The sequence below is a fragment of the Ochotona princeps genome, unplaced genomic scaffold (assembly GCF_030435755.1).
Source record: "Ochotona princeps isolate mOchPri1 unplaced genomic scaffold, mOchPri1.hap1 HAP1_SCAFFOLD_135, whole genome shotgun sequence".
Classification (NCBI taxonomy): Eukaryota; Metazoa; Chordata; class Mammalia; order Lagomorpha; family Ochotonidae; genus Ochotona; species Ochotona princeps.
The window spans coordinates 168,793-311,746 of NW_026696453.1; positions in this window are offsets into that span (position 1 = coordinate 168,793).

A 142,954-nucleotide genomic window follows, 5' to 3' on the forward strand; every position below is an offset into this window, starting at 1 on the left:
AAGGTAAAAAAAAATATGGTTACTGTGGTCTTAAAGGTTAGCCTGTCCTTGCAATTCTTTAGAATATAGAAAATGTAGTTGTTTTAGTTGTTTTCATAAATTTTTAGCTAGAGGAAATACAGGGTGATTTCACTAATATCATAAAGATATATTTTTGATTATTGTTTGATCACTTATGAAGTTGTAGAGCCTGCAGTTGTAGAGGAATGTAATGTTTATAACTTTTTGTCTTAGATCTTCATGTTTTTTCTCTCTTGATGTATTTCTCCCATTTAGTGATAGATAAGTTGAATAAGAATTGTATTAGGAGTGTATTACTGCATAAGATGTGTTGTCTACTAAGAAACTCTTGGTTGCAACGTTGGAATGGATAAGGCCTTGTCTAATACTGAAACAATTTGTAGAATTGTCTTTGGAAACACTCATCCATTGTAGAGTTGAAACTTAAATAGAGTAACTTAGCTCATTGCTAACTGCAATTCTTTCCGCCGTTTTTACCCTTGCTTTACTTGTTTGGTTAACAAACTGTGAGCTTACAGACCTATGGCCAACTAATGTCAATAATCCTGATCCCCATAGACCAAGGCCCCAGACCTTTTAACTCGTACGTAATTCAAGGTAGGGGTCTGGTTGACACAGATGGCGCCTAGGTTATAGCCCAGACCTGAGGAGAGCAGATGAAGACTGGCAAGCCAAGATAAGCAAGGAATGTGGAATCCTTCCTCAATCATTTCTCAAAAAGTTGTAAATTGTGTCCCCCTGAAGCTATGTCAATATGCCCCTAAGAAAAAACTTTGTACTGCTTCTGTATAAATAAAGCGGACAGCTTTCTCGCTGAGTCCACTACGATCAAGGAATCTGGTGGTCCGTCTCCTTTCTTTCTCTCTTTACGCCTCATCCACGCACCCTTCCCGAGTTCCGGACTCAGCTGGAGCTGGACTCCAGCAGTAAACATAGAGCTTTTGGCAGAAGTAGTGGAGGTAATGATGGGGATTAATGTTAGGTTGTGTTTTGAAAAATTTACTCATTTCCATTTTATTTGAGAGGTGTATGCACACACATACACACACACACACACACACACACACATGAGCCAGGGCTAGAACAAGTTGGAGCATCTAAGTGGGCTGTGTGGGTGACAAGGACTGAAGTGTCTGAGTTGTGATCCCCCCCACACACACACCAGCAGGAAGCTGGACTGCAAGAGTAGGGCTAGGCCCAAACTCCGCTCTGGGAAGACTTGAAGAACTGGGCCTCAGGTCTGCCCCTGGGGCTTATTCTGTGGCAATACCCTGGAGTGTAGAGTCTGAGTTGCAAAATAAGGGCGGTTCTGAATTCTTTGACATCTGAAAGTTCTGTAGTAGGTGTAGTAGTATGGAGATAACTTTTAAAGAAAAATTCCATGGATTGGCACAGTAATATTTTCTGCTACTTACTGTCAAGAATAATGTGTGACATACCTCATTCTCAGAGGAGTTTTTCTTAGGCCAGTTCATTCTTCAAGGCTCCATAGTTTCCTGATGTTCTGTTGCATGCCAAGCACTGTGGTGGACTTGACATTCTAACAGAAACCAATGCAAACCCCCATGCCTCTGAGGCATTCTGAGCTTACCAGTGCACTGCAGGTGGGCTGTAACTCCTCAGCGGTAGAAAGGAGGGCGTGGTCAACTTCACATCCTCTGGGTGTTTGCTGTTTGGTTATGTTCAGCATAGCCCCTGGGATCTACAGCAACACTTTTGTATGTCTGACTTTGAAAAAAAATTGGTGGAACTAATTTTTACTGTAGATGCTCTTTAACTTATATCTGAAACATTTTCATTTCATTATTTTTAGAGATTACTGTTTATCCTACTGAATCCTATGAAATTGGTATTTATTTGACCATCTCAGCATGTGTCAGTCCCCAGCTCCCGTGTCTAATGGCTGCCATCAGGGCAGTGTGGGTACAGGGCAGCAGCTGCACCCCGAGGGTTGCTCCTGTGTCCTGCCGCTTCCGCTCTAACACACCGGCTCTTCAGTATTCTCTTAGTGAATGAATGGTATTTTGGTATTTTTGGTTTTCTTTTGAGACTTATTTCTCTGAAACAGTGGCAGAGAAAGAAAGAGAGAAAATCTGTCTCCTGGGTCATTTCCCGAATGTCTCCACAGCCAAGGCTGAGCCCGATGTGGGCCGGACCTACGCCAGGAGCTCTCAGAACTCGGTCCCTGTCCCTGTGATGGGGGCAGGGGTCCAGGTGCTTCTCCAGGTACCATAGCAGGGAAGTGGATCAAAGGTAGGAGCAGAATTCCTGAAAGACTGACACTTCCCTTGATGAAGCCAGCCCTGCAAGACAGGAGGCAGCATCAAAGCATTGCCTTAACCTGCTGGCCTTCAAAAGTGCATGTAGTTTTACTTTTAACTTTTTTTGAAAAGGTTTGTTTTATTTGGTAAGCCAGAGTAAGAGAGAGGGAGAGACAGAGAGATCTTCCATCCGCTAGTTCACTCCCCAAGTGGCTGCAGTGGCCAGACCTGGGCAGCGCAGAGCTGGGTGCCGGAGCGCCTTCCATGCCACTGGCCTCGAGGGAGAGTAAGCCAGTCAGGGAGAGCTGTCTTTGTCTGCCTCTCTCCTCTCTGTTCTCAGAAAATAAATGGTTTTTTAAATTGTGAAGAAAGCTCTAATTATGATAGTTTTTTCACTATTCTGTGACTTTATTTTGGTCTGCCTCTTCAGGGACTCGCACTAATCATATGTTTGCAGTTTTCTTGGGTCTTGTTTTTTAAATTTCTTTCATTCTTTTTTACTTTAAAATGTTTTCTTCTTTACATTTATGTTTCCCATAAGGCAATTTTTACTTGGGCATGTATTTCTCCTGTCTAATGCCATTTTAAATTTTCTGATATTAATTTCATCAGCTCATTTTGAATTTTACTAATTCTTAGATTTTCCTGTGTCATATTTTTAATATCCTTTAGCTTATTGTGTATGTGTCATTTAGCCTATAATAACTGGTTTCTCTCTGCCCTCCTATTTTTTTTTTAAGATTTATTTATTTATTTATTTATTTATTTATATTGGAAAGTCAGAGAGAGAGAGACAGAGAGCAAGATCTGCTGTCCAATGATTCACTCCCCAAGTGGCCGCATCAGCTGGAGCTGAGTTGATCCAAAGCCAGGAGCTTCTTCTGGATCTCCCATGTGGGTGCAGGGTCCCAAGGCTTTGGGCCGTCCTCGGCTGCTTTCCCAGGCCGCAAGCAGGGAGCTGGATGGGAAGTGGAGCTGCCGGGATTAGAACTGGCTCCCATATGGGCTCCCGGGGTGTTCAAGGCGAGGACTTGAGCCGCTAGGCCACGCCGCCGGGCCTTCCCCTTCTATTTTGAAAGACTCATTTTATCTATTTGATCCTGATAATTTTCTCTTCCTTTTTTTTTCCCTTAAGTTTTATATTTTATTAAAAAGGCAGATTTACAGAGAGAAGGAGGGACAGAGCGAAAGGTCTTAGGACTGTTGGTTCATTTCCCAAATGGTCACAGTGGCTTGCAGCTGAGCCAGTCCAAAGCCAGGAGCCAGGAGCTTCTTTCTTTCAGCTGTTCTGTGTGGGTGCAGGGACCCAAGGCCTCAAGCTGTCCTCTGCTGCTTTCTCAGGCCGTAAGCAGAGAGCTGGATGGGAAATGGATCAGTGGACACACGAACTGGTGTCCCTATAAGATGCTGACACTTGCAGGTGAAGGATTAGTCTGTTGAATCACTGTCACACCCCCTGTTCTTCCTGTATATGTGATACTTGTTTTGGGTTTTTAGAAATTGGTTTTATTTGCTCAAATATGTTCATATGAGTGTCTGCAGGAAGCCTCCTAGCTTAGGGTTCATTCCCATATGCTTGCATTTTGCACTTGCCGGGGGCTGTTGGTCTGCTGGCTGTTGTAAATACTTTGCATGAATTTTCAGTTTTGTATATAGTTGCTCTTCCTGTTTTTATTTGGAAATTCAGGAAGATTCACTTGACCTGTGCCTGCTACAATTGCTGCTACTTTTTTTCAGAATTTTTATTTTTATCTCTTCTTGGCACTTAGTGCTAGTTAAAAATGAATTAATCTGTAAAGGAAAATAAAATTAAGTTGAATAATCAAAAACTGGTTTCAGTGATCAACCACTTCTGCTGGGTTGTGTTGAGCTGTAAGTTAATATGCGAATCTCTGCCAGACGGGGCCTCTTCTCTAGGCCGTGTAGCAGTTCTGTGGCTACAGAGCTGCACGTGGGGATATGGTGCAGGCCGCTGGGGTCTTGAGGGGTAGACAGAAGCTTGCAGGGTTGGTGAAGTGCTGAAGGAATCCTAGGCAAAGACAAGTGTGAAAGTATAGGTTGGACAATGCAAGACATGCCTAATCAGGAATCAGTAGTTAAATGGATTTAGAGCAAAGACCCCAGGATACTGGGAACAAAGATGGAGTTGTATTTAAGTGCATTGTATACCAAGGAATTTGGACCCATGGACATTGCGGTTGGATTAGGTTTTTGTTGTAGAGTAATAACTCTGGCAGCATAATGAAGGATAAATTGTAGATCAGTGGAATGGGATGGAGAGAGAGAGAGAGAGAGAGAGAGAGAGAGAGAGAGAGTAGCAGTGGCTAAAAAAGACAGTGGTGAATGAAGATAGAAAGCAATGGGTGGAATAGTGTTGAACCCTTGGAATTAATAGAGTGGTCCAGTGTTCCTGAAACATTAAGACTATCGTCTTTGTCTTTTTGCCCATACAAAACCAAGCTTACTAACTCCCTTCTCCATTTTCACTTGATTAGCAGGGATTGAGGGTTTGGGCATCAGCAAGCATTTAAAAACTGTCTCCTGTGGTTCCTGTCTGTCGTCAGGATAGAAGGTTGCAGACTTGGCTTGTCATTAAATGAACAGTAGCAAGGACTCATCTAGCAGGGTTACCCACCTTGCCAGTTTTGGTGCTGGTTAATCTGTGCCCAAACTATATTTGTTGGAGGTACTGGGGGTTGAACCTGGGGCTTCGTGCAATAAATCCTTCTTAATATCTCTCTGTTTCCTTGTCAAAAGTTCCGGTTGTTTTTGGCATTTGCCTCATCCCTTCATATTGCTTTTTCATTTCTAAGTAGCAGAATAAGTCAGAATGAAACATACTATGTAAAATACAGAGCAAAAGTTCACACCACTTCCAAAGGAAAAAAAAATGAGGGGAGGCAAGGTCCTCTATCCCTGAGGATTTAGATTTTCCTCATTTTGTAACTATAGATTTTACAGAGTACCTTTGCATGTGTTTTTCATATTCTTTTTTTTCTATTTTATTTTGAATTTTATGAAACAATTTCATTAGCTCAATTCTCTCCCCCAACTGATTTCCCCCATCATTACAATAGTATGGTCCTTCATAAGCAGTCATAAGTCTACCATTCTGCTAGTTAAGTGTGTCCCCTGACATTGCTGCCACAAACAATGGCAGAGAGTCCAGCATCCTATTGTCAAGATTTATTTAGCAATTTCATTGGGAGTCCATCTTTGATCTGGAAGTAGAAATGCATGCTATTGGGCCTGGTGAGGTGGCCTAGTTGCTAAAGTCCTTGCCTTGAACATGCTGGGATTCCCATATGGGCGCCGGTTCTAATCCCAGCAGCTCCACTTCCCATCCAGCTCCCTGCTTGTGGCCTGGGAAAGCAGTCAAGGACGGCGCAAAAGCCTTGGGACCCTGCACCCACATGGAAGACCTGGAGGAAGTTCCTGGCTTCCGGCTTTGGATCAGCTCAGCTCCAACTGATGCGGCCACTTGGGGAGTGAATCATTGGACGGAAGATCTTCCTCTCTGTGTCTCCTCCTCTCTGTATATCTGACTTTGCAATAAAAATAAATAAATCTTAAAAAAAAAGAAATGCATACTATTGCATTGTATCTTCACATCTGGATATGATAGCCCTATTACGCATTTAGACTATACATTCTCTTAAATGAGAAGTCAGAAAACAAATCAATAGGAGTAAAGCTAAAAAAAAATGTTGACAGTATAATAGAGTTAAGTAACATGCTACTGAATAGCCAATGTGTTGATGAATAAATGAAAGAGAAAACACAAAAGCTTCTTAGAGAAAATAATGCTACTCTGTGATCTGAGTCTGAATAATTTCATAAGAGAAAGTGTTTTCATATTGTTGATGTGTATATATCTTGGGGCTATGTCCAGAGGTGGTTCCTGCTTGGTTTCGTGAGGAGTTGCAAGCCCCTCTGCGGAAGAGTGGCAGCAGTTTGCATGTCCAGAGCAGTGTGTGGATGGTAGCACTGTAGAGACCTGATGTTGACTGCCTGGGTACAGACAGACCCTCCCCCTTATTCCAGCCCGGTACTGTCGATGTCTCTCCACGCACAGGTACAGAGTAAAAGCTGGCAATGGGACACACCACATAAACACCCCATGAGGAAGGGATTTAGCCCAGGACTACAATTTAGCATGCAAGAAATCCGTTAGTGTATACTTTATTAACAAATTTTAAATTATGTGATTGTCTTGTGAAAGCCTTAGACAAACCCAGCATTCACTGCTAATTTGTGTTTGATTTCACATGAAAAACTTGTTAAATATAGTTTTCTCAGTGTTGGTTGCAGTATGAAGTTTAGTTTTTGTGTTAGTGTATGGATGTTTATTGGCTTGTTTCGGGTTGGGTGTTTTGTTCATGCTTGTCATAACATCCCTTAGAGTTCAGGAAAACACCAAGTTCCCTTATAAATAAAACCTTGAGCTTGATGCCATGCTTCACGTACAGAAGTGTTTTTTAAAAATGATTTTGTATTTGAAAGTCAGTGTTACAGAGAAAGAGGAGAGACAGAATTTCTTACCTGATGATTCACTTCCCAAATGACCACCAAGACCAGAGCTGGGTGTGTGAAGCCAGGAGCCAGGAACTTCTGGATCTCATGTGGGTATCGAGGCCCATGCACTTGGCCGTCTTCTGTTGCTTTCCCAGGTGCATTACCAGGGAGCTTGATTGGTCATGCAGCCCCCAGGACTCAAACTGGTTCCCATAGGAATGCTGGTGCTGCATTCAGTGGGTTTAACCACTATGCTACAGCACCAGCTCCCTCCCCACATACAATGCATTTTTTTTATTTATTTTATTGTTTTGTCGTTGACAATCTCTACATAGTTAATTGCGGTTAAAAAAAGGTTCAGGGGGTATAGGGAAGTGGGTAATACTATTACGTACATACTGTTTCCATCATGTATCTGAGGTAAAGGGGGATATTGAGGGAGAAGCCCCACCTGGTTTCCCGCCCACCCCAAGTCCCGGATGTGGGGCATGCTCTGAGATATTTGCTCGAGTGGTTTTAATAGTTCTCCAGTTATGAATTGCTGCCAGTTTTGCTCGATGAGGTAGTCCACTGATTGATATGGTCCATCATAAAGTCTCCGTTTGGCTCATGTTTCGCTGCCAACATATAGCTGAGGTGAATGATTGACCTGTTCTGTCTTCTGTCTTTTCTTGGTTAGAGTTCTGAGTCCAGCAGTTCTATTGGGGAAATCTCCAAAGAAACTTTGAGGTTTCCCAGACCAGATTCTTGTATGTTCTAGCAAGCACAGGGCCTGGCACAGTCCATCACCCCGATCAGCTGGTGGTTTCAGTTGCTGGGTTGGTTCTGTTTTCAATCCCGAGTTGCACTGGAACCAATGGGTGTTGCAGTCCAGCACATACTCGGCCCTTACATCAACCAGTGGGAGCTACAGCCTAGTCGGGGCGACCCACAATAACCCCCACCAGGCCCGCCCCCTACCCTGGTTTGCCAGTATGTGTAGCAGTAGACCAGTCTGTCCCCCATCCCATTTGGCTCTTGTACTTGTCAATGGGTATTAAAGCTTAGTTCCATCTAACCAACTCAACCATCCAGCCCTCACGGATGTTGTTGAGTTCCTCTCTGTTTAGCCATCCCAGCCCCCATCCTAGTTTTCATGCACCACATACAATGTATTTTAAAAACAACATGTTAGGGCCCGGCGGCGTGGCCTAGCGGCTAAAGTCCTCGTCTTGAACGGCCCGGGATCCCATATGGGTGCCGGTTCTAATCCTGGCAGCTCCACTTCCCATCCAGCTCCCTGCTTGTGGCCTGGGAAAGCAGTTGAGGATGGCCCAAAGCATTGGGACCCTGCACCCGCGTGGGAGACCCGGAAGAGTTTCCAGGTTCCCGGCTTCGGATCGGCGCATACCGGCCTGTTGCGGCTCACTTGGGGAGTAAAAAAAAAAACATCGGATGGAAGATCTTCCTCTCTGTCTCTCTGTTTCTTGTTTTTTTAGACTTATTTATTTGAAGTGCAGAGTTAGTAGAGAGAGAGAGAGAGAGAGACCTTCCATCTGCTGGTTCACTCCCACATGGCTGCAGTGGCCAAGGCTGGGCCAGGCTGAAGCCAGAAGCCACAAGCTTCACCCAGATCTCCCACATGGAGAGAGTGCAGGCTTGGGCCATGTTTGCCTGCTTTCCCCGGTGCATTAGCAGGAAACTGGCACTGGACCAGGACCAGTACGAGATGCCAGTGCTGCAGGCAGTCTGTCACATCGTTCATCACAGCACTAGGCTTAAACGGTGACCTTTTTTAGGATTTGCTGTTGCCCTCCTTTTAAGTTAGGGAAGTTTGACTGGGTCTTAGAATGTATTCAGCTTGAAACATATGACCCCGTTTTCCAATTCACTTGCAGATTGGGAAAGTTTTTCCTTATCCTTTGAACACATCCAAGGTGGCTCCAAGGCTTTAGCTCAGGAGGAGTGAGGGGGAGGCTGGGAGGTATAGTTGTCTGGCTTGGCTTCCAGCAGGCACCCTGACCTACAGTGGTCCCAGAGGCTGGGGCTGGAGGAGGCCTGCCCGTGTGCCCATGCCTGGGGGCTGTCATGGGAGCTACCTGAGGTCTTGCACCTTGACTTGCTGGGCCCCTCCGGCACTATGTTATGGCTGGGTCTGTGGCTCGTCTCCACACTGCTGCTGTTAACCCTGAGAGATGTGAGTGTCATTTTGCTGTGGACTCAGTATTTGGTTGCTGCATTCTTCCAAATCACAGTGCCTTCTGTTTGCAGAATCTTGTTACAGAGGTACTTTTACAATTAGCATTGTTTTTGGTCTGCATGTAATACTCCGACTGCTTTGAGGGTGATAACTTTTTTTTTTCATTTCTGAAATGTCTTAGTTTTCATCTCCTACATTACATGGCTTTCATGAACTGTTGTTTTCCTCTGCATTCTCTTATTTATTTGTTTTGTTTTACTTTATTTTTTCTTTTTTATTGGTTACATTGCATTATGTGACACAGTTTCATAGGCAGTGGGATTCCCCACACCCCTCCCCAACCCTCCCACCCCACCCCATGGTGGATTCCTCCACCCTGTTGCGTTACCACAGTTCAAATTCAGCTGAGATTCTTTCATTGGAAGCATCTACCAGGCATAAAGTCCAGCATCTTATTGTCCAGATAAGTTTATCAGTTCCTTGGGGAAACCATCTCTGGTCTGAAGGTAGTATTTTATTTTATTTACTTGAAAGGCAGAGTTAGAGCCCTTTCATCCACTGGTTCACTCCCCCAGTGGCTGCACTGACTTGAACTGGGTGTTTCAAAACCAGGAACCAGAAAGAACAGTTGGGTTTCCCATTTCGGTGCAGGGCCCCAAAGATTTAGGCCTCTGTCCACTGCTTCGTGGCTGTGTTCGCAGGGAGCTAGCTCAGAAGCAGAGCAGCTGGGACTGGAACTGACACTTGTATGGGATGGCGGCAGGGGCACCATTCCCCACGTGCCACAGTGCCTGCCCTGTGTGAGAACTTTCTGAACACTTCCTGTAACATGAGATGGTAGTGTTTGTAGAAGCAAATCGCTGGTTTTTATAATGACCAATTTTGTTAGATTTTGTGAGAGGAGTAAACTTAACCTGCTTAATGTAGCTGTTGCTTTTAAACATTATCATTGTGGTAGTGCTTCTCATTTGCAGTTACACATTCCAGTTTGAGCAGCATAGATTTTACCCCTGGAGCTGAGATATTCGGCTTTACCCATGCATCTGTCTTAAGCTCTTTGTTCCTCTGTAATGTTGAGCTGTTTTGTTTCTAAAGATTTATTTATTTTACTTGAAAGTCAGAGTTACACACAGAGAGGGAAGGACAGAGAAAGGAATCTTCCATCTGCTGGTTCACTCCTCAAATGTCTCAGAGCGGGCTGACAGAAGGCAGGAGCAGGAGCTTCTTCTGGTCTTCTAGGCCATAAGCTTGCAGAGGAATTGGAGGCAGAGCAGCCATGATAGGAAGTGGTTCCCATGTGGGATGTCGGCACTGAGGTGGAGGAATAGCTAGATACACCACCATGCTGGCCCTGATGTGTTCTGTTTTTCTATGCAAAATGTTAGCACACATACCTGACATTGATAACACACCCAAGAATGTTACACTCTTACACTGCAGACTTTGCCCACTAAAATGGTTTTAGCACTAGGTTCAAAATCCCTGAGTATTGACATGACAAATGCTTGGCCCAGGATTTATAAAGGAAGTTTAGGGTAGCTCAAAGCTTTGTCATTTGAAAAGGAGGAACTTGAGACACTTGGATGAGGTTTTTGCTCTGTAGGTGGAGTTATGGGAGGTTGGGTAAGGCACATTAATTAGCATAGAAGGCTGTTCATTTCTGTAAATGAACAGTTGGGATCACATCATTAATTTACATTGTCTTTCATCGCCATAGACACCCTAGCTTCTTCGAGTGTGGCCTGTCCTTGTAAGGTGTGTTTTTAACCTCATTCCCAGGAATAACCAGATCTCTAGAACCCTCAAGTTTATGTTGTTTGATTTCTTTTCTTTTTTCTTTTTTTAAGATTTATTTATTGCAAAGTCAGATAAATAGAGAGAAGGAGAGACGTAGAGGAAGATCTGTCTGATCATTCACTCCCCAATCAGCTGCAATGGCCGGAGCTATACTGATCCAAAGCCAGGAGCCAAGAGCTTCTTCCAGGACTCCCACACGTGTGCAGGATCCCAAAGCTTTGGGCCGTCCTTGACTATCTTCCCAGGCCACAAGCAGGGAACTGGATGGGAAGCAGGACTGCAGGATTAGAACCGGCACCCATATGGGACCACAGTGCATGCAAGCTGAGCTATTGGGCCCTTCTTTTTCTTTTTTAAATAGATTTATTTTGTTTGTGATGATGTTAATGTAGTTAAGAAGGATGCATGCACAAGTGGACCACCAATTAGTGTGGGGAGGTTCAAGGAATGGGCCAAAGCAGTTGAGACAACTGTTTCCAATCTCCTTTTTTCTTCCTGTATCTGGGGAACGTGGGGAGGAAGATGGGGAGGGCCGTTGCCAGCAGCCCAGGCACATTAGTACCTGGGGATGGGGGATGGCCACCAATGTCATCCCAGCCGTCTGGAAGCAGAGCATTTTTGAGGGGTACTGCATAAGTGATTTGGATAGTTCTGAGATGCTGTTGATGTTGTTGCTACAAGGCTGAGAAAATCCTTCCAAGGTCCATTGGCTGATATTCCATCTTACAGCCCGTAAGTCCCCCGCAGAATTTGCTCCCAGATCCAGTTCTCTCACATGCTGGTTGGTGTCATGGCCCAGCCTGACGTGGTCCATCCCCTGCCCTGATACTCACTGGCTGTGTTTGAGCCCTGCTGGGCAAGCACCCCTGCCATGGCTTTCATGTGTGCCAGTAGGTGTTGGTTCATACCAACAAGCCCAGCTCTGGTCTCCCACGTTGATGGGTGTATTGGTTTGGCACTGAAAGCTCCTCTGGTTTCTCTCCTCTGAACCACCTGGTCTCAGCCCTCTTGTTTACCTGCAAGTGTAGTAGCCTGGTGGTTGGAAGTCCCCCGGAAGTCATGCCTCACCTGTCACATTTGCCCTCAGCAGTCCTCCTTCCCACACATGCCCAGACCCCCTGCTCTGAGCAGTTCGCAGCCCCCCATGCCCACAAGCATGCAGATCCCTGGGCCCAGTCCTCTGGCAGTATGTTGTGCTGTTCTACAGCCCTGCCCACCTGCTCAGGGCTCACACATTCAGGCATGGGTCCCCAAACACTATCTGCGGGTGTCTGCCCCACACTTATCTTAAAAAAAAATGACAAAACAAAACTGCAGCTGGAATAGTTAACACATATTTTGCGTTAACCAGGCCCCGGAGGCCCGGCAGCTGTTGGCTGCTCTCCTCACAGCAGTGGGACAGTTGCCTAGGTACAGTGCAGCCTAGGCAGTTGCCCACAGCTGAGGTGTTTTTCCAAATCTGAGAGCCATTCACTGGTGCACTGATGGCTCTTTTTTTCTCTGTGCTGTCACATTACGGTGCTGGTTTCTTTTCTTTTTTTTTTTTTAAAAGATTTATTTATTTTTATTATAAAGTCAGATATACAGAGAGGAGAGACAGAGAGGAAGATCTTCCTTCCGATGATTTATCCCCAAGTGAGCGCAACGGCCTGTGCTGCGCCATCAGAAGCCAGGAATCAGGAACCTCTTCCAGATCTCCCACATGGGTGCAGGGTCCCAAAGCTTTGGGCTGTTCTCGACTGCTTTCCCAGGCCACAAGCAGGGAGCTGGGAGAAGTGGAGCTGCTGGGATTAGAACCGGCACCCATATGGGATCCCGGGGCATGTTCAAGGCGAGGACTTTAGCCGCTAGGCCACGCCGCCGGGCCCAACGGTGCTGGTTTCTTGATGTGATTACATTTCCATAAATTAAGAGCCCTTCGCATATTAGGCTCATTGAATGATTTCATTTTCATCAAACTAATAAGAAATGTTAAATTCCTGATAATGCAGTGAACATAATAAGGAAGCTAGAAATAGACTTATTGGTTGTAACACAATGAAATTATGTAATTTTAACTAAGATTCTGAGTATACTAAACAAACCAAAGGCACATGAATGGCAAAAACACCTTCCTTGTTATAACCTCTAGTATGTCCATCACAGTGGCTGTCAGCATTTCACTCCCGTGTGCACAGCCCTTACCCACGCCATTCATTTAGCACTTTCATGTTCTGTTTCCAATTGTGTTAGACAAATGCTGTGGTGAGGTGTTGTATTCTGATTCACTTGTTCATTTGCTTTTGAGAAGCCTTTTCTAGGAGTGGCTTTTCAGAGTCAGAGGGCAGGAACAAATTGATATGTGTATTGTTAATGTGCCTTACAGAAAACTAGTGGGATATCAGGAGTTCATTGTTTACCAGCAGTTTTAAGTCTTTGCCAAAGTGCTAAATTAAATGTAACTTGAAGGACAGGTGTGTCTTTGAAAGTGTGAAGGCTCACGGTTGTGTCTGGGTGCACAGTGGCCTTGTTCTTCAGCTATGTGTTCAGGACTGCAACGATGGAGACGGATGTGTCTAGCTCCTGGGTGTCTGTTTCTCATCCCGGCCCTGCCGGGCTCAGGCTGGCAGAGTAGTGGAGCACTGGGTGGGGGCCCTGAGCTCCTTTTCTTTGTTTTTAGAGATTTATTTATTTACTTGTAAGGCAGATTTGGAAGGAGAGAGAGAGAGAGACAGAGAGACAGAGAGACAGAGAGACAGAGAGACACACAGAGAGAGAGATATCATTTATCTGCTGGCTCAAATGACCACAATGGCTAGAACTTGGCTGGTCCAAAGCTTGGAGTCAAGAGCTCCTTCCGGGCCTCTTGTGTGGGTGCAGGGACACCAGGACATGTGCCCTCCTCACTGCTTTCCCAGGCACATTAGCAGGGAGCTGCATTGGAAGTGGAGCAGCTGGAACTTGAACCAGTGCCTGTTGGCAGTGGCTTTACCTGATACAACACAGTGCTGGGGATGCACTCAGATCCCCCTTCCCTCAATCCCAAGGCCCGGGCGATTTTTGGATTGGAGAAGATGGGGTAAGAATAAGGCCTGGCTGCCCTGGGGGTCACAGCACAGAAAGCAACCTCCTCCTAACCTTGTGTGGCTCCTTGGGGGACTCCAGGGCACCCTATAGCACATGGCATAGAAATGAACTGCTTGGGCCTGGCGTGGTAGCCTAGTGGCTTGCTCCGGGATCCATTTGGGCGCCCATTATAATCCTGGTGGCCCTGCTTGCCATTCAGCCCCCCTCCCCCACCTGTGGCCTGGGAAAGCAGTCAAGGACAGTCCAAAGCCTTGGAACCCTGGACCCTTGTGGAGACCTGGAAGAGGTTCCTGGCTCCTGGCTTCATATCAGCTCAGCTCTGGCCACTGTGGCTCTTGGGGAGTGAATTAGAGGATGGAAGATCTTTCTCCTCCTGTCTGTATATCTGACTTTCCAATAAAAAAAAATAAATAAATCTTTAAACAAGCAAAAAGGAGCCCAACCTCCTCCTGCCCTCATGTGGTCCCTTGGAGGGGCTCCGGGGCACCCTGCAGCCCACCACCTAAGGTGCTGTTGGAGGTGGGATTCTGGCTTACTGCCCCTTCACTCTTGTCCCTGGGAGAAAAGCTCTTTGAAGTGAATGCAGCGCACTGTCCTTTCCATGCAAGCAGCCAGCCTCCCAGGCAAACTGGCCTGCTGGTTTCTGGCCAGCACCCCATCCCCATTGACCCTGGGAGTGGGTGAGGCTCAGAACCCCAGAACCGTCTGGAGCCATGGATGGGTGCTCGGGCCCTCGGGCCACTTGCTAAGGAGGCAGGTTCCTGGGACAACCTCCAGACTCCAGGGGCTGGGCAGGAGTGGAGAGTGGGGTGCTGAAGCCACTCCCTGGGATAGGAAAGGCCATCACAGGATGGCAACTGGCCCAGGGCCAGGAGGAGGGGTTGGTCTCCCCAGCAGGTAAACAGCAAGTCACAGGAATGGGCTGATGCCCTGCTGTGATTATGTCATTGCTACTGATCTATCAGGTAGCACCAAATGAACCCATGGGGAGAAGTGATTGGTGGAGAATGGTATAAAAATAGGTGGTAAAATCTAAGGAGGGGGACAACAAGGAGAAAGACAGGAGGAAGAACGATGGACAGAATGGGAAGAACGGGGCAGCAGAGAGAGGAAGAGGGGCTAAGATCTTCGGGTGGAAAAACTAAGGCGTATGGGGAGGAAAAGTGACAGAGAGGGGTACAAAAGCGGTACGGAAGCAATGCAGACCCACTGGAGAGGAGCGGGAGGAAGGGTGGCGGAGGGAGGGCTGGAGAAGCGGGGAGGAAAGCTAAGACCAGTGGGGAAAGGGGCAGCAGAGAGAAAGGAATAAACACAGCTGCTTTTGGCAATGAGGGGTCTGTTTGCGGCTCTGGCTTATCCCAGACCCTCAAGAGTGTGCTTTGTCATTAGTGTCGCTGCTGGTCAGCAACAGGCAGGCCTGGCATGAAGCCAGGTAACCTGCATCTTACCTGGCTTGGCAGGTGACACCAGGGTCAGCAGCCCTTGATGGTGTTTCGACTGTTGTGGGGAGGAAGAGGATAAAGAGGTGTGGGGATGGTGGGGTGGGGTGGAGTGGGGCGGTCACTCACCTCCCTGCAGGCTCCAGGCCTGGGCCTTCTCTGGCTCAGCCCGGCCGCCACTGCCGACACTCAGTTTGGCTGGGCTGTATGTCCTCACGGCCCGTTGGTCTGTTTAAATGCCCATAACACGCTGGCGTTATCTGGCGAGACAGGCACGCCGTCTTGACCAGGTTTTTGCGAAGCATTCTGCAAGGCCTGCTTCCTGCCAAAGGTCAGACTCTGGTGCAGAGGGATTGGAAGCTTCCGGAACTGAGGTCCTGAGGATGCTGTCCCCGGCTCCCCACACCCTGCACCATCCTGGGGCATCCTCTGGCTTCTCCCTCCTCACCTTCTGAAGCCCAGTGTGGACAGGGAAAGGGTTGAGAGGAAGCGTGAGTGCTTCAGCAGCCATTGAGAGATCCCGTTTGGCTTTGGAAGGCTGGTAAGTGAGGGTGCCAGGTGAGTGAGGGTGCCAGGTGAGCGAGGGTGCCAGGTGAGCGTCCTTGACTCCCTGGCACCCCTCCCACCTCCTCCCTAAGCCAGGGCCCCCAAAGGCTCTCACACCTCACTGTTGGCACTGCCTGGACCCTCCACAACTGGCACTTTCCCTCAAACACTGTAATAACTCACCACTCTGGGGACCTTCCATAGGCCCCGTCTATACAGCTTGATGAGAAATTTACCCCGTGCCCCTGCAGGCAGAAAGATTGGCAATAGCTGAAGGCTCAGGGGACAGCTCCAGGCAGGCCAGCCGCCCAGTCCAGCCTGCCCTGGGGGTGTCAGGTCAGGTCCAGTGCCACCAATGGAATAGGACCCAGCCTTCTAAAGGAAGGAGATTGTGACACCAGTAACAAGTCCCCAGGATCCTGACGACATCCCACAGGTGACAGGTGAAGCCAGCACAGTTTATTTAAAGTGAAGGACAGTGCACACTCAAGAGATAGGTGTCTGCAAGCTTGAGAGACAGAGCAAAAAGCGTCAAACACACAACACTGGGCTCATACTGTTAGGAAGCAGAGGGGGTGGAGTCTGACCGGGGCTTCCTCAACTATTCAAAGGGGCAGCGCTGGGGGATGGAGCTTGTGGGCAGAGATTAGGGCTGGCCAGTTTTGGGAGACATTGATAGTGTCCTGGCCTCAGGTGAATGGTGGGCGCGGGAGTGTGCTCTATACATCAGTGACATCAGAATGGCCTAAGGGTAATCACTGGGACGCAGCACCGTTGCATGTTTCTAGATTTGCTACAATCTGTGGCTTCTGCAACACAGAGTGGGGTTTGGCAGTGCCCAGAAGGGAGGGGTGTGGATGGTGCAGTCAGGCCTGCTGTGGTGTGGGGATGGCTGCGGGTGGGGTCTGTGCTGCCCACCCATCACTGGGACAGTTAATCTTGTGTCACAGTATTCCACACAATCCAACATGAAGAATAGGAACTTGGGGACTATCTACTTCTAGAAAGTTTCATATCTTAATTTCTGTCTTGGTTGCATTTTGAGTTAAGTTTTAGCTAACTTGGCTCTGTCACTTATTGAGAAGGTCATCTTTCCTCCAATATTGTTGTCACACCTGTCTCATACTTTGTCCAGACTATTTGTGCCCATGGTTATAAGGGGGATTGGCCTGTAATTTCCCCTTTTGGGGATGTGTCTGACTTTGGTGGCACACAAGTTTGCCCGTTCCAGTGGCTGGAAAGGAGACGTCTCTTTTCTGGGAGGTGTTGTGCAGCACTGCTGTAAACCACTCAGTAACGGTTTGGGGGAGGTCTCTAGTGAGTCTGCAAGCAGCCATCGGCAGACAAAGGCAAGTTCCTGCCTGATTACCGAATCACTCCATTCTACGTTGAGTGAGCTGTGGTGGCTTGTGTTCACCCTGGATGTGGAAAACTCTGTCCAGGTTGTCAAGTTCCCGTGCGGAGCTGTCAGTGGGAGTCCCGTTCACCGTTTCCAGGTCTGCGGTTCTGAGATGAGAACGCGGGCCGTTCTGCACATCACTAGTAACTTGTATCATCTTTATTTTTTGAATTCACCACTCTTGCTAGAGGTTTGTCAATTTTATTGATTTTTTTTCCCAAAGACTAGCTCTTAATTTCTTTGATATTCTTTACGGTGTATGCTGTTGATTTCATTGATTTCTGCTCTCATTTCTATATCGCCTTCTCTCTGCTTGCCTCCGGGTTTTTCTTCCTCCCAGATCCTGCGATCCTGCTTGGGGGGTTCAGATGTTAGCGTGAGGTGGCTCTGCTGGGTGTGTTGATCCCCACTCATGCAGCTGTCCACTTGGCTCGGCTCCAGGAGTGTGTGGGAGGGTGTTTTAGCTGTCAGCCTGTCTGGATTAAGGAGAATGAGGAACAAGGCACGTGCGGGTTTGGCTGTGTCCATAGGGGTGTTTCTGGATGAGACTGACAGTGAGTCAGGTGGAGGACCCGGCTCAGGTGCGTGCACTTGACTGGGGTCAGAAGAGAATGAGGCCAGAAGACCTGGGACTTGGGCAGCTGGTCCTGGACTCCAAGACTTTCATTAGTGATGCCCCTGCCTGTGCCGATGCCTGGCCTCGAATTGGGAGTTACATCCTGGGCCTTTGAATGTCCATCATCCCAGGAGGAGAGGGGTGAGGAGAGAGAGGGGCCTCTGTGGGACTACTTAGCTTCCAGAGTCACAGGAGTCAGCCCTCCCATGACCCTGGCTGAGTCTTTTCATGTCCCTGCTGAGTCCTCCCATGTCCCCGTTGAGTCCTACCGTGACCCTGGCTTAGTCCTCCCGTGACCCTTGCTTAGTCCTCCCATGTCCCTGCTGAGTCCTCCCATGTCCCTGCTGAGTCCTTCTCCCATGACCCTGCTTAGTCCTCCCATGTCCCTGCTGAGTCCTCCCATGTCCCTGCTAAGTCCTCCCATGACCATAGTGAGTCCTACCATGACCCTGGCTGAGTCCTCCCATGTCCCTGCTGAGTCCTCCCATGTCTCTGCTGAGTCCCCCTGTGTCCTGGTTGCTTACTCCCTCATTGACGCTGGAGTGCTGGAGTCAGCTGCCCCAGCAGCTCTGTCTGCTTTTCCGGAAGGGCTGTCAGCTCATCCTCCTGTTGCCTGCAGGCACATCCGGACCCCCCTGCCCTCCTGGGTTAGCAATTCCTGTAGATGTCTTTCTCTGACTGTGTTTTCTCTGATGCCCACTGTGTCTGTTGTTGTGTTTGATTAGTTTTGCATGGTATGTATCTTTCATCCTTTAAGCTTCTGCCAATATTGTCATGTTTACAGTGAATTTCTGATGGATGGCGTGTGGTTGAATCCTGTTTGGAAACCCACGCTGCCAGTCTTGTATCTCCCTTGGCCTGAAGTCCTGTTGACAGTGTCTTAAATGTCGGGGTTGATTTCGGCTTGCTCTCTTTTCTTGTTCCTAGTCACTTGGGTATCTTTCCCATCCCATTTTATTTTCTCATGGTATGTTGGAGCCTTTCCCTTTGTAAAGCTCTCCTAGTGGGAGCTGCAGGCACTAAGGCACACCTCGTCTCGCAGGCGTCTTCCTTGGCCATTTCCCCAGCTTAAGGCAAAAGTATGACCCTTGCTTGCCTCTACATCCCCGTCTACTCACCCCATTTATACTTCTATCATTTGAGACCCGTGTTGTGACACATCAGGGTAAGCTGCTGTCTGTGGTGCTAGCATCCCATATGAGCACCAGCTTTTGTCCCTCTTGGATCCAGCTCCTTGCTAATGGCCTGGGGAGGCAGCTGACCCCAGTCATGGGGGTTATCTGGGGACCCTGCTGCAGTCATTGGGTCATCTGGGGACCCGGCCCCGATCATGGGGGTCATCCGGGGACCCGGCCCCAGTCATGGGGGTCATCTGGGAAGTGAACCAGCAGATACAAATCTCTTTCTCCCTCACTCTGTGTGTCTTTGCCTTTCAAATATGTGAATGGTAAATCTTTAGAGAGACAGCTCGGTTGTTCCGCCCCCTTCCCCGACATGCACACACACCCTGGAGATAGAGCTGTGGGTTTTGCTTCAACTCCTGGACAGAGCCGGGCAGCTTGCTGAGTCCTGTCTCTACACATCACTCTTACTTTCTGTGTCTATTCCTCCAGATGCCCCAGGGTCCCCTTCTTTCCTTTCTGCCTCTAGAACGTTCTTTATGCATCCTTCAGGGTGGGTGTGCTGGCTTCCTCTGAGGTCTGAGCAACCTCTTGTTCCAACAGGATATTTTCATGGTTTGGGGATTCTGGGTTCATAGTCCCTTTTCTTTGCAGTCATTTGAAAATACTGTGCCACGTCCCTCCGGCTGCCGGGATTTCAAGTGAAAAATATCTCCTGCTTCTAATGGCTTTCCCTCCAACACATAACAGGCTATTTCTCCTCTGGCTGCTTTCAAGATCCTTCTTATTTTCCTTGCCTTTAATCTCATCATAAGTTCCAGTACAGTGAGTCCTGGCCTGGCTGTCTTCAGTTTTACTTTGTTGGGGATCTGTTTAATTCTGAGTCGGCGTGGTGGGGCTCCAGTGCCCAGCCGTGTTGTCACCCTGAATGTGGCCATAGGATATTTATATGAGGGACTGATGGTGAGATCAGATGGCTCCCCACGGCGGGGTGGGTCTCGCAGCTGGCATTTTCTGACACCACTCTGGTGGCGGAAGAGGGTGGGTGTCAGCTTATGACTGCAGAGTGGAGAGGCCATCTGGGTTCCCCACTCGTCCCTATGTGGGGGGGTGCCTCGCACCTCAGGTCTGGGTTCCCCACTCATCCCAGTGGGTGTGGGGGTGCCTTGTACTGAGGGCTGGGCTGTGACTTATGGTCTCCACGGACACTAATGGGCAGGTGCGACCTTACTCCTGGCTGGCAGAGACATCCCATCCTGGGTCTTTGAAGACCTCCTTGTGGATGGGTTTTGGGGTTTACTGTTCAAGCCTGATGTGGAAGGCGGAGCCTATTGTGCAGATCCCAGATTCCAGGCAGACACAAGGCAGGTGCACAGCTCAGCAGACTGGGAGGAGAGCGGCCTGTGTGGACAGAGCCAGGGAGGAGGGAGGGCTCAACATTCCAACCAACCAACCAACCAACCTCCCGCCTTCCCTCCCTTCCTCCCTTCCTCCCTTCCTTCCTCCTCTCCTCCCTCCCTCCCTCCCTCCTCTCTCTCTCTCTCCTTCTCTCTCTCTGGCCAGGAGTTCCTGTCTCCCACCAGGTAGGGCTGAGTCTCTCTTTTTGTTTCCTCCCATTTCTTTATGCAAGGAGGGCCCCCAATTTCCAGCAATTCTGGGGTGCCAGGCTGCCTGCCCTGTGCCAGCTGTGAGGCTGTAAGGATGACCCATGCAGGCCACACAGCAGGTCTCAGAAATGGCGACCATAGAGGCTGAGCTGGTGGCAAGCTATGGCTCTGAGCAAGACCCTGCAGAGCCAGGCTGACTCCCAGGTCTCACAGCCTCCCCCGAGGTAGCCTGGGTTCCCTGGAAGGGAGAAGGCCCCTCCAAGCCTGCTGGGTGCTCCCAGGTGGCTCCGGCCACAGTCACCAGCAAGGTGAAGGTGCTGAGGATGGATGTGGGCATATCTTCTGTTGCTTAGCTCATGATCTTGTGCCTAATCTGCCGGGCTCTCTGTGTCTGCTCATGCCTGGGATGGTGGGGGAGCAGCTCATTATGGGATAAACTCAAACAGCAGGTGCACAAAAGTACACCCTCCCCTTCATGGGGAGACCCTTTTGTTCTGACCTAAGTACAAAAATCTAGAAAATAAAGGCTTATCTTTTCAAGGGCAAATATGTTGAAAACAACAAAACAATTTCAATCACTGATGAAAACTATCTGAACTCCATCAGATGGCTCCAGGATAGCCGGTGGGGCCTGATGGACACCATGGCACCTGTCCAGGCCCGGAAACTATTGGGCTGTGGGTGGAGATGCTGGCGCTGGGCGCCGGGGTCAGGGCCAGGAGTGGGCACAGTCCTGACCTGGAGTCCCTCGGCTTTTCCCCTGCATGGTCCTTGCTCTCAATGTGTATCTTCCTGCTTGGAAGCAGCCAGAGCAACAAGGCGAGCCGGGCCCCGTGAGCACTGCTGCTCTGAGCAGTCTGGCCCACTCTGCGGTGTCCCTTGGGTCCGCCCTCAGGTCTGTCCCCGGGTCTGGATAAGGGACCTGTCCCAGGTTCTGCGTGTGGTTGCAGTAAGAGGTCTCAGACTGTGTGACTTACAAACCTCGGGTGTCTTTTTGTTGCAGCCCAGGAGGCTGAAGGCCCAGTATCCAGAAGCTGCTGGCCAGTCTGGTGTCTGTGGATGGTCCAGTCTCTGCTTCTCGGATGGTGCCCTCCGAAGCAGAGGACGAGGGTCACTGGGTCCTCCCAGGGGTGGCTAGAGGGACCAAGTGAGGTCCCTACTGCGTTTTAGGAACTGGTCATGGCTAATCTTGCCCCACAACATGTGGGCCTCAAAGCAGGCACGAACACGCTGTTGTCACAGGGCTGCAGGTGTTTTGGGGGTCAGAGAGCATTACTGAGGGTCTGGGGGTGCAGTGGGGGGATCCGGGGTGCAGCAGCCGTCCCATAGCATAGTAGCATTAGGGTGGTTGGTGAGAATTGGCTGAACACTCCAAAATAACTCACAGGATTTTGGTGTTGCCAACAGGAAGGAATGACTTAGGTCTGAGATAACTGCTAAGCCATTTAGCCCTCAATGAATCATGACATTGTACACACATATTGGAATGTCACTGCACCCTGTAACTAGCTCTAAATCACCATATGCCAATCAAGAAGAAATGCATTTATTCTGCTCCTGTGGTCCCCAATATCTTAGCTGGCTCCCACATCAACTTTAAAATCTAAACCTAAATCCTCAGCCAAATCAAATAGGACTGAGTCGTGGGCATGGTCCACTCAGAGGTCTCTTGCTCCCCGCTGGGAGCCTGGGAAATCAAGCATGTCGTGAGCTTTTGCAGCTGGAATGAGCACAGAACAGACACTCCTCCTGTACAGGAAGGGGGTGGCAAGAAGGCAAAGGGGCTGAGTCTTCGACACTGCCAGGACCGAACTGGGGAAGTGAGGATTCTGGCCAGTTCTCTTGGAATCTGTGTCTTGCTTCTTGATACACTGGGGCCTGGGACTGGGTCCCCAAGGCCGTAGGCAGTGTTGGAGGTGCTCCTGGCCTGGGTTCCCAGCTGCACGAGCTGCCAGGTCAGAGGGGACCCTCAGCAGTGCCTCCCACATTCCCAGGGCTCTGACCAGGGTCTCCCAGCTCTCAGCTAGGCCATGAAGCTCTCTGGGACATTCATTTTTTTTTTAAGCAAACATTTATTAAACTATAATAAAAACATTCGATCAAATTACAAAACCTGAGCAAGAAAAACAAACGGCACATGATTAACTGTAGTTGACATTCAAATAAAATTTGCATTCCCAAAATATTATACAGTAATTAGAAAATACCAGCCAAAGTAATATTAGGATACTTTTACGTGCGATCTCAACAAATTTGAATAGAAGCAAATTTTAACAAAGGTAAATTTTACAGTGAAACATAGCGGTAGATTAAGGATCTTAACATGTTTATTTTACTGCTATTTGACACTATGATACAACAATAAGAGGATTTACTTGACATTTTTAATAAATATCTCATGGGCTGTTGAGTGCCTTACTGGTGAAAAGATTTAACTGGCTAATCTCATCAATCCATTTTGTACATTTAGTAAGCATCATCTCTGTCTGGGACATTCATTGAGAGTAGGTGCAGGTTTTCAGGTAGCCCAGCTCCTGTAATCTGCTCACCTGCAGAATGATCACGTGTGTGTGTGTGTCCTTTAGAGCAACAGAACAGCACCAGGCTGGCCCACGTGGAGTGGAGTCTTGAGCCAGTTCTGTGGGTGTCTTCCAGGCCCTCAGGAGGCCTGAGGACCACCTCTACCCTCATGCCCTCAGCAGCCCCGCCTCCTTGCAGCCTGAGGACCACCTCTACCCTCATGCCCTCAGCAGCCCCTCCTCCTTGCAGCCTGAGGACCACCTCTGCCCTCATGCCCTCAGCAGACCCCGCCTCCTTGCAGCCTGAGGACCACCTCTGTCCTCATGCCCTCAGCAGACCCCGCCTCCTTGCAGCCATGGTCATCTCTCGAGCTCTCACTTGGCACACTGGGACATCTTCCTCTGAGCACATTCTGCCATCCTCCATTTGGTCAGGCTGCACACTTTCCAAGTCTTTGACTTCTGCTTCCCTCTTAATAACCACAGGGCCAAGCTGGATGCCCGCGGCCCCTTCCCAGGCTGCTACCACCCTTGGATTCACTCCTGTAGGTTCTGTCCTTAATCCCCTCTCTTTGGGGACTAAGTTCCCACGTAGGGATGAGGAGGGGTACCAGCACCAACCCCACAGCAGAATGGGGGGCCCTGAATGGGTGGCCAGGTGTGCTTGTGGAAGCAGGTCCAGTTGAGGGGATTGTGAGCCGGGTCTCCCAGCTGGGCTTCCTGCGGCTTCTTCCCTCTACGCATGAATGAGTTTGCAGGTGGAGGGCCAGAGATGTGCCACGGAGCAGGATGTATCTGGAGCCAAACAAAAATGCAAACTCAGGAACCAATTCATGCATGAACAAACAACCAAAAAGGCCAGTAGGCCCCAAATGAAAAATAATTCCTTCTCCAGAGAACTTCTAATGGTGAAAAAGGCACCCACACTCGGAAATGCCCTGACACAGAGGTGATTCTCCTCCATTGTATCTAGCAGAGGTGTCGGGGTGATTCTTTCTAGGTAGAGCCACACTGAATATTCAACAGGGTGGGATGAGGGATGGCACTCAGGTGCCACCACTTTCATGTTCTTGGAAAATATTGGGAGATGCAGTGGTGTCAGCTGCATGATGGAGGGTGTGTATGGTGATTTTATTATGATGACATAATGACATCAAGGCCACGGGGGGGGGCACATCCTGCAGCCATGTTGGATATTTGCAGCCTGCTGGAGCCCAGCTCCTGCCGAAAGTTCGGAGCTCGGGAAGGGTGTGTGGAGTAGGCGATAAAGAAAGACACAGACACAGACACTTGGTGCATTCTTGCATGTTCTCACCTGGTCTTACCCATTCTCACACGTTCTTACATGGTCTCACCCATTCTTACATGATCTTACATGATCCTGCACAATCCTGCACACAGCCCAAGAAAAGGCTGTCCTTTTTATTTACTCAGACACCTCACAAGCCTCTGCACAAGTAACTAATTATTTTGTTTTTTCTTCATGACTCAGGGGGCACGTACAGTCATTTGGTCACTCTATCTGCACTTCAAGGCTAAGCAGGCGTCTCAAAAGATAATTCTGAGTAAGCCATTATTCACTCTTTAACAGTAGCTATGGAGCAACAGCCAGGACTCCAAGGTCAAGGCACATGCAATCATCCGCCAACTGGTAGCACATTCTCATCACATTTTTCACTTATACAAACCACCCATCATCTAACAGGAAAACAGGCCACAGGGGGAAAAAACCTCCAAAACAGAAATCCCAAATACAGAATCCCCCCACAACTACAGACTCCACAATTCCATAAACAATGAGACAACAATCAAAAGTATCCTTCTCTAATGAAAGCATTCCCAAATCCTTCAGTCAAAAATCACAGAAGCAGTTAAAACAGTTATACTCACCATGCTCCAAAAAATTGCAAAGACAGGCTAACCTTAGAGATGACAACAGCCACATTCATTGCCATAGCAGCCTCAGCTCTCACTCCCATCACTTCCATTCCTGTAGGTCCACTGGGTGCTATCTGACTGGCCAGGCCTTGGAAAGGAGGCAGATCTGCCTCACCTGTGACCTCCTGTCTTCCTGCTGCCTCCTGGCCTTGAACCAGCCACCATCTTAGGGCAGGGCATTTGTGCAGTGCTTCCAACAGCAGCCAGTGCTTCACAACACTGGGGCAGGGATCATGGTGGGCATCTGTGGCGAACAGAGAGGGGGAGTGACTGTATGCAGAAAGAGGAGGAAGCCTGGACATGTCCTCTGGGCTCAACCAGGCTACCAGTGGACTGGCTGTTACTGTCCAAACGTGGATCCCTTGGAGTTATCAGTCCCTGCCGCCCACTGGGCAGCCAGGAACCCTGGGCTGGGGCTGAGCGATGGGCCCCAGTTGGCAGATGTGTGTGGGCTAGAGCCAGCAGGACCATCTTGGTCCTGCTGTCACTTATTGACCAAGCTGTCCTGTACATGTTGGCAATACGCTGGCAGAACTAAGGTCCTCCCCTAGCTAGCCGTGTTTTCCACAACAAGGGTACTTCAAAACTGCCTGACCAATGGGCTTTAGAGTCCTCATTAGTACATGAAAGTACTGTGATCCATGCATAGATTATTCACAGTATGTGAAAGCCACTCACGTGTGTGTGTGTGTGTGTGCCTTCAAAGAGACCTCTAAGTTTAGGGTCACAGAGTGGTTGTACACAGTGTCATAGGCCCGTAGGTTCTCCCACAGCTCCCCACTCTGATGTTGTACCTGGTGTAGTTGTACAGTGTCACAGGCCCGTGGGCTCTCCCACAGCTGCTCCGCTCTGACGTTGTACATGGTGGTGTAGACACAGTGAGGCAGGATGGCTGCAACACCGCCCCTGCACTGCACACTTCATCAGGATTGTGCCCATTTTCCCCTCTAGTTCTCCAGTCTCCCACCCAGGACAGCACACTGGGCGTGGCCACCTGGTTGCTGTCGGCTCCTCTTGGCTGGGGATCTTTCTTCACTGTGGACTCCTCTGGGCTTTTCCTGCTGCCTAGATGGGAACTGTGGGTCCTTGGGAGGAGGACCAAGAGCGTGCAGCTCCCTGCTGAACACCTGCTGTGTGCAACACCCCTGCTGGTGTGGGCCAGGGTCTCCTCTGGACCCTACCCCCGGTGCTGCGCACCTTGGCAAGGGAGCACTAAGCACAGGAGAGACCCAGTGCTCGCCACCTCCTGATAGGCGCTGTGTTTGGGACTCTAGGAGGTTTGTCTGTTCTCACCCGGTTATTCAGTTATGCATTTATCAGCTTGGGATGACAGGGCTTTGTTGTTGCTGTAATGTTGGGTGGTATTTATTGTGTGGCTCACATTATTGGGCCACTGGGAGTTCTTTTAGCAGCTGGCTCCCATGTCTCTATCACTTGGTTTTTCTCAGACATTTCATGCTATTGACTGCTCTGTAGTGCTGCAGGCACCTGCTGTCCCCACAGCAGCAGCACGCACTTTTGTGGCGAGTCCTGGTGCTTTGGAGTGAGTGGTGAGTGGTATTTAGAAACCAAGAGCTGATTGCTGTGCATGCTCATTGCTTCTGCGGTGTCCCGCCTCTCTGCCAGCCTGGGGCTAAAGACAGAGATGTTTGTAGTGCATAGGGCAACCCACATGTCCACTTCCCTATGGGTCTCAGTCACCCTGTCCCACCCACCTGTGCATCCATCTCTCTATCAGTATCAGTGTAAGCCAAACAGGAACTTGTCTTGAGGTCTGCACAGGGCTTCCCTGGCCTCCTTTGCTTCTTTGTCATCTGGGTCCCTCTGTCCTCCATCTCTGCTTGCAGGCTTAGTGGCCTCCAAATTGTCGACTGGCCCCTGACGGCAGTGAGGAACAGCTAGAGTGCTCACGTGTGGTTCCTCTGGCTTTAGTTGAACAGTGTTTGACTCTTACCTAAGTCAATGGTGAATCCTCCCCTCTTGCCCCATCCCCTTCAGTGGGGAGATGTGAGGGAGTCTTTTGTCACAGATTCTATGCCACTCTGGACTCCACTCACCTCTAAACTGCTTTTTTTTAAAAAAAAAATTTTCATTCGCATGCATCAGCCTTACTCTTTCTGTGGCAGGATTGTAAGAGCGTTGGCAAATGCTCTGGGCCCTGTGTTGACCCAGTTTCAAGTTCTCCAGGCTAAGCACTGCTCACCTCTCCAACCCTGGCAAGCACCTCCATGCTTCCCACTTCCAAAGCGTGGTACCAAGTGCCACATGGTGCATGCTCCTTTAATCGGAGTGGGGTAGCCTTGGGTCACATGGTGCATACCCTTTTAATGACTTCTTTGATTTAGCGAAAGTCAGTGAGGTTTCCTCTGTCTTTGCACAGGCTGACAGCTTGCTGGTTAGTGTCCCTGCCAAGTCCTTTGCAAGGTAGACACCCCTTGCTCTGTCCCTCTGCTCACCTGTCGGAGGACATTCGGTGGCTTTCCGGGATTAGGAGTGATGAAGCAATGTTTCTCTGGACGTCCTCGCACCCACGTTCCTGGGGCATCTGGGAAGATGAGGGCATGTGGCTGGTGATCAGGCACTAAGACCCCGCTCAGCCTTTTGGGCATGAGTGGCACTTTGTTCTGGTCAGCCCCGAAGTCCATTGGGACAGGTGGATTCTCAGCAGTGTGCCTTCAAGCTTGCCTTTCTGGATGGGGACTGTGTGCGCGCAGGCGCGGAGCTCGGAGAGTCCTGAGGACGGGAAGCTGTGACTCTCACTGCTGGCTGGCGCAGAGGGGGTCGGCAGGTCCTTACACCCCTCGCTGTTGCAATCCCCTGTTAGTGTGTACACAGCTGTCTGCATGAAAAATACTCCAGGAAGCCCTAAAAGCATGATTAATCAATGGGTAATTTATTGTTTTCACAGCAATCACCCATCCTGGAGCATCACTGAGTGCCGGGCAGTATAGATCTCTCCCCTCCCAGTCCATCTGGTTGGCCTTCGCTGCCACTCACATCTGTTTTCAAGAGTGGGTGACAAATCACCAGCACTAAATTACACGGGGACTTTCTTCTTTTATTTTAAAATATGGACTGAGACTTCACCCAGCTGGCAAAGGCAGTGTGGAATGCGAAGCAGCTAGCTCAAAACGAGTCTGCCAATGCCAGGGATGCTGGGCCGGTGGGTTCCAGGGAAGTGTGAGTCTGCCAGTACCAGGGGCCAGGGACGCTGGGCTGGCATCCGGGAAGCTGCAGCTTCCCCTTTGCTTCCTGCCTCTCAGAAGTGCCAGTTGATAGCAGGCTTTCAATTTAACTGTGACCATTTCTCAGAAGAGCAGAAAAACTAAATTGTGTCAGTGTGACCCCAATTCCCTGGTTGTGCCCATGTGTGTGTGTGAGCACGCATGCACGGGTACACTTGCACACATAGTTTCTGATAACTTTATAAGAGATTCCATAGCATCTCGGGTCCAGTCTAGGCTGTTAGTAGCTATGTGACCAGGGCCCTTGGGAGAGTGAGAATGCTCCAGGAACAGCCAAGTGAAACAAAGCCCATCCTTGCTTGCGAGGCAGCCAGGCTCTGGGCAGCATGAGGGCAGGGGAAGCCGCTGGTACACCTGAAGACGGGCCAGGCAGGTGCTCAGCTCCACCCTCCTGGCTAGCTGAGCAGGGTGGTGAATGGCCTCTCGGGGCTCACACTCAGAGGGGCCACAGCAGCCACCTGCCGTGTGGACGGGGTGGTCATCTTGTCAGCCACAGAGACTTGAAGGAAGGAGGGTTCGGCGGGACATGTTTGCCAGGTTACACTTATGAGGGCCACCCTCACTGGGGGGGTCACACTCACTGGGAAGTCACACTCGCTGAGCCACACTCACCGGCCACACTCACCAGCCACACTCACTGGCCACACTCACTGGGGGTCACACTCACTGGAGGAGTCACACTCGCAGTAACCACACTCACCGGGCCACACTAACGGGAACCATATTTGCTGGGGCCACACTTGCCAGGTCATACTCGCCAGGGCCACACTCATGGGGGGGGGGTTAACACCCACCGCGGCCACACTTGCCAGGGCCACCCTCACGGGGCCACACTCACGGGGGGCCACACTCACTGGGGGGTCACACTCGCAGGAACCACACTCACCGGGCCACACTAACGGGAGCCGTACTTGCTGGGGCCACACTTGCCAGGTCATACTCACTGGGGTCACACCAGGGCCACACTCGCTGGGGCCATACCACAGGGGACTGGCGTCCTTATGGGCCCAGCTTTGAGTGTCCCTCCTGTGGCCAGCATCTGTCTTCTCTAGCCACAGACACACATCTTTTTTTTCCAGTTCACACATTTATTGATCACTCACTGTTTATCAAATTCTTCCCAGGGCAGGGCTTAAAGAGAAGGATAGCACCTGGGTGGCTCGGCCATTCAGGTCCTCTACCTCCTTGCCCCTGGTCAACATCAGCTTGGTGTGGAAGGGGCAGACTCCCAGGCTCTCTTCCGGGGCTGTGGGTACAGCAGGGCAAGTGGGCAGAGTTCAGAGTTTGAGGGACATGCAGGTGGTATTGGGACAATGGGAGCCCAGTGCCTACCCTTCTTACCAGAGCTGAGTTGTTCTGCTGGCTGCAGGTGGCCCTGCCAGGCCCTGGGCACCTGGGGCGCTTCCCATGTGTTCAGGTCATCCCAGCAAATCCCTGCCCAAGTGCCAGCAGGTGCCCCTTGCACTTCTATGGTCTTCGTTGCTTATCTGGCTGCCACCTTGATGGGCAGCAAGTTTGCGCTAAGCCACTCCCCCACCTTGGTCCCAGGGTGGTTTCTGCAGTGGGCTTTGCCCCTCCCCATGTGGCTGGAGTTATCCAGGGGCAGAAGTGAGGCCAGGCCACAGCAGAGCCCCAACGCTAAGGTGCACCTGCCCTTGTCATCGTCCTTGGCCCTGCCATGCTGCCTTAACCCTGGGACGGGGTCTGCAGGCCAAGCTGGGGTCCTCAGCTCATGCTGCCTGCCCCGTTGTGGCATAAATGTCTCAGGGCAGTGACTCAGACATGGGCAGGGGGCTGCCTGGCACAATCTGGTGAGGGTGGAGGCCAGGGAGGCTCCCTTCAGGACACCTGTCCCGGGCCCAGATGCTGGCAGCTCCAGCTCTGAACTTGGTAAGCCCCAGACCAGCTCAAAGCAGGAGAAAGGATATGAAAGTGGCCACAGGAGAAGGTGGGTCTGCTGAGCTGGGCTGAGTTGAGAGCCCCAGCCAGCAGGAGGTGTGGAGGGGGCTGCAGGGACATTTTCCTTAGGGGAGAAGGGAAAGAATGGAGGAGAAAGGCAGGATAGGGGTGGAGAGGGAGGGACGGTGCTGCTGGGAGGGGGTCTTGGGTCTGGGGATGCTCTGGAGGGAGCAGAGAGATGTGGCCTGGCCTGGCTGGGAAGGCCAATGTTTGCATCAGGGTCCGCTTGGAGCACCCTGGGAGTCACCCAGCAGCTGCAGGCGGTGTCACAGCACCCACCCAGACACAGACTCGGGGCCTGGTGGGTGGAAGCTTGGCTGCCGTAACAGAGCCATAGCTGGAGGGGATGGAGGAGTGTGGGAATTCTGTGTCTCAGGTCTGAGTGCTGAAGTCCGAGACGGCAGCGTGTGGGGGAACCTGCTCAGGTCTGGTGCTCCAGCAGGTCGGCCTGCTGTGCTCAGGTCTGGTGCTCCAGGCAGGTCAGCCTGCTGTGCTCAGGTCTGGTGCTCCAGGCAGGTCAGCCTGCTGTGCTCAGGTCTGGGTGCTCCAGGCAGGTCTGCCTGCTGGTGGCCACCATGATCTTTGACTGTCCCTCTTCCCCACCCCCCCCACACCCGTGTCTTCACGTTGTCTTCTCTGTGTGTGTTCAGATGTCTCCTCCCTCCCTTCGTAGCAGGACTCCCGCTCCACATTGGATCAGGGCCTCCTTCCACCTGATAGCCTCTGGGAGAACCTTGTCTCTGAGTCAGATCATGGTCGCAGGTCCTGGTTAATCCCTTCAAGGTGGACAGGGCAACATTGTTCACAGGAGCTTGTCCCACTGCCCTGAGCCAGTGGTGCCCTGCAGGTGGCCAGGACGGGGTTGTGGGGGACATCATGGGGGCTGTGGATGCAGAAGTTGGAGTTGAAGAACTCAGTGTTGGAGCTGAAGGGGTCCAGGTAATCTGGGTCCCGTGGGCTGGACTCCAGGGTCCTGGGGAAGCTGCTGCCCTCAGCCCTGGTGGACACTCACTTGCGCATTGCTTTGCTAGGGGAACCGCAGCCTCACCATTAACAGCTGTGAAAGGAAACTTTTCTGGCACTGGATCGGCTCACTCTGCCCGTGATAACTCAATGCCACTATGTGTAAAGCACTTTGTGGTTCTCAGTCTCGGGCACATATTAAAGGACAGAAGACAGAGCTGCTCACAGGCTGCACGTGGCTATGTGGGATTCCGCCAAGTGATCCTTTGAGGAGGCGCCGTGCAGGGTGGGGTGTCTGTACGTGCCAGGCTCACCTTTTGACTGCACTGCCCTTCTTCGTCCGCTCCATGCCTAGGGCTCACATTCCTGCCTCAGGGTCATGGATGACCTGAAGCCACCTTTCCTGGGGTGGGGTGGAGGCTGGGGTCCTTGCTGCAGGGTAAGATCTGCCAAAGCCAAAGAGGGAAGACCAAGGGACCATGGTGGGGATGCATGTGTGTGTCCCTGCTGGACACTCGGGGACAGAAGATACAGCTGCCAGGCGAGTCTGTGGGTTGTGTCTTACTAGGTCTTCCTATAAGGGGCCCAGGAGGAACTTTGCTGGCAGTGTATGTGGGGCCCTGGCAGGGCTGGGATCCCTGGCAGCGAACATGGGGACCTGGCAGAGCTGGGGCTGGAACCCTGGGGCCAGACCTGGCAGCCCCCGGCCCTCCCCATATCTTATGGGCTCCAGGTGTGCAGGGATCACTGCCAGAGCAGATGGGGTTGGGGTCCTTGGATGCTCAGCTTCTGCCTTGAGAGTGTTGGGCTCTCCAGGATGTTGCCTGCCCTGGTCTGGACTCACTGGCCTCCATCTCATGGCCATGCCCTACACCCCTCTGCCAGCACCCACAGGGAGATTGCAGAAGGACCTCTCTGGGTGTGCCTAGGACCCAGCTGTCCACCCTGGTCGGCAGGGGCAGTGAATTTCCTCAGGGTTTGGGGGAGTGGGGAGGCCCACTGTGTCTGTTGGATGAGAGCAGCCACAGCTCAGCCCTGGGTTATGCATGAGGATAGGTGAGGACAGACGGCCACTAATTATGGGGGAGCAGTGGCTGGTGGGGCTTGGGACTCAGCTGTCTTCCCTGCCCTCTGCCCTTAACCCCAATGGTCTTTGGGGTCATTGGTTTCAGGCTACAGCTTCAGTCCTGTAGATACCTTCGATCACACACATGAATACACACATGTCCACACACATGCCGTACAGACACCCTTACACTCATACCATCCTGTGAGCACACACAAAGTTCCATACACTCATGAATACACACATGCAGACACTCTAACTCAGGTGAGCACACATTACTGGCTGTCATACATGTGCACACATGTGAACACATCCTAGCTGTCATAACCCTGTGTGTGGACACAGACAGGCGCACATATGTGTGAAACATACAACGTGCAGATCTTACACACCGACAGGACTACAAGTGCATGAGCATACATGTGCCAACCTCCACACACTGGCAGGACACATATGTGTGCACACAGGTGCATACAGAGCCCTCACACAAGCACACACACCCTCACATGCACACTCACTCCAGCTAAGCTTTCCCTGGGCTCCTCGCATGTCTTCGGGGAGTCTGGGGTATGTGAGACTCTGCCGTGTGCAGTATGGCGGCCCACCCACCTACACTTGTCATCTCTCATTTGATCTAGTGTCATGGGCTTTCAGGGTACAGTCTTCCATGGTCCTCTCTGTTCTGCTTTAATCCATCGGAGGTATGCTTCCTGCTTGAGGGTGCCTTGTTCCTGGAGGACTGGCTCTCATGGTACTCGGTGGCTTGACAGCTGGAGCCTGTAGGATGTGCCCTGGCCTGTTCACCCAAGGGGTCCAGTGGCATCTTGGGCTGGTGATGGCGTCCGTGGGAATTCGGAGCAGGAAGGGCTCTGCATGGACAACCTGCATGCTGGGACACAGCAGCCCCTCAGAGTATCATGCCAGTGCCTCCCTGCTGCTGCCAACATGGGGAGACCCTTTCAAGTCTTACTTTAATGGGCAGAGCATGTTTTGTGTCCTCTGTGTGGACCCAGGAGCAGCTCTATTCTTAGCAATGGTCTGAAAAACTCCCTGGAATTGAAACTGCTACAGACCGCGGACAATGTGCCACAGTGGGCTGCGATGCGTTGTCTTTCATTGGGGAGCAAAGATATCCTTAGTTCTATTTTTAATCAGTAAATGCTGTGTTGCCAAATATAGATACACAGGGACCATCCCAGCTCCCAGCCCATTTGCCAGGAGCTCCCTGGAACTGCACTCCTGCAGTAGGGCTGGGGCAGGGTCTCGAGGCTGCAGGAGACACAGCACCTGTCAGCTCAGGTCTGACCTGGTCCCTCTTGTTCAGGTTCTGTTAGCTGAAGGACCAGGTCTACTGGCCCCTGCCCCACATGGGACCCACACAGCACCCCAGTCACCTGTGAACCAGGTCCCCACCTGACAGATGTTTGGAGGGTCCCATTCTACCAATGGCTGGGGAATGTTTGATTGGGCTCCCAAGGCCGTGCAAAGCCTTGCCTGTCCCTGCAGTCCTGTCCCTGGGGATTGACAGATGTCCCAGCCCACTTCCTGTCTGGCAGAGCTCAGGCCTGACCGAGCTCCTCTTGTGCTTCTGTTGGGGCTGTGGACTTGTGGCCTGCGAGTCTCAAAAGCAGCGGCTCAGGCCTCCCCTCTCCAGCACCGGCAGCTGCCTGTGGACAACCACACCTGCCCGTCCCCATGCATCTGCCCGTCCCCATGCACATGTCCTCTGCCCCCTCCTAAGCCTGTCCCCATCGGGGCAGAGGCCCAGGCTGAATCATCCCCCTGAGCTGTGCTGTCCATCAGCAGGACCTGTGGGTGACGCCCTGCTCCCCTGATGTGACCTTCACTGTCAGCTGCCCGGCTTCTCCAGAGGCTGAAATCTCACACAGGGGACTTGGGCACCCTCCATCAGCACTGCTGGACACCCTGGGGGCACAAGCCCACATGCCCGTAACTCTAAACAGGTGAGAAGTCTTGGCCTGAGCAGGGAACAAGGCTGCAGTACCTGCCACATCAGAGTGTACCTGGCTGGCACCCTGCTCAGTCAGGGAGACTGTGGCTCAACCACACTGGGTCCTTGATCTTGGGCAAGGCAAGTCAGAGGACCAGGCTTGACTCCAGGTCCCCTCTACTGACCAGTGGTACACAGAGGGGAGGTAGCTGTGGGTCCTGCCTGCCACCTGAGGGGAGGAAGGAAGTGCAGTGTAGTCCCAGGGGAGCTGGGGTGAGAGGAGGAGCCTGTGGATCCCTCTGAGCAGTGCAGCTTGAATGTGGGCACCAATGCTGGCTTCCCGGGAAAGAGCAGGTTGTGTCCCAGCAAGTCTGGGGTAGAGCTACAGCCTCCAGACACTGCTGGCATGAGGCACTGGCTGGCAGAGGCAATCAGGAAGATGGCACACATCAGAAGGAATAGGGAACACTGCACAGGCTGGGTGCACACAACTTGGCAGGGTGTGGGAGTGGGCTGCAGCTGAGAGCAGGGCCCCCAGACGGTTCTCAGAGTGTGCTGCCCTTTGTCTCAGCAAATGTCACTGGCAAGCAGGTGCTGCTGCTTTCTGCTTCCTTCCCATGAACACAGAGGGACCAAGGGGCTGTGTCTCCATCACCCTTGAAGGGGCTGTGTCTCCTTCACCCAGGAAGGTATGTCTCCATCACCCCAGGAAGGGACTGTGTCTCCATCACCCCAAGAAGGTGCTGTGTCTCCATCACCTCAGGAAGGGGCTGTTTTTTTTTTTACTTCATGAGGGACAGTTGGAAGCAGGAACACCTGCCCAGGCCCAACACTGTTTGTGAGGGAGGACAGTGACAAGAGGGCTGACAGAGGGCCGTGAGACCAGTAGATAGCACAGCTGGAAAGGCAGGCCTGTGGGGGAGGGACAAACAAAGGCCCTGGCTGGACCAAGTCCAGAAAATGACCTCTTAGCCACCCCCAGCCCCACCCTGCCCTGTGAGGCTTCTGTGCTGTGGGCTGGGGGTGAATGAAGACAGGACAAGTTGCTATAAAACTTTTATATGTTATTTGCATAAAGGGTCTTTGTTTAAGTGAAGGAAGAGAGCAAACGACGCACTCCCAGATGCTGCACTAGGGACCCGACGCCGACACGGTCTGGCAGGAGTTGGTGTTTGATGGTGGAGCTCTGCCATAAACGACCAGGTTTATTATCTTTTTTTTTTTCCAAAACACCTTGATAATGCAGAGCTTGTGTCTCACTGGAAGCCTGGGAGCTGCAGGAGGGGACAGGCACTGGAGCGTCTTGCCACAGGGCGGCTGTGACTATGACAGTGCACTGTTTGCCTCTTACCTGGGAAGTGGTTCCCTGACAAGCTGTCTGCCAGCAGTATGAGCTTCCGTGGAGTTCCTAAATCCCTCTGACAGCCAGGCCTGCGGCAAGATGTTTCTATTACCGCAGGCTAATTGTTCTCTCTCTGTCAGATCCCGGGATGGGGGAGGGTGCTACAGACAGGAAAGGAGGGTCGGTCCAGGCTGAGTGATCTTCCTGCGTGGAGAGGAGTCTGGTGCAGGTCCCAGCGGCAGCATCATCAGCCAACCCTATGCCCTGGGCATGGTATTGAGCCAGCACAAGCTTTCATTGGCAATGCCTCAAAGCCATGTGTTGAGGGTAGTGTTCATTGGCCTGCCTCACACATGAGCAGACTGAGGCACGGAGATGTTATATAGCTCATCTGTGACCGCACATAGTCAAGGCATAGACACAACACCAGGGTGCCCAAGCTGCTTGCCCATGGAGCCCCTGTGCCAGGGTGGTACCTACCAGGGCAGGGGAGAACAGGAGCCATGGCTAGGCTGTGAGGATGTCCTGGGAGCTCCACCTGGCGCAGGTGATGTTCACCCTGATGGTGCCCCCTGTGCCTGGGTGACTGTGCAGCAAGGGGCAGCCTATGGGGGGCGTGACTGGGCATGCTGTGTGTTGATTTCTCTCTGTCCAGAAGGAGAGTGTCCTTGGTGGGCCTGGCCTAAGCAGGCAAGCCCCTTGACAAGGGGCCCAGTGGTCAGGGAGAAGGCAGTGAGTGGGGCTGCAGGGAGCGTGGCTTCCGTAGGGCTGGGGGAAACTGGCCACCACAGTGTGGGAACAGCAGCCCACCCCTGGACCATGGGCTCTGTGCAACCACAAACCAGTGTTGCTGTCATCACCGACTATGTGCTGGTTTGTCACAAAGCACAGAGGACCAACACACACGCTAGGCAGTGCACAGGGGGAGGTGTGCATCCTGGGAGGGCATAGCACACACGTGTGCCAGGCATGCACAGTGGGAGGTGTGTATCCTGGGAGGGCACAGCACACACGTGTGCCAGGCACGCACAGTGGGAGGTGTGCATCCTGGGAGGGCACAGCACACACGTGTGTCAGGCATGCACAGTGGGAGGTGTGCACCCTGGGAGGGCACAGCACACACGTGTGTCAGGCATGCACAGTGGGAGGTGTGCACCCTGGGCAGGCTGTGTGCATCTTCCCAGCAGGCGCTCCATTTGCAAGGGCTCCACACTTCCCTGCGTCCCGGGAGCTGCCCATCTCCTGTGGCCCTGGCTCTAGCCGAGGACAGCGTAGGAACCGCAAGCAGCAGGATTGGACAAGGAAGCACTACAGCCACAGCCTTCCTCAGACTCATCGGCTGCCCCAGGGCACACGCAACGGGACTGACCAGCTCACTGTCCATCAACTCACAGCTGCACAGCCCCTGCTCTGTAACCTTGGCAAGATTCAACCTGTCAGGATGGTAGAGGACAGGACATGCTGGGAGGTCAAGATGGTGCCTGCTGTGCTGGGAGCGGCATGACTGCCACAGACGGGCCAGGCCCCAGGAGCCTGGCATGGGTCCACGGCGCTGAGGCTGACGCCACTTCCTCAGACCTCTGGGGCACTGGTGCTCGTTCCCTTCATCTGGTTTCTTTCTGCTCCTCTGAGGGAACCATCTCTCCAGACAGCCTTCCTGGCTGCAGGCCTGTGTCCAGGTTCCTCTGGCCTCGTGAGTTTTGCTTTCAAGGTGGGGAGCTCAGACTGCTGGCCTCACTCTCCGACTCCCTCACAGGGCTCCTGTGTGGCTCTGAAGGATGTCCGTCGGGTCTGACGAGCGCATGGCGAAGGGAAGACAGACAAGTGAGGGAATGGGTGGGGGCGGGGAGCTGTTTCTTACGCGGGTTCCAGGGCCGCTCCCTCTCTTGGTCTGCACACCTGCTTATGCCCCATGACCCCCTGAGGTGAGTCCAGCCTCCCTCACCTCACAGAGGACAGTGAGGGCCAGAGAGGAGATGCGACCTTCTTGGTGATGGGGTGAGGTTGGATGTGGCACCCACCACGGAAGGTCCTGGACCCTGGTGCCCTGTTGGTATCTCCGTCTCTGGGGGCAGTGTCCATTCTCGCTTCAGGAGAAGCATGTCGATGACATCCCTCAGGGCTGGGCTGGGTGCCAGCATGGTGTGTGCAAGGCACAGGTGGGACAGTTTGAATTCAGGACACTGGCCCTGCTCTGGGAATGGGTCTCCAGATGTCTCCATCCTTGTCTTAGCACTGACCCTCAATCCTGTGGTCGGAAGGTGATGCAGACTTGAGGGAAGGCCACAATATAGCCAGCTCTGGGGGACCCATTCACCCATCCACCTGCCTGTTCACTCATCCACCCCTTTCCCCACTCAGCCATATATCCAGCTACCCAACCCAGCCTGGCCTTGTGCAGGCCTGGGTGCTTTGTCTCTGCTTCTCAGCCTGCTGTGCTGTCCCCTGCCAGTGGGATTCCAGTGCCACCAAGGCCTGGTGAGGATGAACAGGGCTAAGCGGCTTCTCACGGCCCCGGGGCACAAGGAGCACCCAGGAATTTCTGCCTAAGGAGTGTGAACCTGTGGGTGAAGTTTGGAAAGCTGGCTCTGTGTCCCGCGCCATCTGCCCGGTCATTACTCCGCCATCCCTCCCTCCCTGCTCCCTGCCATCCATAGTCCCTGCCCCCTATCTCCCCACTCCCACCATCTGCATCTCTGTGCCCACCTGCCTTATCACTGGAAGCTATTTTTAAATCAGATGGAGCGGAGAGATAGCAGATTAACAGTCCCTGAGATGTACGTCACGTCTATTAATATTAAACGGGATTAATTTTACCGGTAACTGAAACATTAAACATGTCTATCCATTAGCGCTCATTGTTTTCATCTCCAGGAGCTGTCTGCTGCATTCCTGTAATAGATCTGATCCTGCCTTCACCGCCCCTTCCTAAACTCACTGCTGAAGCATGATCAGGCTCTTTGGTTTCAAGTGGAAATGGCTAATTATAAACCCATAGCTGTTCGCGGATGAGGCTTGAGCAGTCACCATGTAGGACAAGCTGTCCCCCACAGACTGGTCATGCACGTGGTCCTGGCCCAGGGTGGTCTTCCCAAGACCCCCCGTTAGCAGGAGCTTCCTTGGGAACGTGCCCCCAGCTTGACTGTGATGGCCAGATGTGCAGCTCCTGCTGGCTGCTCTAACTCAGTCTTGGTGTGACAACTGTGGGATACTTGGTGAGTTAGTAACGAGGGAACCATGCTGAGGGAGGGAGTGGCAGGAGCGGGCCAAGGACATCCACACCTGCTAATGACCTGTGTGGCTCAGCACAGTGCTGGCCACACGTCCCAACTGCTCTTCACAAGGAAGCAGGTGGCACCCCCAAAAGGGGCTCAGGGACAAGTGAGGCCGCACAGTCGAGAGCTAGGCCACAGCTCAGGGAGAGAGAAGCCAGGCTGAGCCTGAGGCTGCTTTAGAAGTGAGCAGAAGGAGCTGGCAGTGTAGGGAGGTGCTGGAGAGGAGACGGCAGAGCCAGCATGCTCTGGGGCCTTCAGCCATGTTGCTCTGTGCATGTGTGCAGGGAGCAGAATCACTTGTGGGTGGGGAACTGCCCAGGAGGCACAGGAAGGATGCTGTCTGAGCTGCCCCGGAGCAGGCATGTCTGCTGTCCCCACCAGCAACTTGGGAGGTCATGTCACGGGTCGCTGGGCAGGGAACCCAGGAGAGAACAGCATGAGCAGTGCGCACTGTCTCATTTTACAAAGCTTGAAACGAAGCCTTCAGAGGGGGCTGGTCTGCACCCTGGAATGAAGCCCAGTGGTATTTCCGCAAGAGCGGTAATCATGAGCCCAAAGTCAGTGGGCCTGCAAAGGAACTGGCAGCCAATCCAACACTGGGAGGAAAATCCAATCAATAGATGGCAACACAGAAATGACAGGTGCATGAAAGCTGTGCTGCCAAGGATCCAGATCCAACTGCAACTTCTAGAGTAAAAGACATGATCTAGGAGACAGCAAAGCCATTGGACGGGCTCCCAGTGGGTTGGACTCTGTAGAAAGAAAGCTGAAGAATTCCTGGAAGTCAGCAGTGGAAACCACCAGGCAGGAGACAGGAGGAGGAACAGATGAAGAAGGCAGGGTCAGGAAATGAGCTTGATGTGGGCCTGGAGTTCCTGAAGCAGGTGCACGGGGCAAGAGAAAAGACATGTGAAGAAACCACGCTGCACGCATGTGTGAATGACCACAGTGGACCCAGACATGCGGCGACTGCAACGGACTCCACGGGCAGCCATGCTCACGGAGCCCCACCAGAGACCACAGAAAACTGGGCGTGTCTAGAGGAAGCACAGCCCGAGGTGTGGGCACGAAGAAGGTGAGCCCAATGCAGGCTCCTGTCAGCTCCTGCCCGGGGCAACGAAGCCACAGACATGGGAGGGATTCTGTGGCATGCAATGATTGTCAATCCAGAATTCTACACCCGGGAAAAACACCTCTCAGAGGAAACTGAAACAGAGCCTTTCAGCAGTTCAACAGCTCAAAGAATTCATTCCCCTTACAGCCCTGCTACAAGCAACGCTCTCCCAGCTGTTGTAGGCAGAAGATAGTACCGGCTGGAAACCCAGATCCGTGTGAAGGAATGGGACATACCGAAGCTGACTGAGGTGAGGGCAAAACAAAACCTCCAAGACATTGAAATGATAGCATGTAACAATAATGACATGAGATGGTGGCAGCCTACAGCAGGAAGAAGCAACGTCTGAAAACAAGGATGCACGCCCAGTGCGGGGGAGTGAGCGCCCTGGGTTTTGTTTTAAGATTTATTTTCATTTTACTTGAAAGGCAGAGTTCACAGAGAGAGGAGGGACTCCCACGGAAATCTTTCATCCGCTGGTTCCCTCCCGAAAGGACCTCAGTGGTCAGTGCTGGGCCAGGCTGAAACCAGGGGCCCCCTCCCACAAGGGTAGCATCCTACGCTGCTTTCCCAGGCATGTCAGTGGGGGCTGGCTGGACGTGGACTAGGAGACCCGAATCTGCTCTTTTCAGGTCCTTGCAGTGTATGTGGGTTGATAGAATCCTGCTGAATGGCTTTGTGGCTTAGCTGGTTTGCAAGCTGCAACTTGCAAAGCTGACATCCTGTGTTGAGTTCTGGTTCAAATCAAGACTCCACTTCTGACTCAGTTTCCCACTGATGTTGCTGGGAAAGTAGTGGAGGATGGTCCACGTGCCTGGGTGCCTGCCACCCATGTGGGAGAGTCAGAGGGAGTTTCTAGATCCTAAGGTTGGGTGGCCTGAGGCTTTGCTGTGCTTGTGGGCCTCAAGGGGGTAAACGAGCCAATGGGAGCTTCTCCCTCTTCAGCTTTCCCTGTCTCTATTTCTCTCTCCTCTCTGTTTCATTGCTTTTCAAATAAGTAAATAGATCTTTTTTTTTTTTTTAAAGAAACCTACTTCATGCTGGTCTATGCTGTTTTATTTGTGAATTGTAAACCACTAGGCAACCACTGAAAAATGAAAACCAAGTGAGGTTGGTTGTCTAAAGAGACAACAAAGAAGGTGAACTGGAGTAAAAACACTCGGCCAATCCAGGGAAGAGGGCAGGGCAGACAACAAGAGACAAGTTGAAAGCGTGTAGCAAGGTGGGGAATTTAAACCCAACTGTGACATTTCACAGTGTGACAGCAACACCTGTCCCAAGGGCTGTCATTGTGGTCGCTGTGTGTGGAGGGCCTGGCATTCAAGTACCAGCATTTGCTTGTCTTTGTTAGCAGTTCTTGGTGGGAACAGAGCCCTGTGTCTGTCACCTGTCACTCCATGAGCGCCCCTTCCTGGGACTCTGCCTCCTCCTGCTCTCATCCCTCTGCTCCCGCCCCACGCCGCCCTGGCTGAGAACAGTCTCGGCTTCTTGGTCTACCCAGTGTCCAAGTCCGCATACGGAGCAGTCTGCCTGTGTGTTTCCAGCCATTTCCCGGCCATCAAGGATCCGAATGCAATGCTCAGCTTCCAGGGGAAGGCTGGGCAGGTGAGGTCAGCCACACCTGTCTCTGCCCTGTGCCCTCAGAGCTGGGCTTTGTCCAGCCACCCTCAGGGCGACCTTCAGTCCTGGTGGGAAGAGAAGCTGTTGTTTTTGGACCATATGTGACAAGTCTCAGAACTGCAGCAGACACAGCCCTGGTCACGGCCTCTTCCCATTCAAGCCAGCAGCTGCTCTCCTCAAGGGGCTGGAGCCCCTGGGGTGCACTGTGCAGCTGTGGCCATGCCTCCCCTTGGGAGCGAGGGGCTGTGATCGCTTCACACCCAGCTGGCCTCACAGTGGGTCATTGCCCAGAGCAGGTGCGTAGCCTTGGCAGCTGAGATTGTGGGCAACTCAGAGGTTGAGTGGCTCAGTCCAACAGGTGATCAAAGGCTGGCTCAATTCACGTTCAGGGTACAGCTGATACCTCTGACTGGGGACTCAAGGACCCTGGAGTTTGTGGACTCAGTTACAGAATCTGGGAAGTCCACTGTCAGGGCCTGGCAGATGGTGTCTGTTGAGGGTCCCTTTTTCATAGGTGGGGCCCCGAGCTCTGTCCCCATATGCAGGAGGTGGGCAGAGCCAGCTCACAGGTGCTCTGGCCTGTGGGCACCAGCTCCCTTCCTAGTGACCCTGTCCTCCCGACTCGGTTATTCCGCTAATGACCTGGCCCCCTCACGCATGAGGGGAGGCTCTGACGGGATGATTCACATGACAGCAGTAGTGGCTGAGTTGGAACAAGGCTTGCGAACCCCAGGTCCTGCTCTAGCATGGCCTGCCACGCCTGTGGCTGCTCCCCTCTGTGGGCGGGGACTGGTGGAGTGGCCCTGACTCACCCTTGGATGTGGAGGGGATGTGCTGCAGGCCTGCGAAGACCCTCTGGCTGCCCTCTCTCCTGCCTGGCTTTCCACCCTTCCTCCTCCCTCAGAGGGTCTCTGCCTTTAGCCCAGACCCTGGACAGCCATTTGGATCAATATCCAGGCTTTGTTAATCTGTGTATAGCCAGGGCTCCCATCAGGCCCTGACCTCTATTCCTGGCTGACTTCCTTGCCCCTGGGGGCACGGAGGAGCTGGGGCAGAGGGCTCTAGGGTTTTCTGCAGGTGTCTGAACAAAAGGTGGCAGGCACTCTTGGATTGCAAACCTCGAGTGATTTCTTCACTCGAGTTTGGTGTGTCCCCACGGAGTCACAAGCGCCCCAACACTACTTCTCCAGCCCCCAAAATGCACAGTTATAGTCTGTCCCACCAAGGGCCCTGCTGTGTGTTTAATCCTGTTTTGCAAACATGTTTACTTTGGAGTTTAAACAAAATCAGGCTCAGGATATATAGTTGGAGAAGGCAGCGATTGAGCTCCCCTGGAATGACCCACTTCTCGGGGCACCCCTGGGCCCCCAGGCCTCAGGAGCTGTTGTGACTGCCTCCACAGAGCTCCCCAGGCATCCAGAGATGGGTGCCTGCCCCACCGCCCTGCAGCTGGGGTGCGGCATGCTGCTCACACCGAGAGGAGCCTTGTTGTTAAGCAACATGTCCTCACCAAGGCACAGGCGGCTCCAGTAGGAAGAAAGAGGCTGCCGACCAAAAGCTGAGCAGTGCTGTGATGTGGACACGCAGCCCTTCATTCCAGATCTGTATGTGAAAGATTCTACAGAGTGGACAGAGCACGTGGAGGCATGCGGGAGCCCCGCAGCATCTTGGGCATGGTTTGCCAGAGCTCGTGGAGTCCCCTGATGGTGGAGGCCCCCTGATGGGGGACCCTCAGTGGCTGGGGATGTGGTGTGCCCAAGCTTGTGGAGTCCCTGTGATGATGGTTCACAGTGTCTGGGGACACCGCTTGCCCGAGCTTGTGGAGCCCCCATGATAAGGGACCCGCAGCACCTGGGATTGGTGTCAGTGGCCTGGAGCCCAGCAGCCTCTCGTTTCATCCCTCCTGTAGGTCTCCTGGCCTGTGTATTAGAGCTGAGTGGGCATGTGTATGCAGGATGTCTGGGTTCCTGGTGTTGTGCGTGGGGTATTTTCTATGGCTGAATCCACACTCATCTTGTCCCTTTCATCATCCCAGACACCCCTCTGGTCCTTCTAGCCAGACCCAGCCTCCGGATCTGACCAGGCTGGCTTCATGTCAGGGATCTATTGAGAAAGGCACCACTCGGCACCCAGCACTGCTGTGTGAGCATCATGCAGTGTCCTTGCACACGGACACTGGGTGGCATGGCTGTCCCTCCTGGTCACAGACCTATACAGTGCATCCTGTTGTGCACCCTAACACTCTCTGGGGGACTGACTGGCCATCCTGTCCCATGTTCTCTCACTGTATGACTGGCCATCTTATCCCACGTTCTCTCACTGTGTGACTGGCCATCTTGTCCCACATTCTCTCACTCTGTGACTAACTGGCCATCTTGTCCCACATTCTCTCACTCTGTGACTAACTGGCCATCTTGTCCCAGGTTCTCTCACTCTGTGACTAACTGGCCATCTTGTCCCAGGTTCTCTCACTGTATGACTGGCCATCTTGTCCACTGTCCTGTTGTTCTCTGAGTGGTTGACTGTCCTGTTGCTGCAGGAGTGACTGGCCATCCTGTCCTAAATCTTGTGGCTATCTGGGTGACCAGCTGTCCTGTCCCACTTCTGCCTGGGTGACCGGCCATTATGTTCTGTGTCCTGTCTCTCTCTCTGGGTTTTTCAGTTCCATTGTGGTCTCAGTCACCAGCACGTGACCTTGGGGGTTAAGCCTCTTACACATGGACTTTGGGGGACCCTGAAGACCAGAGCAGTGGGCAAATACAGAATGCCTGGGCTGTGTTTTGCCCTTGGGTACCATTTGGACTGCCCAGCAGGTGCAGGGCATGGAGGCCACCCCATGAGATCTGTGTCAGAGCACCCATCTTGGGTCAGCAGACTCGGCAGGGGCAGCAGCACTGGCTGTTGGAGTAAGGCATGACTGAGTGGAAGGGACAGGAAGGGGTTACTTCCTGATGTCTGGGTGAAAATTGTAGTCTGGGGAGTCACAGCCTGATCTGGGAGGAAAGGATCCACGTAATGGCAAGACAGGAGCCAGCCTCTTCTTGGCCGCTTGGCCTGATGGTCGTGCCTGCCCTGTATCGACGGTGGCCGCTTAGCCTCATGGTTGTGCCCATCCTGTATCGAGGGGATTTTGTGGGTCAAGGGATAGGAGCCTCCGATCCTGCAAGATTTGAGGCACCAGACTCCACGTTGCACTTGCTTCTCCAGTGACAACACCCTGGTGGCCAGCGTAGTCCCAGGTTGTTGGGTTCCAGGTCTGAGCAGAGCCACCTGCACATCAGGCTCAGACCCAGGGCAGTCCACCTGGCTGTCGTGCACAGTCCCTGAACAGTGCGGCGTAGCCAACCAGCCCGGAACTAGGACATGAGCTGATCATGCACCTGTCGCTCCATAAACCACTCCTCCCCCACCTCAGCCTCTCGGGTGGGCATTTGGCGACAGCTGCCCGACTCCTTGCTCTATGCCCCTCAGTAAATGCCCACTTCTACCATCTCGTCAGAGATTATCTTTTCTCTACTGTGCAAAGGAATCTGTTTTGGGGAGGGTTGACATTTTGACTGGTGGGCCATAGGGGATCCTCAAGTGATGTGGGACCCTGTCATCTAGGATAAGAAAAAAGCAGGACCATGTGTAGACAGAAGTCCATGGCCTGCGGCTTCCTTTCCTAGCTGGGGCTCTGGGGCTGAGGTGGGTGAGCGCAGGTACATTGCGGGCTGTCAAGCAGCCTGAGCTCTGCTCTGACACAGAGGAAGTAGCACCTCCATGCACACACACATCACTTGCAAAGAAAGCAGCTGCTCCAGTGGCCGCTGTAACTGGTCCCAGGGGAAAGGGGACCCCTGGGGTGGCAGAGCCACAGGTGTCTAAGCCTCTTCATGATTCTGGCTGCTACAGGAGCCCAGGCATCCGCCCAAGCACTGTCCAGAGCAGGTGGCAGTGGTTGGCGATTCTAAAACACGACTCAGGCCTGTTGGTGAGAGGAACTTGCATGCACGGAAGAGCAGCATGCAGTCCATCTTCTGTGAGCTGAAGTGTGCACTGGGGCTGTGGGTTCTCCCATTGAGAGGGAGAGCAGGGGAGTTAGGTGTGAGTGTGACAGGGACGTCCTCGGGGAAGTGGAACGGAGCTTGTCTCCTGGGAGAAGCTGCAGGGTCACCTGTTCGCTCTGGTGTTCATCTTCCAGGGGCTCCTCGCTTTGCTGGCAGGCCCTTTCCTGAGAGCGCCCCCTGTTCTTTAGCATTTATATATCCCGTTCTTTCCACAGGAATCCTTACACAGCATGTGTTTCTGCTGGTCAACCTCGTTCTTTCTCTTTCTCTGTCCGTCTAGGTCTCTCTTTCTCTGTGCTCCCCACTCTGTCCCCCCGCTCTGTCCCCCTGCTCTGTCCCCCCACTGTGCCTCTGTCTCACTCTGTCCCTCTCTCTCTCTCTTTTTGTGTGTTTCTCTCCCTCTGTCTCTCTCTGACCCTCTCTGTATTCTTCTGTGTGTCTCTCTCTCTCTACTTCCAGCTTTCTGCATCTCTGTCTGCCTCTGGCTTTTGCACAGTCTTTGCTCACTGTCTGGGCAGCTCCAGTAAACTTTGCCCAGAGGATTAGGGAAGGCTTCCAGCTCGCTGGTATTTACTGAATGGAGCATCCCTAATACCAAACCCAAACACCCGGCAATTAGATTCCCAGTGATCCTTTGAGCCTCCGTCAATGCTTGCCAGGACCCAGCGTGTCAGCTCAGGAGGCTGCTGTTCATCCCCCTCCTCCCGTGTCCTAGCAACACTCCCCAGCAAGGCGATCCGGTGGCCTCTCTGGGGCAGTCCCCCACAGGTGGTGATGTCATTAGTGGAGGGGAATCAGTGCTGGCCAAGCCCCGGGCAGCCTGTGGCCTGGTCTCACCCTGGCAGCCAACAGGGTACGGAGCAGCTGCTGGAGCACCACCTCCGCCTACCTGGGACGGGTCACATGCATCATTTCCCAGAGCCTGTGATGTGTCAGCTCGTCCTGGCTCAGGCCTCTGCAGGAGCTAGGCTGGCAGGCATGGGTGCTGGGGTGTGGGTGCCCAGCCTTCCTGCCAACTGATGGACTCCGCTCCACTCAGGAGCCCACCGCGGACCAGCTGGCTATCAGTTGACGCTGCTTTGGACTTTCTGCCCCTGTTTCCTTATTTGCAAACTGTGGAGGCTCACGGAGTCTGTGTCTTGGGGTCCTGGGAAGACTTGAAGGGCAGGCCGTGTGGGAGGTGACCCACCTTGCCGGTACTCGGTTTAGGGTGACTGCTGTGTCCTGGGGTTGTTCTGTCACCACACTACTACTAAAGAGGATGCTGAAGCCATTGGTTAGCACCGGCTCTGGGTTTGGACTCAGGCCTGTGGGACCCTCAGGTCCCAGGAATTGGTGAGCATGCACTGAGCACCCACCCTGCCTTGTCCCCCCGACCCCCAGGAGCCTGGCTGCTGCCCCTCCTCGTGCTCTGGAAGACCTTTGGGAACTGGGTGACTTCAGTGGTCCTGCAGGTTCTCTCCCTCCCAGACCCGCCCAGATTCCTGCCCTGCACCTCAAGCCAGTGCTGCCACCCTGCGCTCACTGCCTCTGACCTTCAGCTGGGAAGACAAATGTGTGTGTGGCAGCTGCCCAGGCCAGTCAGGGCTGTGTGATGGGAAAGGTGACCGCATGGTATCCTGAGGTGCCCGAGCCTCCCCCAGGCCGAACTGCCTGCCAAGTCAGCAGTGCAAGCCAGGGGCATCAGTCATCACACAGCCCCTCTCCCAGGCCCCAGCAGGAAAACAAGGACCCCGCAAGGCCATCCTTGCTGGCCGAGCTTGTGGCACTGGGGGCATCCGTGCACTGGCCTGTTCCTCCTTTCAGGACCAACGCCCCCAGGTGGGCAGCCCCAGCCTCCATGCCCGCTCGTTCCTAGGCTCTCCTGGCACATCGGCAGTTCTAGCTTGTCCCTCTGGGTACTCTGGGGCAGGAGGCTGCTTTGGGCAGAGCAATCGTGGCTTCTAGCCTTTTCTGGCTTGGCAGCCCTGGGAGATGGCAGTGCTCGAGTGGGTGCATGGTCCGTGGGTGGATGCTCAGTTCATGGCAGTCTGCTGTGGCAGCTACTGGGGCTGACTCATCACGTCCTAGTACTGCCCCCTCCAGCTGGGAGCATCAGTCAAGCTTTCAAACCCAGAGAGGTGTCAGGGTTTCCACAGCTGTGACATGGATGGGGTGCTTAACTGCAGGTGACAACTGCTCTAGGCACCACACATGACACAGTTAAGCCCCAGGAGCCCAGTATGGGGGAGATGTGGAGTCACCTGTGCTTTGCAAGTGAGAAAACTAGGGTTCTGAGACCCCACCCCCCAGTGCAGGGGCTACAGGCGCCGCTGCCTCTGGGTGGGGCTGAGTGAGCTTACAGGAGCTTAGTGCCGAGTTTTGCTTGTCACATGGTACATGAGGGTGGTACTTTGTGGTGGTGGGGGGCAGTAAGTGGGGGCAGGGGCGCTGGGTGTGGACAGTGCTGGCTTTGAGCTAAGCCCCTCAAGGCTCAGTGCTGCCCTTTGAAGAGGCCCGGAGGACAGTCCAGGCCCAGCCCCAGGAACCCAGGGATTCCGCTCATTGTCAGGGTCTGCTCCCTGAGACCCTTCCCTGAGGAGTCTCCCAGCCTCTGTCCTCCTCTTTCCCTTAACAGAAGGCTTTGCCAGAAGCTGGCTGTTCTCCAGTCCATGCAGGGACCATGGCCCGATGGAAGCCTCTGGAAGGAGGCAGGTCTCAGGCACCCTTGGGCTCGGACACGAACCTTGCTCTGCAGGGCTTCGTGGGATGGCGTGTGTGAACTCAGACCGCTCTGAGAACAGAGCTCTGGTCTATCAGCACAGTCCCTCCTCTTGGGCATGCCTATGCAGCCCTGGGCAGCCAGGAGTCTGAGGGTGAGGGAAATCAGGTAACTTCCTGAGTCTTGTGGGTCATGCAAAGCTTCTGAATGAAGATAGGCAAGCCAGCTTGCAGCCCGTCTCCCAGGGCTTCCCACATCAGCTGGGAGCAGGACCGGGACAGGCAGCAGGCTCAGGAGCAGGTTTTATGCAAGCCCAGCAGTCTACAGTGATAGGATCAACTGCTCCAAGGTGGAACTCAACAAGGGAATGTGAGGACTGGGGTTGGAGGCCCTCTGATAGCTCACTTGCAGGAGGTGGGGAGGGAACATGGTGTCTAGGTTCCAGCACAGGCATTCGTGTCCCCAGGGATTGTGTATGCTGACTGTGGCCCCTCGCCTGTGGCCAGCATCCCATGTGTGCAGTGTGGAAGGTGGAGGGGCACAGGGCCCCTGGGGCTGCAGTGGTAGGGAATAGGGGCTCAGGCTGCCCAGACCATCTGTGACAGTCAGGATCATTGCTGGACACCAAAAGGCATCCATCAGCTTTGCAGCAAAGAGGAGGGCTGGGCGCTGCGTGTTTATGAATAAAGTTTCACTGGGACACGGCTGCATCTGCTTCAACACCTCCGACCTCCCACCATTCCAAACCTTTATGGCAGGGGAACGGGGTTTCAGCACGTATGGCCATCCCGCTGCCCATCCTGCCTGCAGCCCACTCAGGGGCCTCCACCCCTGAAAGCAGCGCCTCTGCCTGTGCCTTCACACTGACATGAGGACACCATGGGCACTTCACCCCTGCACCAAAGCTTGTGGGCGATGTGGGGCTCAACAACATGTTCTATCTCTCCACAGTGGTTGAACACAAATGACTCATCACCTCTGGCCACCTGTTCTGGAATGTTCCATAGGTGCTTCCACTTAGTGTGTGCTATTCTGCCTAGCACACAGTAGGTGTTCAGTGAGTGTTTTGAGCCAGTAAGCAGCATGTTCTCACCTGCCCCCCTGCCTGGCCAAGGGGCCAGCACCTACCTGGTGACCCAGGAGACCTGGTAAGAGGCCTCTCGGAGAGGCATGGTTGCCTGCCACCATGCTTTAATAAGCTCTGGGAGGTGAAGTGTAGCAATTGCATGTTCCTCTCTTCCTCTTCCCTAGTGAAACATTGAAATGAGACTTGAGAAACTGTGTCACATATGAGGAGCCTTGGAGCTATTGGCTTCATTAATCTTGTTACACCAGTGGCTGGGGAAGCTCAGGTGGGTGGCAGATGGGGCCCAGGCTGCAGCGCTTCCAGCTGAAAGAGGCCAGGGCTGCAGAGGGAGCGCAGGTTGGCCTGCATGCTTGGGCAAAACGCACTGGTCCTTCTGCCTGGCGGCCTCCTCACTTTCCTGGACCTGCAGTGGGACAGGCCACGGAACCTGTGTGCCATTTGTCTCGCTCTTTCCCGAGTTGGACAACATTTACACAGCCTGCATGGCCGTCAGAACACATACCGAGCTAAATTCCAAGTTTCCCTTGCTGTTTACAAATTTCTGCCTCCTCAGGGCAGACACACCTGACAGAAACTTTGTCAGCCCTGAGACCCAGGAGGGGTTGGGGGTATGGAAGCTGCCTTCTGATTGGACAGACCAGCCGTAAGTCATCAGGCGTGGGGGCACCTGGGACACTGGCATTGCCGCACTGGGGTACTGCTTCCTCCCAGGCCAGTGAAGGGCAGCCATGACCACATCCTTGGCTCACGCCTCCATAGGCCAGACCCCACCTGCGCAGCTACCAGTTCTCAAAGCTGGGCAAGCTGGGACCCTCCTCTGTTAGTTATTTCACAAGCTACAGGAGCTCAACTGAGTGTGACTTCAGTCATTTAGTGCAAGGAAACAAAGTGGACTTTGCCCCTAACTCAGAAGGGCCCGCCTGCCCACGCCCAGCAGAGGGCAGACCCACGGACATCTGTCTGTCTCTTTCCTGATGCTGCTGTGCTGTCCACGACTGTGTCTTTTGTGTCCATCCTGGTACCCTGAACAGGGGCTAGGGCACAAAGTGTGAGAACAGGGGCTGTGGGAGTGCTCCCTCTCGCCCAGCTGGACCTGGGGACATGGGAGTACACACTGTCCTCCCTGGAGACACACTGACAGCCCAGGGGAAGGGCTGGCCTCAGCAGATGCCTTTCTCTTCTGGAGGCTCTGGGCCCCAAGTCCACGTGGCCACAAGGTCCTGCTTCTTACGGCTCCCAGGGTGGAACCCATCTCGCCCCCGCGGCTTCTCCTAGCACTGCTGATCCTGCAATCCTGTGGCCCTTTGGCCTGCGGTGGCCTTGCCATATCTCTGCCTCCACGATCATCCATTCACCCACCCTTTTTCTCTCCTCGTCCCCACATGTGGGACTGCATTTTTTTTCTTTTAAAATTTGTTTATTTATTTGAAGGCTTGAGTTACAGAGAGAAAAAGATTTACCATCTGCTGATTCATTTCCTGAATGGCTGTAATGGCTGGACTAAGCCATGCAGGAATGTGAAGCCAGGAGCCAGGAGCTTCTTCCAGGTCTCCCCTGTGGGTGCAGGGGCCCAAGCACTTGAGCCATCCTCCACAGCTTTCCCACATGCATTAGCAGGGAGCTGGATCGGAAGTGGAGTGGCTGGGACTTGAACTGGTGCCCACATGGGATGCCAGCACTTTGAGAGGACCCCAACCACTGCATCAGGACCCTCCCCGATGATGCTGTCATCTTACCTTGCTTTCCAAAGACCCTGTTTCCAAATAAGGCCACATTGGCATGGGCCAGGAGTCAGGACCTCCGTGCATCTTCTGGGGATCCCTGGGCAGCGTGGCACCCCGATCAGAGCCAAGGCCTTGGCATCCATAGTTCACACACCATTTCCTCGGTGAGGAATTGGCTAAATATGCATGGGGTCATACCAGGATCCCGGATTGCCCCGCTACCTTCCCCCACCCCAAGGATCTCTTCCCTCTTGCCCATTCAGCAGCCACTTTCTTCTCTCCTCTTCCCCGACCCTTGCAGTGCATGGGCATGGAGGCTGATGTCTTGATTTGCACAGCTGAGTGTCCAGGGAAGTGATTTTCATAAAATTCCCCCTTTCTCTGCCTCCACTGTCAGTTTCCTGCTCAACGAGCCATGTCCTCGTAAATTTCCAGACGGCCGCTTATATTTCTGTCACCTTCACATAAAAAGAAAAAAAAAACCCAGCTCCATAATGTGTAACAGCCCCAGATGGAAGGAGTGTCCCGCGGGCAGGGACCAAGCGTGGAGGGAAGGTCTGCTTGGAAATCCACTCTTGCCTTCACCCAGGTTTGTTCTCACCCAAGTCTTCAGGGAGCTCAGTGAGCTCATTCATGAGCTCTTCCATGAATCCAGCAGGTGTTTTTGCAAATTGTCGTGTCTGTTAGGCACGGCACTGGCTAATGAGGATGCCACAATGTGCCAGAGAAGTCGAGCCTCAGTCTCAGGAAACTTCTGAATCAGATGTCCAAGAGTGTGGGGGTACAGGGGGAGGAGAGCTGGGTGTGGGGGTACAGGGGGCGGAGAGCTGGGTATGGGGGTACAGGGAGCAGAGAGCTGAGTGTGGAGGTACATGGGGCAGAGAGCTTGGGGCAGAGCCTGTCTGGGGGCAAGGCCTGTTGCTGCCCTCTGGTGTTTTAGGTCTTCCTGTCTCAGCTGGAGCAGGTGCAAGTGGAGTCCAAGAGGCCATCCCAAGTGGCTACAAAGCCCAGGTGGATGATTTGGGGTGCGATTGGGGGCTATAAGGAGGGAGCTTGGGATGCGATGTCCTGACGTGGTCTGTGAGGTGGCCACAGGGTTCCCTCCAGAGGCATATGTCTCCCAGAAATAACAGGAAATGGAAACGCTGACTTCCCTCTAAGAACATCCTTCTTCATGGGGCGCTGCGCCACACAGCAACATGGCTGTCCTGGAGACTGTGGCCACAGTCTCCCCTGATGGAGACCATCCCTTGGCCTGGCATATGCTGACATATGCCAGTGGCTGTCCCTGTATGGCAGTGGTGCTCAGTGTGGCCTTGGCTAGCCTCGTTCTGTTGTGACCTTGGGGCTGTGAGGCCTGGGTTGGAGGCTGGCCTCAGAAAGGGCTGTTGGGGTAGGGGTAAGGGAACAGGGAGCTGCTGTTGCCATAGACACGGGAAGCTGCTCTTGATCTCCGAGCCTCCAGGAACCCCTGTGAGCTCCTCACTCAGGGCACTGGAGGGTACCCAGCTGAGCATGGGGCATGGTCAGGGCCCTGTGCTAGCTCCAGGATGGAAGGGGAAAGAGGGGGGGCGGGGTTGTTTCTAGGCCACATCAGAGGTTCTGGCCCAAGGCCAAGATGAGAGGGGGGAAAAGGGAGGGGCCACGTGGGGGCTTTACCGTGAGCTGGGTCACATAGCTTTGACAAGGACCCACTCCTACTCCCTCTGATGGAAGGAAGTCCCGAAGGCTGCAAGTCTGATGAGGAGCTGCAGCTGGCTGGGGTTACGAGGACCACAGCCCTGACTATGGCCATGTCCTTGTCGCACTTCTCCCAATCCCTGGTTACTCCAGAAATTCCAAAGGTATCTAGAGTGATGCGTCATTTGGTGGTCTTCCCAAGGTGGGAAGTCCAGCAGCAGCCCACACCGCACCAGCTGCACGTGTAGGCTGGGAGCGGGAGCCAAGGACTCGGGATGCACAGTGGGCCAGGATGCTGGCGGGCCCTAACTGGTGCCCTCATGGGGGAACACACAGCCTGGAAGCTGGAGCTTGGGAGGTATGTGTGCTGACAGAACACCTGTGCCTGTGACATGGGCTCTGTAGACTCCATGAAGTAGTGCAGGCTATCCACACACAGGCACACACACATGCACACACACTGACACACATGAGCACACACTGACACAGTAACATGCATGAACACATTGACACTGACACACCTATGTGCATGCACCAACAAGGAACACACATGCACACACACAATACAGGAGCACATGTACACACGACAACAGAGACACACATGCACATGCTGATACAGGAGCACATGTACACACAGCAACAGAGACACACATGCACATGCTGATACAGGAGCACATGTACACACAGTGACACAGACACACATGCACACGCTGATACAGGAGCACATGTACACACAGTGACACAGACACACATGCACATGCTGATGCATACAGAAACAGAGATGCACATGTACACAGAAGCACATACACATATGCAGAAATACATGTGTGCACACACAGAGACACATATGTGCACTCACAGAACCACTGAGACAGGATTCACACACAATTGCGAAGAAGTGGCAACATACAAAATTCATCCACACAAATGCACAAATAGAGAGAGGTTTTATACACATGCGCCTGCCTGCACATGCATCCCTGGGTACATAGGGACACATATGCACACATGGAAACATTGAGGCCCACAGCTTCATACACACAAATTCACACATGCAGACATAAACGTTTCAACAGAGACACAGGGCTTGCACATGGATGTGCACACATGGACAGAAACACAGGCTTACACACATGCGCACACAGGGACACACAAGTATGAATACAAGGAGAACCACAGAATACACAGGGAAGTTGACAACTTGCAGAGCCTTTGGCTGTCCCTGTTCAGCAGCTGTGATGGTCTTGGTCCTGGCCGTGCCCGCTCAGGTGCTGTGCTATGCATGATCCTGGCCGTGCCCGGTCAGCGGCTGTGCTGGGCTTGGTCCTGTCCATGCCTGCTCAGGTGCTGCGCTGGGCTTGGTCCTGGCTGTGCTCCACTCAACGGCTGTGCTGGGCTTGGTCCTGTCCATGCCCGCTCAGTGGCTGCACTGGGCTTGGTCCTGGCCATGCCCGGTCAGATGCTGTGCTGGGCTTGGTCCTGGCCGTGCTGCATGTTAGCACTGGGGGTGGTTGGCAGGGGTTGGTAGTGATAATTCTAGCCATTTGGTCCATCCCAGACAATTGAGAATCCTGGGAGGATAACCAAATTAATGCTTTTAAACAACAATTAACTGAAAGATGGGGTGCTCTTTATTTTAGGTGGGGAGGATCGAGGGAGGAAGAGAGAGAGAGAGAGAGGCAGTTTTCTGGCTCACTGTCCAAATGCCTGGGATTGCTAACTCTATTAAGGAAGTTGGCATTCTGGAAGACAACTACATGAGGCACCTCCTGCTGCCCCCACAATATTGTTTTAAGATTAGAAAATCGAAATGAGCTGGAAGTAGCCCCATTAGGACTGTAAGCTTGAGACCCAATGATGTCTCATTGAAACTCCGGCAAAATTTCCCTTATCTGAGTGGAGGCATGAGTTTTCACTGTGAAGGAGGACTCAGATGAACCTTTCCCTGGTGGCTTCCTGTAACTTTCTCAGAATACTCTCATAACAGGTGGAGGCTGTCATTCTTTGGCCCTTGCACGGCTCAATAGTCACAATGTCTAAGGCATCCCACCATGACCTCTGCTCTTGACCACTCCACGTTTGCTCTGGCCAGCCCTGCTCCTCCACTGGCAGCCATTGCTGTGCTTGGGTTTTGCTTCAGGACAGTGCTGATGAAGCCAGACAGTGCTGATGAAGCCAAGTGTTTCTGGCCATTCTCAGTCTTTGAACAAATTTCCGCAGAAAACTCTTACTGATCTAGACACCACAGAGATGGCCCCTGCTCGGAAAGCTTTCAGTGCATGTTGTGTGTAAGCTAAATCGAGAGATGTCCACGGTGCTGACTGTCAGTCACTGGCCCTCTTCACACGGCACACACTAGAGCTTTTCCTTGCACATTGGTCTGTATCTTCCATATCACTCATATCTTCCTAAAATGAGCTGTTCATGAGTAAACTGGTGATTTCAATAGCCCCGGAAATTAGCTGGATGAGGAGTGGAGCAGTTGGGACTCGATCTGGTGCCCACATGGAAAGCTGGCATTGCAGTTCATGGCTTAACTTGCTAGGTCGCTGTGCCAGCCCCTGGAGAGAAAGACTTTATCAGAAATACTTTACAGCCATTGTGTTCTCTGTAGGTGGCTTTTCATTTCATTAGCAATATCTTTTAAAGAGCAGAGGCTTTAAATTTTATGAAGCCCAATTTATCAATTTGCTACTTTATGAGTAGTGACTTTGGCTTGACATGAAAAAACTCATTGCCTACCCCAAGGTCACAAAGATTTCTTACTGGATATTTGATGGGTTTATGCTATTATGTTTTACAGTTAGAAATATAACACATTTTGAATTAAATTTTATATATGAGACAGGGTATTAATCAAAGTTCATTCTTTTTTTTTTCATATAGAAAACCAGGTATTATAAGCACATGTGTTGGTAACAGCAAATGTTCTTGTTGAATTGCCTTTGTGTTTTTGCAAGCAATGATGCACATGTGGATTCCCGCATTCTTACTGATATTTTGTAACTTTGATGTCAGGCACTGTATGGATTACTTAACTTTATAATAATGACTGAGATCAACTAGCTCTCTTTCAAAATAATTCCAGGCATTCTAAGTTCTTCGCATTACTTTTTCTTTTCCATTTCTACATAAAATCATGCTATCATTTTGAGTAGGATTACACTGAATCTGTAGCAGCTACTTGGGGGAAAGATTGCATTGTAGCTGTAATGTATCTTATCACCCATGAACATTGTATATCTTCTCACTTAGTTCTCCTTGAACTTCTCTTTGCAATGGTTGGCAGTTTTCCTTGTACAGATGTTTCATATCTGTGTAGTTATTCCTAAGTACTTGGGGAGTGAACCAGCAGATGGAAGATCTTTCTCTGTGTCTCTCCTCTGTGTAGACTGACTTTCCAATAAAAATAAATAAGTAAAAAAAAAGATTTATTCCTAAGTACTTATCATTATAAGACTTAAGGCTTATCTATTTCACTTTTTGTTGTGATCATAAATGGATTGCTTGAAATGACAGCTTCTAACTGTGTATTCTGCATGTTTAGAAGCCCAAGTGGGTTTAGTGGGTATTGGTCTATCTCTTGCAACCTTGATAGACCTGTCTATATGTCTCCAGGACCTGAGGTGACAACGTCTCTTTTGTTCTCATCTTGGTGACTTGTGTCTTCTCTATTTCACTCTGATCAGTTTTGACTAGAGGTTGATCAATCTTCTTGATTTTCTCAAGGACCAGCTTCTGGTTTTGCTGACTTCTGTCCACCTTTTTATACCATTGATCTCTGATACTTCATTTCCTTTATTGGACTTACTCTGGGCTTAAGGTCTTCTGGTCTCCTAAAGAGGAAACCTAGATTATTGGCTCATCCTCGTTATCTTCTGAGAGTCTTTCTCCGCGACTCTGCCTGAGGTCTTTGTGTAGCGAGGTTTCCAGCCTTGCTGTTGCTACAGACAACATCCTCACCTTGAAGGGATGAGCAGTGGGATCTGCCCTCGATCCGTGCATTGGTGTTGGTGACTAATTTTGCCACACATGTGCTGAAAACACAAGGAGTTCTTCCCATATCTTCCAGTCCTTGCTTTCTAGCCTGGTGCTCTGTCCTGCCACATCTTGCTGTCTTGGCCTCCCGAGTCTGTCTGATCCACCTCCCCGAGACACCCACTGAGTTCTGGGCTGCAGCCTGGAACCTCCGGGCTGTTGTTGGTGGGGGCTGTGGTGGGGCTGCTTGCTTTGGTGACCCGACGCCCAAGAATGCCTGATCTTTCTTACCCTGACAGTGAGCAGGGTCTCGATTCTGGTTGGGGTTGGTGGGGTGCGGGGGGGGGGACTTGTTTTTGTTTGAATTGAGCCATTGGCTCTGCTGGGTTTTGCTGACTCAGCCTGCAGGTATTTGGTACTTGCTAGCCTCCATCATGAGCAAGCCAACTCCTTGTAACACGTCTCTGCGCCCGGGCAATCACGTCCTTCACATGCCTCCTGTTGGTTCTGTTCAGCTGGAGAAGCCGTGCTGGCTGAAGACTGTGTTATAGGCTGGGGTGAATCAGCTCTTTGCTGCCCAACCTTGCTGGGTGGAGGAGGTGTCCAGAGACATTCTCCATGGATGGAGGCTTCTGGAAGGTTAGATCCCCACCTAAACTTTGAGGGTTGTGTTTTCTGGAGGGATCATGTGTGGTCAGGGAAAGCCAAGAAAAAATCGCTGGCTCTCAGCACCATGCCTGTTGTGTGCTGAGTGGATTTCCAAGGTGAGACATTCTCTGGGCCGCATCTTGCCAAAATGTAAGCCAGATGGTTTGCAATTTGTCCACTGTTTCCCTCGTTTGGCCAAATGGATGCGCAGTGGCCAGGATGTCAGCCTGGAGAAACTGGGGTATGGTTGGCACTGTTCCCCCTCCCCTTGGCCTCGTTAGCGCCGTGGCTCCCATCCCCTGTCTGGGTGTTTCAGGCCCCATAAAGCAGGCTTGCTGACACAGTTGTGTTAGCTTGCTGACACGTGGAGGCAGCTGACCCCATGGTCTATCTGCGTGGGACTGGGTTTGCAGGGAGGGTGGCCCAGGAGGCACCTGCTTCTCCTGAGTGCCTACCTATGCTGCACCTCAGGATTTTCATGGGTTTGTGCTGGCATTTCCATTTTAATTTGCTAATTATTATTGGTGAAATCAAGAGGCAACCTCTGAATTATGAATGTTTCAGTCCGCTGTGCTCCATGTACGGCCGTGAATCTTAATGGCCAGGAGGGCGAGCCTGCTTGTCCGTGCTGTGCACACGCTCAATGCAGGGCCCCGCCGGGAAGGCGTCACATTCTTCCAACCTTCACGGCCTCCGTCTGCACTGGCCATGGGCAGGTGCCCAGGGCTCTGTGCCCACGGCCTGGCTTCCTCTGCCCCCCTGCTGGGAAGCTCAGCAGCCCTGTGGGCTCAACCCTGGTCAACCCTGCTCAGTTCTTCCCTAGACACACACACCTGTGCTCGAGTGGGCGCCAGTCTTTCTGTATTTGCATAGGCTTGTGGTGCCACTATCTTTCCTTTTTAATGTAAGTTTTAAAGGTTTACCCATTTTTATTAGAAACGTAAAGATCCAGAGAGAGAGGAGAGACAGAGAGGAGAGAGATCATGCATCTGCTGGTTCACTCCCCAAATGACCACAATTGGCTGGAGTTGGGTCAATTAGAAACCAGGAGCCAGGAGCCTCTTCCTGGTCTCCCATGAGGTCACAGGGGCCCAAGGGCTTAAGCTGTCCTCTGCTGCTTTTCTGGGTGCATAAACAGGGAGCTGGGTGGGAAGTGGAACAACTGGGACAGGAGCCCGTGTCTCTATGGGGTGTTGGCTTTACACATGGAGACTTAGCTAACTGTGCTCTGGTTCTTATTTACAAAGATTTATTTAATTGAAAGGCAGAGTTGGAAAGAAACAGAGATAAAGAAGAAGAGAGGGGGGAAGAGAGTGAGAGGGAGAGAGAGAGAGGAAGAGAGAGAGAGAGATTCCACCTAGTAGCTCACGCCCCAGGTGGCCGCAGTGACTGAGTGAGGCCAGGCTGAAGCCAACAGGCTGGAGCTCCTTCTCGGCCTCCTGGGGGGTGGAGGAGTCCAGGTAGGTGGATCCACCCTCTGCTGTGGCCGCTGGTGTCACAGGTGTGGCTTCACCCCCTCTCCCAAGTCCTTACAGTATTTGCCAAGTATGATGGGGTCTCTGCATATTGATGGACAATGTATATCACAAAAAGTTACACATGAGGTTCAAAATTTTATCCTGCTAAAATAAATATCTTTAAAAACATATTCTGTATCTATTTGTGGGGTAGAGGGAGCCAAAGCAAGGGCGAAAGTGAGCTCTTCCATCTGCTGGTTCACTCCCCAGATGCCCTCAAGGTCAGAGCTGGGCCAGGAGAGATCCAGGAGCCAGAAGCTCCAACTGGATGTCCTGGGTAGGTGGCAGGAGCCCAGACACTTGGGCCATCTTCTGCTGGTCTCCCAGGTGCATTGGCAGAGAACTGGACTGTTGTGGGGTGTGGACCTCCCGAGCGCAGCTCAGCTCTCCGGGCAGCACTGGTCAGCCGCCAACTTTGAGCTCTTTTTCTTGTGCTTCATGCCGCATATCTGCCCCCCTCCCCAGGGGCCAGCACTTGGAGGCCAGGATGCTGCTGCTGTTTATCCTGCAGGCTGGGCTGCAGGCGCCTTGATAACCACATTCTCCAAAATACTGGCAGCTGGAACTCTGAGAATTAACAACCAAGTGCGGAAACAGTCTTTGATAAATGACAGTGCTTGAAATTAGACTTTAAAATCTGCAAGAATATGGGAAGACATTTATGCTACCACATTAGGTATAAAGGTGAGATAAAAATATTGGTGACCTGGGATTCTAGCTCTCTGGATATATTATATTTTGTTATTCATTCAATATTTAATTGTCTATTAATTTGAGAAAAAGAGAGGCAGATGTACCAGCTGGTGGGTCACTTCCCACAACAACTGCACCCTCACACGGGCTAGGGGGGCCAGAAGGGCACAAAAGGGGATGGTTAGGGGCTGGAGTTGTGCTGCCAGGGATTGCCAGCCATGCCAGCCTCTCAGAGTGTTGGAGTCCTGGCGGCTCCGCTTTCTTTCTTTCTAAGATTGACTTATTTTTATTGCAAAGTCAGGTATACAGAGAGGAGGAGAGACAGAGAGGAAGATCTGTCTGATGATTCACTCCCCAAGTGACTGCAATAGTGGGTGCTGTGCCGATTTGAAGCCAGGAACCTCTTCCATGTCTCCCACGTGGGTGCAGGGTCCCAAGGCTTTGGGCCGTCCTCCGCTGCTTTCCCAGGCCACAGGCAGGGAGCTGGATGGGAAGTGGGGCAACTGGGATTAGAACAAGTGCCCATATGGGATCCCAGCATGTTCAAGGTGAGGATTTTAGTCGCTAGGTCACCATGCAGGGCCTCCGGCCCCACTTTCAATCCGACTTTTGCTGACACGCTCGGGATAGTGGCAGAGGATGGTAGAGTGCTTGGGCATTGCACATGTGTGCGATCAGGATGGAGTGAGGGATGCTGGCTTCAGCCCCAGCTGTGGTCACTGGGTTTGTGAACTGATGGATTGAAGATCTCTGTGCATGTCTTCTTACGGGTTGGGGGATAGAGGGGTCTTGCTGTTCCCTGGAGCCCCTCTCCAAGGGGTCTACACCCCTTCTAGAACTGTCTCTTGCTGTTACTGCAGTGGGGACTAGGTTTCACCCTTGGAACTGGGGGTGCACATTTAGGCCGAGTCAGCTGCGTCTCTTGCTGATTTGCCCCGGGAGAGGGGCTTGGCTGAGCACTGTGCGCGGCTCCCATCAGCCTGCCTTGTGCTGAAAAGGGGCTGGAATGAAATGAACTCTGCCTTGGCCCTACCGCAAGCTGCTCGTTGTCTCCCATCGTTGCGGATCTGGCTCAGGCCTCCCCTGAGAGGCGTGGGAAGGAGGACTGAACCTGCGCAGTTGTTTATTTGGGAGCTCGCATTCCTCCTGGGGTCGCTTCTATTGTGTTTCCTCCCAATCGCTCCACACCCCCACCTGGAACGCCCACATCTCTTGGATGGCTTTGAAATTTCTTTGTCTTGAAAGAAACCTAGTTTTTGTCTCTGGAGGATGTTCCTGTTGAGTGTCGCCCCTTCTGGAAACCCCCACCATGGAGCAGGAACCCCCACCATGGAGCAGGAACCCCCACCACAGGACAGGAGCCTCCACCATGGGACAGGAGCCTCCACCACGGGGCAGGAGCCCCACCATGGGGCAGGAACGACTTGGGTTTTATTTAAGATCCCCCAATGTCCTGCATCAACACTGCTTCACCCAGCTCCCTAATGCGCTCCAACTAGATTGAGGTTGTAGGCATTCGGAGAGGTTGGAGGCAGATATGCTTACATAACGCCAGGGCCTTTCAGAAAGCCCATGGAACACAGAGTTAGCAGGCAGATTGATATTGGTGCCAAGTTTTTAAAAATCTGAGCATAAGAGGAATCTTCAGAAAGTTTGGGGAATATTTGTATTCTGGAAAACTATGCACGGATTTCAACGCTTTTGCTCCCAAATAAACCAATCATTTAATTCTCTATTTTCCCCATGATCTATTTGAAGCGCTCATGTGTCTTTTGCACTGTGAGCTAGGACACATCAGGGGACTGTGGGGTCAGGGCTCAGACTCTCACAGGGGCTACAAGGGTGCAACTGGAGCCTGCCTTTCCTCGGGGGCCGGAAGCTGGGCCTCTGCTTAGGGGGCTGGGAGCTGGGCAGGGGCCACACCTGCCGATGGCACCTCTCTGCAACTGCACAGAAAGGTAACAGGTATACTAGGCTCCGGGGCCATTGTGGCAATCCGTCTGAGACTGTCTTTGGCCAGACCTACAGGGGCTGCCCTACCCACCCCAAGAGAGCAGGAGGAGGGTGGAGTTACGAGAGCCACCATCTGGCACGAGAGGAACACTGCCAGGCTGTGGGGTGCCATTTTGGCAACACATTGATGATTGGGACCTAATGGCATTGCAATCCGCAGCTTGAACAGGAGCCGGGTCACAGCAAAGGATGATTTGAGCACAGAGCACAGAAAGTGGTTTGAGGGAACCTGGGCTGACAGATGGGGGGGTCGGGTCCATCAGCAAGGCCCCTCACTCTGTCTTCCTGACTGAGTCAGAATCCAGATTCTTCCTGCCTCTCCACTCTCTTGCTACTGCAGCTTGCTCTACACACTGTTGGAGGGAGCTTCTGCGGCCCCAGGCCGACCGGGACCTGTGGGGGTCCAAAGCCTTTGGGCTCCCAGGGATGACCTTCAGCTCCCTAGCCCCACTGCTAAGGCATGTCTGCCTGAAGCCTCAGAATAGGACTGTATTTGGAAACAAGGACTGCAAAGGTGATAAGTCAATGATTGACACCCAACCCCCTGGGTCAGGGTGGGTCCTCCCCTGGATGACCAGTGTCCCACACTCCTCTAGGACCCTTGGAGCCTCCTCTCATGCCCCTGCCCTGGGCTGGGCACCCTGATCCTTGCCCCTTTACCCCTCTGGGCACCCTGCCCCCTCATGGGGGGTCTTGGCATAGACAGGCACTGTCTGGCAACCCCTTGGACTGGAGACTTGTGCCTGAACTCTGCACCTTGCCTCCTGCTCTGCCCATCTGGAATCTCCCCTGGGAGCTCCATCCTGGTTGCGGCATTGAAAATGCTTCCTTTGGCCAAGCATCCTTGAGCCTGCTTTCTGGAATTTATCTTTCCCTGCAGCATCAATGCACCTTTGGCTCTGTGTGCTGACTGTGTCTCTGGCTGCTGGCTGGCCGGTCCACGTGCCCCAAGGATTCTCCGTGAAGCACCTGCCCTGATGGCCCGGGTTTCCATATAACCACGGGAAGGACGGCCTTCCTGGGTGCCAGATGGCTTTGGACCGCAGGCTCCTGAGCCCAGGTGGGCGCTATGAGGAGTGCCAACCCCAGATCCACAGTCCAGCTCTGTGCATGCCATGAGGCCTCAGGTAGCGTGTTGGTTTGAAGGGGCAACACCGGTGCCCAGCAACTGTATGTGTGATACACACACATGTGTAAGTATGTAGTTCTATACACGATACCTCATAAAGTTCATGGAAAATGTGAATAATGGAAAAAAAAAGACTTCAAAACATTTTGCATCCAAATAACTTCATATTTATTTCAGTTCCATTTTGCACTTTTTGAAGCACCCGCACATAATTAGCGTGTGCCACACAGGCCCGCCCTGCTCTCGCTCGTTTGGTTTTCTTCATTTTCTGTTTTGTGCAGTAAGCCCTATCTGCAAAGATTAGATGGAACATTTCTGAAAGAATTCACGAAGTCTAAATCACACGCCACAGCAACATGAGACCTTGGGAGGCAGCCCCGCCCAGCCAGCCAGGCCGTGGCCTGGCCTGTGTCTGCTGGGTGCGCCACCCTTGCGGCCAGCTAGACCATGGCCTGTGTCTGCTGGGTGCGTCACCCTTGCAACCAGCCTGGCTGTGGCCTGTGTCTGTTGGGTATGCCACCCTTGCAGCCAGCAGGGCTGTGGCCTGGCCTGTGTCAGCTGGGTGCGTCACCCTTGCAACCAGCCTGGCTGTGGCCTGTGTCTGCTGGGTGTGCCACCCTTGCAGCCAGCAGGGCTGTGGCCTGGCCTGTGTCTGCTGGGTGCGTCACCCTTGCAGCCAGCCGGGCCGTGTATGTGGCGTCCCGGGCTCCCTGTGCACGTTTCTAACTCTTGCCTTGGGAATGCAGCACGTGGGAGGGGAGGGTCCTCCCTGAGGTCACAGCTTGGGGGCTGATGCCCCACCCTTACTGCACCTGCCTGTGTACTCCTCCTCCCAACACCTTCCGCCTCCCCAAACCCCAGACTCCTTCTCGGAAACCCAGAAACATGGCTGAGTGCCTTCCTGGCCTGCTGCCTCTCATTCTCCAGCCCTCCCCCACCATACTCTCTCCCTGCTGCTGCTGGCTGCCTCCACTTCCTGGCCTCCTCTGCCCTCCAGGAACAGTAGCAGAGAAGGCTCTGGGAGGGGTTAAGGTGGACAGGAAGATTCTACATCCTGTCCTATTTGCTACTCTAGACCACACAAGACTTGACCAGTCTCACTCCCGTGGCTGGTGACCCCATTCCCTTCCCTCCCACGACTGGGGCCGGATCCATCTGCACACTGCCTCCTGAGCCTCAGGAAGGGGCCCAGCTGGACTGCTTGAGACCGTGGAACTCTCCAGGTAAGGCACCCTGGGAGCTGGCTGGCCCGACAGAGATTTGTCCTCTGAGTCTCAGGATCCAAGGCCAGGAGCATGAGAGCTGGTGCCAGGTGACCAAGGACATCTCCACCTCCTGGAATTGGTGTGGCGCACTGGGGTGACTCTCCTATGCCATGCAGCAGAAGCGCTGGCATGCTTGCATGGCTGCCTTGCAGGGACTGGCATGGGCAATTGGCTGGCAGCCGTCATCTCCCTGCCCATGCTATTGCTGCTAATGTGACTCCAGGAGCTGATTGTATGTGAGCACCGGGAGCCTATTTCCATTGTGAGTGGACTCAGCGACCCTCCTGTCCTCCAGATTGGAGCTGAGTGCTGAGTGCTGGAGCTGTGTGCTGAGTGCTGAGTGCTGGAGCTGAGTGCTGAGTGCTGAGTGCTGGAGCTGAGTCCTGAGTGTTGTACCTGAGTCCTGAGTGCTGGAACTGAGTCCCCAGTGCTGGAGCTGAGTGCTGGAGCTGAATGCTGGAGCTGAATGCTGGAGCTGAGTGCTGGGTGTTGGAGCTGCGTCTCCAGTGCTGGAACTGAGTCCTGAGTGCTGGAGCTCAGTGCTGAGTGCTGAGTGCTGAGTCCTGGAGCTAAGTCCCCAGTGCTGGAGCTGGCATTTGGCTTATTGGCTTGGGTTCCTATCCTGGGCTCCTGACCTAGTGGCAGCTGCTGTGCCTCTCACGGGTGGTTTCTCGCTGGCCACTTGCTCCTGCCAATCCCAGCTTTCCTAGGCCAGCTCTTGCAGGCAAGCATGTCTCTGATCAAGGGCTCTGCGGCCTGCGGTCTGGTCTGTAGGTCCTGGTTCTTTTGGGAGCTGACCACATCCTTGGCGCCTCCTTTGGTCTCCCAGTTGAATGCAGGCTCCCTCAAGCAGGGCGTTCCTCACACATGGGCCCTACTCCTCCTGGAGAGCTCACTAACAGTTGGGGTATCTGGCTTCATTCATTCCCAGCTCACAGTTAACTTGGTGGGTGTTTCCTAGTTGCCCTGCAGCCTTGCCTGGCCCACAAAGAGGCAGCCACTTCCTCCTCTGCTAGTGGCATTGGCCAAGCAACCTCTCTCTCTCTTGTTCTCTCTCCCTCGCTCTCTCATGCTCTGTCTCTCCCTCCCTCTCTCTCTCTTTCCCTCTCTCCCTTTCTCCCATTCTCCTGTTCATCCTCCTCTTCCTCTCTTCCTATCCCTCTCTCCCTCTCTCTCTCCCTCTCTCTCCCCTGTCTCTCTCTCTCCTTCTCTCTCCCCTGTCTCTCTATCCCTCTCTCTCCCCTGTCTCTCTCTCCCTCTCTCTCTCTTTCCCTCTCTCCCTTTCTCCCATTCTCCTGTTCATCCTCCTCTTCCTCTCTTTCTATCCCTCTCTCCCTCTCTCTCCTTCTCTCTCCCCTGTCTCTCTCTCTCCTTCTCTCTCCCCTGTCTCTCTATCCCTCTCTCTCCCCTGTCTCTCTCTCCCTCTCTCTCCCCTGTCTCGCTCTCTCTCCCTTCCCCCTCTCTCTCCCTCCCCTCCCTCTCTCTCCCTCTCTCCCTCCCCTCTCTCCCTCCCTCTCTCTCTCTCCTCCCTCTCTCTCTGTTTGTCTCCCCTCCCCATGCAGCTCATTCCAGCTGAGCCTTAAGCATTATCCTTCCTCATCTCTCTTGCCACAATTTATTTGGTGGTTTGTTGGGCAAAGAGTATCCCTGGCCCATACCTTGGATGTAACGAGGGCGTTAGTGATGTGTAATGGAGCTGGAAATCACTTTCTAATGCATAAAACATAAATATAGCAAAAGTGCACAAATGAGCCGTAACTCTTCCTCCTTTCATGGTCAATGAAAAAATCTGTACCATCTTTCCACATTAATTTGGAGCAGCATAAAACTGTGGGGCAGCTGATTTTCCAAAGAGCTTTCTGCAAAATAATGAGGCTGTTTATTAACATCCAGAAAGCAAAGAGGGGGCCTGTGCCCATGACAGTTTCCATAGAAACTCCAGCACAGGATGGAGGCTCGGCTGCTGGGGCCTGGGCCTCTCCTGCCACTCAGCCCAGTCACCAAGGACAGGCTTGGGAACCTGGGGCATGGGGACTAGGTCATACCAGGCTGTGTCACTTTGCTTGGTCTCCAGGTGGGATGGATGGATTCCAGGGATGATAACAGCAGCATCTGATAAGGAGGGACATTTGTTTAAAATTTATTTGGAGAGGAAGAAAGCAGGGCAAAGAGAGAGCGGGAGAAAGAGAGAGAGAGCTCCCATTTCTGTTCACCTCCCCAATGCCTAGGGGCTGGGAATTCAATGCAGGTCTCCCACGTGAGCAACTTAATTGAGCCCCTATCTGCTCACTCCGAGGGCACACACTGGCAGGAGGTTGGCATCAGGAGTGGGTCTACAGCTCTGACCCAGGCAGGAGGCTCTGACCCCACCCCTAACCTTACCAGCTAGGGGGTTTGTATTTTGTGCTTGCTAACAGCGTGGCATGATTTCAAATCGTGGGTGTTTCCGTGTGGCCTGCCTGTGCCAAAGGCTCTTGACTAACGCCTCCCAGCACCACGAAGGCAGACCAAAGGGAGATAGTTACAAGTGGTGACAAGGATACACAGGCACCGAAGGCTCCCACACTGCTGTGATAGCGTGTGACAGAGCGGCTGCTGGGGGCGCAGGAAGGCTGTCCCTTAGCCTAGGACAACCATGTGACTCAGTGTGTACTCGAGAGAAATGAAGGTCCATGTGCACCTCAAGGCTTGCATGCAAACACTCACAGAAGGGCATATGACCCCTAGTAGGGCATACAACCCCTAGTAGGGCCACTGTCCAGATCTGATGAGAGGATGGTCCCAATGTGGTCCAGCCACTCAAGGGAACATGGTTTGTGCATGAAGGGATGAGTCTACATCCCTCCAGGGACGGCACTGGGCCCTGCAAGTTGCTCTAAAACGAGGAAGACGTCCCAGCATCTCCAGACTGATTCTCTGTGGGCTTGCTTGGCCTATTGCAGTGCAGCCGCCTACCCTGGGTGCTCTAAGGACAGATGTGGGTGCCTTCAGGGGTGGGCAACAGTGGCTACATGTGCTGCTCAGCAGGGGTGTCTGACCTGATTCTTGCCCAGGCTGCCAGCAGGCACCATCTCCACTTGTCTGTGCATGGAAATTGCCCATTTTGTAAGCACACCTGTGACACTGGGTGGGGAGCCCCACTTCTACGGGACTGCATCTGCAGTACCCCTATTTCCAAGCAAGGTTGTGCACCGAGGGACCAGAGGTTAAGGTTCCCAGACTTGCACCTTTGAAAGGTCATTTCAACCCATTTCAGGCATCATTTAGGTAAAATATGCAAGATACACAAATCCGTAGAGACACCCATGGATTAGCGGTTGCCCAAGGCCGGGGAGATGGTGGGAAATGAAAAGCGAGTATTAATGTTTGTGAAACTCTTTGCAGGATTAAAAATGTTTAAAATTAACCCTGCTGTTGCTCCCACCACTCTGAAGTGCACTTGTAGGAGTTAAGTGGGTGAGTTGCCCGGCACGTGCGTTGTGCATTCACAGAAACGTGGAGTGGGGGGCCTTTTCAGCACCCAGGCTGAGGAGCCTTCTTTGCAGCCATCTGCCTACTGACACCAGGCTGGCTCAGGCCTTTCCTGGTTGCTTCTTTGGCAAACCTGGAAATCAGCTTCTGCTCCGAATCTCTCAGTGTCCTGTTGGCACTGTGCCCGTAGCCAGGTGGCTGCCTTGTCTCCACTCGGTGTTCTGGCTGGCTGGCCAGGGCCCAGGCAAGACACTGTCCCCCGAAGAGCAGCCCTCCCTCCCCTGAATGTCCTCAGCACCTGGGGATCTGGTTCCTGGGACTCCAGGGGTCATTGCACTGTGTGCTCTGCTGGTTCCTGCAACCATCACCTCCCAACTGGACCACCAAGTAGGGACTCACTGTGGCACCTGGAGTCCACGTGTGGTTGGAGCGCGCACACCTCAGAACACTGGACTCATAGTAACACTCAAGACAAGACATCCCTGGCCACCCCTTGCATCCTCAGGGGTACAGTTGTCTGCAAGAGCAAGTCGATAGCTTCTCCCAGAGTTCACTGTGCTGTGGTTTGGACAGGCCATGCGCCGGAGAAACTGCTGTTTTTTGGAGGAGGCCCTGGCTGCCTGGAAGCCTCAGGCCCTCTGCCGTGTCTGGGCTGAGCCTGGGGAGATGGCAGCAAATGCAGGAGACCTGCCAATCCTCTGCCCCCTGGGCCAGTTCCTTGACAGCTGTGACCAAGCTCGTCTTCATGCCCTCTTTCCTTTCCTGCCCTGGGTCTCTGCAATCCCCCTTCCCAGAACACTCAGATGTCAGTCTTGACTTCAACTGGCTTACCAGAAATTGTCAACTTGTGTATATGACTCACAGGTATTTCAACTCACAGTTGCAGAAGCTTGGGAAAGTCTTCCAGCTCAAAGACGGGTGTCCGCACTGGACCTTTCTCCTCTGAGAAGGTGGGGGTGGGCTGGACGCATGCAGGGCTTGTCATCATTCCCACTTCACAGCCTGGGAGACTCCGTGACTGATGTGTCCTCTCTCAAAACCAGCTCTGCCAATTTCAAACATTGATTTTCCTTTACCAGATATGGGATTCTCTCCTCTACTTGCACGAGAAATGAGCTGATTCCTGAAGGCCGATGGGAGAGGGGACTCCCGCTCATTCTGGTGTGCTGAATTGAACGTGCAGATGGCACACAGTAACCGAGGAACAGTTACCAAGGCAGCGGCGTGCTAGTGCGGCAGGAGATGTCCCGTGGGCAGGGAGCCCGGAGAAAGCACCCGGCAAGGAAGGAGATGCTTGGAGCAGCAGAATCAGTCGAGTGACCTAATTGACATGTAGAAAGCTCAACCCGGCGGTGACACAAGCCCCTTCCCCCATGGTCAGTGAGCACAGGACGCTTGCCAGAGCTGACCACAAGCAAGTAGCTCCTCTAGCAGCCTCGCCCTCCTCAGCAGAGGAAAACCATTCAGGACGCGTCTGACTCCAGGGGAATCAAGCCAGAAATCAGCAACAGAAAGATCACTAACAACTTCCCAACTGTTTAATAACTAGACCACACCTAAAGCTCACGAAAAACTTGCAAATTAGGAAATATTTTTGACTAAATGGTAACAAAGACAAATCACGTCTTACAGGTTATACCTACGGAGGAATTTAAGGTAGAAATCTACAGCCGTGTCTATGAAAGAAAGGTTGAAAAATCAATATCATAAACTTTCATCTCAAGAAGCAAGAAAATGAAGCCAACACCGAAGAAAATGGGAAAGAAATAATGAAGACAAGCAAACATAAAGGTTACACAAAGCATCCCCTCCACAGAGAAGACCAGTGAGGTGGAACATAGGCCATCCCAGAAGATCAATGCAATTGGAAGACTCCTAAAAGAATGATCAAGAACAAAGAGCGGTGAGCACATGAGTGATATCAGCAACTCATGCAGCCCTACAGGTGTCGCAAACATCGGCCAGACAATAAGGTGTGCTGAGGCTCATATACTTAGAGTGTTAATAGATTGTTAAAAATCAATAAGAGTGAACAATGCAATAAAGGATGGGGAGAGGATCTGAACAGACTCCTTACTAAAGATGAGATGCTCAACATCACCAGATACAACAAGGGAAAATGGAATTGCCCTGAAATGTCACCACACATCAACCAGACTGGTGGAAACTGTGAGGATTAACCAGCAAGGGTTGCTGCGGATGCAGAACAAGACTTCCACACGAATACCAGCTCACAGTGGGCATGACAGGTCAGGAGTAAACACTGCAGTCCATTGAACAGCGCTCAGACTGATGCAAAGGGGAGAACAAAGGAGCCCAACAGAAAAATTAGACTATGACAGGCATTACCACAGTCCAGATGAAAGCAAGGCAGGGGAGGACAGACCAGAGCAGGCGGGGGGTAACAGTGAGGAAATAATATCATCACTGACTTAGGTACAGGCGTGCCAATAATCCCTTCAAATCTGAATGTCTAGACACGAACTAAGAGGCAGAGATGGTCAGACGAGATGAAAACACAAGAGGTAGCTCTCGATCATTTGTGAGACATTCACGTGGCCTAGCAGCTAAAGTCCTCACCTTGAAAGCCCTGGGATCCCATATGGGCGCCGGTTCTAATCCCGGCAGCTCCACTTCCCATCCAGCTCCCTGCTTGTGGCCTGGGAAAGCAGTCGAGGATGGCCCAATGCTTTGGGACCCTGCACCCGCGTGGGAGACCCGGAAGAGGTTCCGGGTTCCCGGCATCGGATCGGCGCGCACCGGCCGTTGCGGCTCACTTGGGGAGTGAAACAACGGATGGAAGATCTTCCTCTCTGTCTCTCCTCTCTGTATATCCGGCTTTCCAATAACAATAAAAAATCTTTAAAAAAAATGCAGACGAAGATGGACACAAGGAGAAGGAGAGAAACATGCATTTCCTATACAAAGGAGTGGGAGCAACGCCGGAGCGGCTCTCCTCACCTGGCCGAGTGGATTTCAAAGACAGTAACTCCTTGGAGAACACAGAGAGGGGAGCAGAATAGTGAAGGGTTGCTTTGCTAGGGCTCGGAACCCTCCTGAGCCTCAATCCCTGCTCGCAGCACCAACAGGCAGTTCCACGGTTTGTGGATGGAGGCGCCGACACTCCTGTCTCAGAAAGTGATAGAACAGAGAGAAACTGGGGAAGGACATGAAGACCTGAGCAACGCTTCCACCAGCATGACCCAGTGGACATTCGTGGGAAGTTCTCCAGAGAACTAGACTACGGATGAGCCGTGTTCTGGGCCACATGAAAAACGTGAACAGATTTCAATGAATTGAAACAATGAACAAGTATGATTTATGACCACAAAAGGTTTAAATTAGAAATCAATAGCAGCAATATATTTGGAAAGTCCTGGAAATTAAATATATGGTTTCTAAATAACTGTTGGGACAGAGAGGAAATCTAAAGAAAATTTAGAAATGCCTTTTTAAACTGAAGGAACAAAAGATTACAACATACCAAAATTTGTGTGAGGAAGCCTCAGTGGAGCATGGAGGGAATTTCAAGTACTAAATGCTTACATTTTCTAAAACCAAAGATCTCAAATAAAAAATATCAGCTTCTACTTCAAGCAAATACAGAAAAAAAGAGTTAATTTCAACAGCAACAACAACATGCAGCCAGGAGAAAGCAAGCAAGGACACAAAGCAATAAGCTCGAAATAGAAAAGCAGAGAAAAGCAATAAAACCCAAAGCTTTTTTTTTTTTTTTTTTTGCTAAAAAGATCAATAAGAGACACAAGTAGACATCACTACAGACACAACGGTCATTGACAGATGGTCCAGGAACAAGATCAGCCACTAGTATCCATCCATTTGACGATTTAGATGAAAATTGATCAATGTCTTCGCATGCACAGGCTACCTAACTGTGTGGGAGGAAGCAGAGAATTTGAATGGTACCAGGTTGTTAAATAAATGAAGTTGAACTTCAGTCTTGGGTGGCTGTTGAATTCTACAGCATATTGAAATAAACAAAGAATAATGCCAGCTCTATGCCAACTCGTCCGGAAAACAGAAGATGAGGAAACATTTCCCAACTTCCATGGTTTGGCATCAAGACCACAATGGCGTTACGGTTTGAGAAGCAGCCTGGGTGGACCCCAGATGCTCAAAGCCTTTATTCGTGGTGAATAAATTAAGGAGACGTGTGCTCATGACACTGTCCAGGAGGAAGGCTAGGGGACTTATCCCAGCAGGTGACGCTTGTGGAAACCAGTCTACCGGACATACAGCTTCCGAATCCAAGAACTGCCCTGCTGGGTTTTGATCTTATTGCTGCTCGGGACCAACATCTCCTACCTATCCCTGTCTCCACATTTGCTGTGGATGTGTTTGCCCTGTGCCTCTCTAGCTGCTGGGTCTTAGAAACACACAACTTGTGGCTAAAGTCCTTGCCTTGAATGCCCGGGATCCCATATGGGTGCCAGTTCTAATCCCGGCGCTCCACTTCCCATCCGGCTCCCTGCTTGTGGCCTGGGAAAGCAGTCGAGGATGATCCAGTGCATTGGGACCCTGCACCCACGTGGGAGACCCGAAAGAGGTTCCTGGTTCCCGGCTTCGGATTGGCGCGCACCAGCTGTTGTGGCTCACTTGGGGAGTGAATCATCGGACAGAAGATCTTCTTTTCTGTCTCTCCTCCTCTCTGTATATCTGACTTTATAATAAAATAAATAAATCTTTAAAAAAAAAAGAAACACACAACTTGGCTTTGTATTTTTTTTTTTTTTTAGAGAGAGAGATCTCTTCCATCTGCTAGTTTACTCTCTAACTACTCTCTAACTAGTTGCAATGACCACAACTGAGCATATAATGCAGGCACCTCCTCCAGAACTCCCACATGGATACAGTGGTCCAAGCATTTGGGCCGTCCTCCACTGCTTTTCCAGGCCACCAGCAGGGAGCTGGATTGGAAATGGAGCAGTCGACACTCTAACCGGTGCCTGTATGGAATGCTGGCACCACAGACAAAGGATTAGCCTGACACCTGGTCATGCCATGCCCCACAGATTGTTTTTCATTCTGCAGGTTCACACTTAGAGGAACTGCCTTGAGTCTCAGATGGGAGCATGGGCTTGGGCTTTTGAACGAGACTAGAACATGGAGACTCAGGCATTTGGAGATAAGATGAATGCATCTGGTGAGGTCTCCCACAGGTCGGGGTATTGGGGGATCTAGTTTTCAAATTCTTTAGTTGATGGTTAATGGATTGATGTTAATGGCTAGTGGACTAAGGTGGAGTCTGACCCTGACTGTGCTGTCTAGGACGTGGCCTGGTGGGGAAGTTCCAGGTCACTGGTGCATTCATGGAGCAGGTGATGCCTACAGGGGGTTGACTGCATTCACCGAGTGTCCTTGCTGTGTCTTTGCTCCCTGGGTCACACGCCATCTTCCGTCTACCTGTGTTCTGCCATGTGCTGTCGTCTTCAGATGCTAGCCTAACAAGGATGCCTGAGGTGGGACAGAACCTGTGGCACCACAGACCAAAGCAGCCTTCTTCCCTCTAAGAGACTCAGGAACAAGGAAAGGCTGAGCTGGGCTGGCTTTGCAGTGCGGTAGACTAAGCTTCCATTGACAAGACCAGCATCCCACATCTGCTCCCTGGTTTGAGTCTTGGCTGCTCTAATTCCCATCCCGCTCCCTGCTGGTGTGGTTGGGAAAGCTGTGCAGGATGTTCCAAGTGCTTGGGCCTCTGCACCCAAGTGGGAGACCCGGATGGAAGAGCTGGCTCCTGGTGTTGGCCCAAACAGGGCTCTCACGACCATTTGGGGAGGGAACCTAGTGAGTGGCAGATCTCTTCTCTCTCTCTCTCTCTCTCTTCCCTTCTTTGTCTATGTCTTTCAAATCAATAATAAATAAATAAATACATCTTTTTTTATTTAAGTAAAAGTAAGAGCTGACTAATATAAATAATATAATATAATATAATATAATATAATATAATATAATATAATAGAAATATATAATTATAATATAATATAATTATAATTATAATATATTATAATATATAATTATAATATAATATAATATAAATAACTGATATGGTAGAGAAAAACAGAGTTTGGAAATAAAACACATGTAGATGGCCAAGTGATTTTGACAAAGGTGCCAAAGTGATTTCATGGAAAAAATCATCAGGCATGTTTTCTTCAGCAACAGCGTGGAAACATTTGGGCAGCATGTGCTAGAAAAATCCCTTCATCCCTACTCATAAACATGGCATGAAACTTTAGGAGCAATGCTCTTCCGTCGAGTGATGGGTGTGATTTTCATTTGCCTGTTCCGTTCCAAGGGCCAGCAGACCCATGTGGCCACCAGGAAGCTGAGATGCAGCTGGTCTGCTCATCTGAATTCAAACAGCCACAAGTGATTAGCGGCTACCATGCTAGACAATGCAATTTGCCAAAAAAAATCAAAGTCCTGTGACCCTGGATTGAAGGATTCTAAACTCAGCACTGAAAACATGAGTGACAGAAGGAAAAACAGATGATGCAGACTCCGTCAGTGTTACTCACGTCTGCTCGGAGACAAGCTTCTTTGCTAGAACGAGAAGATGAGACACGGCAAGCAGCAAGCATGTGCAAGCCTCGTATCTGACAGGTGGCTCCTGCTGAGTCTACCTGAAGGCTCCTGCCACTCCCACAAAGCAAGCGACTCAAAAAAAATGGAACAGACACATCACCCAAGAGTCTGTGTGCACCACAACAGTCGCAGTAGGAAGTCTTCACATCGGTAAGATGCCACCTCGTTGAGCAGGACTGACAAAAAGCAAGACTCAGATGTCACCAAGTGTTGGCAGGGCTTGGAGTGAGGACTTTAAAATAAAGTAAAATAAGTTTGGTAGGTACTTATAGAGAGGGAGACGCCCTCCTCCACAGAGAGAGAGAGAGAGAGAGAGAGAGAGAGAGAGAGAGTTGTACACTGGTTTACTTCCCAAATGGCTGCAATGACTGGAGCCAGGAGCCAGGCACTGCTTCCAGATCTCCCCCATGGATGTGGGTCCCAAGCGCTTGGGCCATCTTCCTCTGCTTTTCCAGGCACATTCACAGGGATATGGATCAAAGTGGAGCAGCTGGGACATGAACCTGCATCCACGGGGGATGCTGGCACTGCCTTTATCTGCTATGCTGCTGCGTTGGCTCCAGGAATCCTACTCTGGAATTTACCCAAAAGAAATGAAAATGTGAGGGGGTAGATATCAAATTGAAACAGGGCAAGAAGAAAGTGACTACTGTATTTTTCTTGTTCCATGTATTTTTTGTTTGCTCATTTTGGTTTTGACATGCAGCGGATAATTGAATTTATAAATATATAATTTAAGAAGTTCTCAGGAGAAGTTCAAATTGCAGCAGAATGGTTGATACTGCCGTGGGGGTCATCGGGGCGGGGACTGAACCCGTTCCGTCACTGCGTTCCTGGTGCAGCCATGCTATGAAGGAATCTGCTTTCGTGCGATTCAAGGAGTATTCCCTCAGAAGATAAAGCAAATTACTCTTTTGATGTATTTTTTATTTGAAAGTCAGAGTACAAAGAAGGATGGTCCATCCATTGATTCACTTCCCAGCAGGACCAGGCTGAAGCCGGAAGCCAGCAGGGCTCTCTTGCTGGAGTCACATCTACTTTTCACACTGAAAACGTTGCCTCTGGACACTCTGTTCAACTGGAAGGGGTGGGGCTCTCCATGCACTGATGGAGCAGGTGATGCTCAGCAGCCACAGCAGGGGCTGGAGGGGAGGAAGGAAGCGTCATCAACAGCCTTTGGAACCAGAGAGCAAGCAGTGACAGGGCGTCATGGACAGGCTGCCCATCCGTCCAAGGGCTACACACCCTTGTTGACGCAGGGGGGTTGGTACGACGAAAATCCTAGTTTGTGCGTGTAGAAGGAAGGAGTGTTAGAAGCAGCAAGTAGAGCCTGTCAGGTTCCTGTAGGGACAACGGTTTCAGGTGAAGCCCATCAGCAGAGAGATCTGGCATGTGGAAGACACGGAGAGATCAGGAAGCGGTGCTGGGGTTCCCTGCTGGCAGGAGGCAGAGGTGGGCTCTAGGGCAGCTGGCACGTTGTTCTCTGCACTTTGCCGTTGGAAAAGCTTCACCACTAAGATTAGCAAGAGGAAATCAGAGAGATGGAATTGGCGCTTTATCGGCATCTAACTTGGTCTTAACAGTTCCAAATCATGGCACTGACTTCTTAGCAGACCCAAACCACGGAGTTGTTTTGATGCGTTCTGAAGCTTGAGGGTCAGGAAGCCAGCTCAGCACCTGGCTTGGTCCCAGCCTTCTCTGGGGCCATGTCGGGAAAGCATGTGGAAGCAATGGCTTTTATAAAGTCCACACTGCCATCTCAAGATTCTCTCCATCAACGAGTAGTGGGGCTGCATGCTGCATTTCCTGCAGCGCCTACAACCTGCTGCTGATCACCATGCCGTGAGAGCAGCTTCATGCCCTGGGCATCCTGACCCCCGGCCCTCCTCAGCCTGATGTGTCCATCAGCAGCCCTGTGTTGACAGGGAGGCCCTGCAGACTCGACTCCGAGCTCTCCCCGAGGGCAGGGAAGCGTCACATCCATTCACTGAACCCCTGTGTGAAGGCACAGGTGTTTCACGGGTGCCAGCGAGTTACACTGAGGTGTTGCATACTTGAGCTACAAGACTGAAAATGTGCAGTCTCCACCCACTTTGGCCCTTGAGCTCATCCTGCCCCAGGCCTTGGTTAGTAATTGTGCATTGTTCAGTTTGGGGGTCAGGTCACAATTGAGGGCTTGACCCGTTGTGGGGACACAAATGACTGAACATGTGCAGGACTGCCCAGCAGGTCAGGGATTGTCATTCTGTGTCATGCAGAGCACCCCGCGTAGACCAAGGAGTTGGTGGAGAACACGAGGGTGAATGAGCGAATGACTGGAACCGGCTCCTGGTCTCCTGGCACCATCAGAACGCATCCCCCCAGCAGGGAAGGCAGCCCAGGCCGTCACCTTGCTTACCTGGGCTTGGCTGAACCGGGCTGCTCAGGGTAGGCCTCCATGGCAGCCCGAGTTCATCCTTGCCTGCCTGCCTGGAAGAGGCAGGGGCAAGTTCTCTATTCCAGCCCACCTCTGTCTGGGCACCTGTCCTTCTCCCACCCACAGCCCGAGCCTTAGAGTCCAGGGCCCAGATCAGGTGGAACAATTCAGGCTCCACCACTCCCGACTTGAGAAGGGGTGTGCCCTGGTGAGGAGTCTCGCAGGAAGATGGCTGGGGTAGAGCTGGCAGCTCCCCCTGCCCCCCTCCCCAGGCTGGCCACAGTGGAACTGCCCGCTGGGGCAGCCTCCGCTCAGGCGAAGGGCCTGTCAGACCCTATCAGGGTTGCCTGACTTCAGGCGCTGCATCGGCTTTGCAAGCAAGATAATCAGTTATTGATTGAGGGGCAGCTGTGGCTCCCGCCAGCCTCTCCGGAAATGAACTTCTTTTTCTAGAATATTTACTGGGCTAAGTGAGCTTTGATTGTCAGGAGTCTCCGTGGATGCAGTGAAGGTGGGGCCCTTGCCTCTTCCCCTGCCGCACATGCAGCGGGGAGGCAGAACTTGGGGTGAGGCCTGTAGCTCCTGACCCCCATCTTCCTGGCTCACTGCTTCTGGACTCAGGGGAAGGGGCCGGGAGCCCTGCCCCTGCAGCTCTCCAGATCATGGAAACCCCCTGGGGACCCTCCCCCACCCTGCAAGTCCCACCTGCCTGAGCCAGGACCAAGAACAGACCCAGGGTCTCCCAAGCCTCAGGGTGGGATTCCTTTGACTGCAGGCGCCACCATTCGCTCAGCAGCACTGGGCAGGTGAAGTGGAGGCTCCCCTGTATTTAGGGTTCCTCGTAATTATGAGCTGCCTCCTGAGTCCAGGCAGGGACTTGGAGGAGGGACCAGAACCTGTGACAGGGAGTCAAGCAGCTTCTCTTGGGGTGTCGAGTGGCTTGCTGTGTGCCGCAGGGACGGCTGCTGGTCTGCTGGCTGTGTCTGGGCTTGCAAATCATTAGCAGGTGAGGCTAAGGGGCCAGGGAATGTGCTTTTGAGGGGGATGTGACACGCAAACTCCCCAGCCATGGCTCCCTGCCACACGCAGCACAGCTCTGGCCCTGGTACCAGGGACTGGGAGTCTTAGCACTAAAGCCTTGCCAAACCATGTCCTTGTTTCTGTGGCATTTGGGTGGTTGCTGGACATGGTCTGGGATGTCAAGGCCGGGCTGTTCCTTGTGTTGGGCAGAGAGAGGTGGGGAGGTGGCTGGGCGGGCTGGGGTTTGGCCCGGGTCCCTGTGCGGCAACCTGCATCCCGAGGCTGAGCCTCCATGGGAGCCCCAACATTCTGAGGCTGAACTGGCCTCCTGGGTCACAAGGAAGTTGTGGAGGTTGGAGAACAGATGGTGCCTGGCTGAGCCCTTTGCTCTATGGGCCCCATCTGTGCCCTACCTGGGCCTGTACACGTTGAGCTTGGTCTCTAGCTTGCCATGGGGTTCAGCAACATGTCTGGTACAGGAACCCACGATACGGCCCTAGACCCCACAGCCTAGATCAGGCAGCCGCAGCTCTGCACCCTGGGGCGTCAGCCAGGCACCTGTCACTCTCCAGCAGCTCCAGGACACCTGTGAGAGTGACAGCTCCCTCCAGGAACACGCCTGGACTCGGGCTGCTCTGCCCTCAGGGCCCAGCCGATCCCATCCTGTGCAGTGGTGTGTTACTGTGCCTCTGCCTAGCAGCTGGAGCCAGGGTCCAGGGCAGCGCTGTCCCCCAGGGCAGTCCCCGCCATGTCCAGGAGGTTGAGGAGGGGTTGCCACAAGAGCCCGGGCATGACGGGGTTCCTGTGGGTTCGGGTGGAGCCTTAGCCAAATCCAGCCTCTGTGGGCTCACATTTGAGTCTGGCCTATGTCCCTGCCACAGTGCAAAGCAGGGAATTCTGCCTCAGTAATTTTCTGGACAGTTGGGGATTCCCAGAGAAAGGAAAACTTCTTTTATTTTGCAGCTTTTGTTGCAGAAATTCAGTCCGAGTTGGCATCCCCTCCCTGCCTGGGACCTCCCTGCTAGGCCCAGGTGGTGGGCGGCTGGGCTGCAGTAGGAAGGGTGAGGGAGCTCGGGGGGCCAAACCCGCTCTCTGGACACAGCCACTGGCTCTCCAGGGCGGGTGACTTGGAGGGGCAGGGCCTGGGCTCCAGGACTTGCCCTGTCACCCCTGGGCAAGAGGCAAGGACCTCGTGTCTGCTGTCCCCTGCCCTTCTCCTGCTAGGACCCTGATCCTGATGGGTGCCCCGCCCCGACTCCCCAGGGTGACCTCTTCATCTCCAAGGATCACACCTGCGTGGTCCAGGTGACGAGCCCCGGCTGCTGGGACAAGAGGCAGGACGCTTGATGGTCCCCGGGTGCTGGCACGGTGGCAGGAGTCAGCTGATTCTGCCCCACCCAGACCACTGGCTCCTCTGCCAAGCAGGACCTCCAAAGCTCGCTGACGTCACCTCCGTGACCCGGGCCACCTGTTCCCTATGAGGATGCCACAATGCCAGCGGTGCCATCAGCTAACCTGGGCCTCCTGCCACCTTGGATCCATCTGTGAGGCCCCTTCTTGCCAGGCCAGGCCATGTAGCCATGGTTTCGGGGTTGGGAGGTGGACATCCACGGAAAGTTCTCTTTTTTACTGTGTGCACGGGTGTTCATGAGGACCCTTCAAAAAGTCTGTGAAAAAATGACATTAAAATAAAAGCCCATTTAGGTGTAAACGTTTTTGGAAACTCATGCATTATTATTCATCATGTGCATTTTCCATAAACTTTTTTTTACATCTCTGTGAATATTTATGTAGCTGAAATTCGTATCCAGGGGCACTGGCCCAGATGCCACAATTGGAAGGTGCTGGAAGCCCTGCTATGAAGTATCATAGAATCGGCATGTAATCTATGCAATCCTCCTGCACACCTCAACCTATGTCTCGGTGACTCGCAATGCCTTATGCCATGGAAGTAGTTGTTAATACTCTGTTATTTGGGGAATAATGTCAAGGAAAATAAAATCCACATGAAACTTTTTCCCCCATATTTTCAACCAGACTGGGTGAATTCTCAAGCGCAGAGCCTGCAGGCTCGGAGGGGAATTGTGCACACCTCCAATAGCATGTCTCATGGCACCGGCCACAGTTCTCCTTGCCTCTTACAGCTGGGAGCTCAGCCTCCGAGCCCCTGCCTTGAGGGCCACTGAGCAGCAGGTGTGAGAGCCCAGGGACTGGCTCTCAGTGCGTATCACCACTGCTTCCCTCTAGACTCCTCCAAGGATGATCCTAATGAAGATCAGAAATCCACCGGACTTCAGATGCCATGCGAACGCAAGATAAAACTTATAAGCAAGGGGCTCCTGAGGTTATGGAAAAGGAGATGGGGTGGGGTCTTGGCACTGGGTGTAGGTTTGGGTCCGCTGGATGCCCAACTGTGCACACACTGATGATACTTCGAACGACAGCTTCCCAAGCTGGTGTGCCTGAGTGCAAAGTACCACGTGAGCGTCTAGTCCATCCCAAGCTGCGCCGTGGTCCATTTCCTGTGGTTATGGAACACAGGGCTCAGTGACTCGCGTTGTGGAGGGGGCCATGCAAGGGTCTGCCTGTGGCTGGCATCCTCTCAGCCTTTGGGGTCAGTCTTGCATTGCACAAAAGCACGGTGGTTGGAAAAAGGAAGTGCATGTGAGACAAACATCCAAGAGGCAGGGTTGCTTTCTAAGAACCCACTCCTGGCTGCTCCAGTCCTGCTCCATAGATTAACCCAGTTCTGGAAGGTGGCGCTACATCCCACAGTCATGACCAAGGTCCCATTGTCCCACCAGGGTCCTCCCCCCATCACATATCAGGAATCACACGTCAGTGGGAATGTTGGGGAGCAAACTGGATTCAAACCACAGCGAATGGTGTGTGTGTGTTTGTGAAGACAAATTCTCTCATCTTGTGAACATGTGGTTTTCCCAGCGCCATTTATTGAAGAGATCATCTTTTTCCCATTGTGCATTCTGGTTTTTGTAGGTTTTATTTACTTTTACTGGATAGTCAGAAGTACAGTGGCTGCAATGGCCAGAGCTTAGCCTATACGAAGGTGGGAGCCAGGAGCCTGTGGGTGCAGGGTCCCAAGGCTTTGGGCCATTCTTTTTTTTTTTTTTTAGATTTATTCATTTTATTACAGCCAGATATACAGAGAGGAGGAGAGACAGAGAGGAAGATCTTCCATCCAATGATTCACTCCCCAAGTGAGCCGCAACGGGCCGATGCGCGCCAATCTGAAGCCGGGAACCTGGAACCTCTTCTGGGTCTCCCACACAGGTGCAGGGTCCCAATGCATTGGGCCATCCTCAACTGCTCTCCCAGGCCACAAGCAGGGAGCTGGATGGGAAGTGGAGCTGCCGGGATTAGAACCGGCACCCATATGGGATCCCAGGGCTTTCAAGGTGAGGACTTTAGCTGCTAGGCCACGCCACAGGGCCTGCTTTGGGCCATTGTTGACTGCCTTCCCAGGCCACAGGCAGGGAGCTGGATGGGAAGTGGGGCCACTGAGACATGAACTGAAGCCCACATGGGATCCTGGTGCATGTAAGGTGAGGACTTTGGCTGTGAGGCTAATGCACTGGGCCCTGTGGGTTTCTTTTTCTCAATGATTGGCTCACTGTGTTCATGTAGATTTGTTTTAGTTTCTGTTGAGCTGTGTGTCCGTTTTTTATGTCAGGAAAACCCTGCTTTGACTACCAAAGTTGTGTAAAAAAACTCCAAAGCAAGCAATGTGATCCCTACAGATTTGTTCTTTTTTCTTGATGTTTCTTCGGGGTCTACTGTGGTTTCCTACGAGCTTTAGGCATCGATGAAAGATTGAAGGTGTAAGTGAGTAGCAATCTATGCCAAATTCATGGATCTGACGAATTCATACTGTCAAAACCTTCCTATTACCCAACACAAGGCAAAGCTCTCATGCAATCCCCATCCAAACTCCTGCGAGCTCCGCCAGGGAGCACAGATCATCCAGTTGGGTGATGTCTGGGTATTCTTCATTCCTACACAACCCTCTGTGGTCATGTTGGTCAGCTGCAAGGCCCCTTCTTTCATTTGGGGTTTTACTTCCTGGAGTCCTCTTTGGTTTCGTGTGTGTAACCTGGCTAAAAGTCTGTCAGTTTGGTTGATCCTGCTTGAGAGCAGCTCTGAGTTCGGTTGGTCTTTTCTGGTATCTCATTTGCTTTTTCTCTTGTCTGTGTTAGTTCCTTCCTGCTTCTAACTTGGGACTTACTTGCATCTTGTTCTGGCTCTGTGAGGTGCAAGATTAGCTTGCTTAATTCAGATTTTTCTGTCTCAGTGTAAGCATTGATCACTGTCAACTTTCTTGCAACTGTTGTTCCTGTGTGTTTGTACAGCATGTTTCCATCTGCATTTAAAAAAAAGATTTATTTGAAAGGCAGAGATACAGAGAGAGAGAGAGAAAGAGAGAGAGAGAGAGAGAGAGAGAGAGAGAGCGAGCGCAATTTCCCAGCTGTTATTCATTCCCCCACTGGGTGAGTGTGCGTCCTCCATGGACTCCTGCAGGTGCAGTTCTGGGGGAAGTCCCCTCCCTGCCCCTGCCTGTGCCCTCTATGGTCTCCTGCAGGTGTCTGAGTCTGCAGGGGTGTCACAGGCTGGCAGGGAGAGGCCACCGAAGTGCTGCTGGTAGTGGTGATGGTGGCATTCGGGGCAGGATTTGGCTCCCTGGCTTTTCCCACAGGCTTTTGCTGGACTCTTGACTTGGAGAGCATCTGGGTGGGCTTGTGCGTGTGGCGGTGGGAGCAGGATTGTCCTACCTCGCCCGGCTCCCCATCTTTATTCCAGTGGGTGATTCTGGATCCCGACCGGCTGGACCCGAAGCCCGTCTCTCTGTTCAGAGCAGGTATTCTGGTACATGGATGGCTGCTGGGTAGGGGCACTCCCAGGGCAGGATGAAGTGTGGGGATTTACAAAATGCTTCTGAAATGTTCACAGAAAATGGAATTAAAAGCTACATTTATTTCGGTTCATTTTTTGAACTCCATGCACATTCCTTTCATAGTCCAGTGGTGCCATGGGCTGTTGGATCACCTGGCTGTCAGTTACGGGGTGGGGGAAGGGACTTGTGGCTGCCCCCGGAGGAAGGTCCATGCGCATCCTGACATGTCAGGAAGGCTTGGCGGGTCTCAGCACAGGTGGGGGAGGTTTCCACCATGGCTCTGAATTGGCTGCCGAAGACCTTATCGGGTACATCTGTGACATTAGCACCGATGACAAAGTCAGCTCATGAGGTTTTTCTGGGACCCGCAGGCCCACTATCAGGTGAGATGTGACGTGTGTCCTGGGACTGTCCTGGCAACCCCTTGCTGTCCTGCTGTCTGTCCCCTCTTGGGAGCCAAGGGGAGGGAGCAGCGCCCAGTTCTTGACTTCCTGCGTGGTGGGAATTGTGCCAGTAGGAATGATGCTGATGTGGACACAACGGTGCCGATGGCCTAACTCGGGCTGCGGAGATGGTCTGGCTCCCAAGCAGGGCACCAGAGCAGGGCCCTCCTTTCCTTCCAGCTGCTGACCAGAGCACCGTGGCATTCCTCGACTTGCAGATACACCGCCCCTGTTTCTTTGTACATCGTCACATGGTGTTTTGGGGACCTGTGGACCTGTCCCTCCTAGCGCTCCCCACCCAAAATCCCTCTTGTCAGGATACCAGTTATTAGATTAGGATCTTCTCAAATTCAGTCTGAACTCATTTATTTTTTTTTTAAGATTTATTTATTTTATTACAAAGTCGGATATACGGAGAGGAGGAGAGACAGAGAGGAAGATCTTCCATCCGATGATTCACTCCCCAAGTGAGCTGCAACGGCCGGTGAGCGCCGATCCGAAGCCAGGAACCAGGAACCTCTTCCAGGTCTCCCACGAAGGTGCAGGGCCCCAATGCATTGGGTCGTCCTCGACTGCTTTCCCAGGCCACAAGCAGGGAGCCGGATGGGAAGTGGAGCTGCCGGGATTAGAACCGGCGCCCATATGGGATCCCGAGGCGTTCAAGGCGAGGACTTTAGCCACTAGGCTGCGCCACCGGACCTTCATTCCTAAGAACAGGAATTATTTTTGTTTGAAAGGCAGACTTACAGAGAGAAGGAGAGACACAGAGAAAGATCTCCCATGTGCTGGTTCACTCCCCAAGTGGCTGCAATGGCCAGAGCTGAGCTGGTCCAAAGCCAGGAGTCAGGATTCACCTCTCGGTCTCCCACTTGGGTGCAGGCCCCCAAGGGCTTGAACCATCTTCCACTGCTTTCCCTGGAACATTAGCAGGGACCTGGATGGGAAGTGAAGCAGCTGAGACAGAAACTGGTGGCTGTATGGATGCTAGTGCCACAGAGTGGAGGATTAGCCTGTTAAACCATGGTGTCAGCTCTGGTCTGGCCTTATCCTAACTTGATATGTCTGCTACATCCTATTTTAAAATAAGGCCTCAAAGCCAGGCCACAGGGGCTTGTCCTCCCGAGGGAAGCAGTGTGCCATGCTGGAGCTGCAGTGTGACACGCCGAAGACCTTAGCGGGTACATCTCTGACATTAGCACTGACGTTAGCCCAGACAGGAGAGAATCATTTTCTAACTGGTTAACGTGAACCCAGGTTCAGAAAGAGTGCCCAACAAGCAAAGATGAGACACACAGGTGCTTGGCACATGGGAGGGGTTTAAAGACAAAGCTGATCTTGATGACCAGCCCTCTGTGCCTTTCTGCACACACTCCCCACCAGGGTCTCGAGAACGCCCGTCACACACAACCTTGCCAATTGGGAGGGAAGCACCATTGGCCCTGACTCCCTTGGGTGCCTCTGCAGAGCTCACATGGGCTTGCCTTGTACTGCAACTGCAGAAGCACCAGCAGTGACATCAGCAACCCACAGGGGAGCCCCGGTTCGAGTCCCGCTGCTCCCTGCTACTGCATCTAGGAGAGCATCAGAACATGGCCCAAGTGCTTGGTCCTCCTCTACCCGTGGGGGAACGCGGATGAGGTTCCAGGGCAGGGAAGCAGCCTCTCTGCCTCTCCCCCTCACTCTGTTGCTGTGCCTTTCCAATGGAGAAATAACATAAAAACAACAGTCCGACAGTAATGGGAGCTGGGAGATGCTCCGGGGGCGAGAGGAAGGGGGCAGTGTCTTCACACTAAGTGCCAGGACCAACGTGTTGGCTGGCACTGTGGCTTAACAGGCTGATCTTCTGGTTGCAGCACTGGCAACCCATGTGGGCACTGGTTCTAGTCCCGGCTGCTCCACTTCCCATCCAGCTCTGCTTATGGCCTAGGAAAGCAATGGAGGCTGGCTCAAGTCCATGGAACCCTGTACCCACATGGGAAAATCTGAAGAAGTTCCTGGCTCCTGGCTTTTACAGCTGTTTGGGAAATGAACCAGTGGTTGGAAGATTTCTCTCTGTTACTCCTTCTCCATAAATCTGCTTTCAAATAAAAACAAATAATAACAAAAATCAAACCAAAACAAAGCCAGAGCAGTCATCTCTGGTGTGGCTGATGACCGCGGGGCTCTTGGATAGAAGCTAAAGGGGAGCCGCCCCTGCCTGCCGGCTTCTGCCTGGCCCAGCCCTGGCACTGAGGCCACTGGAGGCGGAGGCTCTGAGCAGCTAGCTGCCCGGGATGGTGACCTAACTTGGCACCAGCTGTGCCGTGGGATGGGGACGAGAGAGACAGGGCACAGGGTGTCTGTCACGTCAGGGCTCAAGATCCCCCACCTTCCTACGGGAAAATGGGCAGACCCCTACCTTCCCATGGGAAGATGGGCAGACCCCTACCTTCCCATGGGAAGATGAGCAGTTCACCCACACTGAGCTCACACATTCAGCTTACACTCAGCTCTCACACTCAGCTCACACCCACACTCAGCTTACGCACTCAGTTCACAAGTCAACTCACACTCAGCTCACACTCAGCTCACACACTCAGCTCACACTCAGCCTACACTCAGCTTACACACTCAATTCACATACTCAGCTCACACACTCAGCTCTCACACTCAGCTCACACACTCAGCTCATGCACTCAGCTCTCACACTCAGCTCTCACACTCCATTCACACACTCAGCTCTCACACTCAGCTCACACACTCAGTTCACACAGTTCACACAGTCAGCTCACACTCAGCTCACACAGCCAGCTCACACTCAGTTCTCCCACACTCAGCTCACCCACACTCAGCTCACACACTCAGCTCACACACTCAGCTCACATACTCAGTCCACACACTCAGCTCACACACTCAGTTCACCCACACTCAGTCCACACACTCAGCTGTCACACTCATGTCACCCACACTCATGTCACACCCTCAGCTCCCACACTCAGTTTACTCTCAGTTGTCACACTCAGTTCACACTCATCTCACACACTCAGTTCACCCACACTCAGCTCTCACAGTCAGCTCACTCAGCTCACCCACCGCCTGCCATTTTGTGTGAATGCCAGTTCTATGACATGCTCTTTGTCTTCCACCGATGGTGTCTTCCACGGCAGCTGATGGTGCTGGTGCTGTGTCTGCTCTGCCAGTCTCTCCCCTAGCAGGGAGGCCAGCACCCACTTCCTGCAGCTGTGGCTGCCACCTGGTCCAGGCTATGTGTGCTCTCAATGAGTTCCTGCTGCCCTGGGCTGCCCAAGAACCCTGCCCAGCAACACAGGCTCCTTATAAGACTCTGTCTCCTCACGATGACAGCTCCCCATTGCAATCTGAAATGCAAGGGAGGTGACACACTCTTACTGCTGGACACAGAATTCCTCAGTCATGAGCACTCTGGAGCGTAACTTGCTTACAAAGTTCATGGAAATGTAATTAAACAATGAGATTATCTTGGTGCAAAATTTTTGCAATCCCTCCATACCTTTTGGACAGTAGTTATTTTCTATGAGCTTTTTGGAAGTGCTGTTATCTTTTACTGCTCATTTTTATTCATTTTTCCTACACTACAGTATAGAAAAGCTAGACAAAAGACCATGGGGTTTTATAAACCATTTTAAGCAAGTAAATTTGAAAACTTAGACAAAATGAAAAAGATTCTTGCAAAGTCTGTCCAAAAATGCCTGAATAAAAGTGAAAAAAATCTGAGTACTTCTACAGTTGTTAAAGACATTGAATTTAGTTGAAAATATTCCTAAAAAGATCAGAGCGTGGGATGAGCCGGGTTTGGTCACGACAAAACCAGTACACATTATGGAATGCCAGGGCGTGGTTGCCTGTACTGGATATGAATGCAGCACCCAACCAGCACACGTGAGATCCAGGGAGGAAGCGAGGGGCAGAACTGGCGGGGGGATTAAGGGGCTGGTTCCCTCGCCAGACAGCTACTCCCAATGGAGAGCGTGGGCTGGGATAGAGACAGACTAGACTATGCAAGGCTACAACACCTGTGCGCTGCATGTGGACTAGATCAGGGAAAAGCCAGGCTGGGCTGATTATTCCTGCTGGTTCAAGCATAAATTAGAGTGGGTGAGGGATGTTTGGGCATAGCCACAGAAGCTGGCACTGGGGACTAATTCTGTCAAGTCAAATCACAGAACCACCTAAAGAGTGCATAAACCGGGACAGAGAGACCTGGGAGGGAAAAAGTGGGTTCCCCCTTCTTGGGCCACTATTACCGTGGGAGGGCATGAAAACTAGGATGGGGGCTGAGATGGCTAGATAGAGAGGCACTCAACAACATCCGTGAGGGCTGGATGGTTGAGTTGGTTAGATAGAACTAAGCTTTAATACCCATTTACAAGTGCCAGAGCCAAATGGGATGTGGGACAGACTGGTCTTCTGCTACACATACTGGCAAACCAGGGTAGGGGGCGGGCCTGGTGGGGGTTATTGTGGATCACCCCGACTAGGCTGCAGCTCCCACTGGTTTGTGTGAGGGCCGAGTATGTGCTGGGCAGAACCAGACTGGACTGCAACACCCATTGGTTCCAGTGCAACTCGGGACTGAAAACAGAACCAACCCAGCAATTGCAACCACCAGCTGATCGGGGTGATGGACTGTGCCAGGCCCTGTGCTTGCTAGAACATACAATAAACTAGTCTGGGAATACCTCAAAGTTTCTTTGGAGATCTCCCCAATCGAACTGCTGGACTCAGAACTCTAATCAAGAAAAGACAGAAGACAGAGCAGATCAATCATTCATCTCAGCCATATGTTGGCAGCGAAATATGGGGCAAACGGAGACTTTACGATGGACCATATCAATCAGTGGACGACCTCATCGAGCGAAACTGGCAGCGATTCATAACTGGAGAACTATTAACACCACTTGAGCACATATCTCAGAGCATGCCCCACATCCGGGACTCGGGGTGGGTGGGAAACCGGGTGGGGCTTCTCCCTCAATATCCCGCTTTACCTCAGATACATGATGGAAACAATATGTACATAATAGTATTACCCGCTTCCCTATCCCCCTGAACCTTTTTTTTTCTTTTTCTTTGTTTAACTGTAATTAACTATGTAAAGATTGTCAACAACAACACAATAAAATAGATTAAAAAAAAAAGAAAATATTCCCAAAAAGAACATATACCAGCTCCATAGAGTTTTATATTTCAGTTTCACTATTCAAGAGAGAGACATAATTATTCAAACCCTTAAATTTGCAGAGAATAAATTTGCAGGATCAATGTATGAATTAAACATGTCTCGATGTCAAAACAAGGCCACTCCAAGGAAGGGAGATTACAGGCTGACCTTTGACACAGATGCAGATATCCCAAAATGCACAGCAGGTGTGTTGCGGTCAGGGGCTGGCTCCTCCAGAGAGCAAACACAGGGAGTGTATTGTTCCATTTCTTTTATCAGAACATCATGAAGAAAGAAAAATAAATGGATATGATTGTCTCAGAGGGGACAGACAACGTCTTACATCAATCACCGTGGGACTTTTTTTTTTAAAAGATTCACTTACTTTTCTTGGAAAGTCAGATATACAGAGAGGAGAAGAGACAGAGAGGAAGATCTTCTGTCCAATTATTCACTCCCCAAGTAACCACAACAGCCGGAGCTGAGCCAATCTGAAGCCAGGAGCCAGCAGCTTCTTCTGGGTCTCCCACGTGGGTGCAGGGTCCCAAGGCTTTGGGCCTTCCTCAATTGCTTTCCCAGGCCACAGGCAGGGAGCTGGATGGGAAGTGGGGCTGCTGGGATGGGATCCAGGGCGTGCAAGGTGAGGACTTTAACCACTACGCTATCGCCCTCGGCCCTACACTGTGGGAACTTAAAGCTCAAATTAAACATCTGGGTTGGAACAATCTGCAGCAAGCGTTACCTCTGAAACTCCAAGCCCAGCAGGACCACCACCAGCACTGCTGCCGAACACTGTGCTAAAGCCATGAATTAGTGCAATGAGAGAGAGAAAGGAAGGGACAAACACGCAAACTGGAAGGAAGGAGTAAGAGTCATGTGCCAAAAGGGCAGGCTTGTCTCAGGAGAGGCAGATAATCCACTGCAAAGTCAGGTGAGAGTTTGGCTGCGTTGCAAAATCTTACTAAAGGATGTGTCGGTCTTTTATACAACCTGATGCAGTCTTACCGGGTGTAAGATCAGCATACAAATGTAATACTTTTATATACCAGTTATGATCGATTTAACATTTAAGTTAATTACAATTCACAAAAAAACACAATGAAGTAAAATCAAGCATAAATCTGATCAAGACTGCCAGAATTTTTGTTGAGTGCCATAAAATGTTTCTGAAGATGTATTTGAAGTTATTAAATGAATGAAGACATATTGCGCATTCATGGATTGAATAGGCAGGGCTAATTGATCAGCAATACTGAAACAATTGTTTATTCTCCCCACCTCCCCAGGCCCTTCCTGAGCTGCCTGGGCCTTGTCCTGCCGACCCCCAGGGGTCACTTCTCCCGGTCCCCTTCCTGAACTGCCTGGGCCTTGTCCCGATTCCTGTGGGTCACCTCACCGGGCCCCCTTCCTGAGCTGCCTGGGCCTTGTCCCGCCGACCCCTGTGGGTCACCTCTCTGGACCCCCTTAATGCAGGTCGAGTGGTGGAAGACAGCTTAGTGTACATCTGATCCCCTCCCATGGCTGCCTCCTTCGGCCCCTGGAGCTCCTATGGGCTGGTCTCTGGTGACACCTGGCCTTTGCTGTATTCTGTAGCAGAGAGGTGTGGGCATCCTCCTTCTTGGCCCTGGCACTCTTGGGGAAGTACCCTCATGCTGGAACCATTGGCTTCCTGCTCCAAGGGACAGCACAAAGGCTGGAGACGAGCCCCACTCCTCCAAGTGCTGCTGGTGGGAGTGTGTGTGGGTGCAAGCGTTTTGGAAAACAAGTGCCATCTGGTGCATTCTGTGACACACTTACTTTACAACCCAGCTGTTCCACATCTGTGTGTGTGGCCACATGGTGGTCCCAGGAGACATGCTGTCAATACAATCTTACCCAAAACAGAAAAAAACAAACCTCATGGTCACCTGTCAGCAGGAGCCAGGCTGGGTCCAGCATGGGGCACAGGCAGAGGACAGGGCCAGGCTGTGCCCAGCATGGGGCACAGACAGGGAGGACAGGGCCAGGCTGAGCCCAGCATGGGCATGGACAGAGAGGACAGGGCCAGGTTGCGCCCTAGCTGGGGCACTGACAGGGAGGACAGGGCCAGGCTGAGCCCTAGCTGGGGCATGGACAGGGAGGACAGGGCCAGGCCTTGCCAGCATGGGCACGGACAGGGAGGACAGGGCCAGGCTGAGCCCTAGCTGGGGCACGGACAGGGAGGACAGGGCCAGGCTTTGCCAGCATGGGCACGGACAGGGAGGACAGGGCCAGTCTGAGCCCTAGCTGGGGCACGGACAGGGAGGACAGGGCCAGGCTGTGCCAGCATGGGCACGGACAGAGAGGACAGGGCCAGGCTGCGCCCTAGCTGGGGCACAGACAGGACAGGGAGGACAGGGCCAGGCTGAGCCCTAGCTGGGGCATGGACAGAGAGGACAGGGCCAGGCTGCGCCCTAGCTGGGGCACAGACAGAACAGGGCCAGGCTGAGCCCTAGCTGGGGCATGGACAGAGAGGACAGGGCCAGGCTGTGCCCTAGCTGGGGCACGGACAAGGACAGGGCCAGGCTGTACCCTAGCTGGGGCACGAACAGGGAGGACAGGGCCAGGCTGAGCCCTAGCTGGGGCACGGGCAGAGAGGACAGGGCCAGGCTGAGCCCAGCATGGGCACAGACAGAGAGGACAGGGCCAGGCTGTGCCCTAGCTGGGGCACGGACAAGGACAGGGCCAGGCTGAGCCCTAGCTGGGGCACGGGCAGAGAGGACAGGGCCAGGCTGAGCCCAGCATGGGCACAGACAGGGAGGACAGGGCCAGGCTGCGCCCTAGCTGGGGCACGGACAGGGAGGACAGGGCCAGGCTGAGCCCTAGCTGGGGCACGGGCAGAGAGGACAGGGCCAGGCTGAGCCCTAGCTGGGGCACGGACAAGGACAAGGCCAGGCTGAGCCCAGCATGGGGCATGGACAGAGGATAGGACTAGGCAGGGGAAGAGGCCGCTGCCACAGACAGCCCTGAATGGTGGGTCGGACAGGATGCACCCATTCATGTTCAGCTGGAAGCTAAAAAAATAAAACACATCATCCAGAAATGCAATGCGAACTCACCGTATTTGGGGCCAGGTGTTTGGGACAGCAGGTTAGATCCCTGTGACCCTACTCAGGCAACCTGGGTTGGAAACTTGTCTCTACTTCCAGTCCATTTTCCCGAGGTTTCCTGGGGAAGCAGCAGGTGAGCACACAGCTGTGGGAGTCCTGAACTGATTTCCTGGTTCATGGCCTCTGCTCTGTCAACCTTGACTATTGCAGACTGTGGGAAAGTGAGAAATCAGTCACTGTCTGCCTTTCAAATATATATATTTTTTTAAGTTGCGGTGCAAACAGTTTAGAAATCTATGTGTAGTTTTTGTGATCCATGTATAATTTGCAAGAGTTTTTTTGGACATTTTTGCATCAAAATCAACTGATTTTTTTTTCATTAGAATTTATTTTTAAAATATTTACCTTTATTTGAAAGGCAGCGTTACAGAGGGAGAGGGCAAGAGCGCTCTCTCAGCCTCTGGCTCACTGTGCTGGCTCACTGTGCTGGCTCACTGTGCAGGCTCATTGTGCTGGCTCACTGTGCTGGTTCACTGTGCAGGCTAGGTCTGGGCATGGCCGGTGCTGGCTCACTGTGCTGGCTCACTGTGCTGGTTCACTGTGCAGGCTAGGTCTGGGCATGGCCGGTGCTGGCTCACTGTGCTGGCTCACTGTGCTGGTTCACTGTGCAGGCTAGGTCTGGGCATGGCCGGTGCTGGCTCACTGTGCAGGCTCACTGTGCTGGCTCACTGTGCTGGTTCACTGCGTAGGCTCACTATGCAGGCTCACTGTGCTGGCTCACTGTGCAGGCTAGGTCTGGGCATGGCCTGTGCTGGCTCACTATGCAGGCTCACTGTGCTGGCTCACTGTGCTGGTTCACTATGCAGGCTCACTGTGCTGGTTCACTATGCAGGCTCACTGTGCTGGCTCACTGTGCAGGCTAGGTCTGAGCATGGCCGGTGCTGGCTCACTGTGTAGGCTAGGTCTGGGCATGGCCGGAGCTGAAAGCATTTCATCTGGTCTCCCATGTGGGTGCAGGGACCCAAGCCCATGGGCCATCTTCTGTTGCTTTCCCAGACACATTACCAAGGAGGCAGCTGGATTAAAAGCAGAGCAGCTGGACTTGAACTGGCACCCACACAATGTTGATGGTGCAGGAGGCATGTTTATTACCTGGGTCACCATGCTGGCCCCTCATTTCCATTTTCCATGAACTTTTTTGAAGTACTTTTGCATGTATGTAGAAAATCAGAAGCCAGAAGATGGGGAGAAGATTACTAGAACATTCAGCCAATCAAGAGTTCAGAGGATGTGAAAGTTGTGTTCCGCTTCAATGACATGTGTGCATACATACACGCGTGTGTGCACACCCAACACCTACCTGTGCGTGCACTGACACACGTACAAGGGTATGCCTCAGAAAAATCACCAAGAGCAAGAGCGTGTTTATTGTGGGCCCTTTTCCTGCAAGTTCACATTGGCTTTTGCAGAGCATGCCATTCTAGCTGTGTTGTAGAGAAACTGCCCCCGCACCCTGGAACACGAGGCCATGTCCAGTTAGGGCTGACCGTCAAATGGCTGTGGGGCTCTGGCTCTCTGGACCCTCAAGGCTGTGTCAGGGATCCTATCATCCCTTGCTTTGGGATGACGGACTGTAGAGCAGGCTGAGGCCAGGGCCTTGCATCCCACGGGGCTCGTTACCGCTGCCCCTCCCAGGTCCTAGCTCTCTTTTCCTTCCCTGTGGGCTTCAGGCAGCTTGGACCTCAGACCAGTCTAAGTATGCGAGGGCTGTGAGGCTGGACATGTGGTGGTGCTGGAACCTGCTCAGACCGGAAGCACAGAGCCGGGCGAGGCCGAGCAGGGAGACCGTTCTTTCCCACATGGAAGGCAACCCAGGCTCCTGGAACTCTGAGGCTGCCGGTGCTGCCCTGTGGTGGCCTGCAAGGTCCCCTGCTGCTCTGTACTGTCACAGGCCAGCACTGCAGACGGGGCGAGTCCGAACAGGAAGAGAGCTGCTGAGGCTCAGGGTTCTGTCCAAGCTGGGCTGGTGGGTAGACACTGTGTGGTGCTGTTTGCTTGGTGGCAGCATTCCCAGATGGTGCCCAGCATCACCGGGCAGGACAGAAGCCCTCACCTTTTGCCTCTGGCCTCTGTCTTTGTTCTCCCCGTCCCGATGACCTTGTGCAATCCTGGTCACTCCTTCAGATTGCCCCCTTTACGCTCTACGGCAGATGCCCCATCTCGAACCATAGTTGCTTGGCCCAAGAGGGACTGAAGGATTAGCCCTGAGGTATTGGGCCTGGGTCTGCACTCCTCCTGTATCTATGTGTGGCCTTATGAGGCTGAATTCTGATCCTGCAGGTCAGCCCAGGCCCTGTGTGAAGCCTGGTCCCGGCGTTGTGGAACCTGGCTCCCGAAGGCCTGGCTCAGCCTCCGGAATGTGCCTGCTTCAGACACGGCTGTGCACAAGGGACTACCCATGATCTGGAGGCCCTATGGCTCCCAGCATGAGTGTTCACCATCCACTTAGACAGTCAGAGCTACACCTGCTGAGAGTCCGCCTTTCACTGGGCACTGTGGGAATCCTCTGTATCCACTTCGTGTCAACTCATCTTTACACTGATCTGGCACGGCTATGTCTGTTTTACAGATGGTGTCCCTGAAGCCCTGCAAGCCCAGGTTGTCCTCTAAGACTGGACCTCATCCCTGCCCAATCCCCTGTGGCCCAAGAGAGACTGAGGCACTCTGGACACGAGGCCTTGTGCCTACTGACCGCCCTGTGCAGCTGGCCAGGGGTACGGGGCTTGCTGTGTCCCTGCCCATGCAGTAGGATTCACAGCCCTTTGAAGAGCCCCGTCCCGGCAATGTCCCTCCAGGGTGGAAAACCTCAGTGTGGAATTCATCCTGATTCCCGAGCCTCAGTCTGGGTACATCGTCCGCAGTGACAGCACCCACCCTCCAGGGCTTGCCAGCCATAGTGAGTGGACGCCTGTGCAGTCCTGAGCACAGGTAAAGCCCGGATGATGGGAAATGGAGCAGACTTTGAGCTCTGAGCCCTGGGCATGCGTGCTGGGATGCCTAGCCATCAGTCGTGGGGCTCTGGCTCGCCTGGTGTGTGTGTGGGTGTCACTGCTGTTCTGTGAGCTAAGTTTACCCAGGTGTGAATGGGAGACCCTCTCACGGTCTCCTCCTTGGCTCCTGGAGAAGCAACATGCAATGTAGGAGACCCAGCTCAGCACCTGCTCAGTAGGATGCTCCTATTTCTGTGTTGGCTAATTTCAGAATGAGAGAGAGAAAGAGAGAGATCTTTTAGGGTTGAGCCAGATCAAAATCAGGAACGGAGAAGTTAATCAGAAATCCAAGCATTGGGGCTGCCACCTACTGTACATCTGCAGAGCCAGGATTTGCCCCAGCTGTTGGCATGGATGCTCCTGGGTGGGTAAGTGATATTCATCTGACAGCTATGTTCTCTGGGCCCTGGCGCTGACCCCTGTGCAAGCTCGTGTGTTGGGATGAGAGGGAGATGGCAGGAACGGAACACCAAGGAAGCGCACCCATCTCTCAGCACCTCAACTCTCTTGTCCATTCCAGACGGGGCGGTTCTGGTCCTTGGGGAGTAGGCAGGGTTCAGTGGGGTGGTGAAGTACCAGGCTTGACACGAGGGATTCCACGATGAGCTGGGCTCCATCTCAGGTGAGGTACCCTTCCCGTCCCGTGAGTCTGTCACCTGGCATCCTGGGAACACCGCATCCTGCTTGGCAAGAGTGCTAAGCCCTGACTCGGCTGTCCCAGCATGACAAAGAGAAAGATGAGTTTCATTTAGCGCAGCCGCGAAGGCTTCAACTCATACCTGTCTCTTCCCTGTGGTGGTTCTGTATTAGCTCAGCCCCCCTGAAGCCCTCCAGGCTTGCAGTTTGAGCCACTGTCCTGTAGTTCAGGGTTGAGAGATCCTTAGGGCACGAGCCCCTTCTCCATCATCAGCAAGAAAGGATGTGCAGAACTTAATCCATATTGTCTTGCTTCAGTACAGCAGTGGCCTGGGCCTGTTAGAACATTGGGGACACAGGGCCTTGTTGCATTGACTGCATCTTACGGCACTCCGCTGGCGCAAGCCTTGGAAGCAAAGGAGGCGAGTAAGGAGGTGAGTAAGGTGAGGTGTCCTCCTGCTGCAGCCTCACCTTAGACAGCAAGCAGAAAACATGAGGCCCAGGCTAGTCAGGAGCCCAGGTATCCCCAGGCATCAGCAATCAGTTCCAGCCCACCCTGCACCCCCAGGTAGTTTGGGGCACAAGGTTAATTGCAAGTTGAACATGGCTGGATGAGAGTGAAGATAGCCCAAGGGAAATGTCCAGAAGGCAGAGCTGGGCGGGCTCCATCCTGGCTGCTCAGAAAAAAATTATAGATGAGGGGGAGGGTCTGTGGTGCAGTGGCAGCTGGGGGAGGGTGCAGGTGCAGTGGCCGCTGGGGGAGGGTGCGGGTGCAGCCCCGCCCAGGAGGACTCCTTTGTGCTGATTCTCGGGAGTGATTAGGATTTGACACATCTGGATTGTTGTTACAGTTTGATCATGGTTGGAGGAGACTGTTGGCAATGATGTTATTGATGCTCTCCTGATTAACACCAGGGGCCCCAGAAGGTAAGGAGCACCCCATCGGATGCTCATCCACCAGGCCCTGGGGCACGTGTGGAGCGTGGCTGGACTGCTGCTGGAGGGTGTCTGTCCCCCCAGGCAGAGCTCACAGATGTTCTGTGTGGTGCAAGCAGGCTGGCTCTGGGAGCTTGGGTCGGTCCAGCATCCTCCTCTGAGAGAGATGCGCATGTTGATTGTGGTGCTGCAGGCAGATGCAGGTTTTGAAGACCAAGAGACAAACCGGCCCTGACATCTGTGCTTTGTCCTTGGGGATGGACCCCTGTGAGCAGGGGTGGATGAGCCCAGGGTGATGGCCAAGGAAAGGAGGGCACCAGTGGCTGAGAGAGAGGAAGACAGGATGTGGAGGGCGGCACTGTGTGCCCCACTCTCTTACTCAGCCATTTCCTCCTGTTCTGCTACAGTCCTTGACACCTTCTGTTGGGTCCATTGGGGGCCCCCAGAAGCAGAAGGAAAGAGGATGGGCTGTTCCAAAAGCACCCTGCTTGGTGTGGGACACCAAGGGTAGGGACAGTACAGAGATACGGGGAGCTCAGGGGGCCCCTGGCAGAAGTGTAACAGAAAGGCTGGGTGGGAAAGTTTGAAGCCAGGGCAGTGGCAGATGTTGGCACAGGGCTAGAAGCCAGATCAGGATGCCCACCTCCCATGCCAGGGCAGGGAACTGGCAGATGGAGCCACTTCTCTAAAACTGACTTTCACGGGGCTCCGTTGGTTCTCAAGGAAACACCTGTGGACTCTAGGCTTGGTGTGGTTGATGAGCACACACCCCATGCCGCCACTACCACATCAACTGGAGATGGCGGCCAGCAGCCCCCTCCCCTTCTCTCACACCTGTTGGAAGCCCACCTGTCACCTGTCTGTGGCCTCAGGGAATTCTTGCAGGTTCCTGTTGCCTTAGCACCCACTGCTATGGAAGTTCTATTTCCTTGTATCAGGAGCAGGGTTCAATCACCTTGAGCACAAAGCCCAGTTCTCTGCCTCCTCTGTGAGATCTGCCAGATATCTGCCTGGTGCTACCATGCCCTGGTCACCATTCCCACCTGCCATGGAGAGATGGGTGACCCTGCCTGGCTCCCTCTCTTGTTTCCCACAGCCTGTGGGGCCTGCATGGACCCTGCAGGGCCCACCCTCACTCACCCCATGTCCCAGAAAGCTCAGGGCAGTCAGCCTCAACTTGCTTCAGCCCGTAGTGCTCCCTGGGAGATCTGCTGGAGCAAAGTTTGGATCATGAGTAAGACTCTGTCCCAGGTCCCTCTCTGCGTCCCCCATACTGCTGGACACGCATCCCTGATGATTCCAGCTTCCCAGGCCTGGGAATGTCAGCCCTATTCTTTCTGGCAGCTGCTGTGCAGCCTCCTTGTATCCTGCCTGGTCAGTGAACCCAAATCTCCCCTCTTCCCTGGTCATTGCTAGGATTCACAGACTGTCTCAAGAGGGCAACCTCAGGACCAGCCTTGGAAGAACTAACATTTACAGAAGTTACTTACCACGAACAAGGTTTATCTGTGCAAGACTTTCATATACCTGGAACCACCTGAACTCTTCTGTCTGGACTGCTGGACTCGGGGTGGCTACAATCTCTTCTACTCCAGCCAGAAGCCTGTAAGCGTTCTGTTGTCTCCACCAACCCATGGTACTGTCAGCCCTCTACATTTCAACTGGTCAAGTGCATGTGCTATGGTATTTTGTGATAGTTTGTGTCTCTGTTAGGGCTCATGGTGTTAGCCCTGTGCTACTTGGACATTTGTATATATTATTATTTTTGAAATGGCTCAAATATTTTGCCTGTGTTGAACCTAGACTGTTTTGTTATTATTGAATTGCACCTATTGTTACTTATTTAGGATACAAGCACTTGATCACATAATACGTTTTCTCCCTATAGGGTTGGAAATGTTGGACTGCAAAATGGTACAGATACTCTGAGAGATCAGCAGTTTCTTACAACACTACAGTCTAGTGATCCAGTTAATTTTCTGGATATGTTCATGTAACTCAACAATTGAACTCAAAGGATTTTTTTTTTTAATTAGAGAGAAAGAGCAAGAGAGGAACAGACAGAGAAAACTCTTTTCTGCTGGTTCACTCCTCCAATGCCAGAAAGGCCAGGGTTGGGGCAGACCAATGTCTGAGGCTGAGGACTAGTTCCAGGTCTTCCACCTGAGTCCTAGGAACTTAGCCACCCAAATACTCACCAGCTTCCAGGATGCATCTCAGCAGGGAGATGGACTCAGGTGTGGAGCTGTAACTCAAACCCAGGAACTCTGACATGGGATGTCAGTATCTTAGCTGAGGTTTAAGCCACTAGCCCAAATGCCTGCCCCAAACTCACAGATTTCCATACCAAAGAGGACAATACATTTGTAAAATCTGTAGGCAAAAATTTATAGCAACCTTATTTACATGAATCAAGCTGTCATGGGGTGCAGCCTGTGATAGCCAGCACCCATTGACAAGTAGACAAATGAAATTTGGCTGGGTCCCCCAACCTCTGTCCTAAAGGTGGATCCTAACAGCAATGGAATAGTAACTGCATTCTCAACCACTTCCCCCACATCCTAAATGAGCCAGGATACTGGAAGTCCAATTAGTTTAGGTATTTTTAGCTACCAGCCCTGTTCCTGTTCCTGTCCATCCTAACGAGCACTGATCAACTCCTTAGCCCACAACACTTAGGTATTCGCTTCTGCCCTCCTGTGACTCACCTATCAACTGAGAGGGGACGGTATTGTTGTGTGTAACCACTCCCCTCACAAGCCCCTTTAAAAGGCCTGTGAAGCAGGGGCTCTTTTCTTTCTGGCCAGGTGCTTCCATTACACTAGCACCTCGACTCTTGGCTGACCCAGGACAGGTAATCCCCTGAGCATGGTGCCTGTGTACTGCTTAGAAGAGGTAATGGTTATAGTGATGCTGTTTCTGGTTTGTGTATTATGTGGAGTTCCAGGAGGGGTGAAGCCAAGCAGTAGTAAAATGTGGGCAGAGAAGCCAGGAAAAGGTGAATGTCTACAGCGTTGTAAGTGTGTCCAGGTTATTTGTTGCATGTCTCTTAGGATAACTTATATTGTTGGGGAAGCGGAGCCATAGGTTTTCAGCTTAATGGATGGGCTTAAGGATAATGACCATTTGTTCCTTTTAGGATTATGATTGATTGGATTATAATTGGGTGGATTGCTGTATGGACTTGTAAGTTGCTATTGTGCTCTGTTGTCTTCAAGCTTGATTAATAAAGTCTCCTGAATAAACCTTAGACATGTCTGGTGTGATCTCGCTTGCACCCTGCAACAAAGCTTGAAAAGAACCAAGTATTAATCAACTCAAACGCAGAGAAACCACTACAGTGTGCCATACCGTGGACAACCACTCATCATCAACCAAGAGACTCATGGGACACACAGGAACATGGATGAATATCCCGCTAAGGGATGGGTGAAGGCAGAGAGAGTTCCAGAATCTACGGACACAACCCCCAGGAAAGCCAAGCACCATGACAGGAACTAGCTCTGTTCTTGGGAGCCAGAGTTGGTGGATGAGAACTGAACTGTGGGGGATGTGTTATGATGCAAGATTTTCCAGACACTAATTTCACATCTGTCGTTAAACTGTACACTTAGTTGGTGTTTCATTTTATCAAAGTTTCACCCTAACACAGAAGAATAAAATAAGTTAAAAATCACTCATCCTAAGGTACTTAGTATTCTTTGAAACTATTACATTTTTCCAAAAATTTGTTGTTAATTGCACCCTGCTAGTATATAGAAATGAAACCAACCTTGTGTCTTGAGCATATGCCTGCGATCTTGCCATATCCATTAGCACTTCCTCGAGTTCTTCCCTGTGTCCATGATGGCTGTTTACAATCCTCGTCTGCTAACCCAGTCACCTCTGCTCTCTCTGTGGCTGTTTATGTTGAGTGATTCCTCTGATTATGACACACGTCTTTCTCCTTCTTTACACAGCTGGCAATTTTCATTATTCATCTGGCAGTGTGAGTTCACATTTTAGGGAGTCTGCTAAGGCAGTGTACATTTTTACTGTCGGGCAATCTTTTACTGCTCAATCAGTTTTATCCTTTCAAGCTCATGTGCAGGCTCTGTTGATGTTGGAGTGGGACCAGTTCTTCCATCACGGAAGTGTGACTCCTGCACAACTCCCAACTGAACACTCATCAGGGTCTCTCTACTCATTCTGAGGGGAGCTTGGCTGTTTGTCAGGCATTTGAGTCATCATTGCACAGTGAGTTCTCTCAAACTATCCAGTGCTTTACTTAACTGAAGAGAGAAACACAGAGAAGAGGTACAGCAGGAGGATGCACTGAGCGGTAGATGTCAAGTGGGAAGGCTCACCAGGGCAGGTGTCTGACTTGCTGACCAGTCCTCAGACTTCATGCAGCAGACACTCAGCTTCCACATATATTTGTTGAGTAGAAGGAACAGCTACTTCTCTAGGCAAGCCAGCAGCATCAATGAGTAACCCTTGCTGGACAGCAGCCCATTCTGCCAAGTTGTGTCTCTCAGGAGACTGGCAGGAGCTCAAGTTCACACGACTGAGACATCTGAACTCAGTCTGAGTCTGCATCTCTTGAGTCTTGGTTTTCCTGAGGGTGGTGGCAACCAAGGCTGCTACATGCTGAGTTAACACCACACGATTGCTGGTGCGTGGTGGATGTGCACATGTGGGGCTGGATCAGCTCTTCCCTCACATCGACACTGCGTTGGATCTCTGCACAGGAGCTGGGTGGTGGATGCAGGCTGGCGCCTGGGAGAGAACTTGCGGGCTGCTCCTGAGAAGGCAGGGCCTGGCTGCCTGTTGCCAGGTAGTCAGCACTGGAAGGGACCAGCTGCTTGATCCAAACCCAGAGAGGAAAGCAGCCTCATTCTTCACCTCTCATAATCCCAAGGAAGCAGAAATAGTGTATTGACAGCACCCCATCTTGGTCTCAGTGAAGGTGGGTACTGGAAGCACCCCAAAGGTGGGTACTGGATTTGAATCTATCTATGGAACTGAGATCAACACAAATATGGCTTGTCAGTTCTTATGAAGCACAGCAGCTCAGGACCCAAGGATGGGTGCTTAAACATCACCTCCCTGTGACAAGATGCCATCAGATCACCGCATTGAACGCAAATGTCCCAGCCTGGCTGCCTTAAGCTCACACCCCCGGCTGTGTCTACTTTCAGAGGAAAAAAACCCTTCAAGTTTCCATCCTTTGTGGAGATGTGTGGGCCTCCTTGGATGGCTTGTCCTTCTGCTATCACCTCTCGAGCTTACTGGGGAGTGACCTGGCAAAGTGCTGGGGAGCAGGTGACTGCTTTTCATGGTATCACAGATTGAACCTCCATACCTGGGAACGCCAAATCTCAGCGTGACATACACATATCCCCAAATCACCCATCTCTGAAATCAGAAAACTGGTGCCACATGTTTCTGGTGAGACCCCGGTATCTTTGCACGTACATAGGCATGAGTGCTATTCTGGATTAGAATGATAGCTTATCCTCTCTGCTTTAAAAAAAGTTTGTTTTCAAGAGCTGCAAAGACCATATGCATATGTATGGCTGCAGTGTGACCTCTGAAGCACTGTGCATTGTGTGAAGTTCACAGCAGACCAAGTGCTCCTTTCTCTGCGTAGTCTAGTGTTCTGACCCTTCCTGAGACCTGCAGGTCCCTGTCCTGGCTCCTGGGGGGTTCTCCGGGTGACAGTGGGACGGGTCCTCCCTGTCTGCTCCCTTCCTCCCTGACCTGGGCAGATGTGTTCCTCTTCACCAGCTCACCTGTGCTCCCACACGCCCATGCCTGATCCCTCACGGCTGTGACCTGTGCTCCCACACGCCTGTGCCCAACCCCTCACGGCTGTGGGTTGGCCATCACACAGGACAGGGCAGAGGGGTGCTTAGACCTGAGTGTGTCTGGGAAACATCAGCATTTGCCCCTGGGCACCATAGAAAATCCGCCCTCCCTGGTATGGGCAGGTGTCACTCAGTTCACTCCTGCAAAAAAACAGAAGGTGGAGGGAGGCAAGTTCTCTCCCTGTGCAGTTGGGACCCACCTTTCCTTGCCCTGGTTTGTCGGTGCCCTTCCCTAACCCCATTTCCAGACTAATTTCTCCTTAAAGCACCTGGATCCTCTTTGGCCTGACCTGCAACACACTCCCCCACCTGGGTGGACACTGGCCAGTCTGGATGGGATCTGCACTGGACACTCAGCTAGATCCTGGCTCCTGGCTCCTGGCCCCTGGCTCCTAACTTCTGGCTCCTGGCCCCCGGCTCCTAGATCCTGGCTCCTGGCTCCCGGCTCCCGGCTCCTGGCTCCTGGCTCCTGGCTCCCAGCTCCCAGCTCCTGGCTCCCGGCTCCTCGCCATGTGAACTGGGGGAACTCAGCCATGGTGCTGCATCTGCTGCACACAGCTAGCAGGAGGCAAGGCCAGGGCTGTGGGTGGGGGCAGCACGGAGCCCTGGACATGACAGAACAGGTGGCTGAAGCCTGAGGTACAGAGACTATTGGCTCCCTGTCTTGTGTGTGGTTGTGGAGGGGGCAGGGACCTGGTTCTCTGGACATCCTGTTTTCTGCACCAGCTCACAGGGAGCCGAGGGATTGGCACAGGCAAAGAGCAGAGCCAATGGGTACTCACTCTGCCCTCCGTGCCCTGAGCTGACCCTGGATTCATTTTGAGGAATGTACAGTTAAAAATCTAATAATTTGTTCCTGCTCGGTGCTGTATTCCTGCCTCTGTAACCCTGCCTTACTTGTTCTGCTAAAGGCTATGTGACCTCAGGCCTGACAATTTAGGGGCAATTGCCCAGGTACTCTGCAGGGGCCCACCTGCCTATGTGACACTCGTCCCATCACCTCTAGAAGAAGCCCCCACCTACCCTTTGAACTAACCAATAGTGTGAAGGTCCCTTATACAAATGAAGCTACTAAAACCTAACCCTCTGATTGGTTGATTTTTGTATAAAAACCCTAAGATTTGGAGGCTCAGGGTCTTATCCTTGGAGACCCGGCCATGGTCCAATAAACGCTCCTGCCGACTTCTGACTCCTGGTGATTCTTCCGGAAAGCGCGGCGGCGGCGGTACTCCGGCGATCCCAGCGGCAGCGTCAGCAGCGGCGGGGGCACCATGGTGCTGTCTGCGTCCGCGGCGGGCGGTGGCACCCAGGGGGTGGTTGCGGCAGAGGTGGTAGCAGCAGAAGGAGGCTCCAAGCGGCGATTCCAGCGGCAGCGACGAAGAAGGGAAGCAGCGGCGGAAAGTGACCTTGACCACAGCAGCAGCGGGGACGGCCCTAGGTCGTCCCTGACTTTGGAGCTGTAACGCAGGTCCGGAGAGGAGGAGGCGCCTGCAGAGCTGTACGCGGACCGGCCTGCCATTGGCCAGTGCCGCCGAGCTGTAACACTGTTCTGGGTCGTGACCAATTACGACCAAAGGAGCTGACGGCCCCACCTCTGTCTGCTCTCTGCCCGCCTGTGGTGCCTGGCTGTTTTGGTCCGGGAAGCCCCCGCCTAAGCCCACCTGGCCAGCTGCGTTGCAGTCCAGGCTGAAGCCCAGCCTGCCCGCGTCCAGGACCTGCCTACTGAAGCCCTGAGGTCCAGGACCTGCCGGCTGCTCCGCAAGTCCGGGCCCCGCCCACCTGTGGCCCAGGAGGCCGCGCCTAGGCTCACCCGCCAGACTGTGGCCTTGTCAGGGGACCCTGCTTGCTTGACCGCCCAACCGTCAGCCAGCTAGCTGGGGAACTGAATCCATCCAACCACCCTGACACCGTCGCCGACACAACAATTTCCCTTTGTAAACAATGGTTCTGTGAAATGATGGAACGGGGCAGGTGCTCCTGTCAGGGGGAAATACTGCATTCGTAATGCCTTGCCTCGCTACCACCTGCCTCCTTGATGCCCTCCCACATATGTGCCAGGAACTCTGCCCACACAGCCACAGCTGCCTTTGCCCCAGCCCTGCCCCTGTGACACAGTCCACTTCCTGTTTCTGCTTTGGCTGGCTCTGGGGCTGCCATGGGAAGGGTTGGGGGTCTTTTCACAATGAGCTGGTTTTCTTGGCACCACATCCCCAGCAGTTGTCAGAACTCCTTTCCCTTCAGAATCCTCTCCACCCCAGGAGCAGGACACCTTTTCTTGGTCCTCCCTCCAGCAGTGGGTGCTGGGCTTGCTGTGGAGTTCAGTGCCGAGAGTAGGGCTGAACAAGCATCTTTAGGTTGTGGACCATGGCCCCATGAGTGGAATTGCTGGATGCTGTGGGGACTTTGGTTTTTAGTTTCCTGGGAATCCTAACATCTTGGATTCCACCACATTGTGCTGGTCTATGTCCCCCAGAGCACATGAGGCTCACTGTCTTTTCCTGATGTCTCTGCCAGAAGCGTCCCAGTGTTTGCCAGGTGGTGTCACGTTGTCCTTCCATTCTGGTTTCTCAGGGACTCCTTGGGATTTACTTGTTGTCCATTTCTGTATCTTCTCTCGAGAACCGTCTGTTCAGCTCCCCTGCCTATTTGTGGATTCGGTCACTTTCTTTCTGTTGTTGAATTTTGTGTATTCTGGACTTGATCCCTTAGGAGGTTTACGATTTGTCAACATTTTTGCTCATTTTATAGGTTGCTTTTTTACTCTGTTGAAATTATCTTTTGATATGCAGAAGTTTAGAATTTTCTGGAGGTTGAAATTGTCTATACATTTCTTTTGTTTCCCATGCCTTTGCTAATACAGTGCCAGCAGGTGCATTGGCCTGGCCCAGGAGGCCTTCTGGAGTCCCCCATCCACTCCATCTCAACTCTCTTGATTACCTGCAGGTGCCATGGCTTGGCCTGCGGAAGCCCTTATAAATCACTTTGTACATGTCAAAAAATGCTTGGCGGACCCCATTCCAATTTGTTTTCAGACCACTGTTCCTGAGCCAATGCAACCACCCCCTTCTCCCAGCACACACAGGTGCCTGACAGCAGCTGCCATGGCGGCCGGCCCCTTCATGTCTTCGTAAAGCGTTTTCTTCAATGCTGAGGACAAGATTTTACCTTCCTGATCAAGTTAAGAGATAAACATTTTACTCGTTTTGATATTGTCATGATGGAATTGCTCTCTTAATTTCAGATGACTATAATGTTCAAATTGATCATTGTTAGTATATAGAAAACATGATTGATTTTCATATGTTGAATTTGTCTCCTAGACAATTTGACTGAATTCTTTATTATTCTTAATAATTGTTTTTATGTAGTGCTTCAAAAATTTATATTTATTCAGTTACTTTTCCTTAGGAGAGAGAGAAAAAAGTCCCAATCCCTTGGTTCACTCCCTAAACGCCCTTATCAAATGAGACTGAATCACGGTAAGCCAGGAGTGGGAAACGTCCTCCAGGTCTCCCATTCCTGGGGTGGCAGGGATCTGGACTCCTGGCCCATCACTCCTGCCTCCTGGGGTGGCAGGGATCTGGTGCCTGGCCCATCACTCTTGCCTCCTGGGGTGGCAGGGATCTGGACTCCTGGCCCATCACTCCTGCCTCCTGGTGTGGCAGGGATCTGGACTCCTGGCTCATCACTCCTGCCTCCTGGGGTGGCTGGGATCTGGTGCCTGGCCCATCACTCTTGCCTCCTGAGCTCACATGAGCAGGAGCTTAGGTCGAGTGCAGCTGGACATCACACAACCAGGATCCTAACTGCTATGTCAGATGCTGATCCCCTCGGCATTATCTCTAGAACTTTCTCCATACACAGATTGTGTCAGCCATAAACTGAGATGGTTTTAACTAACTTCCTCCCCAATTTTATTTATTTATTTTCTTCCTAACTTCTCTGGGTACAATTTCTGAAATTGTGTTTAATAGAAGTACCAAAAGCAGGCATGAGGTGTTTGTTGAGAGCTTAAGGGATCAGCCAGCCTTTCACCGTTAACTATGGGATTTTTCATACATGACTTGCGTGCTTGCTTCTAATTCTGGATCATACTGTACCTGTATATTGACAACGTGCTGATTTTTTCTGATTTTTCTGCACTAGTTGAAACCATATTTTTCCCATTAGTTTGTTAATGAAGTATTACAAGGATGGATTTTTAGGTGCCAATCCCTCCTTGTATTCCAGGAATAAATTGCACTTGGCCATGGCATAATATGCTGCTGAATTCAGTGTACCAGTGTACAGAAGCATCTGCATCAGTGTCTGTAATCGATATTGGTCCGTCACTTTCTTACCTTGTAGCGTCTTTTTCCGGCTTTGGTGTCAGCGTAATTGTAGCCTTGGAGTTAGAATTTCTCCTTTCTCTTCAGCTTTTCTGGAATGGTATGAGATGGATTGGAATTGGCTGTTGTTTCAGCTTTTGACAGAATTCACCATGAAACCACCTAGTCCCTAGTGTTTCTTTGGTGGGACATGTCCAGTTATGGATCCAATCTCCTTCCAAGTCGTCAGCTTACTCAGACGTCCTGTTGTTTGTGATTTAGCCTTGATAGGTTTTGTGTTTCTTGACATTTTTTTCCCTTCCATCCAGATCATCCTTTTTGTTGGGATACAATTGTTCATAGTTCTCTCTTACGATACATCTCAGTTCTGTAGGATTGGTAGTGATGTCTCCATGTTCACTGATAGCTTTTAAAACATGAATGTGTTTTCAACTTTATAATCTTCTCAAGGAATCCCTTTTGCCCTTACTGATTTTCTGGTGTGTGTGTTTGTGAATTCACCTCTAACATTTGTTATTTCTAGCCTCCTGGCTTCTTCTAGGTAATTTGTTCTTAGTTCTCCAGTTTCTGAAGTTGTAAAATTGCTTGTTGAGTCTTAATTTTTCTTATCTCCCAAGGAAGGCATTTAGAGCTATGAATCCCTGGCTTGGCCTTGGTCTTCTGCACCTGCGACCTTGGGTGTGTTGGGTTGTCACTCTCATTGGTCTCTAACACCCACTGGGATTGCTCCGGATCCGTTGCACTGACTTGACTGCACTGACTAATTCTCACAAATCGGTGAATTTTCCAGTGGGGAGAAGTTGTGTAAGCATTACTTGAGACAGAGAAGATTAATGGTATGAGATCCATCTCCTTAAATCTATTGAGACTACATTGCAACCCAACCTACGGCCTATCCTGGTGCCCTTGCGAGGAGCCGCTGGGTGGCAGGCCCTGCCTGTGACCAACCCATGCGGTTGGGGTCCATGCTGTCCATTCTTGTGTTCCACCGGGCTATTCAATGCATTGCTGCGAGTCGGGTGTGGAGACCCCAAGCTGTTGCTGTCCCTCCAGTTCTCTGCTTCTGCTCCCTTTCGTCAGTGTTTATTGCTGATGTACCTTGTAGCAGGTCCACAGCTCTCTGCTTGGGTCTCTGCCTATGCTGGTGAGCCTGGTTATGAAGTTCATGGCTCAAAATTGCCTCTGTGTGTGAAGGTGCATGTCTTGGGGGCACAAACACCTCCTCTGGTTGCAGCATCTGTCGCCCATGGCCTGTGGGGTGCCAAGGCCTGCAGCAGTCACTCCCTGGTGGCATGGGGAGAGCAGGGCATTATCCTCTTGGGCCACACTTGGAAATGATCCAGGCCCGACATTCTGCAGATAAACACCCAGGGCTCCTTGAGGAGCAATCCTGCCCAGGGCAGATGCTCCTGCCTCGGTGCCCACTTGGGAGCACCACACAGCTCCTGAAGAAGCAACCTGCTTGTGGGGGACACGGTCTGTTTCCCACACACCCTGGTTAGGGTAGTGGAGATGCTCTCAGTGGTTTCCTTGTTAGTTATTTTAAAAGATGTAGAGTTCTAGTTCATACAATATTATGATATTATTACGTGCAGCTAATTCCCACAACCTGGTTCTTTACTGTGAGCTGAAACACACCAGACGCAATGAGGTATCTTAGGAGGTTTATTCCAAGGGAGCAGGAACAGCAAGAGGGGGAGAGAGAGAGAGAGAAGGATAAGAGAGGGATAGGCCGGAGCGAACTTCATGAGCTGTGAGGAAGAAGGAATGGCACCGGGTCCAGGGAAGGATATTGGAATAACTCCTTACATTCCTCCCTTTTGTTATATATAAAGGAAGAGGGGCATTGTTCTCTATGGTGGTTTAGCTGGGTATGGGCTCTAGACGGAATCCCATTTTCCCTGAGCAGGGTAACGTGTCTCCACATTCTGTGTCTTCGTGGTGAGTGGTCAGCCTTGGTCTCGTGCCGTTCCTTGTGGAGTTCTCATTCCCGGGAACGTTCTGTGTATCTTTGTGAACTTAATCATGTTTTTCCTAGACAGAAATTGGGGCAAACTTCTGATCTGAGGACTCTGTGATATCTCTGGAGACTTAACTACTTCTTCTGCTATTTCCTTGAATGAGAGAAGAAGTGAGAAAAGAGAGATCAACAAAGACAGAGAGAGGGAGAGAAAAAGATCTTCAGAGAGAGGGAGGGAGATGAGAGAGAAAAGGAGGAAGAGAGAGGAGGGGGAGTGGAGAGAAATCTTCTATTCACTGGTTCGCTCATCAGTCAGGTTTGGCTGAGGCCAACAGCAGGGACCAGAGACTCCGTCACTGTATTTTAACTCCTCTATTCTTCCTTTCCCCACATTGCAGTGTCTGTGAAAACTGGACACATCTACCACAAGAGCTCTCAGCCAGAGGGTGGCTGTGAGGTAAACTTTCGGGCTGGTGCAAGCAGCTCTTGGTGGCAGGAAGTGTAAATGCGCACTGCCCTGCCTCGGGTTATGGTGCGCAAAGCTGCTCAAGACCATCTAATGCAAGTCCTGCTGGCCTCCCTGAAAACTCAGGGGCGCTCTCTGCCAAGCCAGGCCAGGCTGCTGGGCAGAGCGCCACCAGCGGCTGGCAGGAAGGCTCGCAGACCAGACTGGAGCACTCACCTGTAAAAGACCACTGGTGCACCTGCCCGAGGAGAGTGGACTGTGTGGGTGCCTGGAGATGGCTGAGGTCCGCCTCTTCCCCAAGAGCGATTCCGGAGACTCAGAGTCTGAAGTTCAAGGAGATTTACGAACATCTTCACTAATTTTCACCATCTTTTAGTTCCCTTTTTATGTCTACGTGAGGAATTTATGAAGTCATGTAAGTTTTTTGAAGCTAAGTTTGAAATGAGCATTGCGAGTTATAAGAAAGCAGTGTCTTTGAGTGGAAGTTGAATTGTTCCCCTGGGCTCTGAGGGACTGACGGACTCAGGGATGGACCAGTGTGTCATTCTGTCAGTGACTTCTACAGCTGGTGGATGTGGGGGGGGGGGGGTGTTCAGGCCCCCACGCTGACTGGCTGCCTTGCCTTCCCCATCTGCTCGTCTTTCTCCACTGCCTTGGCCGTCTCCTCAGCTAGAATGCCTGGCTGAGTTCTGCATTGCTTGTGTGACCTCATCTCCCACCCACTGGTCTGTCCCTTTGGTCATTTGTGTGCACACCTGGTGTCGAGAAAAGCATCTGGCCCCTGGCAGGTGCTCCACAAATGTTGGCTGAATTGCTGCGTTGCTTTCTGGCCAATGTATGCTCGGGCGGCAGTTACATTTTCATTTTCACAACTTCAGTAGACTAGAACGTATCTAATAGTGTAGCATGGATATCCATGCCTCCGTTAGGAACTCCGGGTTCAAGCACAGGCACTAATGAGCCTGCAGGGGATGGCTCAAGGACTGGGCCTGTTGGGTCCCTGCCACCCACTTGGGAGATCTGAGTTGAGTTTCAGGCTTTTGGCCCTGCCTGGCCCAACCTTAGTTGTTGCAGGCATTTGGGAAGTGAACCACTGGATGGTAGGTCTCTGTCTGGCTCTCCACCTTTAAAACATAAAACGGGCCAGGGACCAGTGCAGCAGCCTGGTGGATAAAGTCCTTGTTTCGCACATAGCAGGATCCAATATGGGCACTGGTTTATGTCCTGGATGCTCCACTTCCCATCCAGCTCCCTGCTTGTGGCCTGGGAAAGCAGTCGAGGACAGCACAAAGCCTTGGGACCCTGCACCCGCATCGGAGACCTGGAAGAAGCTCCTGGCTCTGGCTTCAGATTGGCTCAGCTCTGGCTGTTGAGACCACTTGGAGAGTGAACCACTGGATGGAAGATCTTTGTTTCTCCTTTTCTCTGTAAATCTGCCTTTCCAATAAAAATAAATAAATCTTTAAAAATAGAGAAACAAAATTTCCAGGGGCCAGTGCAATGGTGCAGCAGTTTAGGTCTGGCTGCTGTTGGCATCTGGAGAATGAACGGTGGATTGAAGATCTTATCTCTCTGTCTCTCCTTCTCTCTGCGTAACTCTGCCTTTCCAATAAAAATAAAGCTTTGAAAGAAATTTTAAAAGGTAGGATGAAAATTCCTAATTATAATTTTTATTGTATTTAAAACGTTTCTATCACTCTCAGTTTATTGCTGTACATTTTGGTTCTTGTTTTGAGGATTCTCCTTTACAGTAGAATCTACTCTGTTACTCTCTGCATTGGGTCAGCTCACCCGTCTCAGGCGCTTTGTCAGATGGCCGCAGGGAGTTCACTCCTTCTGCTGGGATTCTGTGTCTGCCCGCAGGGGAGCTGCTGGCCAGTGCCCCCAGCACCCAGTGTGGCCCCACCTCCTGCTGGCCAGCGTTCTCAGCACCCAGTGTGGCCCCACCTCCTGCTGGCCAGTGCCCCCAGCACCCAGTGTGGCCCCACCTCCTGCTGGCCAGCGCCCCCAGCACCCAGTGTGGCCCTACCTCCTGCTGGCCAGCATTCTCATCACCCAATGTGGCCCCACCTCCTGCTGGCCAGAGTCCTCTGCTGTTCCTTCGCCCAGCTCCTCTCTGTGCCCATTCCTGCCCACTGCCTTTCTCACAGCCTCTGCGCCTGACCTCACATTTGCTCTGCAGCATCCCTGTCACCAGCACCAGGGTGGCCTGTGGCCCACCGGGGTCCTCCTCACCTCTCAGGCCTGGGACACCCACCGGGGCTGCCTGGGGTCTCGCCCTTCTCTTTCTGGCCCATGGAGACATTTGCCCACTGTTTTTCCAGTCCTTTGGTTTTTGTCTTTCCTGGGTTCTATCGTTGGGTCCTCTCCATTGTTGCATATAGAGCAGACACTGTTAAAGTGCTTCACCAAGGGTGCCTGTCCTGGCAGGGTCTGCCCAGCCACCCTTCCAATCTCCCAGGAGCCACACTTTCCGTCTCCCAGGAGCCACACTTCCCGTCTCCCAGGAGCCACACTTCCCGTCTCCCAGGAGCCACCCTTCCCATCTCCCAGGAACCACCCTTCCCGTCTCCCAGGAACCACCCTTCCCGTCTCCCAGGAACCACACTTCCCATCTCCCAGGAGCCACCCTTCCCGTCTCCCAGGAACCACACTTCCCATCTCCCAGGAGCCACCCTTTCCGTCTCCCAGGAGCCACACTTCCTGTCTCCAAGGAGCCACACTTCTACCTATGTCACCGCACCAAGCACCCCTCCCCCTCCCTCTTCCCCTCCCCCATGTGCTGGCTGCTCTGCGATCATTCCGGAAGCCCCAGCCACCACCACAGGCAGAAGATAAGCTTTAGCTAGAGACACACATGGGTTCAAACCCTGATGTGGCCACTTTTCAGGTGGGAGAGCTCTGCGCAGTCCCAGCCCCTCTCAGCCGCTCACTTAGTGATGACTAGCTGGCAGGCTTGGGGCAAGGGCCCGGTCTGGGCTTCTCTCTCCTGGCTGGTTCAGGGTAGGGGTTGAAGCTTGCTCTGAGTTGCTGCTGTTAGTGGCTTTGAACCCTCGTGGGTCTGGCGATGACCAGGGATGGGAGAGTGACTGGTCCCATTCAGTGGAGGATTCTGAGTCACGGGTACCACAGCTCAGGAGCCAAGACAGCCTGTGGATGGGGGTAGTGGAGTGGAGTAGCAGCCCTCACAGGAAGGGGATTGGGGTGGAGGTGGGGCAGCTGGGCCTCTGGAGGAACCCGTGCACCTGTGTGCCACTGTCTGTCCTGTTCTCGGCCATCCTTGGTACGGTTCCCATGCCATTGTTTTAATGAAAACGAAAATGAAGTGCCTTGGTAGCACTATGTGGGAGCTTGTGACTTGTTCAGTTGCTGCCTTGGGAGTTGATAAGCCTGTTTAAAAGCAAGCAGGGCCTGGGGAATTCAGTCAGGCCCCCCTTCACGTGCAAGGAGATATTTTCCAAGTTGCTGTTGCTGGTTGGTGCTTTCCTTTATTTTGCCTCACAGGGCTGCGAAGGACTAATGATGACATGAGCTGTTTTCTAATCTAAATGTTCAGGTGACATGCTACCTGGAGCCAGGGCCTGCTCGGCTCATGAGCTGTTCCAAGCCGATTAGGCCCACTGAGTAGGTAAGAGAGAAATCATAAGCTCAGCCTGGAGCTCTCTCTCTCTGCCCAGCCCCGTTTTTTGTTTTGATTATGGATAACACTTGCAATTTGCCTGGTGCATCAGGTGTGCGAAGTCAGATACCAGGAGCAGTGTGTATGCAAAGTGGGCCAGCTCCTCAGCCAATCAGGGGAGGAATGCAAACTGGATCCAGCTTCTCAGCCAATCAGGGGAGGAATGCAAAGAGGGGGCCAGCTCCTCAGCCAATCAGGGGAAGAGCTGGGCGAGAATGCTCTTGCTACAAGAATGACTCGCACCTTAGAGCAATCCTTTGCAAGAAGACTTGACTACCCTGGAAGATTTTCCTTTTGCAATTTTAAATTAATGGTGCTTTAAATTCAAACTGGGAGCTCTCAGTGGGTTTGATTTTTTTTTTTTTTTTTTTTTTTTGCCATTCTCTTCCTTTAACCACCCCCAATGAAAAGCTTTGATGAAATAAATAAATAAGTGAATGATCTCTTGAGAAGCAATTGAAGAGGTAAATGCATGGGCAGAGGTTCTTTTGGACTGCAGGGTGTCTGGGTCTAGCAGAGTGGGCTTGTGGTGGGTTAACTTGGTCCCTCAACTCCAGCTGTTGAAGTGCACAGCCTAGGAAGTGAGAGATAATTTACACATTAAATGGGGGTGCCCCAGTTGGATTGCTTTCCCATGGGAGGAGACGCTTTACTCCAGCCCACTGGGCAGAGGGGGACAGCCGTGAGAAGAGCCAGCTCAGCCTCTACCTTCGTCTCAGACTTCCCAACTCAGGTTCAAGGTACCCAACTGTGGCCCTTGGTTATGGTGTCCTGGGGAGGCTGGGTCCTTGTCACCTCTGTCCTCAGAAGGAGCCTGGAGATGAGATATGGACCAAGGTCAGCAGAGGCAGGATCTACTCGCATGCAAAGTGAAAGAAGAGAGAGAGACTTAAAGAGAGGAATGGAGAGAGAGGCAGGGAGAGAGGGAGGAAAAAGGTAGACACAGGTAGGGAGAAAGAGAGAGGGAGAGATATGGGGAGACAGAGGGAGAGAGAGAGAGTGGGAGAGAGGGAGGGAGAATGCAGGCAAGCTGCACCCAGCAAGAATCAGAGCCCACTCTAAGATCTGGGAGTGTGGGGAGTGTGGGGAGTGTGGGGACGTTAAGAGAGGGACTTGAGCACTACCAACTTCCTGATCCTTTTTTGGGGGTAAACCCAGAAGAATCATGACATGAGTTCAGAATTGTTTGATAATGATATAATGAGTTACACATGGGGGCACAGCTGGTGGCCATGTTGGTTGTTAAAACCTCCCTCTTTAGGAGACGTGTATGACAAAAGCGAAATGTGCACATTGAGTCTTCAATTGACTCACCTGGGGCAGATTTAGCCCCTGTTGGAGCCTCTGTGTGGGCTGCTGTTTCTCTCTCGGCACCCCTTTTCCTCCACAGCCTTGTCTCTTATCTGACACCCCAATGCTCTATTCAACTTCCGGCTTGTGGGAGGTTGAGGGTCCAAGGGCCAGTGTGGGAGATTTGCTGTGTGTGTTTGGGGCTGGCTGACAGATGCGACACCTGTCCTCCAGAGCACTGTGGCCTAGGTTAGGATCTCTTTTTAGGGTCTCTAGCAGTCACCCCTGGATAGAGTGGGAACTCTTGCTCTCAGTTACTGAGCACAGGAGCATTCTCGGATTTTATCCCTGAAGCCAACAGGAGCCTGGTGTGGTTGTCTTGTCTTCTGCGAGGTTAACGCCTCCCTTCAATGGTCTCCACAAGTGAAAGCACGCATGCTGAGCTAAAGGTGGGAAGAGATGAGGATGAAATCAAATTCAGAGCCCTTAGACGTGACAGCAAGCAAGGCCCTTTCAACTAGTCCAAACAGCAGGGATGTGAAGGAGGCCTGACAGAAGTGAGGCCACCCCACTGAGGCTGTGAGCAGGGAGTGACCCAGCACAGGTATTGGGTGAGGAGTGGCAGGTGAAGCATTAGTGATGGGGTGGGCCTGCATCGTGGAGAAGCAGTTACAGCCACCGTCTGTAGCACTTGGCATCCCACATGGGCACCAGTTCGAACCTTGCTGCCCCACTTCTGATCCAATTTCCTGTTAATGGCCTGGAAAAAAACAGTTAAACATGGTCCAGCACTAGCCATATGGGACCTAGTTACTGGCTTCTGGCTTCATGTTGGCTCAGCCCTGGCTGTTGTGGCCTATTGGGGGAATGACTGAGAAGGTGGAATATGCGTGCGTGTGTGTGTGTGTGTGTGTGTGCATGTGCACTCTTTGATCTCTGTTTTACATAAGCAAAAAGTTTGTGATGGGATCCAGATGCAGTGGCAGGTAAACTGGCTCTCTAGGATGTCCCCGGGTTCCACAATGGACACAACAGACACAATTGTGAAGTCATTGGGACTTAAGGAATCCCTCTACCCACCCACACACACAGAAGAAAGGCCGTGCAAGCCAGGCATGCACAGTGTGAGCTAACTCACCCCAAGGAGCAGGTTGCTTCAAGCTCCTACATGTTCTCCTACCTTCTTTCTGGTCTTACAGCTAACACTAAGCAGAAGCTCAACATGAAAGACCAATGTGACCCTCCTCTATGTCCAACAACAGTCTCAGTGGTCACCTGCACAAGCTGAGATTCCGCTGTTAAACCTCATGGCTTGAGGCTAGCACTGTGACGTAGTGGGCTACACCTCCATCCGTGATGCTAGCATCCTGTATGGGCACCTGTTCAAATCCTGGCTTCCCCATTTCCAATCCCATTTTCTCTTATGGCCTGGAAAAGCAACAGAGGATGGCCCAAAGCCTTGGGCCCTGCACCAATGTGAGAGACCCAGAGGAAACTCCTGGCTCCTCATTCCATGAAAGTTAGAAGACAGTGCCGTGATGGCTAGTGTGTAACAAGGGTCTGACCAGTTTTGCTGTTTCTCACTGAGGAGGAGGAGTTGGAAGACAGCCTTGGAGCTGACAGACCCCTGGGACTGGGTCCCCCCATTCTCTAGCTTGTCCTGTGGCCAGGCAGCACTGAGGGAGAAAGATAGCTTTCTCTTATTTGGAGTGTGTGGTCCACCAGTTTTTCTGCTGTTAGGAGGCAGCCCAGGGCTGGGTCCTCGGGACTGGACAGCAAATTACTCATGGCTGGAAGGAGGCTCTTTGTGACCAAGCAAGAGATAAAAAGAAGATGAGGGTGACTGGGCTATGGCTGACAGCTCTGTCTGTGCAGGGGTAGCAGCTGGTGTCCCAGGATCTTGGGTGCCCCAGTTAACTCTGGCATGCCCATTCAGGAATGCCATCCTTGATGCCCAGCTGTTCTTGTGCCCCTCTGCTTCCCCCAGAGCTTTCTGCCAGGAAGAGGTATGAAGTGAGCCAAAGCTCTCAGACTTCCCTTTCCTGGTCTTGGCAAGATGACAGGCTGCATGGGTCTTTGGGTCCAGCCTATAGCAGTTGGCTATGACTGGCGAGATAATCGTGTAGGTTGGCCATTGGAGGGAGGAGGGGAGGGTTCCTCTTTGGAGGACATAGAGGTGCTGTGGAGTGGAGCATTCTTGAAGCCCTGGAGAGGCATCCACCAGGACCACAAGCAGACCTCTTGTTCTGGGCATTGCTGGTGGTCTGGGGGAGCAGCACCATTGTTAACAAACCCCGGGTAAGCAAGGGGAGGGCCTGGGACTCACAGGTGTTGGAGCCTCATGCAAGCCCAGGGGCTTGGGGTCAGAGCAGCGCAGGATTTACTTGGCATGTGGGAAGTAGAGCTTTACCACATGGAGACCAAGCAACAGGTACAACAGCCTGGAGGATTTAAATGGCAGGGGCTTTAGGATTCACAGTGAAAGGGCCTGGCATGGTGGCTTGATTGGCTAATCCTCCCCCGTGTGTGCTGGGATCCCATGCGGGACGTGGTTTGTGTCCCAGCTGCTGGCTCACCCGAGGCCACAGGGTGACTCTGCCCAGGCTCTCATCTCTGAAGCCAGAAGACATTTGAGGACAAGACAGAAGTAAGACTGCCAGAGAAACAAGGATTATTTGCATGCAAATCATAATACACATCAAAGAAGTGTGGACTTGCTCAAGAGAGAGCTGCACCTAGCAAGCTTTAAGGCAGGAGAGATGCTGGGTGGGTGCAATTTAATACTTGCATATGGGGGTGCTGGGTTTGAGTAGCACCCATTTTCTTACCCTTTTGTGGAACAATCAGAGTGATCATGGTGTTGGGTACCTGTTTAGAATGGAGTGTCAGCCAAGGTCATTTGACTATAATGAACTCATACTGCGTTACACTTCCCTGGGGACACCCAATGGGCAGCCAGGCCGGCTATTCAGCCAGTATCTAAGGCTAAGCTCTGACTTTCCACTGTGAGGAGAGGGGTCAGTGTGGACAGTGTGGGAGAGGCCAGGGTGGGCAGTATGGGAGGGCCTAGGGTGGACAGTGGTAGTAGGGGAGGGCCCAGGGTGTGCAGTGTGGGAGGGGTCAGGGTGTGCAGCGTGGGAGGGCCTAGGGTGGGCAGTGGCAGTATGGGAGGGCCCAGGGTGGGCAGTGTGGGAGGGCCCAGGGTAGGCAGTGGCAGTGTGAGAGGGGTCAGGGTGTGCAGTGTGGGAGGGGACAGGGTGTGCAGCGTGGGAGGGCCTAGGGTGGGCAGTGGCAGTATGGGAGGGCCCAGGGTGGGCAGTGTGGGAGGACCCAGGGTGGGCAGCATGGGAGGGCCTAGGGTGGGAGTGGCAGTGTGGGAGGGGTCAGGGTGTGCAGTGTGGGAGGGGCTTCAGGGCAGGACGCCCAGTGAACTCAATAGCGGTCCCTGCCAACTCCTTGCCTCTAGCCTGGCAGTCCTGAAGGCACATGAAAAGAGGAAATGGCCCAGGCACTGGGGAGGTGGCCCTGGAAGACAGACATGGATCTTTTGGGGACACAGTAGACCTAGTCAGGGGCCAGGTTTTCAGGTGAGGGGTCTTGGCACAGGGCAGGTTGGTGGGGAGGAGAGCAGCAGTGACCCAAGGGGGCTTGCAGGGGTGAGCATGGCCACCCAGAGCAGGAGGAGGCCCAGGAGGAGGCCCTGCTGGCCGGGCCTTCGCCTACTTCTCCTGCAGACCCTTTGTGGGGAGTAAGCATTTCATTTTTATCCTTAAAATCAGAGAAACGCTGGTTCTGTGACAGGTGCTGGGACACAGCGGGGTCCTCGCGCAGCTCTCTGCCTTTGCTCTGTAACCCTGGAGGCTGTGTCTACCCACTCACTGTGTGGGCAGCCTCTCAGCACTTGACTCAGGTCTGGTTCACACCGAGCCAGAGGGGACCAACCTGCCTGGCCCCCCACCCTCACGCTGTCCAACACTCAGAGGGTACAGACGGGCGTGGGCGGGGTCCTTGGCAGTGGACTCTAACCAGCAGCAGAACTCTGCAGTTCAGGGTGTGGAGAGGCTGGCAAGAGGCAGAAACAGCAGGTAGCAGCTGAATGGCAGAAGGTTCTGGGTCTGCCTGACCACCCGTGATTCTGTTTGATGCTGGAGCCAAAGGGACTTGAAGAATATTTAACTCCAGCCTTAAAAAACAGAGAGAGAGGGAGAGCAAAAGAGAGTGCCTGGCCTCAGTGGGAGCTGAGGGGGCCGTGAGGGTGAGAGCGCTGTGGGGGAGGGATGGGAGTGTGCAGCTGCCTGCCCCTGGAGGCCCAGGCTTCTCCTAGGACACTTGCTCTCCGAGGGGGGGTTTCTCACGTGGCTGGGCTCTGCCCGGGGCTGGCAGCTCAGAGCCGTAAACACCCACAGCCAGTCTGTCTCAGCCAGACCCGGTACAGGCGGCTGGAGGTCCCCACCCTTCCGGCTTGAGCCATCGCTGCCCCTTCTATCTGTGTGCAAGATCTGACTGGGAAATCCTCCCCATGGTGTCTCCATGCTCTAACAGGCTAGCTCAAACGGGTGCTCTGCGTACCGCACACATGCATGCATGACTCACACGTGTACACACAGCACACACCAACACACATGTGCATGCAGGAAACATGCACACATCTACACACACCCACGTGCATGTGTGCACAATGCACACCATTGTCTGCTCGCATGTGCATGTATGATACATATATGCACGCATACACAGTCATCTGCATGTGTCCACCATCACACACATGTGTACTTGGACATGAGTACATACACACACAGCAGTCACCACCTGGGAAGAGGGTGAGTTTGCTCTGCATGCCACTGTGACACAGTATTGCTGGAGCTGAGGTAGGCTGCAGGCTTACTCTTGGCAGTGTTTTTGCTATAAGCAGAGTCAAGCCATCCCGTTCATGTCCCTTGCGTGGCCCGTAAGCGCTGTGTGTCCTGCCTCTCGGCTGTCCCTGTGAGTCAAGCCATCCCGTTCACATCCCTCATGTGGCCCGTGAGCGCCACGTGTCCCGCCTCTCGGCTGTCCCTGTTTGCCCGAGAGACTCAGTTATGTCCTGCATCCAGGCAGGCAGGATTATGAGATTTGTGGCTGCCTGGGGCATGGGGGAGCAGGTTGCCCTGGAGACTTGTGCCCTTGACTTTGCGGGTGCCTGTCCCTGGTCTCTCCCCAGCCCACTGGCCCTCCAAGGTGTACCAGATCCCCATCTTCTTCCTAACAGGCTCACCACTCTCCTCCCCAGCAGGGGAGGGAAGCGACTCCCCCAAAGGAGCAGCGCTGGATGCCACAGCCAGTCACAGCTAGGCCTGTTTCTGTCTCCCTAAAGGAATTCTGGGAGCTGAGGAGACCCCCAGCCCACCACCAGGTGTGAGGGTAGAAGGAGCAGGTGGCACCGGTGAGAGCGGGGGGCCAGTGTGAGGCTGCCTTGAGCCAATGGCCACTGTGCCCTTGTTGACCTCTGCTGCCTCGCCCTTCTCACCTGTGCAGTGGGGGCACAGCCCCGTGGGAGGGGTGAGTGAGAGGAGAACCTTCCATGTCCTTAGAAGCAAGCCGAAGGAGCTCTTAGGATTATCCACACTAAAAAAAAGATGAGTAATCCATTTATTTGTCTGAAAAGCAGAAGGACACGCAGTGAGGGGGAGATTGCCTGTCTACTATTTCACTTCCCAGAGGGTGAGAGCCAGGCCAGGAAGCTGCGACTTCCCCCAGGTCTCCCAGGTGGTTGCAGGGACCCAGGCATCCTGTGTTGCTTTCCAGGCACGCTAGCAGGGAGTTGGATGGGAAAGCGGTAGCCGGGCCTCCAGCTGGTGCTCGGACAAGGGATGCCTGCGTCACAGGGGGAGGCTCAAGCAGCCAGCCACAAGGCTATCCACAGGATTGTCCCACCTGCTGTGGGTGGGATGTGACAGCACACGTGGGTCCCCACACAGGGAGGCATTTCTCCTGAGCCCCAGGGAACAGCGAGCCGAGAAGGCAGGGTGTATGGAACCATTTTTCTAGGTAAAGGGTGGTAGTGACAGCGCAAAGGATGCCCTAGAATCAAAACACAAGGGTCTTCAGGCCCACAGAGCCCAGGGGCCCTCAGGGCTCAGGAGGCTGCGAGGACCTTGTTTCTGGGGGTCCTCAACCCTGGGGTCAGGGTGGTTGCTGGGGCCGCCAGGCATGCTGGGGCGTGTAGTGTGGTTTGGGTTTCAGGTGGCTGGGCTTCCCCACGTGCCCCTGGGACTAGTCAGGGAGCTGCCTGGGACAGGTGTATCCCATAGGGAAATGCTGGGTTTGACCTGGGAGACAGTAGGTGTTGGCTGAAGTATGTGGGTCCCTCTTACTCATGTGGGAGATGTGGGAGACCTGGCCTGGCCCAGTCCTGCCTCCTGCCTGTTGTTGCATTTGTGGAGTAAAACAGTGAAGGGAAGATCTGTGTGTGTGAATATATATATAAGTAAAATATTTTTAAAAAACCTAGGGAGAGCTGGGAAGGTCGTGGGCTGCCTCACACACTACAGGCTGCTCATGCCGGGAAGCCACAAGGCTGTGCCTCTGAGCCCTCGGGGCGGTGAGTGCTGGCCCATAGGCACTGTCACTATGAATGTGGCCGTCTCACCTGCGTGCTGGTTGGATGCGTTCCAGGCTTTTTCACACCCAGGGGCCACACGGGTTCCAGAGCCCCCACCCCATGTGGACCTTCTGCATAACCCGAGGCTGAGCCTCCCTAGCCAGGTACCCTTGCCAAGCTCTCCTAACTCCCCCCAAGGGGACCTGGTCTCTAAGGGGCCTCGCCCACCTGCCTGTCCAGCCTGCATCCCGGACCTTAGCTCCTGTGGTAGGACCCCTCCCGTCCCTCAGGGAGGCCCTAAAAGCTTCGCCCCCTGAGCTCTGATTCTGCAGGTGTGGGCTGGAGACTTGAAAGCCCCTTCACATGGGTGACCCCACGAGGGACCAAGGCCCAGGGAGCAAGGGTGAAGAAAGATTTGAGGTTGCCAGTCCCCACCAGGTCTCTACTGCCACCAGCTCCCCCATACCGCCACCCTTTTATTCCAGGAAACTGCTGGCCAGGGCCAGTCGTGGCCCAAAATGACCAACACATCCACTTGCCACATCTCTCTGGTGGCCTCTGGCTTGTTGAAATACCACTTTCTAATTCCCATCGTGAACATGATCTGTGGCGTTTCTGATGCTTCCACAGAAGGGCAAGGAAACAAGCAGCTCTCCAGCCCAGCCCCTGCGCACGCTCCGTCCACCTCCGCCCTGCACTGTGGCGGGAGCAGTTCACTCCCGGTGGGTACCTCTGCTGTGTGTGCTGACGGGTCTTGGCCCTCCACTAACATCACCACATCTCTCCTTGGAATTCAAGAACATGCCCGGCCACCCAGGGAGGGGCCCAGGATGCTCCCGCAGGTTTTCCTTGCCTGTTACTATCCCTCCTGGGTGAAGCGAGAGTAGCTGCCCCAGCCCCAAGCAGCAGGAAGTGTAGTTTGCATGGAGGGAACCTGCCAGAGCGCAGGCTCCTGACTCCAGCAGGATCCAGAGTCCCTGGGTTGGCCGGGTTGAGTTCCTGGGTTGAGTTTGGGTTGGCTGTATCGGGTGCCGTGACATCTCTGGGGCTCAGTTGAAGGCTTTTACTGGAGGTAAACAGGAGTTGCTGCCTTGCCCGGCTCTGCCCTCCAGCTCTGTGGTCAGCATGGGCGGTATCTGCAGTGGAAACAGGGCCTTGATCCCTTGTCCCCTCCTAGTGGCAGGCGTGGTGACCATGTATTGAGTGAACAGTGATCGATTCTCGCTGTGGCTAACATGACATGATCACAGACCTGGGGGCCATGTGAGGCCCTCATGCCCTGGGATAACCAGTGTCAGGAAGAGCCATTTCCAGGTGGCCTAGGCCTAGAGGGGATGCCTCTGAGTGCAGGCGTGGTCGGCCAGGTCACCTTGTGTGTGTTATGACCACAGCTGACTTTGCGACTGACCCCTGAGTGATGGCCGCTGTGGTCCCCTCTGCAGTCCACTGCAGTGGCAGCTGTGGGTACCTGTGGGTGACCAAGCTGTCATGAGTCTTCAGGGTTCAACTGGGCACCCTGGCTCTCCCATTGGGCCTGTCCTCAACATCCTGCTGCAGTCTTAATGTGTAAGGAAGAAAATGCAGAGAATAATCGGTTAACACAGCAACATCTTAAGTGGTAATGAATTAGCCCTCACTTAATAAAGCACACAGAGAGTGGAGATGGCTATGCTAATAGATGATAAAATAGCACAGTCTGTGTACACACAACTCCTGGAAAATGCATTAAAAATTAATTGTAGCAAGTCGACCTGATTGGAAGCCAGAGCCTCCATGCAAAGGCAGTAAGAGCTCTGATCTTCCTGGAAAGAGCTCTGGAGAGTGGAGGGGCTTGTGCAGCTCCTCTCATGGGCATGCTCCTCCTGCTGGCTCAGATCACAGGAGCTCTGGAGAGTGGGGAATGTGTGCAGCTCCTCTCATGGGCATGCTCCTCCCGCCAGCTCAGATCACAGGCAGGAAGGACTTGAGTGTCCTGCAGCCATGGGGAAGCCTCTCCGTCACATCTCTCCTGGCGGGATCCTGGACTTGACCCGCAGGTGCCTGGCACCTGTTGCCTGGGATGTCATCAGCTGGGAGTCCCTGTTTGCCCAGGCTGGATGGTGTGCACAGGGCAGGGACACGCAGCCCCGGGTCAGGGCCATCAGCAGAAGCCTACCATCCATGGGGCTCTCTGTAGGACCAAGGACGCTCCAGGCGGACTGTGTCTTGATCCACAGGTGCCAAGAGGCACCTCTGCCCTGGTGGCTTGGCGTGTGTACCCAAGCTTTGGGCTCAGCAAGTCCATGGTCCAGGCTGTGTGAGTCCTGATACCCTCGCCCTGGGGTCTGGTGTATCGAGGCGGCAAGGGGCTTTGCCTGGGTCCCTGTTGTGAGGACTCCAGTACCACTCCTGAGGGCCTTGTCCTCTGCATATCCCCTTGGGGACAGGGACTGTGACCTGTGAGCGTCAGGGGCTGCGGTGCAGCCACAGGCTTCCTGACACCTCAGCAGGATGTGCCTCCCAGTCACACACACTGCCCCTTTCTCCAGGGATGGGGAAGAAACATCCGGGTAGCACTGCACCTGTAGTTGGTCCACACCCACTTCCCGTGGCCGTGTCTTCCCTAGGATGGACAATGGCCCACAGCCTGGGTGCTCACGTCCTGCCTCCCATGCAGAAGCCACAGCTGTGGCTGGGCTGGCTCTCCCAGTGCATTTGGGACATGGCTATTGTACTGCAACAACACAGTGCTGGTCCCTCTCCCAACCCAGGCTAGGGATCTGAGGCCATTTCCCAGCTCTGACTCGGGCTGACATTATCTTGCCCTTGGCAGGCATCCCCTGGGGGAGGGTTTCAGCTCCACCCAGGTGGTCAGAGCATCTAGGAAGGCCAGGTGGGGTCAACGGTAGCCACCGATAAAACAGCCGAAATGTGAGTTCCCAGTGCGCTGTGGGCTGTTGCCAGAAGATACAGTGGGGCCAGGTGCGAGGGCTAGTACCACAGTGTCTACTGCAATGGACCAGCTGTTGCACAAACATTGCTTCTACTGCTCATGTGCTGGAGATGGCTGGAGCGACAAGAGTGTGACAAGGGCTTGGGTGCTGCCTGTGCATGTGTGCAGCCTGGGAACAATGAGATTTGGGGAGCTGGCTCAACCCAGACCTGGAGCTGAGCCCAGGCAACCCATGACATCTTCCTGGGGCATGGGAAGGAGGTGACGGCAGCAAATGGCTGCTCTGCAACCTGTCTGGCCCTAGGGAAGACTGGGGAGATGAGGGAGGGGCCCAGTTGCCGCAGTGGCCCCTGGCCACAATGAGGGGGCCAATGGGTCAGCAGAAGACTGCCTCTGAGAAGATGCCTAGGGGCTCACAGTCCTTGGAAGAGGGGCCACGCCACACCAGGAAGTGCCCAGTGGTCAGGGGACAGACAGCGTGGACACTGCCCTTGCTGTGGTGAGCAAGCTGGAACATGGCTGCGTGGATGGTCCCTGCAGGTGCTGGGGCTGCGTGGTCAGTTCCAGGCCCAGCATTGACAGCCTGCTGCAGCAGGTGGTGGGTGGAGCATGGACCCCCTGCAGGTCCTTCCTGTTTCCAGAAGATGGCTCACCCTGGGTGGGCGGGGCTCCCTCTATTTAGCTTCCTGAACAAACTGCTGCTTGGGCTGCAGCAAGAGCCGGAGGCCTATGCTGGACGCTGGTGTCAGGAGGAGCAGGTAAAAGGCATGGCCTGAGCCCCTTGGGTGGTGAGTCAGGGCTGTGGCAGGAAAGGGCAGTTCAGGTTGCAGCTGACCCAGGGCACTCAGCCTCTCTCTGAGGACCCTGACAAGCTGCTGTCCTAGGATTCCCTGCAGCCCTCCCCAGCAGAGGCACCGCCTGCCCCCAGGCCGAGGGTCTCCACTCCTGCTGTTGCTTTGTGGTTTCTCCTTTAACTTGCTCTGTTCTCACCTCCCCCTACCCTGCCCCTGCTGGCTCAGGCTACAGGCAGCTAAGGTTAGCTCTTTGTACTCCAGTGTATAGGTGGGTACACCTGGGGACACCTTCCCCCACCCTACTCTCCACTAATGAGGTCTTTGCCTGATTCAGGCTGTGGGATACTATCTCGCTCACAGGAAATGGTGTCCCCGGCTCACGGATCCCCAGTGCACGAAGCAGCCCAGGCTGACAGAGCTCCACTGCATGGAGCAGCCCAGGGTCACGGAGCTCCAGTGCACGGAGCAGCCCAGGCTGACAGAGCTCTAGTGCATGAAGCAACCCAGGGTCACAGAGCTCCAGTGCACAGAGCAGCCCAGGCTTACGGAGACCCAGTGCACAGAGCAGCCCCGGGTCATGGAGCCCCAGTGCACAGAGCAGCCCCGGCTCACGGAGCTCCAGTGCACGGAGCAGCCCAGGGTCACGGATCCCCAGTGCACAGAGTAGCGCAGGCTCACAGAGCAGCCTAGGGCCATGGAGCGCCACTGCACAAAGCAGCCCAGGCTCACAGAGCAGCCCAGGGTCACGGATCCCAGTGCACAGAGCAGCCCAGGCTCATGGAGACCCAGAACAGAGGGCAGCCCAGGCTCACGGAGCTCCAGTGCACAGAGCAGCCCAGGGTCACGGAGCCCCACTGCACGGAGCAGCCCCAGCTCATGGAGACCCACTGTATGGAGCAACCCAGGGTCACGGAGCCCCATTGCACGGAGCAGCCCAGGGTCATGGAGCCCCACTGCACAGAGCAGCCCAGGGTCACGGAGACCCAGTGCATGGAGCAGCCCAGGGTCACAAGCAGGTAGAGTGTCTTCCTTTTGCCCCTCCCCCCTCAGCTGGAGCTGCTCCGCCTCTGAACCCGGTTCAAGCTGTCCACCTCTGATTCACGACAGGGCAGCCATCTGTGCCAGTGAGGAGTCTGCATCTCCGGGTGAAGGAGCTTTTAGGAATAAATCCAAGCAAAACTTAAAAAGTGTCACACTTAATCATGCTTTCTCTGGGGAACTGGGACCCAGCCCGAGTGCTGATTCGCAGCCTTTTAGCACAGCCTAGAATTTGCCGGATTATCCTCAATATTTATGCCACCCTAAGTCTCCGCTGGCGGGTGGGATGTCTCCATGAATCCTCAGGGCTGGGATGTGCTGGGGTGGGCCTGCCAGCCCTGGCCTCTTTGGCTGAGTCAAGGGTGATGGATATAGGCCTGCAGCATCCATTGAGGTGGCAGGGTGCTGGCCACACGTTGGCCCTCCTCCTTGCCCTGGGGTCTCCCCTGCTGAGTGGAACTCTTGGCAATGGGTACAGTCACCTGTGTGTTACAGGTGAGGAAGTGAGGCTCATGAACAGGAGAGGGACCCCTTGGGGATCCCAAAGACCGTGCTGTGAGCCTGGCTCCCTGTTGTGGGGACACCAGTAAGGACTTGCACAGAGACGTGGCCCTGTGGTGCCCGAGTTAAAGGCTGCCCCAAGGCTGTGGCTCGCAGGCTGGATTCAGAGTCCCAGTGTCATTGGCCCACAGTGCTGCAGGGCTGAGACACACTGCATACGCCTAGCTGTGTCGGAGAAGGCCGCCCCCAGGTTTGAGCTGGGAGCCAGCAGCTTCATCTGGAGCTTCTGTGTGGGTGGCAGGAGCCCACAGACTGGACCAGGTCATTAACAGGGAGCTAGATCAGAAGTGGAGCTGCTGGGACGTGAACCAGTGCCCATTTGGAATGTTGGCAACACAGGCTTTCCCAGCCCCGTAAACTAACCAGGAAGGCCAGCTTCCTCAAAGCACATGGCTTGTTGGGTTGGATGAGTGGGTCCTGGCTGTTAAAGGGCTTGAGGACAAAGGTCCCAGCCATGGAGACTGCCTGGGGATGTGGGGGTGGTGGCGTGGCATGGCTGGGGAAGAGCGATGGCTCCGCGGGTGACGGAGAACTCAGGCAGAACAGGGGCAGAGGGAGACAGGAGGATGGCAGGGATGCCATTAAAAATAAATGGAGGCACCCGGCTGAGAGACAAGGGATAAATTGTTCATAAAAGATGTTGCTTAAGAGAAGAGAAATTAAGACTCCAGCATTCATTTTCTCACCAGAGTCAGCTCTTCAAAGTAAATTCCAGTTAACCCAACCCCAGTTGCAGCAGGCTCTCTGATGAAGCTGGAATTGGCCCGGGGCTGAGCCAGAGGCCAGGCCAGCCCTAGAACCCACTGACCTGGCAGAAGGGCCACTGACGGAGTGTGGCTAGAGCCGTCGTCCAGGGATATTTGGGGGAGATTGTAAAATGATGCATGGTAGCATTTCCAGAGGCCATTTCCTCCTGTTGTCCCGAATGTTTGACCTCTCAGAATCACCCTGGCCCACATGAGACTGAAATCATTTCAGTAGAATAATAGACAAAATATTTCCTGCTCTGGAGAACTGTCTATGGGGGTCAAGGGTGCCCCGAGGCCCAACCACAGCTCCTCTTGCCACACTGTATGCTCACCCCTTGGTGAGCCTGCGCAGGTGGGCCTGCAGGTGTACCTGGATGTGAGGGAGTGATTGGTGAGTAGCTGCATGGATAGAGAGGTGGAGAGATGGGGAGAGAGATGGATGGATTGGAGGGATAGAGAGAAAGATGAGGGAGAGAGTGGGCACATAGATGGATAGGTCACAGATAAATTACAGATGACGAATGATCACTAGTTACAGATAGATGATAGAGAGTTGATCAGTGAGGTGGGGGAGAGAGAGCGAGAGAGAGAGCCCCTCTTCCACTTGAAGCTGCACTTGCCTGCCCTGGGGCTGGTGTGAGAACCCTTCCTGGACAGGCCAGCAGACGGTCCCAGTTCATCAGGCGGACGCCAGTGGCTGCTGGAGCCAGCTGTCCTGCCCCAGCGGTGCAGTGTAGCCTGAGTCTGAGGGGTCCATAGCCTGGCTCATCTGGAAGGCCACTCTTGTTTGAGCTCAGCAGTCCTGCTGTGGTTCCCCTAGCCTGTGTCCTGCCCCCACCCGCTATTTTACCGCCGTCCCCTCTTTTCTGTGGTTTGGCTATACTCATGTCTCGGATGGGGGGCATGGTGGCACATGCCTGTTTAACTGCCCAACCTCCACTCTGTGCCTGAGCCCCTCCCCACCCCCGCAGTGCATGGTGCATGGCAGGGCCTGCCTGAATGCAAACCTACCTGTAAGACCAGGGCCCCCAACAGGGCTCCCCTGCAAGCCTGCTTACCCACTCACTCAGGTCTGGAAGTCTGCTGGCTGACCTGTATATCAAATCATTATTCATCCATCTGTTGATGTCTGTGTGTGTCTACGTGCCTACTTACCCACCTATACACCCATTATATGGCTACCTACCCATTGTCTGTCTCCTATAGTGTATCCATATAGTGCTCCATTTTGCACTCATTGTCTATCATTCATGTATCCATCACCCATGCATTTATCTATCTATCTATCTATCTATCTATCTATCTATCTATCTATCTATCTGTCATCGCTTACCCTTCCTGGTCTCTATGCGTCCATCCCTCAGTTCTCTATCTGCCAGAGTCCAGCTCCAGCCGAGAGTTCGGAGCTCGGGAAGGGTGCATGGAGTCGGCGATAAAGAAAGACACAGACACTGACACTTGGTGCATTCTCACAACAGCCCAAGAAAAAGCTGTCCTTTTTATTTACTCAAAACCTCACAAGCTTCTGCACAAGCAACTAATTATTTTATTTTTACTTCAAGACTAAGGGGGCATGTACAGACATTTGGTCACTCTGTCTGCACTTCAAGGCTAAGCAGGTGTCCCCAGAGATAATTCTTTAAAACACTGTATTCATATTCTTCAAAGCAAGCCATTATTCATTCTTCAACAGTAGCCATGGAGCGGCAGCCAGGACTCCAAGGCCAAGGCACATGTGATTACCTGCTAATCAGTAGTACATTCCTACCACATTTCCATTTCTACAATTTGCTCATTATTCAATGGGAAAATAGTTTACAAGGGGAAAAAATATAATTCTAAAAATAAAAATTACAAATATTAAATCCCTCTACAACTATAAACCCTGCAACCCCATAAATAGAACAATAATCAAAAACATTTTTCTTTAATAAAAGCATCCTTAATTCCTCTAGCTAAAAATTATAAAAGTGGCTAAAACAGCTACATTTTCTATGCTCCAAAAAATTGCAAAAACAGGCTAGCCTATAAAATAACAATAACTATACTTATTGCCATAGCAATTTCAGCTCTCACTCCCATCACTTGCATTCCCGTGGGTCCACTGGGTGCTACCTGACTGGCCAGGCCCTGGAAAGGAGGCAGATCCGCCTCACCTGTGACCTCCTGTCTTCCTGCTGCCTCCTGGCCTTGAACCAGTCATTATTTTAGGGCAGGGCACTCGTGTAGTGCTCCCAACATCTATCCTCTCTAATGAGCGGAAGACTCACTAGAAGAGGACACTGTGCTGACAGCTTCTGGGCACCAGCTTGGGGCTTTCGGACAAACACCTGCCTGTGGCGGAGGTCAGGGGGAGCATCCTGGGGCTAGTGAGGGGGTTCGAAGGTGCCCAGGGTGCTGGAAGATACGCTTCTCACCCCCGCTCTGAGCCACCCAAACACAAGGTACCCCAACCAGAAGTAACATGGGGAGTGCCCTGACACCAGCGGGCACTTGGCTTTCATACCTTCTTGGAGGAGAGAGCCCTGGAGCCCTGGAGATAGAGTTTTCTGCACCCAGGCTCCACTAGAAGCAGCAGCTTTGTGGCCTTGATGTTAACCAGCCCTGTTTATGTCCCATAACTCTAGGGGCTAATATTCTGCCAGGACAGCAAATCACAGGTCTAACAAGAAACGTCTCTCGGTGACATTTGCTAATTGCATCCATTTGAGTATGCAAGACATGGATCCAAAACACAGAGCACACCTGCAAATTTGCACACAGAGCCCACTGGGGGTCATGCACACATCATGTCCGTATGCACCCACAGCGCATGTGTACTGAGGCACTGGGGCGTGGCTGTTCTCATGCGTGGGATGCAGATGCCGGCATTCTAACTGCAAGGAGAAATGCTAACCTTGAAAGAAGGCTGGTGCAGATGTGACTGAGGACCCTGTGAGGAGGAAATGTTCTGGATTCTTCCACTGAACCCCAAATTCAGCAAGTGCATTAATAAGAGAATGGGAGAGGGGCTGGACACAGACTGGGGGCAATTGGGTGAAGACAGAGGTCAGGGATGGAGTCCTGGAACCCAAGGCCAGATCCCCTGAAATTCCCCAGAGGCCAGAAGCAGGAGACTTTCTCCCACCACCCCAGGACCTTCCAAGGAATCAGAGCCCCTTGATCTCTGGCTTGTGGCTGCTATAAGGTAAATTGTAAGGTGTCCGCTGTTTTAAGTGCCCAAGTCTGGTACGGCTTGCCCCAAGCACTGTGGGAGAGAAGTTACAGTTAGGGGCAGCCAGGGAGGCCTCAGGGGGCTTGCAGGTGCTTGGGAGCCCCAGAGCCACTCATGGGGTTGGAGCGCAGCACCAGCCTGAGGGAGAAGGGGGCCGCCTCTCCAGGCAGCAAGCGCCTGATCTGTGTGCCTCAGGGCTCCCACCATCTTGTCCTGGGCTCCAGGGATCATGATGACAGGCACAGGGCCGGGCGATGTGAATGAAGGTGGCCTGGGTAGACAGAGTCCCCCATAGCTCAATCCTGAGGGTACGAGCTACTCCAGCCTCACCAGCACTTGGCCAGGAGGGATCAGGGGCCAGAGAAGGCACGTGGCTCCTGCCCCACCCCAGGCTTACAGGTCTCACAGTGAATGTGTTACAGTGCAGAGGCCACTGTAGGGAATTCAATCCATTCTTGTAGTACTGCTTGGGGTGGGGAGGAGAGAGAGAGAGAGAGACAGAGAGAGAGACAGAGAGAGAGAAACTCTTCTCCTGGTAGCTCCATCCCAATTCCCCACATGGGTGCAGGGGCCCAAGCCCTTGGGTTACCTTCCGTGACCTTCCCGGGTGCATTAGCAGGGAGCTGGATTGGAAGTGGAGCAACTGGGGCTCCAGCAGTTGTCCATATGGGATGCCTGCGCTGCATACTATGCATACTATGCCACAGCACCAGCCCCGAGTCCTCCCTGTTCTGTTTCACTGGTGTCCAGCATGGGCCTGAGAAGGGCCACAGAGTGACAGCAGCGACCCTGGCTGGTGTCTCCCTCCTGGATAGAATAGCTAACAGCACTGTTACCAGAGTCCAACAGTGACTGGGACATCCTCCACTCATGTGGGAGAGATTAGACACAAATACACCCCACTTAATTTGGGGCTATTTTAGGATCTTGCTTTAATTGAATTTGTTGAGATTTGACTCGATTCAAGGGTATTGATCTTGAGTGCCTGAGACTGTGGACATTTGTCAATAGTGGCTTGCTTATAAAATCGCCTTGTTAATCAATCATGTCCCGCATGGTCAATATGTCATTATTACAGTGAGTAGCTGTGTGCAGCAGCCCCCTGGCCGCCTGTGACAGATGAACACCATTACAACTTGCAGTCATTGCTTGCAGGCTTGGCTCCTTGCTCGGCTCCCAAAATTCTGCCCCCGTCCAGAATTGGGGCCTTGAGGGCTCAGAAGAGGCACCGAGTTTCAGGAAATGGCCAGGCTTGTGTCTAGGGGAGCGATTCCAGCTGGGCAGAACATGTGAGGTTATGTCCCTGCTTTGGGGCCCAAATGCTGAGACAAGAGAGCTGTCTCAGGCCCCCGTCTCCTTCTGACAGAATCTCCATAATCAAGCAGGCATGGAGGGTCGCTGGCAGTCCAGAGCAATGTCACCGCAGGACTAATGACCACCTGCCATTATGTGTGTGACTGCGCTTCTAGAAGCTTCATAACTAAGTGCTAGTACCTATTTTGTAGTTCATATCAGGACGATACCCACAGCTGTCTGCGGTGCCAAGACGTGTTGGTTCCTCAGCTGCTCCTCGCTGGGATTGTGGGTCCTCTGCCTGAGCCACATGTGCCCAGTGAGGCTGTCACATGGCCAGCCCAGGGCCTCGGGGTGGGAAGACTTTGCCATCGCCCTTGTCTTTCAGCCAGCGTAGGTTGGTACTGGCATTCCAAGGAGGGAAGATGTTTATTTCTGTGGCAGTGTTTGGGGAGTGCGCGGCCCAGCCCGTCTGTCCCTGACCTGGTGGCATGTGGTGGGGTTTGTCCCCTGGTCATGGAGCTCTGTCTGTTCCCAGTCTCTCAGAGTATGCTGGCATGGGATGGAAAGCCACTCTTTCTTCTGAGCAGCTCGTCTTCTGCCTGCAGACCCAGGAAATCAGCCCTGTCCGGCTCCGCCTGCGTTTTCTCTCTGATGCGCTGGAGGAAGGCCTTGTGGGAGTGCCCTTGAGGGAGACTGCAGAAGAAGCTGGCTAGGCGGAGGTCTCCCAGAGTCACTCCAGATGTGCTGTCTGCAGCATGCATCTGATAGGGCGACCAGGACAGAGGCTTCCGGCACCCTTCACAGCAGGAATTAAGTGCATGTCTTGCTGACCCCATGTCCTCTGGCCCACACACAGTGAGGGTCATGCCTGCCTGCCTGCCCTCCTGCCTGCCTGCAGGCACTTGGCCAACTTCTGGAACCCACACATGGGGGCCTATCCTGCCCTCTGCCGGGCTGAGGGTGTTGAAGGCACTGCTGCAAGCTGCTGGGGCACAGCGATCTGCTGGGTTTGTCTGCGAGCCTCACTCTTGTATTCATAAGCTGACCTTTGAGAGCTTGTACATGCCATCACCAATTTTGCATTAAGTAGGCCTGACAAAGCTGGGCGTGCTCCCATGTCTGGGGGCACGGTTGGTACACAGGCCAATTGCTTTATTAACCAACTGAAGGACATGCCAGTCTCCTGGCAGATTAATCTCAAAGTCATTTAGGGGCTCTGAGCAGTAGTGGGGAATTAGCGGGCATATCCCTCTGTGTGTGTGTGCCTTTGGCAGCTCATGGGGAGAACCAAGCTCAGCCCAGAGTGGACACTGCTTCTGCCCCGGCCCCAAGATACATGCCCACCCGTCTGGGAGAAGGCCTGGACAGGCAGAGGAAAAAAAATTGCTGTTGGCATTCTGGGGTGGGCATCTGCCCTGAGGCACAGTGCTGGCCAGGGGACTGGGCATCTGCCCTGAGGCGCAGTGCTGGCCAGGGGACCGGGTGGCTGTTGCAGAGGCCCAAGGGGAGCTCGTCCCCTTGAGAAACTTTGGAAATTGTTGGTAACTGCATAGGCTTGTGTCCTGTGGCTACTGACATGGACAGCATAGGGATCAGCCTGGGGTTGTGTGTGTGAGTGACAGAGGTGGCTGGACGCCCGGTGGCCAAGGGCCTTGTGTCCATGGCCCCTTCCGTGATTTCGAGTGGATCCTTCGTGGCGTGAGCCAGGCCTTGCAGAGCAAAGCTGGGGAGCTGAGCCTGTGCTTGCTCCTGGCAAGACTCAGAGCATGCAGGCCTGTCCTCTAACCATAGACCACACGGCCGCTGGCCCGAGGGCCCTGCCTCGATATGCCTCCAGCTTGGTCTGTGCCTCACTGTAGCCTGAAGACATTTTTGGTTTTGAACTTGTGTTTTGTAAGCCATGCAATGGGCTACTGGGTATACCTATGACTAGAGCAAGAACCTGGGCCATGTGGTCAGTTCTCGGCACTCCATCTGTGAATGATGTCACGAGGTCTCAATGAGTATGCATTCCACCACATGTGGGAGCAAAACTTCAGAGTGTGTTGTGTCTATACTGGGAAGACTATGTGTGTACCACGTCAGGTGATGTGTCTTCACAGGCAGCTCCCCAAGTGGATTCAAGTTCAGTTGCTGAGTCTATCATTCCCATTGGACACAAGTTGCCTGTGCTCCTGAGAAACAGGCATGACCTGGGACTTCCATGGGGTCCTTTCCAAGCTGTTCTCCCTATTATGTGGCTGACTGTCTCTGCCAACCACAATAAGGAAGGGGAGAAGGCAGCTCAGAGCCCCTTCTCTCCCATTGTTCTGGCTCCCCGGGAAGCCACAGGCAGGGCTGTTGGTGGAGGGTCCACCAGGAGAGATCCAGGAGCAGTGGAGACAGTTTTTGGAGTTTGGAACAGCATCCCTGCTGCCCCCCGCCCCACCGCGAGAACTTGACAGGTGCTCATGGACCCCTAGAGTCGGGACGGCACACGTTGGATGATTCCACAAGCAAATCCACACTTTGGTGTTTACATCCAAGAGTGGCATCAAGCCATATAGAGATGACCACTCCTATCCAGGCTAATTATTTGAAGTTTAAATTCCTCTTAACATGGAATGGCATTACAGTCAAACAAGCCTGTCACAATCAGCTGAGAGGCAGGAGAGGCAAGGAGATGGGGTTAGGTGTTAGTGTCTCTTTAAAAAGGATTCATTTAATTTTTATGTGAAAGGGAAGAATTCCAGTGAGAGACAGCGTGAGAGATCTTCCATTTGTGGGTTCGCTCCTTAAATGGCCACGATGGCTGGAGCTGGACGTTCTGCAGCTGGGAGCCAGGAGCTTCTTGCAGGTCTCCCACTTTGGTGCAGGAGCCCAAGCACTTAAGCCATCTTCCACTGCCTTCTTGGGCCCTAAGTGGGGAGCTTGACTGCAAGTGGAGTCGCCAGGACTTGAACTGGAGCCCCTATGGGATGCTGGACTCTGCAGGCAGATGCTCAACCTGCCTGCTGGTCCCTGCTGGTGCCTTTAATGGCCTGTTTCTGCCCTATGCCTTAACTGTGGCTTTGCTGGCACTGCCCGCACCTTCCTATCCCCACTGTGTTTGGGTGAAGGGGAGGGGCGGGGGGTGGACTGTCCTCAGCAGGGGCTCAGAGGCTCCTCTTTTGCTCACATTTTCTTGGCTGTCTAGGGGCAGATTGTGTCAGGTTTCTTCCTCCTGTTGCCACCCTGCTGGTCTCCGCCATGCTCCAGCAGATCCTCCCTGGACTATCTCCCTCTGGCAACAAGTGCGCCCACTTTCCATGCACCTGCCACCCCAGGAATGATGATGGATGAGCCCCTGCTCAACCCTCGGCAAGGCTGCCTGTGTCGCACAGTAGGTGTCAAGAGACTGCCAAGGTCTCCTCTCAGCCCTTCCATTTCTGTAGGACCTTACTCTCTGAAGGGTCTTCCCAGAGCTGCTCAGGGGGTTTCAGTGCTTGTATGGATGGGTGACAGCTGGGTGACAGGGGGAGAGCAGATGACACAGGCTGGTGATGGATGAGTGGATTGGTGGATAGATGGATGGATGGATGGTCGATGGGTGGATGGATTAGTGGATGGATGGATGGTCGATGGGTGGATGGATTAGTGGATGGATGGATGAATGGATGGATGGATGGATGGATGGGTGGATGGGTGGATGGGTGGATGGATGGGTGGATGGATGGATGGATGGGTGGATGGGTGGATGGGTGGATGGGTGGATGGATGGGTGGATGGATGGTGGATGGATGGATGGATGGATGGGTGGATGGATGGATGGGTGGATGGATGGTGGATGGGTGGATGGATGGTGGATGGGTGGATGGATGGGTGGATGGGTAGATACTGAAGTGCTGAGCCCCTGGAGGTTGTCAGGGCCCAGTGAGGAGGTTGTGGAAGTAGAGAGAGCATTCCTCCTCTGCTTGGGAGAGCCATCCATCGACCTCTGATGGCAGGGGCTTAATCTGGGGTCCTGCCCCAGTGCTTCACCAACCCCAGCCTCTCAGCTCCTTCTGTGTCTGGGTCAGTGGTGGATTTCCTGTTGACCCTGCCCAGAGCTGGAAGATGGGCAGAACCCTAGAGTGACCTGTCTGACACCGCAGGTGCCTTTTGGGCAAGGCTAACTTTGTGTGGGCTGCAGGTATGGCACAGGGACTTCCTTTTTCCTGAAAGTCCAATGTTGGATAGCGGTCTGGATTGCTGCAGTCGCCTTCTGAGGCACGTGAAGGATACTCCAGGCCTCCCCGACGTGCGGCGATAGCGTGACCCCTGTATTTCATTCCTTGCTAACCTTCAATTTCTGCTCCTGACCTTCCTCTATGAAGTATTTCAATATAAATAATGCAGTTTTGCAAACACATTGCCCTGATTACTTTGCGGGGCCTGGATCCTCCATGTGTGAAATTCTTTGAAGTGACTAGTAATTTGCTCCCTTTCCTGGTAATTGCTGTTTTAGAAATAGCTTCTTCAGACATCTGCCACAAATCGGCAGTGCCCCAACACTCAGTGAGCTCGCTGGGAGCAGCTGCATGGAGCTCCATGTGGAGGCCCGCAGGCCAGAGTCCTGGGCTGGTCCAGGATGAGGAGGTACCCACCTCAGACTGCCACCTGGCCATGAACCCTGGTGGGAACCCCTGCGTGGTGCCCATGTGCTCCAGCTGCTGCTCCCAAGCTGGAGGCACCTGTGGGGTGCCAGGATGGCTCTGATAGGGTGCTGGCTGCTCCAAGGAGGCAGAGGGCAGGGCTGAACAGAAGCACTGGTCTTGTCCTGCTCTTGAGGAGCCTGCAGCTTGTCCATCACACGAGCCCCTGAGGCCCTCTCCTGTGCCCATGAGCAGCTGCCTTTGTCCCTGGCTGGCCATATGCCCAGCCTCAACTTGATCTCTTTTTCTGGAAGTGTGCCCCTTCTTGCGCTGTCCTGTGCAGGACAGGTTACTGTCTTGTGTCACGGCAGGTGGTTGTAGTAGGGCCAGGAGTGGCCTCCCCCAGGGGAACATCCTTACAGGATGCTGGTGTTTGTTGGGACACACACAGGGCTGGCTAGGGAGGAGTGTCCCAACATGGAGGGCAGGGATGTCACCAGGACCAAGACTCTAGGGGACTGTGCAACTGCCCCCTGCCCCCTGCCCTTGCTGGGGGCTCTGCTGCTGCCCCCTGCCACCTGCCCTTGCTGGGGGCTCTGCTGCTGCCCCCTGCCACCTGCCCTCCCTGGGGGGTGCTGCTGAGGTGATCCTGAGATGCTGGGCTCACACTGTTCCTTGTGGACCGCCTTCCTCACTGTGTTTAAGCCCCCTGGAGTCCTCCTGGCGCGCTCCTTTCCAGGCTCCCCATCCAGCCTGTGGTCCCTGGTGGGCCCTGTGAGTCCGAGCACGTCCAGTGGTCCGGGAGTCCTCCAGCACTGACGCAGGCCCTGGCCCCCATGGGTGCTCAGCGCATGCTCAGACAGAGAACACAGATGCAGGGATGAGCAGCCGTGTCTTTGTAGGCTCCCAGAGGCTCACCTGCAGAGGACAGGAGCCCACCTTTCTCTATGCCACAGGCATGGCAGAGTTGAGCTGTTACAACATTGGCATCCCACATGGGCACACAGGTCCAAGGCCTGGCTGCTGTCTCTAGCTCCCAGCGGATGCCTCCAAACAGTCGATGCTGGCTCAGCTCAGACCCCTGCCACCCACCTGGGAGACCCACATGGAGTGTCAGGCTCTTGCTTTGGCCTGGCCCAGCCCCAAGTTGCTGCAGCCAGTAGATGGAAGATCTCATTCTCTCTGTTTTCCCCTTTTTTTGATATTTTGCTTTTTTTAAAAAAAGTCAGATTTACAGAGAGGAGGAGAGACAGAGATCAAGATCTTCCGTCCAGTGATTAACACTCCAAGCAGCCGCAATGGCCAGAGCTGTGCTGATCCAAAGCCAGGAGCTTGTTCCAAGTCTCTCACATGGGTGCAGGGTCCCAAGGCTTTGGGCCGTCCTTGACCGCCTTCCCAGTCCACAAGCAGGGAGCTGGAAGGAAAGTGGGGCTGCCAGGATTAAAACTGATGCCCATGTGGGATCCGGCACACGCAAAACAAGGACTTTAGCTGCTAGGCTACCACACCAGGCCCAACATTTAGCCTTAAAAAAAAAAAAAAAAGAACAAATAAGGCTAAAGAAAAGTGGCTGCTGGACAGTTACTGAAGGGAGAAGCAGGTGGTCAGGGGGTCTGAGCCACCTAGGGGCTGTGTGCAGTCCAGGGGGGAGCAGGGAGGTGAAGGTGGGGCCCTCCTTCCCCAGGGTCTGGCAGCACTAGCCCTACCCAGGCCCGCTCACCCTCAGTGGCTGCTTAGAGCCATTGATGATTAATTGCTTCAGAAGGCTCAGCTCCAACAGGAGGGAAGAAGTTGATGACTAATCAATCTATTAAGCTCCCAGGGTAACTTAATTTACGTGTTTTTAATGATTACTTTCTATCTGAGTGGTCGGGAACTAAGTGGTCCTGAGCCACCGACCGCCTTCCACATTGTGTTGCTGTCCACAGGGCCAATGTCCAAGGGCTGGCACAGGGCTGCCCACCCCAGAACTGCAGCCCACCCCTGCCTCTGGGCCACCACCCCTGCGCCTCAGCGGCAGGTCTGAGGTCCCGCCCTATCTCCTAGACCACTGTCCCTGGCCCACCCCTCAGTCCTGGCCACTGTCCTTGGCCACCAATTGATCCACCCACACTCAGAGGCCAGCAGGCGTCTGTTCACCTACTCCTGCTGTGGCTTGGAACAGTCTCAGTGTCCAGCTCTCCCAGGGCACATGGGGTTGGAGGTGCTGGGTTGGAGACTTCGGTCGAAGAAGACTAGACTGACATGGCCCCTGTGCAGGTGAGCAGGGCTGAATGGGAGGGCTCCATGACGTCACTGGGGCCTGTGTTGGCCTCCGGTCATTGCCAGGGGTGGGCCATGTGCTCAGGGAGTATAGGTGTGATCTGTTTAATGTCAGGGGATGGACCCTGGCAGAGGGAAGAGGAGCAACAATGTGGGCAGAGGCTGGAGAGCTGTGTCCACCAGCTCAGGCCAGCTGGCACCTGCAACCCTGGGCCGGCAAACAATTCCATTACCTTGGGACTCCCGGTTGGTCTGTGGTCCCGCAGGCAGCTGCAGGATGCTAGTGGCTTGTCTGTGTCTCTTCGTTCCTAGGGGATCCTGTCTGCACCATTCTGGAGCCCCTGCTCACCGGGACCCCTGCGGGGGTGAGGAGCACATGGAGACCATGTTGACACCGCAGGAATGGCCCTTGGGCCACTGCTTTGAGCCCCTGGCAGTTCTGGGATGTGGCCCCTCTTCTTTCGTGGGAGACCTCCATGCACACTTGACTGTGGTGGACACCTGGGTGGGAGGAGCCAGGGGCCCTGACCATGGCTGTCAGTGCAGCTGTCCTAACCTTCGGCTCTGGACCCGCCCAGCTCCATAGCACCGGTCAGGCCCATTTCTCTGCTGTCCACCCCACAGTACCAGGTGTGCCCAGGCAGGGCGGGTGACCAGCCGAGGGCTCCCAGAACCCGGTGCCTCCAAGGAAAGACCTCGGGCTCTTGCTTGTTTATTGACCTGCAGAAGGCAAGCAGTGCCCATACTGTGGGGCTTCAGCAAATCTCTGAGTGGACCAGTGATGGGAATGTTCTAGAATGGTTGGGCTGGTGATTACCCTGCCATGTGAGTAGGATGGAGACATTTGTGGTGGCCAAGCCAGAAATCGGTGCTGCTGACCTGAGCAGGTACCAGGGACAGGTGCCTGCAGTGGCTACTGGGTGTGGCGTGGCCTTGCTGGACTCAGACCATCCAGCGCTACGTCCTGGCTTCAGCCCTGAATGCTGTGGGCTGGACATAAAGTTGTTTCCCAGAGCCTCAGTTTCCCTGACTATACAACTCAGGATGACGGCAGTACCTGTCTCCCGGCACAGACTCCCCGACCCAGACCCAGCCATGAGCTGGGCCCCAGGATGCCTCCCCTGCCTCGCGCTGCCCTGTGAGCCATGTACAAACACCTGCTAAAGAGTGAAGCAATTGCTTCTTGGGTCGGCCTTAAACTTGAGACCTGCAGGAACTTGGATTGCGTAGCTGTGGGCGGTGGCTCAGGAAGACCACGGGCGTCTAGCATGGCTGGCACCTTTACCCCAACCCCAAAGAGCAACGACACAGGGCTCCCATAGGAGAGGGGAGTGGGCTCGTCTGACTGCAGGGGGCTAGCGGTGCGTGTGACCTGAGTTGGCTATCGTGACCGGACCTCTGGGATCACTCTTACTGCATTCTTTGAAAGGAACATCCTGCTGGGACCCTCAGGGACCCCAACACCCTGCTGGCAGTTGTGTCCTTGCCTGCCCAGCTGCCGGCAGGGCTCAGCGGCGAGCCTTCCATCAGCACCAGCCCTAATGTTTTCAGGCAGGTTCTTAAATGAAGTTCCATGGGAACAGCTTCGCTTTCCGGCTGAGATGAGGACTGCTGGGAGCGGTCAGAGCTGGCAAGCTGACCACGAGAGCCGACGGGCACTCTGCTCCAGCTGCCTGTCGCCTCCCATCTGGGGGGCTCTCTCAGCAGGAGAATCAGTAAGGCTGACATAGCAGTTGTGAGCCAAGCCCCGGTCATGTTATCTTAGTGCCTGCTGGAGCTCCCTGGTGGCCCCAGGGCTGCGGTCTGTCACAGTTCCCCGTCCAGTACTGTCACCTCCCATCAGTGTCTCATGGGACTGCCAGAGTCAAAGTGGGGCTCTGCAGGTGAGCCGCTCTGTGACGCCCTGAGTACTTTGTCATGTTGGAACCCACTACACGCTGCTGGTGCCAGTCAATCCTTCTGGGCTGGGTTGGCTGCTGGTCCTTCTGGGCCGCACCAGCTCTGCTCACCTGAAGGTAACCCCTCACAGCCACAATTCCCCACTTCTGAGCAGGAAGGGCCATTCTCACCTGGGAGGGCTGGGGGCTGCCCTGTGGGCACCCTGGTCCCCAGTTAGTGGATACCCCTGCCCCTATTGGGATTCCTTGAGATTTGCAAATGTGGCGTGGGGTGTGGGGACTGAGTCTGTGCGTGGAACAAGTTGTCAGGTGTTCTCTGTACATAGTAGGGACTCACTGAAGGCCAAAGATGAAGTGTTTGGGCGCAGACACCTTACAAGCCTTCCATTTTCCGAGGGTGCAAAAACTGCCCTATCCCAGGCAGCTGTCCTGTGGAAGTGCAGGGTAGTATGTCCCCCAGGCTAGTCCTGGGAAGGCCGGACTTTCCCTCCTGGTGCTGGACAGCAGTGGCTGAAGCTCCTGCTGTCACTAGGGAAGTGACCAAGGCACACTTCACAGGTGGCTGTGCCACGTTCGGAGTTCCACAGGGGAGGCACTCGATGGCTTGTCAGCTTACACACATGTCCAGCCTTCGATGCACTCGGGAGAATTTAAGGAGCAATGGCAAGTTAGCAGTCTCCTTGTGTGCCAAGGCTGTTGTAACACGCATTTGGTCATCAGATGCCACTGAGGCCCGCCCAGCAGGCAGGCAGCAGGGTCTGCTCTGTTCCCTAACAATACAGGGTGTCAGGCTCAGGCAGCAAAGTCCTGGGTGGGGATGGGATCAGGGACCAGAGGGAGACACATTTATGGGGTGTGGGTTCCTCCAAGGAGGCACAGAACATGGTGGGGTTCCTGTGGTCCAGGATGGCCAGGACAGCAGAACCACACTCCTATCTCTCTGCATGTGTACCTGCTGGCTAGCAAAAGGACAGGCTCAGGTCCAGTGCCCACTGAAGAGTAGGCATGTTAGCGCCCCTGTTCTGGATCTTCTGTCACCTGCTGAGGGCCAGGCCCAGGCAAGGTCCACGAGAGAGTCTTGCCAAGCCTTGCATTCCAGTGCTGGGCACAACACCTGTTTGTCTTAGGGCTGCAGACGCAGTCTAAGTCAGCATGTGTCACGGCCCTGACTTTGGAATGGAATGTTCTGCGCTGCGCTTGCATCCTGGCAGGCCCAGAGAGCTTGCTCGCAATCCCCTGTGGGGATGGGGTGCTGTCTGCTCCTGCGGCCTCGGGACCCAATGCCAGAGGAGTGTCACTGGTGCCTATTAATCACCTATTCTGGAACAGACACATGTTTGACATCACTAGGACAGGTGGGCCCTGACAGTGACAGCCTGGGAACATGTGGGACTTCCTTTCCTGGAACCTGGACACAGCCAAGGAGCACTCAGGTGGTCACCTGATGGGCCTGGCTCAGGGTGAAGTGCACCTGCAGGGCAGTCAGCCAGAGGACGCCAGGCTGAAGAGCAGTACAAGAGGGCTGCTCTGTCTGCGGCGCCTGCTGGCTCTGCGTGGGACCAGGGAGAGCAGAAGACGGACAGTGGGTGGAGGGGCTGAGCTGGGTGCAGGGGTCCCAGCACAGCCCGTGAGAAGATGCTTTACACAAACAAGTCTGGGGTTAAAGCCAGGATTCTGATCAGTATGAACTCATGGTCACCTAAGCCAGAGGAAGGGGTACCCCAAGATTGTCTGGGACCCCTGCACTGTGGCTTTAAAAAACAAGATTTATGTATCAACTTGAAGGGCAGTGTGACAGAAGGAGGAGGAGAGACAGAGACCTTCCATCTGTTGACTCACTCCCCGCATGCCTGCAGTACCTGGAGCTGGGCCAGGCCAGAGCCAGCAGCTCCGAATCCTACCCAGGCCTTCCTCATGGGGCCAGGGATCCAGAACCGGGGCCATCGATGGCTCTCTCTCCCAGGCGCATCAGCAGGGAACTGGGATTTTAAGTGGAGTAGCTCTCTGATATAGGATGGTGGCATTGCAAGTGGAGGTTCAACTGCTCGGCCGCACCATTGATCCTAGAGCACCATACACTATAGTTTGTATAGAGGTTGTTGCCTCCCACACTCACGTGGCGTCTGCTCTGTGAGGTGTGCAGTGGAGGAAGTGTATTCTAACCATGGTGCTTTGAGGTGGGGCTGAGGGAGGCGGTTAAGATGGGGTCAGGTCACCAGGGTGGAGTCTCCAAGAATGGGTGCTGGTGACTTTGTAAGCATGAGGAGAGGGCCCAGATTATATGCTCACAGGTGCACTTCCTGTCTTCAGCCAGGTGGTACCCGGGTCATCTCTGGACTGTTAGCAAGAAAGCCTTTGGGGGCCCGGCGGCGTGGCCTAGCTGCTAAAGTCCTCGCCTTGAACGCCCCGGGATCCCATACGGGCGCCGGTTCTGATCCCGGTAGCTCCACTTCCCATCCAGCTCCCTGCTTGTGGCCTGGGAAAGCAGTTGAGGACGGCCCAATGCATTGGGACCCTGCACCCGCGTGGGAGACCCAGAAGAGGTTCCTGGTTCCCAGCATTGGATCGGCGCAGCACCGGCCCGTTGCGGCTCACTTGGGGAGTGAAACATCGGATGGAAGATCTTCCTCTCTGTCTCTCCTCCTCTCTGCATATCCGGCTTTCCAATAATAATAAAATCTTAAAAAAAAAAAAAAAGAAAGCCTTTGGCAGGTGTGGCCTCTTGACCCTGGGCTACAACCCTGAGCCCAGAACAACCTTCTTCCTTTAGAATTTGTGCAGCCCGTGGGGGTGCGTTAACAGGAACAGACACTCCAAAGGACTCCTGGGACCTCTTAAAGAGAGTCCTTCAGCCAGACAGCAGGCCACACTGCAGTGATGGGGTACCTGGATGACTGTTGGCAGTCTACCTTCAACTTGTGAAACACCAGCTGGTCCTCAGACATGGGCAGTCTGGGCACCCAGCTCAGCGCTTGCATCCACTGTGCCGTCTGCATTGGAGAGGAGCAGAGCCGGCAGCGGGGGCTGGAACACTGACACTTCCTTTGCAAGGTGCAAGCACAGTCGCCTAGGCCCAGAGAATAAGGGGGTGAGAGAAACAGGTGCACAGTGTGGCTGGCTCCTCGACACCCCTTAGAGAGGCACAAAGCAGCAGCATCACTATGCAAGTGGCAAGCAGACTCTGGGAGGTGGTCTGGAGAAGAGGCACCTGACTGACTGGCAGATGTCCGTGAACATCAGGGGACACCCTGCTCTCCCCTCCCCCCACTTTCCAACAGAAAACGGATTCCCCCATGTGCCTGGATGTCATCCACCCTCCAGTGGCTGCTGGGGGAGCCAGGTCCCAGCTGTCAACCCTTGCTGTTACATATCCTGCAAGTCCTGTTAAGGGAGAAGACCCCAGGTGTCTGGGGGGAGGTTCATGTTTTGCACTGAGCACCCAACACTCTGCTGTGCAATAAGTGTGTAGACCTCCTGCTGTGTCACCTTGCAGGGGAGAAGATGGCCCTGGCCAGTGGGTGGCAGGGCACCTGGGAAGCGACTGGTCCAGCAATGACACACAGGTTCCGAAGGCCCATTCTGGGATGAGTGGCAGAATGCCACTGCAAGGATCCCGGACTCCTGGGATTGTTGGTCCTGCTGCTTGCGCAAGGCTTCTCGGCGGCACAGGCAGCCTCTGGAGGAGGAAT